Genomic DNA, 121,896 nt, shown 5'->3' on the forward strand with positions numbered 1-121,896 from the left:
CAGAATACATATTGATAAAGAAATTAGGGCCAGATTCAGGTAGAAATACGTTACGCTGCTGCGGCGGCGTAACGTATCCCATTTACGTTACACCGCCGCAGGTTTACAGTGCCTGATTCACAAAGCTCTTACCTGTAAACTTGCGGCGGTGTAACGTAAATCCGCTCGGCGCAAGCCCGCCTAATTCAAATTGGGGGAGACCATTTAAATTAGGCGCGTTCCCGCGCCGAACGTTCTGTGCATGCCCCGTGTGAGAATTTCCCGACATACTTTGCGCGAAATTACGGCGCCCCAAGGTTTTTTTTGAACGGCGACGTGCGTTATGTCGTTTCGTATTCCCGGACGTCTTATGCAAAAAAAAAAAAATTGAAATTCGACGCGGGAACGACGGCCATACTTTAACATGGCTAAAACCGACTAGCGACAACGTAAGAGATTGCGACGAACGATGAACAATGAATGACCGCAATTGAACTCAATGGGGCAGATCCAGAAAAGAATTACGCCGGCGTATCTCTTGATACGCCGCGTAATTTCAAATTTTGCGCGTTGTATCTTTGTTTTGTATCCACAGTACTGTACAGTGATCCAGTTTTTGGTTTTCTGTGTCTTTTTCACACTCCCTGAATTATCATTGATTGTAGTATATACTGTTCTTAAAGACTGGCGTGAGTAAGGATATCCTCGGGTTGAATGTGCACATGTATGTTAAATCCATTTTTCTGTGAAAATTTCATTTTCTCTGTCGTCAAAAGCTCTGTATTGTTATGATTGTTATATCTTTCTTTTTTAGAAGGCTTGTACTTCAAGTGGACAGCATCCCCCTGAGGAAGCCCAAGTTGTGGGCGAAACATGTTGGGAATTCCATCTAATTTGCTGTTCGGTACCCATGAGGATTATACTTTATGTACTTGCTGTATATTTGTTTTTAGAAGAAAAAAATACCTGCACTTTGGTCGTTGCTCTATAAAAAAATCTTTGTTTTTTTTGACAAGCCACAGTGAACAAACGCAAGTAAAAACAGTTGACGCAGTTCAGCATAAAAGGCCTTGGTCATAATCCATTGTTTTTAGACAATTTTTATCATTGTTTAAACAAAATAATTTTATATTATCCTCCTGGATTAATTTTTGCAATTCAAAAATCCCACAAATCCTCTTGTATCTATTTAAATTAAGGGATGTGGTGCTTATTGTAGTGGTTTGTCCGTGGCTAAGAATTTAAGGTTTTGTCAGTCTCTGTGTCACTGCCTGTGATAAGGTTTCAAATTATCTATCTGGATGCACTTTTGTCTACTGTCTGCTGATCACCTTTAAAGAAAGATTGTTTTGAGACTTTTTAAGCACACATGAGACAAAAATATAGAAAAATTGAAATATAATAGACAACATTTTTATATTGAATACATAAAATATTTATATATCTGATCAATGGAATATACAAACAGAAGTGCACATCTGATTTATCTCTACACGTTTCGCCTTTTTGTGGCTTCTTCAGGAGATCTTTTACAGCAGGCACTGTATATAAGATAGGAAAAACAAACTTGTCCACCGCCCTCATCTATAGCTGGCCATCTCAGTAAGCAGCATTGGAAGGCTGAAACAGGTAACAACAAAAGCCTGGGGAATGCCCAGGAAAAACCCAAGCCTACTTACTGACCAGCTCGCAGACAACCAACTAACCTGTCTAACAGTATGCGTTAAAAACAGGGGTTTTGTCCGCACGCATTTGCAAACGCATGCGTGAGCCACATTACGGCACCCTGGAGTCTGTGGTCCTAACACTAAACTATGAGTGTCCCCACAATGGAGGCACATACATTCTGATGGATAGATGAGGAGGGGTGGTCTAAAGGGGAGCCCACCCCTGTATATATGTCAGGAACGAGGATGGAGATCAAGATGCCAAGAGGGCTCCCCTTACGGCTGAGCGCAGGGCGACCCTGGAGATGGAGACGGGGAGCGCGGTGCCCACAGAAGCACGGTTGGCCAGGTGCTTGCTTGTAGTCTGATGGACTTAGCCACTGAGGCATTGCTGTAGCAGGCAGAACTGAGCTTCGTTGTGCTTAGATGAGAGGAGATACCAAAAGCCAGGCCGGGGGTCATACACAGGTAGGTCAGTCCAGAGCAGGTACAGGGGCGAGCCAAAGGTCATACACGAGCAGGGTCCAGGTACAAGCCGAGGGTCGAGCCGGGTGGTCAGGAAGCAGAAGCAGAGTCCAGAAGCAGGCCAAGGGTCGAAATGAGGAGAACAGGAAGCGAGGTCAAGGCAAGCCGGGTCACAACAGATAGGCACGGATCAAGGAACAAGGTCTAGGTACACAGGCCTGGATTCAAGAAGCAATTGCGCCTGTGTAACCATAAGTTACACAGCGCAATTGCTTACTTGCCCCGGCGTAACGAATGCTCCTGATTCAGGAACCTCGTTACGCCGACTGCAGCCTAAGATATGCGCGGCATAAGGCTCTTATGCCCACATATCTTAGGCTGCATTCTTGCGATGGCCGCTAGGTGGCGTTCCCGTTGTGCTCAGCGTATAGTATGCAAATTGCATACTAACGCCGATTCACAACGTTGCGTGAGCCCTGCGTACGCAATTTACGTTGTTTCCGTACGGCGGTTTTCGCGTAAGGCTGCCCCTGCTATTAGCAGGGGCAGCCAATGTTACGTATACCCGTCGTTCCCGCGTCGCGAAATTTGAAATTTACGTAGTTTGCGTAAGTAAATCGTGAATGGCGCTGGACGGCATTCACGTTCACTTTGAAGCAAATGACGTCCTTGCGACGTCATTTGCCGCAATGCACGTCGGGAAAGTTTCCAGACGGAGCATGCGCTCTACGCTCGGCGCGGGAACGCGCCTAATTTAAATGATTCCCGCCCCCTACGGGATCATTTAAATTGCGCACGCTTACGCCGGGCATTTTGCCAGCGCGCCCACGCAATTTACGGAGCTACTGCTCCGTGAATCAAGGGCAGCACAGTAAATTTGCGGGGGCGCAGGGCAAAAACGTTGCCCTGCGCCTCCGCAAAAATAGCGCAATTCTACCTGACAGAAAATTGAATAGATAATCCAGCGGCCGTCCAGCAGTCACAGGCTGACTTAAATAGGGCCATTGGCGCCAACGTCAGTCACGCCACTGGCTCGCCGGTGCGGCAAATGCGCCGTAATGCGCATGCGCGTCAATGCACGCTAATGCGCGCTCGTGCACATCTCGGAACCCTCCGTGAGCATCCATGGAGGTTCTGGGCAGCATTGCCAGTACTGTGACGACCATGTCCCTGACAATATAAGATGATCACTACAATAGAAAATACATATTTCAATAAGTGAAAATACAAAAAAAAAAAACAACAAGAGATACAAAAGAATACACGAATATTTATATGACATTGCAGACTTGAGCAGACAAGAAAAAAAAACACAATTGATGCACTGGTATGTAATATGTATGATACCATACCTCCTGATTTCGAGGGACTGTCCCTGATTTGGAGCAATGTCCCTCATTCTCCTCATTTGTCCCTCATTTTGGTCTGATCTATACAGATGTATATAAAATGCACTTTTTATCTATCAAAAAGTGTTTCCCAGCGCTAAACCTTTCATCTGATTTCTAAATTGCTGCATTTGTAAATTCCAAAAGCCAATATAAAGAAATGGTAGTGGTAAAAAAAAGCACTTGTGGGTTTAACCAATCTTATTTTTTTTATACAATTCTCCTTTAAGGGGGCGTGGCAAGGGGTGTGTCCTATTCCTACATACTTTTGCTGATAGGTGTCCCTCATTCCCATCTCAGAAAGTTGGGAGGTATGTGTATGTAATATATAAAATATGTATTTTTTTATTGTAGAGATCTTCTTATGTACAGTGCCTGCTGTAAAAGATCTCCTGAAGAAGCCACAAAAAGGCGAAACATGTAGATATATATCAGATGTGCACTTCTGTTTTGTATATTTCATCGATCCGATATATGAATGTTTTTTTATGTATTCAATCTAAAATTTGAATCTATTAAATTTAATTTCTTCTATATTTTGGTCTCACGTGCCCTTAAAAAGTCCCAAAACAGCCTTTTTTTATTCTATACATATACAAGGGATGTGGCGCTTTATAATGAGGTTTTCAACAGCCTAGCTCTAAAACCTTCTTTCTCCTTGCTAATCGCTTGCCCTGACTTCTGGCCTGCCTCAGTCTTCTCCTACTATAGGGACTCCAGACTGATGTCTGGTATCTCTCCTGATGTGACCTTGGCTTTCATTTGGCTTTTCATTCGTTGGTCTGCTGCTTACTTTGTTGCCAGTCTCATCACACTGAGATATTAGCGGTGGGATGTGCAGCAGAGCAGTACATAGTAAAAAAAAATGATCTCAACTTCACTCTGGCAGCTATGCACTATTGACTTAGGAGAAAACCTTGTATACAATGCACTGAGTCCATGGCGGACAGATTATTTCCACATCACCAGCGGCGTTGGCTTTACAGTAAGCCTGTCTGTCGGGGAAAGGAACCTAATTGACAAGACTGTAGAAAGTCATAACGTTGTGGTACCTACCTGCAAGTACACTTGTTATTGTTCAGATTCACAACCATGTGCTTCATGATCCTTCAGGATTTGTGCAACACACATTACAAGGGGTCTGCATTTCTGCCCTCGTCTTGTCTTTGTCCTCCTCACCTGGTTGCCGCCACACACGCTTGAGACCATCTGACACCAGGGCTGGACTGGGATTAAAATTTGGCCCTGGACTTCATCCAGTCCGGCCCACTGACAGGTTTCTCCAATGTGGGCGGCCAGACAAACCCGCCCCCCCCTGGTTGGCCAACCCTGATGGCCCCCCTCCCCCTTCACTAGCCATTAGCCATTCTACTTTATTACATGATGCTGCGGGGAGGCAGAGGAGGTGAGCGCTGCGGGGAGGCAGAGGAGGTGAGCGCTGCGGGGAGGCAGAGGAGGTGAGCGCTGCGGGGAGGGAGAGGAGGTGAGCGCTGCGGGGAGGGAGAGGAGGTGAACGCTGCGGGGAGGGAGAGGAGGTGAGCGCTGCGGGGAGGGAGAGGAGGTGAACGCTGCGGGGAGGGAGAGGAGGTGAGCGCTGCGGGGAGGGAGAGGAGGTGAACGCTGCGGGGAGGGAGAGGAGGTGAGCGCTGCGGGGAGGGAGAGGAGGTGAGCGCTGCGGGGAGGGAGAGGAGGTGAGCGCTGCGGGGAGGGAGAGGAGGTGAACGCTGCGGGGAGGGAGAGGAGGTGAACGGGGAGGGAGAGGAGGTGAACGGGGTGGGAGAGGAGGTGAGCGCTGCGGGGAGGGAGAGGAGGTGAGCGCTGCGGCGAGGGAGAGGAGGTGAGCGCTGTGGCGAGGGAGAGGAGGTGAATGCTGCGGGGAGGGAGAGGAGGTGAACGCTGCAGGGAGGGGGAGACAGAGGAGCAAAGGGGGCGGCGGTCCTCTGTCACTGAAGCCGGCCCACTGAGCCATCGGCCCACCGGGAAACTCCCTGTAGTCCAGATAGCCAGTCCATCCCTGTCTGACACCAAATAAGTTTATCTTGGTCTCATCAGACTACAGGACATGGTTCCAGTAATCCATGTCCTTAGTCTGCTTGTCTTCAGCAAACTGTTTGCAGGCTTTCCTGTGCATCATCTTTAGAAGAGGCTTCCTTCTGGGATGACAGCCATGCAGACCAATTTGATGCAGACTCCTGAAGAAGCCATATTTTGGTGAAACATGTAGAGCTGAAGTCGCTGCACCATTGCTCAAGCCGCACATTCTTCTGTGATGGTTTAACAGTTTATACCTCTATGGTGTTTTAATGTTTTGTGAAGATAATAAAATGGACTTTTATACATTCTAAATGCTCAATTGTTGCGTATTGTTTTTGGCACCTTGAAAATCCCCCTATCTCGTATGCCCTGTACACGCGATCGGTTCGTCTGATGAAAACGAACCAATGGATTTTTTCATCAGATATCCGATGAAGCTGACTTTCATCAGTCTTGCCTACACACCATAGGTTAAAAATTCGATCGTGTCCAACGCGGTGACGTAAAACACGACGACGTGCTGAGAAAAATGAAATTCAATGCTTCCGAGCATGCGTCGACTTGATTCTGATCATGCGTGGATTTTTGACCGATGGATTCCCCCACAGACGATCGTTTTTTTTCTATCGGTTTTTTAACCATACGAAATTTTTGAAACAGGTTCTATTTTTTTTTTCACCGATCGGTTTGTCCGATGAAAACGGTCTTCATGCCCCTATTTCTATGTGCCTATGGGCCGTATTTCGGTCGAGGAGGGTTTGATGGAGGCCGTTTAGCCCCCCTTCCCCATGTTGGGCGCTGGGATGTGGGGGCCCCTTGTTTAGTCGGGTCCTAGGACCCCAGGCTTTTGATGGAGGACGAGTATTCAAGTTGGGGAGGGGTGGGCCAGTTTTACTATCTTGGAAACGGTACCGCGGCCCAGATTCAAGAAGCAATTGCGCCTGTGTAACCATAGGTTACGCAGCGCAATTGCTTACTTGCTCCGGCGTTACGAATGCTCCTGATTCAGGAACATCGTAACGCCGACTGCAGCCTAAAATCTGCGTGGCATAAGGCTCTTATGCCACGCAGATTTTATGCTGCCTTCTTGCGTTGACCGCTAGGGGGCGCTCCCATTGTGATCAGCGTATAGTATGCAAATTGCATACTAACACCGATTCACAATTGTTGCGCGGGCCCTGCGTACGCAAGTTACGTCGTTTCCGTACGGCGTGCTTAGCATAAGGCTGCTCCTGCTAATAGCAGGCGCAGCCAATGCTAAGGATACCCGTCGTTCCCGCGTCGCGACGTTCGAATTTTACATCGTTTGCGTAAGTGAATCGTGAATGGCGCTGGACGCCATTCACGTTCACTTTGAAGCAAATGACGTCCTTGCGACGTCATTTGCCGCAATGCACGTCGGGAAAGTTTCCCGACAGAGCATGCGCTTTACGATCGGCGCGGGAACGCGCCTAATTTAAATGATTCCCGCCCCCGGCGGGATCATTTACATTGCGCACGCTTACGCCGGGCAATTTTGCCGGCGCGCCCTCGCAATTTACGGAGCTACTGCTCCGTGAATCGAGGGCAGCGGCGCAAATTTGCGGGGGGCGCAGGGCAAAATCGTTGCCCTGTACCTCCGCAAAAAAAGAGCAAATCTCTTTGAATCTGGGCCCTTGTTTTTTAGTTGCTCTGTTGTACCCTCTGCACTGTACTGATGTATGTATTCATGGTGGACCATGTTTAACGTAAGTTTCACTTATGTTTATGTATACATGTTTTTTTTTCCTTTTTTCAATAAATACAGATTATACAAAAAAAAAAACGGTCTTCATCAGACGAACCGATCGTGTGCACAGGGCATTAGAGTTTTGCAATTTGTTCGTTCTTTCGGGATGTGGTGCCCTTGATCCCTTGCCTACCCGGTAGTCTTGATATAAATTGGCAATTCTACAAATACAGAGAACTTTTTATTTTTTTATTATTTTTTTTTTATTTTTTTTACCCCGAGGAACAAAGCTTTATATTAGTGGTGCAAATGTACACAATTTGTATACAACACAGAACTTGTAGCACCCTTGACATTAATGATTGTTCATGCAGTGAGACATAATATCTTATTATGCATGGAATGCAGGTAAGCAGCCATCTGTGCTGGCAGTAGTGATTTGTACATTCCCCGTGATGGTCTTAAGGGCAACCGAGCGCCGGAAGGCATGTCAGGCCATATGGGAACGGGGGGGCATCTTCAGGTGAAAACTGCAGGTAGGATGGCCATAATATCCCAGACAGGTTTCCCTTGTATTCAGGCCTTCGCCGCAGAAGAACCTAACTTTATTCTCGGCATGTTTCAGTCCGTTTTAATATATTCACATAAATTAAAATAACGACGGCATTCTAATGAGATTTTTCCGAACAACTTGAACTTGTCACGTCAAGAGCAGAAACATCTTAGTCTCCGTAATGAAGGAACTTCTCCGTCCGAACTATTCTCCTGGTGCACAGGCTAGAATATTAATATCACGATGATGGAGGGAAAAGGAAAACAGCGGATTTTCTTCCCGACTAGCGCTCATTTTTCTTTTGACATTCAGTAACAAAATGCACAGCACAGGGTGACTATGTTCCTTCCAGAATAATAATTAGTACATACGTTTGTTTGGTGATCTGGCTATTTGGGTTCTGATCAGAAGCGTAACTAGCACCTACACTGCAAGAAAATATGAAGGACCCCCCTGACCCCGTCCCGGGGCCCTTGCCACTGATCCAGGGCCCTTTACTCCCAACGTGGGGACCTTTTATTGAGGTCTCACAGCAGGACCCTTTCGTGTGTTCTGCAGCGGGACCCCTTCCTGCATAGTTGTCAACCTTTGGCTGTGACAGCTGTTATATAGGCAACCTGAGTGCCCCGCCCCCTTCTGACATCATGTGACGTCAGAGGGGGGAGTCACCCGGTTACGTCAACAGGTGGCCCCGTCCTTGCCTATATAACAGCTGTCAAAGCCAAAGGACAGCAGTCGATGGGAAGCCTCCCATGGAGGAAAAGTTTTTTTTTTTTTTAAATAAAGGAATTCTCAAAAACTGTCTATTGTGGTTTTGACACTTTTTTTGGTGAATGGGTAGGGGTACAATTTACCCGATACCCATTCATATAGGGTGGGGTTGGATCTGGGGGCCCCCTTGTTAAAGGATAAGCCGGCCGGCTCTCACGAACGCCCATCCTCATGGATCATAACGTCACACGTCAGCACGTCTCCTTGCCCGATGTACGTTTCATCATATAATGACGTTGTCTGGGGACGACGTCATTATATGACGAAACGTACGTCGGGCAAGGAGACATGCTGACGTGTGACGTTACGGTCCATGGGGACGGGCGTCCGTGAGAGCCGGCCGGCTTATCCTTTATGCTTTTAAGAGAGACATTTCTGTAAGTGCATTTTTTATATTAAATTTAATATTTTTACAGTACATCACTATTGTGAGTTTTTATTTTCCCCGGTGGCTTACTGTTATCCACGGAAACCGGGAGGATCTTAACCCTTGATGTTGGAGGCAGTTCCAGTTTAAAGGCCCTGGCTGGGGTTTAGCCGCAAGCCCTATATGCTTGCTTTCTGGTAAGCATGTATTTCTTATGGTGCTTTCTGTTGGTGGTGGTTTCTTCTATTTTTGGCTTCACTAGTTCAAATACAAGTTAATCAAGATTTTTGGACTTTATTGCTTGTTCTTATCAGCACTTTGGACTTTGTTTATTTATTCTTTAGGGCCTCTGCTAAAAAAATATATAATGTTTGGGGGTTCTAAATAGTTTTCTATCAAAAAAATTATGATTTTTACATGTAGGAGAGGAGTGCCAGAATAGGCCTGTATGGAAGTGGTTAAATATCGTGCCTGGGGAGTCCCCTTAGTCTGTCTTTATGGTGGCGCATCTGTGCAAGACAGGGGGCTGAAATGCACATGTCCCAGCGCAGCCAAAAATTTGACTATGCTGAAATGGATACGCTTCCATGGCTAGCGTGGTCAGTTTGAAATAGGAAAGCAGGGGGACTGGTTGGAACTACAGGTATTTCATACAAAGAAATAAATACAAAGATCACAGGATACTTTTTTTTTTATTACTGTACATGGTACAACAGACACATATCGGAAATATGAATTTCGGGGTAACATTCTTTAATATAAACTATGCACATAGGAATCAGAATTAAACTGCAGTAGCACATGTTCATTTGGTTCTCTGAAACGTGCCTGGAAATTGAACCAAATGATGTATTTGTCAATGCCCCGGTGGCAGGTGGAAGGAGACTGACATTTTTTAATTTTCACTGCCACCTTGTTACTTCTGCAGATCCGCTGCTCCGAGTCGGTCATTATCTGTGCACTCTTCTAACCTTGAATGATTTTCTCTTCATTTTCAATTCGTCATTACTGAGTATGAAAAATCATAGACATTCTGAATTCTTCTTTTTTTTTTTACTGTTTCGCATTAAAACATTGCATTGTAAAATATCTTAGTCAAAAACTATCAAAAAAAAACCCAACAGAGTGAGATAGCATTATGTTCCCTTTCACTAATGTCGTGTACACACAATCGTTTTTTCCGATTAAAAAAGTCTGTGTGTGGGCCCCATCTGACTTTTTACCATCGGTGTAAAAAACAAAAAATTAAAAAAAAAAATCTGAAAAAAACAATAGTAAATTCCGATCGTCTGTGTGGAACTCCATCTGGGAAAAAATCCACGCATGCTCATAATCAAGTTGACGCATGCTCGGAAGCATTGAACTTCATTTTTTTCGGCTCGTCGTAGTGTTTTACGTCACCGCGTTTTGGCACGGTCGGAATTTAATCGGATAGTGTGTGTATTAGGGTTGTCCCGATACCACTTTTTTAGGACCGAGTACAAGTACCGATACTTTTTTTTCATGTACTTGCCGATACCGATTACCAATACTTTTTTTTAATGCCATGTGACAGTTTGACTGATGGGCACTAATAGGTGGCACTGACTGATGGGCACTGATAGGTGGCACTGACTGATGGGGATTGATGACACTGATAGATGGCACTGACTGATGATCAATGGCAGGTGGCATCTATGGGCACTGGCACTGACAGGTGGCTGGCACTGGGCAGCACAAACAGGTGGAACTGATAGGTGGCACTTATGGGCACTGATGGCACTGACAGGCGGCACTTATGGGCACTGATAGGTGGCTGGCACTGTTAGATGACACTGATAGGCGGCACTGACAGGTGGCTGGCACTGACAGGTGGCTGGCACTTAAGGGCAGGCATGAAATGCAGCAATAAATGACATGAGGAAATGCTATGCTGCAGCGCCCATCTTGGCACACCCTGCACTCGGCATCAGTAAGTATCAGCAGACATCTTGTTACACCCAGCCCGAACTACATGGGCTGGGTGTAACAAGATGTCAGCTGCTGGCTTACTGTGGCCAAGTGCAGGGTGTGCCAAGATGACTGCGACCGCTCCACCCACTGAGGCTGCCCGCCCACGCCGCCCCATCCACCTACTGACGCCCTCCCCGCCCACTGAATCCATTACCCCGCTCCGCCCACTGAGGCGGCCCGATCCGCCCACCCTCTCCGCCCAGAGTCTGCTCGCCGCCGACCAAGTATCGGGTCAGGCATCTGGAGCATTTGTGCGAGTACAAGTACTTGCACAAATGCTTGGTATCGGTCCCGATACCGATACTAGTATCGGTATCTGGACAACCCTAGTGTGTATGCAAGACTGATGGAAGTCTGCTTCATCGGAATTCCGACGAAAAGTTCCATTGGATTTTATCCCATCAGAAATCGATTGTGCGTACGCGGCATTAGTAGTGCTATTTCACATCACGGATCCAGTTCCTTGTATTTTGTTTCAGAAATCGGTGTAACCTGCTCATCCCTTTAAAATGCAGATGCCGAGTATGACTTGTCGTGTCTGCAGGCGATGAGAGCTGGGCGTACATAACTTAAATCCTGACGCACGCCTGAAGGCAAAAGATTTTTATCTTCTGTCATTTGTGACTCCGTTAAAACATGCCGTGCTGCTCGGAGGCCAGAGTTATTTGCATGAAGTTGGAAGGGATTACATCTTGTTTCAATTTTCATAAAACGCACAAATGGTTTATCTAAATCTGACTTGACTCTTAGGCCACGTACACACGGCCAGACATGTCCGCTGAAACTGGTCCGCGGACCAGTTTCCGCGGACATGTCCGACCGTGTGTACGGCCTAGCGGACAGGTTTCCAGCGGACAAAAGTTTCTTAGCATGCTAAGAAACTTGTCCGGTGGAAACCTGTCCGTCGGACATGTCCGATGGTTAGTACACCTAACCATTGGACCGAAATCCCCCGCATGCGTCAAAGTGATTCGACGCATGCGTAGAAGCATTGAACTTCCTGGTTCGCGCACGTCGCCGCATCATCGTCGCCGCCACGTCACCGCGTTTTCTGTCCGTGGGGAATTTGGTCTGATGGTGTGTACACACATCAGACCAAAAGCTCCCAGCAGACATGTCCGATGAAAACGGTCCGCGGACCGTTTTCATCGGACATGTCTGATCGTGTGTACAGGGCCTTACAGGTTTAACCAGATAACGTAGGAACATATTAGAAAGTAGGGATGAGCCGAACACCCCCCGTTCGGTTCGCACCAGAACCTTTGAACGGACCGAACGTTCGCGCAAACATTTTGAACCCCATTGACGTCTATGGGACTCGAATGTTCGAATTTAAAAGTGCTATTTTTAAAGCCTAATATGCAAGTTATTGTCGTAAAACGTCTTTGAGAACCCGGGTCTTGCCCGAGGGAACAAGTATCAATGGAACAAAAAGTTTTAAAACTGTCGTTTTTTCAGGACTCCTGACAAAACAACCATTTTTAAAACTTTTCCATTGATACTTGTTCCCTCGGGCAAGACCCGGGTTCTCAAAGACGTTTTCACAGGCATACTATAGACACCCAGCAGGTACAATATTTAAAGTAATTTTTCATTTTTTTTTTTTTTTCATTTAAGCATCATTAAAATCACTGCTCCTGAATCTTTAGGCGCAAACTACAGAGCACACGGCCAGTACACACCAAGTAGCTTTAGGTGCAAACTACAGAGGACACAGGCAATAAACCACGTACTGCAGCTAGCACAATCACCTGCCTGCCAGTAAATTAGGAAGAACTGATCCAGCTAAACTATACAGTGTAAAAATATATGTACAACACCTGGGATGTATATATATCCTCTACACACTGTAACTTTAACTGGCTAGCCTGCCTGCCTGCTCTATCTACCTGCAAAAAATGACACTCTCTCTGTCCTCTCTGTCCTCTCAACCACCACAACACACTACACAAGGCCGACATATATATATATTTATATTTATATTTATATATATATATATATATATATAATCACATTGAGTATAATTGAATATTATTTAATGTAATATGTGTATCTGTTGAAATTATCTGTTTTACAAGATGAATTTTTACAAGATGAATTTTATTAACTTCTAATAAATTTATGATTTTTTTTTAAATAAAGGTGCGAATGGATACACAATTAAAAAAAAAAAAATCATTCATTTATTAAAAGTTAATAAAATTCATCTTGTAAAACAGATAATTTCAACAGATACATATATCACATTGAATAATATTCAATTATACTCAATGTGATTATATATATATATATATATATATATATATATATATATATATATATATATAATCTGTTGAAAATATGTGTTATATTTGAATTTTATTGACTTTTAATAAATAATGACTTTTTAATTATTGTGTGTCGATTTGCACCGTTAAGGTCCCTGCTTTTTTTTCTATATTTTTCTATATATATAATTAATGTTATTATTTTCGTTTAGGACTTAATAGTAGTTTTATCTTTTTATTAGGCTATTCATTTATTTTTATTTTTTTCTGGATTTCTGCTTTAATGATAATGGGTAGAGCCATGCAGCTCATTATTATTTTTTTTCCCCCTGTGGCCATCTGTGCAGTTCTTCTGGTTTATTACACAGATCCCTAAATAAGGAATATATATATATATATATATATATATATATATATATATATATATATATATATATATATATATATATATATATATATATATATATATATATTCTATTGCCATAAATGTAATGTCATAATATACCAACCGTGCCACAAAAGGAAAAATATTGAGAAGATTCAGTTTAGTTTTTGCAACTTTTATAGAAAAGCTCCAAAAGAGGGAAATGCCAGCCTCCCCATTACGAGATCCTTTAATTATATGTTCTCACTAATTGTTAATGCCATATAAACAGCATGGATGACTGCTTGCTTGCACAGCAGGGAAGGGAAGGTTTGCTTTTTTTTCCTGCGTTTCATTGTTGTTTTGTCATATTGATCACACTGCAGAGACTTTGGCAATTATTACAATTATAGTAATGAAGTCGACTGTTTCATCTTGGCTGGGTAGCAGCAGCACCGAGGCCCCCCTTGGGCTCCCAATTCATGTGCAAAGCAGACGTCCCTTCTAAAGAAGGGCTCTCATTCAAGCTTATTCGATTGGACGGTGCAAAGAGCATCGCTGATGTGCGCAACACAGGAAATCAAAGTGAACAATCAGATTTTGCCTTCGTGTTACCCTCCAGTCAGAATGGCTTTACCTTGTATAGTTGGGGCCCCCTCCACTGCTAGATCGTGTCATTGCATGATTCCAAGGAGCAGTTCCTACATGCTGATTGGCTGTAATTTTTTATTCTTTATTTGCTTAGATCAGAGGTGCCCAACCTTTATGAAGAGCGAATACCACTTGACCTCCGGAAGATTTACCCTCCCCCCTTTAAAAGAGAAGTATGGGAATCGGGGGTACTGCAGGAAAAGTCTCTGCCACAGACCCTCCTGAAATGGACTCAGGGAAAAGCCTCTGCCACAGGCCCTCTCTGTGATTGTGATTACGGAGATGATCCTCCTTGATAGAATTGCGCCTGGATCTCCTTCAGATAGTTTTCAGGTACCGACTGACAGGTGACCAGCCTCTCAGTGTCTGGCTACCTTGATCCCCGGTGGTTTGTTGAGACCCTATTGGATCACCAGCCTCTCATTGGCTCTTCTCAGATGAACTCCCCACCGAACAGCTATCTCGCTTGGGATCTTCAGGATTGGGAACCCAGTCGACTACTGGGCTCCCTGCCACAGGTCAAATTTTCCGGACCAACATGGTCCCGGAACCAGGAACACAGCGTGGCACGCGCACCCCGGCCTGGAAGGCCATTACGCCGGGGCGCCGTGATCAGAAGGTGGGTGCCGCACTCCAAAGAAGAACCCAGACTAATAGGCTTCTGCCCCATAAATACCCTCCCCCAGCATGCACAGCGAGGCTCAACCCTCCTGATAGGCTGCTGGGGAAGAGCGCCCAAACCTTGAGTCCACTGCTGCCACCCATCGCCCTGGGGTAGGAACTACACCCCAGCAACAATTGACAGCCCACAGCACAGCCAAGCTAAGACAGAGACCCAGTTTAAAAACATAATAATTGGATCAGAGTCAGTTAACACTCCTTTCTAAATGTAACTAGCACCGGTACTTTTTAAGTAACCAGGCGCTACACACTGTTTCTAATACACTTCAATTCTTGATATAATATTTCACAGCAGGGCCCGTTCCTGCGCCCAACAAGATTAACTATGAGGGCTTACAGTGTTGTGGCACTACCACCAATTTTTCTGCCCCTGTTTAACAGGGGCATGTAATAATTTTTTTTAGGGCCTGATAATGGGCTAGGGGGGTGGGGAACCCATGCCTTTTTTTTTTTTTCAATGATTTTCATCTATATTGCCGGGACCGAACAATACATTACAGCCGCAAGCAGTTTAAATTATTATTTTTTCCTTCTTTAGAAATGTAATTTTGCCTTGGTATTGTTCTAAACGTGGGGGAAAATGTGCTACTTTACAGGCATAATAAGGACACCCCCCAGAAATGTCATTTTGTGCAGGGACAGTTCTAAACACGGGAAACATCCTCCACTTTACAGGCATACTATACACCCCCCAGGTACGGAATTTAAAGAAATATTTAATTTTTATTGTTTCACAGTCGTTTTTAAAACTTTTTTTGCATTGATACATGTCCCCTGGGGCATGACCCGGATCCCAAAACACTTTTTATGGGAATAACTTGCATATAAGCCTTTCAAATTAGCAATTTTGAGTTTTCATGTTCATGTCCCATAGATTTTAACGGTGTTTACGTGTTCAAACAAATTTTTGGCCTGTTCGCATGTTCTGGTGCAAACTGAACCGGGGGGGTGTTCGGCTCATCCCTACTTTTTACCCACCAAGACAACTAATAAATATACTCTTTCCGCATTACGTGACTGTTGAAGCACAGGGGAGGCTTTCACTTGCAGCTACATATGTACATTCCAACAACAGATGGTTCCCTACAGTGCATAAGGACAGGCTGAGGCTACTATATCTACCATACAGCCGGAAAGCTTATCCTTGCTTTTCATCTCCTTAATACCCACAATCTGTGGGGCTACACAATGCCTATACTGTGTGGATTTGAGAGGTGGATTAGGTTTTATTATATGCAGTGTTTTTTTCATGTGGTACCATTGTTTATTTTCTTTTTCATTGACATTAAAGTGGTTTTAAACCCTGTTACACCACTTGTACCTACAGGTAAGCTTATAATAAGGTACTGTAAATATCTCCTAAACCTGTACGGTACCATATACGCTTGCGCTGACGTCATCGGTGCATGCGCACTGAAGAAACGGCTTGCTCATGCCGTTTCTTGAGCAGCATGCCGTGACCGACGCCTACCGAGTGACGTCATCGCGGCTCCGGCCAATCACAGCCGCAGGGCAAACGGGGCAGCTGCCCAGGGCCCTGTCACTGTTAGGGGCCCAAAGCAGAGCTGCCCGTTAAGCCCGCGTGCTGCCCGTAAATCGGCGCGGAAAATCCCCAAACAGACAGTGTCTGTCAGTGTCATCAGCGGCGTGCCGCGCGCAGCCAGTGGCAGTGCTGCATTTTTTTTAGATCGAGGAGCGGGCCGGCCAACAGGTGGGCGGGGCCTTGAGTTCCACTGACTCTCTGGCCCTGCCCCTTGCTATGCAGCGTGCGCAGTGTTCAGTGACCAGTCACCAGTGTACCTGATCGGAGGAGCGGGGGAGGAGGAGTGAGAGATCAGAGTGAGACCGTGGAGTGGAGTGCAGCTGCCTGGTGGTTCCTGCTTGTTATGCTTAGTCAAGTGAAACTACTAGACTAGCACTAGCAGTGTGTGTCAGACTGTCACTGTGGACGGTGGAGAATTGATCGGAGGCTGGAGCTGAGCTTGTCAAGACAGGACAAGGTAAGGTCTTCTTTCTCCTCCCCTGGCTCCCGCTCCCTATCCCCATGCCATGCCATGCCATGTGTAAATTAGAAGAACTTTTTAAAACACTGACCAGACCTGCAATGCATGCCATGTGACATGGCATGCATTGTAGGTGCAGGTCTGGTCAGTGTTTTAAAAAGTTCTTCTATTCTACACATGGCATGCGGTCTGGTCAGAGTTTTAAAAAGTTCTTCTATTTTACACATGGCATGGCATGGCATGGGGGTAAAGAGCAAAATTTCATTGGGGGGGCCCAAAAAAAATTTTTGCCGCAGCTTTTGAACAATAGACGCCCGCAGTCTGACTGACTCGTCCAGGGATAAGGTATGGAGATCGTCGAAGTGAGGCATGCAATGGCACAGTGAGGGGGGAATGGGGTTGTCTTATACGGCGAGTATATCCCAAAACCAAGATTTTAACTGGAAAATTTAACGGGTTGTCTTATACGCCCAGTCGCCTTATATGCCGGTAAATGCCAGTGGTTCCAAAAACGTGTCAAAAGTGTCCAATGTGTCTGCCATATTGTCGTAGTCCTGATTAACAAAAATATGTAGAAGAATACATATCGAAATAAACTGAGAAAAAATGCACAAAATATTTGTGTTGATTTACTAAAGGAAAATCCACTTTGCACTACAAGTGCACTTGTAAGTGCAGTTGCTGTAGATCTGAGGGGATGCTCTGCTGTTTTTATCATCCAATCATGTGCAAGCTAAAATGCTGTTTTTTTATTATCCTTGCATGTCCCCAAAATAACCGCAGAAATGATCAAATACCACCAAAAGAAAGCTCTATTTGTGGGGAAAAAAGGACATCAATTTGGTTTGGGTATAGCGTCGCACGACCTCGCAATTGTCAGTTAAAGCGACGCAGTGCCAAATTGCAAAAAAATGGACCGGTCATTGAGCAGCAGGGCTGAAGTGGTTAAAGGGGAATTGTACCCTAAAAAAGATTACAGTACTTAACCACTTCCATACCGGCACTTACGCACCTTCCTGCCCAAGCCAATTTTCAGCTTTCAGCGCTGTCGCATTTTTGAATGACAATTGCGCGGTCATGCTACACTGTACCCAAACTATCTTTTTATCATTTTGTTCCCACAAATAGAGCTTTATTTTGGTGGTATTTGATCACCTCTGCGATTTTTTTATTTTTTGCGCAACAACTAAAAAAAGACCGAAAATTTGGGGAAAAAAATAGTTTTTATTTTTTTCTGTTAATTTTTTTTGTAAATAAGTACGTTTTCTTCTTTGGTTACGGGCAGGCCCGGACTGGCCATCGGGCAAACCGGGCATACGCCCGGTGGGCCGCGGCCACCGAGATGCCGCCAGGCTGCAAGCCGTGGGGCACAAGCCGCGCCGCTCTTCTAGCCTCTCCGCGGCCACCCCCCCCAGGGCTCTCTGCCACCCCCCCAGGGTTCTCCACCTTTCCCCAGTGCTCTCAACCTCCCCCCAGGGCTCTCTGCCACCCCCCAGTGCTCTCCGCCACCCCCCGCAGTGCTCTCTGCCACCCCCCAGGGCTCTCTACCATCCTCCAGTGCTCTCAACCTCCCCTCCAGTGCTCTCTTCTAACCCCCTCAGTGCTCTCTGCTACCCTCCAGTTCTCTTTGCCACCCCCCAGTGCTCTCTTCAACCCCCCAGGGCTCTCAACCTCCCCCTAGGGCTCTACGCCACCCCCCATTGCTCTCTGCCACCCCACATTGCTCTCTGCCACCCCCCATTGCTCTCTGCCACCCCCCAGTGCTCTCTTCAACCCCCCAGGGCTCTCAACCTCCCCCTAGGGCTCTCTGCCACCCCATTGCTCTCTGCCACCCCCCATTGCTCTCTTCCACCCCCCATTGCTCTCTGCCACCCCCCAGGGCTCTCTGCCTCCCCCCAGGGCTCTCCGCCACCCCCTAGGGCTCTTTTCCGCCACCCCCTAGGGCTCTTTTCCACCACCCCCATTGCTCTCTGCCACCCCCAGGGCTCTCTGCCACCCCCCAGGGCTCTCCGCCACCCCTAGGGCTCTTTTCCACCACCCCCAGTGCTCTCTGCTACCCCCCCCCCCAGTGCTCTCTGCCACCCCCCCCAGTGCTCTCTGCCACCCCCCCCCAGTGCTCTCTGCCAACCCCCAGTGCTCTCCGCCTCCCCCAGTGCTCTTTGCCACCCCCCCAGTGCTCTTTGCCACCCCCCCCAGTGCTCTCAACCTCCCCTCCAGTGATCTCAACCTTCCCCCCAGTGATCTCTGCCTCCCCCAGTGATCTCTGCCACGCCACCCCCCAGTGCTCTCTGCCACACCCCCAGTGCTTTCAACCTCCCCCCAGTGCTCTCTGCCACCCCCCCCAGTGCTCTCTGTCACCCCCTAGTGCTCTCCACCTCCCCCATGCTCTCTGCCACCCCCCTAGTGCTCTTTGCCACCCCCCTACAGTGTTTACCACCCCCATGCTGTCTGCCACCCCACCCCCCCCCCAGTGCTCTCCAACTCCCTCCATGCTCTCTGCCACCCCCCAGTGCTCTCAACCACCCACCAGTGCTCTCCACCTCCCCGCATGTTCTCAGCCGGAGGTGCCGGTTAGCATGTCATGGGCTGCTCAATCAAAAATGCCCGGGCCTATTTATTGTCCCAGTCCGGGCCTGGTTATGGGCACTGATGGGCACCGATGAGGCGGCACTGATGGACACTGATAGGCGGCGCTGGTATGCGGCACTGATGGGCACTGATAGGCGGCACTGATGGGCACTCATGGGCGGCACTTATGGGTCACACTGGGTACTTATGGGTGGCCCAGATGGGCACTGATAGGTGGGCACTGGGCATGGACACTGAGGGGTGGCACTGATGGCATTGCTGGGCATCACTTTTTTAATCCCATATTATGGCCGGTCAGTGCCCATGTTGCCAGTCAGTGCCCATTTGTGGGCACTGATTGGCATCTATTCTCATTTTTTTTATTTTTATTGCCTGACTCTCCTCTACTCGCGTCTGTCAGTGTTTGGACACTGCTGATCACGTGGTAAAGAGCCTCCGCCAGAGGCTCTTTACCGAGATCGGAGATGCAGGGTGTCAGACTGACACCCCGCATCACTGATCGTCGCTCTGGGCGCCCCCACGTAATCCTGCAGGACGTCAATAGACGTCCAGTCAGGATTACAGAACCACTTCCCGGACGTCAATTTACTATTGACCGGGCGGGAAGTGGTTAAACCCACTAGTGTTTTTTTTTTTTAACTACTACTATTCCTTTATATTGAATAATAATTTGCAGAAATTTAGAAATTGGATGAAAGGTTTAGCGCTGGGAAACACTTTTTGAAAGATTAAAAAAGTGCATTTTATATACAACTATATAGATCAGACCAAAATGAGAGACAAAGGAGGAGGAATGAGGGACAGAGGGACATTGCTCCAAATCAGGGACAGTCCCTCGAAATCGGGGACAGTTGGGAGCTATGGAAGATCTGCGACATTCTGTCACTATCACAGTGGAAAGGAGTTATGATCCATTCGTGAGCCATTTCTTCTCCCTGCATGCTCTCGTGATTACAATGGTCTCCAGCTGGGAGAAACAAACCTAACTCAGCATGTCAATGCTGTTCCCACTCATGGCGGGCGTATGACCCTTCTCTATCACCAGCAAGGTGATGTCACTACTAATTGATTAGAACGATTGACTGCATGGCCTCATCTTCTGCTGGGAAATGTTCATTTCACTTTCATGAAGAAGGACGTTGTAGAGGGCACATCATGGCAAGTGTATAAAAGCTGTTAGTAAAGTAAAGGTCTTTGACCCGGCCAGATGTCTTACGTTTTCGACAGACGCATGCTGGTGTAGCGGGAGAAATGGGGTGACCAATGGCTGTACACACTTTGTAAACACAAGCTGTAATACACAGAGTACAAGACAACATATGAAATGAGAATTCTCGGCTAATATCCACATTTACACAAATAGAAATGAAAAAAAAAAAAGGTGTGATCAAGTGATAGAGGTTAGATTATGAGTAGAATTTCTCTTTTCTATATAATTTGTAAGCACGTGCCCCTTACATCAGGCATGTCCAAAGTCCGGCCCGCTTTCTGGTTTTGAACGGCCCGCCGGGTTATTTAGACATGTATGGGCCAGATTCATGTAGATCAGCGGATCTTTAGATCCGCTCGATCGACGTGTTTTACGATCCGCCGGTGCAATTTAGCGAGGCTAGTGCAGTATTCATCAAGCACTTACCTCGAAAATTGCACCGTCGGATCGTAACTCCCCCCGGCGGAATGCAAATTCCGCGGCTAGGGGGAGTGTACAATTTAAATCGGGCGCGTTCCCGCGCCGATTTAACTGCGCATGCGCCGCCGGCGAAATTTCCCAGTGCGCATGCTCCAAATGACATCGCTAGGACGTCATTGTTTGCAGCGGCTACGTCAATTGCGGCCATCAGAATTCCCGATCGACTTACGCAAACAACGTAAAAATTTGAATCTCGGCGCGGGAACCATACTTAACATTAGCTACCCCTCATATAGCAGGGGTAGCTATCCGCCGGAAAAAGCCGAACGCAAACGACGTTAAAAAAAAGCGACGGGCGGGCGTACGGACTTGAATCGGCGGTTGTCCTCATTTGCATATCCGACGCGTAAAAAAAAGCGACGACACCTAGCGGCCGGCGGTAGATTGCAGCCTAAGATTCGACTGGTGTAAGTCACTTACACCAGTCGGATCTAAGGGAGATCTATGCGGAACTGATTCTTATGAATCAGCCTCATAGATCCGACCGGCTGGACTCAGAGGTACGACGGCGGATCAGGAGATCCGCCGTCGTATCTCTTTGATGAATCTGCCCCGTATATCTTTTGTGGCCACCGACGATCTCCCAGCGCCAGGGCCACAAAAGATGTATATGCAGTGCCGATCCTGACCTCCCTGGGGCCCTAAGCAAGCGGGGAGGGGGAGGCATGTCACATTAAAGTTGAGAAGCGCGGGGGGAGGGGGGGTGCTGACTTCTTACCTCTTCTCCCATGCAGCCAGCGAGTTGAGAAGTGGGGTGAGGGGCTGAAAATGACTTCTCACCAGGCAGGGCCTCTAGTAATTTGGGGGGCCCTCCGCAGCTTTGCGGGGCCCTAAGCGGCTTACATAGTGAGCCTATAGGGCGGATCGGCCCTGTGTATATGCCTTGGAACGGGACAGGAAGGAGGCGGGACGAGCGCCGCCGCCGTACACAAACAGGAGTATTTCCTGTTTACGGGCGACCTCTGTAATAGGAAGTCCCGCGCTACCATTGGACGATTGTTCTGTCCATCAAAGGAGGTGGACTTTCTATTAAAGAGGTCGCTGTGTAAACAGGAGATTCTCCTGTAATTTTTGGCGCTCGTTTTTAGTGCTTTCCTGGCAAATAGTGCGCGTTCCTGGCAATGGTGAGTGCATTCCTGGCAATGGTGGGTCTGCAGATGGGCACTGACCCTTATTTTGCTTCACAGTTCTTTATTCCATTTTATTTTTTTTCCTGAAACTTCGCTCTTAAAGTGAAGTCGCCTGTTATACGCTAATAAATACGGTATATCCAAATAATACGCCCAAGCTCATCTCTTTACTCGCACACAGCCACAAAGGCAAGAGAATTCTTGTTGGGCAGTGTACATGTGTAACGGAATGACCCGGGACACCCAGAGACTTTGTGAGGATGGGGGATACTCCTGTGTCAGCGTCACTGATAACTCTTTGGTCTGAGTCCACCCTGTGCCCTTTGGGCATGGGGTGGCAAGTGAATCATAATTCATGTATTACATGAGATAGGACATCACTGATAGTTCGTATTGCAGGATTTTGAGATACTGCAGGATGTCAATAGTGACTCATTCTATGATTAGCCCTGACTAGTGACATGCTAATTGAGTCAGGGCCTGGAAGACATTTCATTGTCCTTGTGTAAAGGTGTTGTAACGGACAGGTGTTAATCCAGGTCTGCTCCCAGACCTCTAATTATATATGCTAAATACTGTTTATGTGTGGAATATACTTGTTGGAGACAGAACGTCTGTCTGGGGATGTGGATTAGAAAGAGAGCATTGTGTGATGGTGTTTTGTTTGTAATGCTGTTAATGAAGGAATGTTTAGTAATTAGCCTTAGTGTGTGGGTGGAGAGTTGATTGTTCCTCTAATGCCTTGTACTGTATATAAGCTGAGAAGAAACCATTAAAGATGTCTTCATTTGAAACCAGAGAACACGGAGCAAGTCTCGTTATTCTGGGAAATGGGAGGCCTGCTGGTTTGTCTGTGTGTCAGATGAGCTGTCGTAGTTGATGGAAGGTCGTAAACGGTGGTGACCGTTACAACATGTAAAACTTATGTAGGGAGATTTGGTTCATCTCTGTTTATGATCTGAGGCTGTTCTCTTCACTGGGTGTATGGAGGGTTTACATCCACTTTAAGGGACATTCATTCCGCTGACCCCCCCCCCCTATGAAATGGTTTTAGCAGGGGTTCTAGGAAACCTTCAAATTAAGATTTCCTCTGGGGTAAAAGGCTGAGAAAATCTGGGTTAGATGATGGAGTGAGATCAAGAATGACGGATCTCCATTGGAAGTAATGGCGAATAATTGACAGAATTGAATTTGCCTTAAAAATGTAACAAGCTACCTCTGGATATCTCTTTTCACATTCAAAAGTGTGAAGCCAACCTTTTTCACAAAGAGACATTCTATATTTTTCACTCAAGGTATCATTAGCCTGTAAAACGCAAGAGTCGGGCTTTAAACGACTTCCCAGGTGGTACAAGGTCTTTAACCTCCTACATAACATCTTCCCTGAATCTTCCCCATTGTGCTGGAGATACAAGGAAACTCCGAGATCACTCCCTTCTATTTTCTTGGAATGGGCCCTCCTAAGACCCTTTTTGTCCAAGATAAAGTCAATTATAACAGATCTCACAGGAATAGGCACAGCAGCCTTTGTTTTACATAGTTACAGTAGATCACAAAAGTCAGTACACCCCTCACATTTTTGTAAATGTTTTCTTCTATCTTTTCATGTGACAACACTGAAGAAATGACACTTTGCTACAATGTAAAGTAGTGAGTGTACAGCCTGTATAACAGTGTATTTGCTGTCCCCTTAACCACTTAAGCCCCGGACCAATATGCTGCTAAATGCCCAAAGGCATTTTTACAATTCGGCACTGCGTCGCTTTAACAGACAATTGCGCGGTCGTGCGACGTGGCTCCCAAACAAAATTGACGTCCTTTTTCCCCCACAAATAGAGCTTTCTTTTGGTGGTATTTGACCACCTCTGCGGTTTTTATTTTTTGCGCTATAAATGACAAATTTGAAAAAAATTCAATATTTTTTACTTTTTGCTGTAATAAATATCCCCCAAAAACATATATAAAATGTTTTTTTTCCTCAGTTTAGGCCGATACGTATTCTTCTACATATTTTTGGTAAAAAAAATCGCAATAAGCGTTTATCGATTGGTTTGCGCAAAATTTATAGCGTTTACAAAATAGGGGATAGTTTTATTATTTTTATTTTTTTTTACTACTAATGGCGGCGATCAGCGATTTTTTTTTTTTTCGTGACTGCCACATTATGGCGGACACTTCGAACAATTTTGACACATTTTTGGAACCATTGTCATTTTCACAGCAAAAATGCATTTAAATTGCATTGTTTATTGTGAAAATGACAGTTGCAGTTTGGGAGTTAGCGCTGTAGGAGTTAGGGTTCACCTAGTGTGTGTTTACAACTGTAGGGGGTGTGGCTGTAGGTCTGACGTCATCGATTGTGTCTCCCTATAAAAGGGATCACTCGATCGATGCAGCCGCCACAGTGAAGCACGGGGAAGCCGTGTTCACACACGGCTCTTCCTGTTCTTCAGCTCCGGGGAGCGATCGCGACGGAGCGGCTATAAGCGAATAGCCGTGCCGTCGTCCCGGATCGCTCCCCGCGGGTATCCGACCGCCGCATGTAGGGGGGGGGGTCCCGATCGGATCCCCGACCCGTGGAAAGGCAATTTGCAATGTACGTGCCATTCTGTGGACGTACATATACATGCAGCGGTCGGGAAGTGGTTAAAATAACTCAGCACAAAGCCATTAATGTCTAAACCGCTGGTAACAAAAGTGAGTACACCCCTAAGTGAAAATGTCCAAATTGGGCCCAAAAGTGTCAATATTTTGTGTGTTATTTTCCAGCACTGCCTTAACCCTCTTGGGCATGGAGTTCATCAGAGCTTCACTGGTTGCCACTGCAGTCCTCTCCATAACGTCAAAAAGGAAAACGACCAAATTATCAGTGAATCAGTTATATACTGCTTTGTCATTTTGCTCCATAGTTTGTAAGGGTGTTGGATACTGCACTGCGTATTAGCTACTCTACCCTTCCATGGAGAGGAATCAAAGCTATACATACTGTATCTGAAAATAATATAAAACGGGAGTTCTTTAACTCCTTCAGATCTGCGCTATAGCCGAATGACGGCTACAGTGCGGATCTGAATTTCCGGGAGGCTGTCGATGGATTTCCTCCCCTTTGCATGCTCCGCACGTGCCCCCTGCAGGGCGCGCACTACGCACGCTGTGATCACCCGAGTCACTGAGATTTGGGTGATCACAGATCGGACTAAGGGGCTGATCCCGGCCCCTTACCAAGTGATCAGTTGTCAGCCAATGACAGCTGATCATGTGATGTAAACAAACGCATGGTAATTGTTTTTTTTCTCCTCACGCTGACAGCGTGAGGAGAAAAAAAAGCCGATCACCGTTTTTTGTGCAAGGGACATCGGTCCCGAAGAGGAAGAGGCACATCTGCCTCACCAGTGCCACAAATCGGTGCCCACCAGTGGTGCCAATTATTGCCACCCAGCAGTGCTGCCTATCGGTGTCACCTACCAGTGCTGATCACTGCCACTCATCAGTGCCCATCACTGTCACCTATCAGTACCACCTATTAGTGCCTCTTAGTGCCCACCAGCAGTGTTGCCAACCGTCCGTATTTTTACGGACAATTCGTAAAAACGGGCACTTTTTTCCCCCGTTCATAAATGTCCGTGGTTGCGGGAATGTGCCAGTAAAAATTGCCGAAATCGGTTTGGCTTGGAACTGCGCATGGAGATTGGAGGCAGGGGGTGATGGTGGCTGCGGTGGCACCGCAGAGGGAGATTGGAGGCAGGGGATGTTAGTGGCAGGGGGTGATTGGAGGCAGGGGGTGTTAGTGAAAGGGGGTGATTGGAGGCAGGGGGTGTTAGTGGCACTGCAGAGGGGGATGGTGGCACCGCAGAGGGTGGGGGATGGAGACTGGGGTTGTTGTTGGCACCGCAGAGGGGGATGGAGGCAGGGGATGATTGGAGGCAGAAGGAGATTGGAGGCAGGGGAGATTGTGGCACCGCAGAGGGGGGTGAAGGCAGGGGGGTATTGGTGGCAGAGGGGGATAGAGGCAGGGGGTGATGTGCCTAAATAATTTGCCCTTATTATATAGAAAATAACAAAAATATGTTTTTTTACCTTAATATCTACCTTAAATCACATTGCTATTTGCCTAGCGTACTTGTTTGTAGCCTAAATACTAAAATGTGCACCTAAAAATGTAATTTAGTAACTTTTGTGAAATGCCAGTAAAAACGTGTCTGTGCCAGTAAATTTCGGGTGTCGTGCCAGTAAATTTCAATCTGGTAGGTTGGCAACACTGCCCACCAGTGGCAACTATCAATGCCCTTTAGTGCCACCTATCAGTGCCCACCAATGCCGCCTATCATTGCTCACCAGAGCTGCCTTATCACTGCCCATCAATGCAGCCTCATCAGCGTACATCAATCAAGGAGAAAAATTATCTTTTTGCTAAATTTTTATAACAAAATATAAAACGGTATTGTATTTTTTTTTTACCGGTAGTTCGGTCTTTTTTAATTTAAAAAAATAAAGAAATAAAAACCGCAGAGGTGATCAAATACCACCAAAAAAAGCTTTATTTGTGGGGGAAACAATGATAAAAATCAAATTTTTATATGTTGTATGACTGCGCAATTGTCTTTCAAAGAGTGAGGGTGCTGAAAGCTGAAAATTGGTCTGGGCAGGAGGGGGGTTTAAGTGCCCAGGAAGCAAGGGGTTAAAAACACAAATCATTCCGCGCTCGATTCACATTTTATTTCGTTTTCGGCAATGGCCCAAAATGTATTCCGTTTCCTTCCTATCAGCAGTCAAGGTCACCCGGTTTACCTTTCAGCTCCTGAATTATTCATATCCTCTTTACCACAGCGGAAGATAAGACGAAAGTTAAAACATTTCTGCTTGTAATCCTGAAATATTTGTTTTTTTTTTCCGTTTAAACGCCAAGCGTATCGCCATCATCCCGCATTTAGAGGAATGGAAATATGTAAAGTTTTTCTCCTTTTTTTTTTTTTTTAAAGTAACAATCGAAGGCTTTGAAATGTAGATGCAGGCAGCATGCTTTGAAAGTCAGAGTCTTTTTATCCTTTTTGGTCATTGCTGCATTCATCGATTGTAGTTTGTATATTTTGATCCTGAAGATACTTGGACATTAGGACATGCAGGCAGATGGATTGACAAGGAAAATTATAAGACGGTGGAGAACAAAGTTCTTAAACTGTACAGAGATGTTGTGAGAGCCTGTCCATTAAATCTACGAGGTAACGGAATTTTGTAAAGAGAGACACATCAAGGCCAACTCAAGCTGAAGCTTTTCTTATTTTTTTGGACAGTGTGTGAAGACCTCATTTACACGAGTACAGAGGCCCTTATTCCATGAATGGGTTTATACGGCTTGAGCTACCAGGTGCTCCCCTCCCCACTTTCCAAAATCCAACCCTTAGGCCTTATTCACATGGGTAGTTATGGCCCCTTCACCATGAATGGGCCATTGGTTTATGTGGCTTGAGCCAACGGGTGCTCCCCTCCCCACTTTCCAAAATCCAACCCTTAGGCCTTATTCACATGGGTGTTATGGCCCCTTCACCATGAATAGGCCATTGGTTTACAGGGTTTTAGCTACCAGGTGCTCCCCACCCCCCACTTTCTATCATTGAACCCATAGGCCTCATTCACATGGGTGCTGAGGCCCCTACACCATGAATGTACCATTGGCTTATGGGGTTTGATATACCAGGTGCTCCCCACCCCGCTTTCTGAAATCCAACCCATAAGCCTCATTCACATGGGTGCTGAGGCCTATACACCATGAATAGGCCATTGGTTTATGGGGTTTGAGCAACCAGGTGCTCCCCACCCCGCTTTCTAAAATCCAACCCATAGGCCTCATTCACATGGGTGTTGAGGCCTATACACCATGAATGGGCCATTGGTTTATGGGGTTTGAGCAACCAGGTGCTTCCCACCCCACTTTCTAAAATCCAACCCTTAGGCCTCATTCTCATGGGTGCTGAGGCCCCTACACCATGAATGGGCCATTGGTTTATGGGGTTTGGGCTACCAGGTACTCCTCACCCTCTGCTTTCTGGAATGCAACCCTTAGGCCTCATTCACATGGGTGATGAGGCCCCTGCACCGTGAATGATGGGTCAATGGTTTATGCAGCTTGAGCTACCAGGTGCCCCCCACCCTCTGCTTTCTGGATTGCAACCCTTAGGCCTCAGCACCCATGTGAATGAGGCCTATACACCATGAATTGGCCATTGATTTATGGGATTTGAGCTACCAGGTGCTCCCCACCCCACTTTCTAAAATCCAACCCTTAGGCCCCATTCACATGGGTGTTAAGGCCCCTGCACCATGAATGGGCCATTGGTTTATGCTGCTTTAGCTACCAGGTGCTCCCCACCCCACTTTATAAAATCTAACCCTTAAGCCTCATTCACATGGGTGCTGAGGCCCCTACACCATGAATGGACCATTGGTTTATGGGGTTTGAGATACCAGGTGCTCCCCACCCCGCGTTCTAAAATCAAACCCATAGGCCTCATTCACATGGTTGCTGAGGCCCCTTTACTATCAATGGGCCATTGGTTTATGTGGCTTGAGCTAACAGGTGCTCCCCACCCCACTTTCTAAAATCCAACCCTTAAGCCTCATTCACATGGGTGCTGAGGCCTATACACAGTGAATGGGCCATTGGTTTATGGGGTTTGAGCAACCAGGTGCTTTCCACCCCACTTTCTAAAATCCAACCCTTAGGCCTCATTCTCATGGGTGCTGAGGTCCTTACACCATGAATGGGCCATTGGTTTATGGGGTTTGGGCTACCAGGTACTCCTCACCCTCTGCTTTCTGGAATGCAACCCTCAGGCCTCATTCACATGGGTGTTGAGGCCCCTGCACCATGAATGGGCCATTGGTTTATGCGGCTTTAGCTACCAGGTGCTCCCCACCCAACTTTATAAAATCTAACCCTTAAGCCTCATTCACATGGGTGCTGAGGCCCCTACACCATGAATGGACCATTGGTTTATGGGGTTTGAGATACCAGGTGCTCCCCACCCTCTGCTTTTTGGAATGCAACCCTTAGGCCTCATTCACATGGGTGATGAGGCCCCTGCACCGTGAATGGGTCAATGGTTTATGCAGCTTGAGCTACCAGGTGCCCCCCACCCTCTGCTTTCTGGATTGCAACCCTTAGGCCTCATTCACATGGGTGCTGAGGCCTATACACCATGAATGGGCCATTGATTTATGGGATTTGAGCTACCAGGTGCTCCCCACCCCAATTTATAAAATCTAACCCTTAAGCCTCATTCACATGGGTGCTGAGGCCCCTACACCATGAATGGACAATTGGTTTATGGGGTTTGAGATACCAGGTGCTCCCCACCCTCTGCTTTTTGGAATGCAACCCTTAGGCCTCATTCACATGGGTGATGAGGCCCCTGCACCGTGAATGGGTCAATGGTTTATGCAGCTTGAGCTACCAGGTGCCCCCCACCCTCTGCTTTCTGGATTGCAACCCTTAGGCCTCATTCACATGGGTGCTGAGGCCTATACACCATGAATGGGCCATTGATTTATGGGATTTGAGCTACCAGGTGCTCCCCACCCCAATTTATAAAATCTAACCCTTAAGCCTCATTCACATGGGTGCTGAGGCCCCTACACCATGAATGGACAATTGGTTTATGGGGTTTGAGATACCAGGTGCTCCCCACCCTCTGCTTTTTGGAATGCAACCCTTAGGCCTCATTCACATGGGTGATGAGGCCCCTGCACCGTGAATGGGTCAATGGTTTATGCAGCTTGAGCTACCAGGTGCCCCCCACCCTCTGCTTGTTGGATTGCAACCCTTAGGCCTCATTCACATGGGTGTTGAGGCTCCCTACACTGTGAATGGGCCATTGGTTTATATGGCTTGAGCTACCAAGTGCTCCCCACCCCCTTCTTTCTGAAATACAACCCTTAAGCCTCATTCACATGGGTGCTGAGGCCTATACGCCATGAATGAGTCATGAACAGAGCCAGTCATCCTTATTTGACAGGTGTGTCGGTGTGTGGCACTTTATGGACACTGTTTGTGCTTGGAGTCACTTACCCGCACCCATACGCCCAGGGGTGCAGATGAGGCAGCACAGCCAGCCTTCGTGTACTGGGCCCCGTCTGTTCAAAAGGTGGGCCCAGGCACCCGCAGAGCTGGAGGGCCGGCTATACTGTCTTGTTGCAAACCACCACCAAACAACAACCCACTTCTGACTCCTCCTGCAGCGCTGCCAGCTTCTCCTCTTATTTTTCTCTCCGGCTGCACTGCAGGGGGATTGGTTCTAGCACATGCGCCACTTTCCAAAGGGCGTCAAGGGCTGCCGTACATCAGAACGAGCTCTTGGACGTGTTAATGAAAGGTAGTGTAGATGCCATAGGGCTTGACTGGGAGTTTTTTTTAGGAAAGGTTTTCTCTACAGAGGGACAGTGACACTGAATCATGATGTCGCATGAATCACATCCTGCATGTGTAATACAGTCCAGTCTCTCTTCTCCCACAGACGTTACTCATCATTTACTTACAATGAAACACCAACTCCGTGTACCAACTTTGCTTCTCTGGAGTTTACTCTCAAGGGTGTGGGCACAGGGAGACATGACCTCATAAGGAGAGATATTCTGGCTACTTTTTTTGAATAGTATAGTGTATGGATGTCCTTGTGTAATCAATGAATTAAAAGAACTTTCTTTGTGTGTTGCAGTATGCTAAATGTTACCTTGTCTATTCTTCGTGGGCCAGATTCATCAAGAGATCCGCCGTCGTATCTCTGAGATCCGACGGTCGGATCTATGCGACTGATTCATAAGAATCAGTTACGCATAGATCTCCCTTAGATCCAACTGGTGTAAGTGACTTACACCGTCGGATCTTAGGCTGCAATCTCCCGCCGGCCGCTAGGTGTCGCCTCGGATTTTTACGCGTCGGATATGCAAATGAGGAGAACCGCCGATTCAGTAACGAACGCCCGCCCCTCGCTTTTTTTCACGTCGTTTGCGTTCAGCTTTTTCCGACGGATAGTTACCCCTATAGCAGGGGTAACTGCGGCGTATCCTATGTTTAGTATGGCCGTCGTTCCCGCGCCGAGTTTTAAATTTTAACGTCGTTTGCGTACGCCGATTCAGAATTCTTCCCGACGCAAGTTACGCTCACGCCGAAACCACTGACGTCCCAGCGACGTCAGTGTGAGCAATGCACGACGTGAAATTTAGCCGGCGGCGCATGCGCATTTAAATCGGCGCGGGGACGCGCCTGATTTAAATACTACACTCCCCCTAGCCGCGGAATTTGAATTCCGCCGGGGGAGTTACGATCCGCCGGTGCAAGTTTCGAGGTAAGTGCTTTGTGAATCATGCACTAGCCTCACAAAATTGCACCGGCGGATCGTAAATCACATAGATTACGCGGATCTAAAGATCCGCTAATCTATGTGAATTTGGCCCCAGGTGTTTCTGTCCCTAGGCAGAAATATAAAAAAAAGTGATGCCAACTAAAGTCTAGGCATTGCTGATATTGGATAGGAAAATGTGCTGCCTCATCAGCTAAACTGCTCATGTTTCTGAAGCAGAAAGAAAAACTCTTATGATAAAGTGGCAACTTTTTCTTCGTGGTGATCCTACATAATATGGGCTGTGCAATGAAGAGGTTGAATACAAGCACTATGGGGTGTATTTAAAAAAACATTTGCAAAGCATTCTTCCAGTGAAAGTTCATGCACGTTACTTCTGTGTGAGTAGTACAAAAACAAATGTTATTAGGCTATTTCCTGTGCTGGTTAAATATTGTTAATTGATTTAAAATTAACAATACCACATGCACCCACTAGGTGGAGATAAGTATGGTACTTGGTGCCATCTAGTGCCATGCTCTGCTTCAGTATGTCACAGTACACGTTGGCATTGATGGTTCCCTCAATGATCTGTAGCTCCCCAGTGCCGGCAGCACTCATGCAGCCCCAGACCATGACACTCCCACCACCATGCTTGTCTGTAGGCAAGACACACCTGTCTTTGTTCTCCTCACCTGGTTGCCGCCACACACGCCTGACACCATCTGACACCAAATACGTTTATCTTGGTCTCATCAGATCACAGGACGTGGTTCTAGTAATCCATGTCCTTAGTCTGCTTGTCTTCAGCAAACTGCGGGCTTTCTTGTGCAACATCTTTAGAAGAGGCTTCCTTCTGGGACGACAGCCATGCAGACCAATTTGATGCAGTGTGCGGCGTATGGTCTGAGGATTGACAGGCTGGCCCCCACCCTCTGCAGCAATGCTGGTAGCACTCACATGTCTATTTCCCAAAGACAACCTCTGACGCTGAGCACCTGCACTCAACTTTTTTGGTGAACCTGTCCTGTTATACCGCTGTATGGTCTTGGCCACCGTACTGCTGCTCGGTTTTAGGGTCTTGGCAATCTTCTAGCCTAGGCCATCTTTATGTACATAGACTATGAGATGGTTGTGTCAGAAGATGCACACCAGGAAGACCAGACCTTTATGGGTGCAAACATTTTTTGGGTGACACTCTTCTAGTGCCCTATATAGAGGTAGAACAGCATTGACCAGAGATATCCAACAATTCTTGGTGGAGTGGAAGACTTCTACCTTCGAAAAATGGCTTTACAGGCATATAATAGTAAATCTTCTTGGGGCCTTCTATAGGGCCAACGAGTTCACCATTTTCAGGAAGAAGAACCTTGGGAGTTGCAGCATTGGGTGGGCCATTGGGGAAGAGATGTGGTCCAAGACGTGAGTCCAATACCCCGCTGTCATTGTTATGTTGGACTCTCTTAGACCCCGCACATTAAAAATCTGATGCCATAAAGCTGCACAGAGAGAGCATGAGGGCCTCTTTGGGTAAATGTCTGTTTGGACATTTTTTGTGTACCTTGTTCCGTGTTATACAGCTCCGTATAGTACACCAAGATAAGAATTATATATCCCAGCATTCAGATTCCATTTACCATGTAGAAGGTTTAGTGGAATTGCTGAACACTGTCTTTATCTCTATATAAGCATCACAGATTTGCTGCGTGGCTGGGATCTCTTGGCGCCCAGGAATAGCGAGTTTTTTCATGCGTAAAATTAAGCTTTTTTTTGCAATCCAGCTAACCTGTCCTGGATTAACACTTCCTCCTCTGAGAGCAATGCAAAACTTTACAAAGAAAGCTGGTGTATCCGCAATCTTGCTGAATAATGTTTTTAACAGCTGATCATCTGTTGTATCATGTCTGCAGTCTCTGACTGTCTCATGTATCATGTCTGCAGTCTCTGACGGTCTCATGTATCATGTCCCTAGTCTCTGACAATCTCTTGTATGGTGTCTGCAGTCTCTGACTGTCTCATGCCCATAGTCTCTGACAATCTCTTGTATTGTGCCCATAGTCTCTGACAATCTCTTGTATCATAATCATGCCCATAGTCTCTGACAATCTCTTGTATTGTGCCCATAGTCTCTGACAATCTCTTGTATTGTGCCCATAGTCTCTGACAATCTCCTGTATCATGCCCATAGTCTCTGACAATCTCTTGTATCATGCCTATAGTCTCTGACAATCTCTTGTATTGTGCCCATAGTCTCTGACAATCTTTTGTATCATGCCTATAGTCTCTGACAATCTCTTGTATTGTGCCCATAGTCTCTGACAATCTCTTGTATCATAAGGGTGACCACATTTCCAAACTACCATTCAGGGACACCCAGCCCCCCCCCCCCTTCCCAAAAATCAGCTTGTGGTGTAACGAATCACAGCACAGTGATTGGACACAAGAGGCAGGATTTATGATTTCTCCAATCACAAGCAGGGGGCGGGATTGGGCTCCCCCAGGCATTCCCAGCCAGGACAAGTACTGTCAGTGAGTAAAGCAGTGATGTGGCGGCCTTTTTTGGGGCATCAGATTGGCCCGGGGGGTGGCTGTGTCAGTTTCATTGCGGGACACTGTATTGTCCTGGAATGAAGGTGCCCGGGACAGACCTGCAAAATGCGGGACTGTCCCGGGCATAGTCCACGTCCTGTCAGGGAGAGGAAAAAAAATGCTGTGTCCCTTGTACATAGGGACACAGGTCGATCACCTCCCCCAGTCAGTCCCCTCCCCCCACAGTAAGAATCACACCCAGGGTACACATTTAACCCCTTCCTCGCCCCCTAGTGGTAACCCCTTCCCTGCCAGTCACATTTATACAGTAATCAGTGCATATTTATAGCACTGTTCACTGTATAAATGTGAATGGTCCCAAAAGTGTCCGATGAGTCCGCCATAATGTCGCAGTCCCAATAAAAATCGCAGATCGCCGCTATTACTAGTAAAAAAAATAAAAATAAAAAATGAATCCTAATTATGTCCCCTATTTTGTAAGCGCTATAATTTCTGCGCAAACCAGTCACTATACGCTTATTGCGATTTTTTTTTTTTTTTTACCAAAAATATGTAGAAGAATACGTATCGGCCTAAACTGAGAAAAAAATTGTTTTTAAAAAAAAAAAAAAAAATGGAAATTTATTATAGCAAAAGTAAAAAATATTGTCCCGGATTCACATACATTGGCGCATATTTATGCCGGCGTAGCGTATCGAATATACGCTACGCCGATGCAGCACAGAGAGGCAAGCACAGTATTCAGGAAGCACTTGCTCCCACTCGCTCTCAAATCTGCGCTGGGTTTCCTCGGCGTAAGCCGGCGTAGGTGGAAGTGGGCGTGAGCCATGCTAATGAGGCGTGACCCCATGCCAAGCGTCATAGAAGTACTTAAAATGAACGGCGCATGCGCTGTCCCGTGGCCGCATCCCAGTGCGCATGCTCAGAATCGCGTCAAAACAACTGCCTAAGATACGTCGAATCACTGCCTACGACGTGAACGTAATCTACGCCTATCCATATTCACGTACTACGTAAACAACGTAAAATACGACGGCTGTGTTCCCTGGTCCATACCTTTGCATGACTTGCGCCTCCTATATGGGGAATAACTTTACGCCGGACATACGACTTACGCAAACCGCGTATATTATGCGCCGGGCGCAAGTACGTTCGTGAATCGGCGTATCTCCCTCATTTGCATATGTGCATAGAAAATCAATGGGAGCGGCAAATGCGCCCAGCGTAAATATGCACCCACGATACGACGGCGTAGACTAGTTACGTCGGTCGTAGGAAGCCTATTTTCAGGCGTATCTAGTTTTGTGCGCACAGATACGACAGCGCATATTTACACTTACGCGGCGTATCTCGAGATACGTCGGCGTAAGTGCTTTGTGAATCCGGGCCATTGTGTTTTTTTTTCTAAATTGTCACTCTTATTTTTGTTTATAGCACAAAAAATAAAAACCAGCACAGGCGATCAAATACCACCAAAAGAAAGCTCTATTTGTGGGGAAAAAGGGACGTCAATTTTGTTTGGGAGCCAAGTCGCACGACCGCGCAATTGTCAGTAAAAGCGACGCAGTGCCGAAAGCTGAAATTTTGCCTGGGCAGGAAGGGGGTATATGTGCCCAGTAAGCAATTGGTTAAGGTTAAAATTTAGCATTTTAAATGTTTGTGCCTGCCCTCCATATGTGTCATCAGCTGCCCACTTAGTTATTACAAGGGGTCACGTCTGTCCCGGACGGTGGAACTGGCGACACATCGCTTTTCTATTGCCGGTTCACCGTCTTGAAGGCAGACATTTAGGCAGCTGGTTATACATCATAAATCAAATGTCTGCCCCAAATAACCACTGCCAACAGCCCCCGGATTCCAGGGATGTTCCTTCGAGCAGCAGGTGTACAGGTTTTTTCGGTTAAAGTGGTATTAAATCCAAAACCCCCCAAAAATGTAAATATCGCAGCTTTTTTGATTTAGGCTCTGTTTCCCTTTTATTTTCACTTGGTGTTCTTGTCAGTAACGCACTTCCTGGGCCAGATCCACGTTTTTTAAGTCCGGCATAGTGTATCTCAGATACACTACGCCGCTGTAACTTCCAGCGTATTTCCCGTATCCACAAAGAATTTGCGCCGTAAGTTACGGCGGCGTAGTGTAACTGTGTCGGCGTAAGGGCGCGCAATTCAAATGGATAAGATGTGGGCGTGTTTTATGTTAATACATCTTGACCCCATGTAAATGACATTTTTTTTTTAACGGCGCATGCGCCGTCCGTGGGGGTATCCGAGTGCGCATGCTCCAAATGAACCCGCAACAAGCCAATGCTTTAGATGTGAACGTCATTCTACGCAAAGCCCTATTCGCGAACGTTTTACGCAAACGACGTAAAATTCGACGCGGTCCCGACGTCCATACTTAACATTGGCTGCGCCTCATAAAGCAGGGGTAACGCTACGCCGAAAAAAGCCTTACGGAAACGACGTAAAAAAATGCGCCGGCCGGACTTACGTTTGTGGATTGGCGTATCTAGCTAATTTGCATACTTGACGCGGAAATCGACGGAAGCGCCACCTAGCGGCCAGCGTAAATATGCACCTTAGATCCGACGGCGTATGTCAGTTGGATCTAGCCCAGCTTCAGGCGTATCTTGTTTTGTGGATACAAAACAAAAGATACGCCGGAGCATCCTAGAAGTTACGCAGCGTATCAATATATACGCCAGCGTAACTGCTTCCTGGATCTGGCCCTTCCTGTCTTGTGCATGGGTAGAATTCTGAACACATTTTCTTTCAAAAAATCTGATTTTTTTTTTGCGTTTTGGAATGGCGAAACCACCATTGATTTGGAAATTCGACCAACCAAACCTTCAATTTCACCTCTTGTTGCTACAGAAAAAATAATTTTCGTGGCTGGGAATTTCTCTTTTGTTGCGCTCATGCTCATTTCTTTTTCGATTTTTAAATTTCTTGCACGATTCTCCCATCATTCATTAAAAAATCGTTTGTCTTTCAAAAAATTTCCAACGTGCCCAATCGATTGAATTCGATGGCCGGAATGAAAATTGGCTGTTGCTGTGGCCCACTAATGGTGCGAAATTTAGAGCGAATATTCTTAAAGCGGAGGTTCACCCAAAAACACAACTTTGTACCATCCAACCTAGCATACTAGCGTCAGCTACAGTATGCCTTTTTTTTTTTTTGCGCTGTACTTGCGGTTTAATCCGTAACTTTCGTTTCAGACTCCCGCGGGGAGTAGGCGTTCCTATGAAGAGTGGAACATGATTGACGGCCGGCTATGGCGTGTCACACGTTCCGAAAATAGCCGGAGTAGGACTCGGCTCTTCACGGCGCCTGCGCACAGACTAGGAGCTGACTGCGCAGGCGCCGTATAAGTCCGCGTCCTAATTCGGCTCTTTTCAGAAGGCATGACGCGCCATAGCTGGACGTCAATCATGTTCCCCTCTTCATAGGAATGCCCATTTCCCGGCCGGAGTCTGAAACAAAAGTTACGGATTAAACCGCAAAAAAATAAAAAAGGCATACTGTAGCTGACGCTAGTATGCTCGTTTGTATGGTAGATAAAGAATTTTTTTTTTTTTAGGGTGAACCCCCGCTTTAAGATTTTTGAAAGAGAAATCTTTTGAACAGTGGAGGCCCGTCCATTAGTGGCGCCGCCCCCTCTATCCACGCCACCCCCTATATGAATAGATAGAGCTCATGCTATGAATGAATCTATCCACGGCCGTCGCAGCCACCCACTTTCATGTCGCCGGGCGCATGAATTACAGCGGCGGGGGTATTTTTTTTTTTAAGCACCTGATTAGAGTTATAGGCCCAGATCCACGAAGAACTTACGGCGGCGTATCTATTGATACACCTTGTAAGTTCTGCGATGCGCCGGCGTATCTTTGTTTTGTATTCACAAAACAAGATACGCCTGAATGTGGGCTAGATCCGACTGACGTACGTCTTAGTACGCCGTCGGATTTTAGGTGCATTTTTTCCGCCGGCCGCTAGGTGGCGTTCCCGTCGAATTTTGCGCCGAGTATGCAAATTAGCCATTTACGGCGATCCACGAACGTACGTCCGGCCGGCGCATTGTTTTTACGTCGTCTGCGTTCGGCTTTTTCCGGCGTATAGTTAAAGCTCCTATTCTGAGGCGTACTCAATGTTAAGTATGGCCGTCGTTCCCGCGTACAATTTTGAATTTTTTACGTTGTTTGCGTAAGTCATTCGCGAATAGGAATTTGCGTCGAATGACGTCACCGTCGTAAGCATTGGCTGGTTCCAGTTTAATTTCGAGCATGCGCACTGGGATACCCCCAGGGACGGCGCATACGCAGTTAAAAAAAGTCGTTTACGTCGGGTCACGACGTATTTACATAAAACACGCCCCCATTACATCCATGTTGAGTCTACAAGGCAGAAAATGAAGGAAAAGCTCCATAATGAGACTCATGGCATAAAAAAAAAAAAAAAAAAACACCTGACAGCAATTTAACTTGTCTAAAATGAAAAAAAAAAAGTTTGGTTCTTAGATATACTTTAAAAAAGAAGTACAGTCTCCAAAAAAATGTTCTAAGCGAAGATCTTTTCATCTTTTTTACATAATCACATCGCTCATTAGGCTGAAAGCAGCGCATGCAAGGGACGTCCAGCTTCTCACAGCCTCCATCAGTTGCCTGGGCAACTCCGGTCATCATTGCCTCTTCTGGGGGGGGGGGAATAATTCCTTACTAACCACAGAAAAGTCTCGAACAAATCCCTGTATTAAAATGTTTACATTCTGAGGTTTAATAATTATAATAAATATGGACCCCCTTTCTAGTTAATGAGGGTCTGCCTTCTTCTGAACTGAAATGATTGTTTAGTTGGCCCATGTACTTTGCAGTTCTTAACCTCTTAGGCTGCATTCACACCTTGGCGGGACAAAATCGCAGCGTTATGTCCCGCGAATTGCGGCGACAAATTGCGGCGTTTTGTACCGCGATTTGCGGCGACAAAACGCCGCGATTGTGAATGCAGCCTTACCCCCTCTATGGAGATGGTTCACATCTCCTATGCCGAACGCTGAAAGCCGCCTGAAAAAAAAGGTCCGGGACTTGTTTTCAGGCGTACGGCGTTCGGCGTGGAGATGTGAACCATCTCTTAAGGACCGCCTCCTGCAGATCTACGTCGGCAGAATGGCACGGCTGGGCACAAGCACGTACCTGTACGTCCTCTTTAAGTGCCCAGCCACGACCCGGTCAGAAGCTCCGTGACCGCGGGATCCGATCGCCGCCGGAGTCCCGCGATCGGTCCACCGGAGCTGAAGAACGGGGAGAGGTGAGTGTAAACGCAGCTTCCCTGTTCTTCACTGTGGCAGCTTCATTGATCGTGTGTTCCCTAATATAGGGAAACACGATCAATGACGTCACACGTCCAGCCCCGCCCCCCCTACCGTTAGAAAAACATATAGCCCCTACTGCGCCCCCTAGTGGTTAACTCCCAAACTGCAATTGTCATTTTCACAGTAAACAATGCATTTTTATAGCATTTTTTTGTCCCAAAAATGTGTCAAAATTGTCCGATGTGTCCGCCATAATGTCACAGTCACGAAAAAAAAAAAAAAAAACGCTGATTGCCGCCATTAGTAGTAAAAAAATAAATAATTAAAATCTATCTCCTATTTTGTAAACGCTATAAGTTTTGCGCAAACCAATCGATAAACGCTTATTGCGTTTTTTTTTTTTTTTACCAAAGATAGGTAGAAGAATACGTATCGGTCTAAACTGAGGATAAAAAAAAGTATTTTTATATATTTTTGGGGGATAGTTATTATAGCAAAAAGTAAAAAATATTGCATTTTTTTCAAAATTGACGCTCTATTATTGTTTATAGCGCAAAAACAAAAAACCGCAGAGGTGATCAAATACCACCAAAAGAAAGCTCCATTTGTGGGAAAAAAAGGACGCCAATTTTGTTTGGGAGCCGCATCGCACGACCGCGCAATTGTCAGTTAAAGCGACACAGTGCCGAATTGCGAAAAGGGGCCTGGTCCTTTACCTGCATAATGGCCCACAACTTTAAAAGGGTGCCAAGAATTTTGACCAGCCCATTTTTGGAGTTTTGTGTGACATCATGTCCAATTTGCTTTTTTTTTTGTTTGTTTTGTTCCAATACACACAAAGGGGATAAACATGTGTATAGCAAAACACGTGTTACTGCAATACTTTTCTGTGAGAAATACTTGATTTTCAGGAAAAATGTCTGGGGTGCCAACAATTTTCCTTTTTGAAACCTTTGTTTAAATTTCCAATGGTTAATTCGCATATTTATATATATATATATATATATATATATATATATATATATATATATATATATATATATATATATATATATATATATATATATATATATATATATATATATATATATATATATATATATATATATATATATATATATATATATATATATATATATATAATGTGCGTGTGTGAACGGCCTCCATAGAAGATCATGTTAATTCATTTGCCATGCGATTGCATGTGTACTGGAACGCATCCAAAATCACATCAGTGTGAACCAGGGCTTAAAGGGTCGTAAAGTCTGTTTTTTTTTTGTTTTTTTAACCACTTCAATACCGTCACTTAACCCCCTTCCTGCCCAGGCCAATTTTCAGATTTCTGCGCTGTTGCTGTTTAAATGACAATTGCGCAGTCATGCTGCACTGTCTGCACCCAAACAGAATTTTTATCATTTTGTTCCCACAAATAGAGATATCTTTTGGTGGTATTTGATCACCTTTGCGCTTTTTATTTTTGCTAAACAAATAAAAAAAAATTTTTTTTTTTTTCAAAATTCAAAAAAAATAATACATTTTGTTTCCGTTAGAACATTTTGTAAATAAGTATATTATACCCTATGGCATGGGTGCTCAACCTGTGGCTCTCCAGCTGTTGCAAAACTACAATTCCCATAATGCCTCAGCCTTTTGGAGACATGCTTGTACCTGTCAGCGGCTTGCAATGCCTCATGGGAATTGTAGTTCCGCAACAGCTGGAGAGCCACAGGTTGAGCACCCATGCCCTATGGAGATGGTTCACATCTGCACGCCGAACGCCTGAAGCTCAAACAAGTTCCGGACCCTTTTTTTGTCGCGCGTATCGGGCGGTTTGGGCGTATTTGAGCGTTTCCATTTCCCATAGAAAGTAATGGAAACCTTCGATTCAAGCGACTAGCGCGACAACGAGCGTTTGCTACAGGCGTTTTGTCGCTTTAATCAATAGAACTTTTCACCCAGGCAGAAGATTAAACAAATCTACCAACATAGCAACAAGTGATGAAAAGATGATCATTTTTCCAATTGGCTAAAATAAAAAATGTTGAAGTACAAAAACGTCGGACGACGCTGTATATAAACGCGCAAATAAGCATAAATATGCGCGACAAAACGCCAGAAAAAAAACGCCCAAAAAAAACGTCCGAACGACCGACGCTCAGGTGTGAATGCAGCCTAAAGGTGGCACCAATGAGCGGCACTGATGGGCATTGACAGGCGACACTGGGCACTCATGGGTGGCACTGATGGGCGACACTGGGCACTGAAAGGCTGCAATGATGGGTACTTATGGGTGGCACTGATAGGCAGCACTGCTGGGCATTGATATGCAGGACTGATAGATGGCATGGATGGGCATCCCTGGTGATCATTGTGGATGGGCACTGATTGGCATTTCCCTGGTGGTCTAGTGTGGTGGGGCCCTCCCTGGAGATCCCGGCGGCGGCCCTCCCTGGTGGTCCCGGCGGCATTTTGGTGGTCCTGGGCGGACACCCAAGGGGGGCTGCGCTGATGAACAATCAGCACAGACCCCACCTGTCAGGAGAGCAGCCGATCAGCTCTCCTCCTACTCACGTCTGTCAGATACCAACAATAACTTACAAAGCCATTCACAACTCGGCCTCCAGCTACATCACTAACCTTGTCTCAAAATACCAACCAAATTGTCCTCTTTGGTCCTCCCAAGACCTCCTGCTCTCTAGCTCCCTTGTCACCTTCTCCCATGCTCACCTCCAGGACTTCTCCAGAGCCTCTCATACCCTTTGGAACTCTCTACCCCAATCTGTCCGACTATCTCCTACTCCACATTCAGACGATCCATGAAAACGTATCTCTTCAGAGAAGCCTATCGGGCCTCTAGATAACAACTGTCTGTTTATTTTTTTCCATTAGCTCAGTTATTACCACTTGTATCTCTTGACCCTCCCTCTTAGATTGTAAGCTCTAATGAGCAGGGCTCTCTGGTGCCTCCTGTATTAAATTGTATTGCAATTGTACTGTCTGCCCTGATGTTGTAAAGCACTGCGTAAGATGTCAATGCTATATAAATCCTGCATAATGTGTATATATATAAATATACAGTGAAACCTTGGATTGCGAGTAACGCGGTTAACAAGCGTTTTTGCAATACAAGCATTTTTTTTTTTTAAATCCTGACTTGGTTTGTGAGTGTTGTCTCGCAAAACAAGCAGAATTCAAGCCAAAACGGTGTACAGGGCCGCATTTGGCCAGAGGTGCGAGGAGCTGAGTGGAGCTGTTCAGAAATACTTGAAAATACTCCATTCCCGAGCCTTTCCGAGGTCAGCCAAGCTGTCCTCGGGCCTTTCCGTGTGTTTACAAGGCTCTCTGGCACCCCCCCACCTCTGGCCACATGCGATATTGCATGCTATAGAAGGCAATGCGGAACAAATTATCTTTGTTTCCATTGACTGCTATGGGGAAACTCGCTTTGATATGCCAGTGCTTTGGATTACGAGCTTCTCCTGGAACGGATTATGCTCGTAATCCGAGGTTCCATTGTACTTCTAAATATGCAATGCACTTATAAATAAAAAAATGCTTTGCATTATTCATTTATTGATTTCATAAGCAATAAAGAAACCGGGTTTAACAAGTCTGGCAATCCACTCAAGTAGAAGGTCCAGACAAAAATGTTAAGGGCCTTTGAATGAAATTAGTCAACGATGACATCCAAACCAAGATCCAAGAGCCAGATTCACAGAAAAAGTACGCCAGAGTATCTGCTGATACTCCGGCGTACTTTCAAATTTGCTGCGTCGTATCTTTATTTGTCATTCACAAACAAGATACGACGGCTTTTGGCTAAGATCCGACAGGCGTACAGCTTCGGATCTTAGGATGCAATACTTCGGCGACCGCTGGGTGGAGTTTGCGTCGTTTTCCGCGTCGGGTATGCAAATTAGCTGTTTACGGCGATCCACGAAGGTACGCGCGTTCGTCGCATTCTCTTACGTCGTCGCTAGTCGGTTTTTCCCGTCGCAATCTTAAGCCTGCTATTTCATGGCTAAGATTTAGACTAGCCATGTTAAAGTATGGCCGTCGTTCCCGCATCGAATTTCAAAATAATATTTTTTTTGCGTAAGACGTCCGGGAATACGAAAGTACGCTACGCACGTCGCCGTTCAAAAAACACGTCGGGGCGCCGTAATTTCGCGCAAAGCACGGCGGGAAATTTCCAAACGGAGCATGCGCAGAACGTTCGGCGCGGGAACGTGCCTAATTTAAATGGTACACGCCCCATTTGAATTAGGCGGGCTTGCGCCGGACGGCTTTACGCTACTCCGCTGCAAGTTTACAGGCAAGTGCTTTGTGAATCAAGCACTTACGCCGAAAACTTGCGGTGGCGTAATGTAAAGGGGATACGTTACGCCGCCGTAATTATTCGTGAATCTGGCCCCAAGTATGTATGACCAGCTTTATACTGGGATTCTTTAGAACAGCTGATGGGTGGGAGATCTTCTCCTGCATGACATACATAGAGGTGCCCCTTCATTCTGGGATTTCCCACCCCCCCTGATCTTCTTTCAGCCTCATGATTTACAGGAATCAGAGATGACCTTTTCCACCTGCCCTTTCCCACAAGTCAGAAGATCATCCAGCTTCTTCTTCCCCTTCATTGCACACAAGGAATTTCCATGCCCTGGTCCAGCTTAGAATGAATAGCCAAGCCATGTCTGTGTCAATGGACAATGCAAAGATAAAGCCAACGATATATTAACAGTGACATGTATGGCCCAGTCTGAAAGGATTAGGAAGATCCTACCACCTCCTGTAGATTTACCCATCCCTAAAGCCTCGTACACACGATAGTCCATCCGATGAGAACAGTCTGAAGGACCGTTGTCATAGGGTAACCGATGAAGCTGACTGATGGTCCGTCGCGCCTACACACCATAGGTTTAAAAAACGATTGTGTCAGAACGCGGTGATGTAAAACACGACGACGTGCTGAAAAAAACAAAGTTCAATGCTTCCAAGCAATGCGTCGACTGGATTCTGAAAATGTGTGGATTTTTAACCGATGGTTGTGCCTACTAACGATCGGTTTTGTTCTATCGGTTAGGTATCCATCGGTTAAATTTAAAGCAAGTTGACTTTTTTTTAACCTATGGATAAATAACCTATGGGGCCCACACACGATCGGTTTTGACCGATGAAAACGGTCCATCAGACCGTTGTCTTTTTTAGAAGGCGAGAGTGCTACTCACTACACCACTGATTAGAGCCATAGGCTTCCAAAATGGTAAACAGTGGGCGCAATGCTCTGTGTTTGCTTTTTTCACAGTGTTGTGTTAGAGAAGCGAATAAATCGCTTCCCTAACACTGAGCCGCCTTTCAACAAATCAGGTGCTCGGGTCTGTCAGCTGATTGGCTGAAGCGACAGGCGCTGTGATTGGCATCCAATCATAGCAGAGATGATAGGAAGAGGATGGAAGAAGACATGGAAGACTCGGAGCGTGGAGGACAGCGTTGAGACAGGTAAGTGCCGGGCGGGGGGCACACTGGCAGCCATTGATGGGGCACACTGGCGGCCATTGATGGGGCACACTGAAGGCAATTGATGGGGCACACTGGCGACAATTGATGGGGCACACTGGCGACAATTGATGGGGCACACTGGCGGCAATTGATGGGGCACACTAGCGGCAATTGATGGGGCACACTGGCGGCAATTGATGGGGCACACTGGCGGCAATTGATGGGGCACACTGGCGGCAATTGATGGGGCACACTGGCGGCCATTGATGGGGCACACTGGCGGCAATTGATGGGGCACACTGGAGACAATTGATGGGGCCCACTGGTGGCCATTGATGGGGCACACTGGCGGCCATTGATGGGGCACACTGGCGGCAATTGATGGGGCACACTGGCGGCAATTGATGGGGCACACTGGCGGCAATTGATGGGGCACACTGGCGGCAATTGATGGGACACACTGGAGACAATTGATGGGTACAGTAGCTGTGTTTGATGGCACAGTGGCGGCAATTTATGGGTACAGTGGTTGCTCTTGACAGTTTTTATTTTTTTTCTAGTTTGTTTGCGCCCCCCAAAAATTTTGAGCACCAGCCGCCACTGATCTTGAGCTACTGGACATGACCATGTCCCTTCCTTCTGCCGCCCAAGGCAAACACCTTGTTTGCCTCGCAGTAGATACGCCCCTGTATGGCACATATGCTTACATTGGTCCAAGCTTAAACAATGTGACTGTGCAAAAATATCCATACTTGGAATTCAGCTTTAAGGATAATAAAGAAGAGAGTGAGAGAGAAACAATGCCAGAGATGGCCTCTGAGCATAGGTGTGCGCACAGGGTGTGCCAGGTGTGCCTGGGAACACCCTAATGACCCTGTACTAGGCAAATCCACCCTTCCGCTTAGCTACAAAGGAAGGGACTGGGGGAATCTCTGTCCTCAGTCCCTTTCTCTATCTGGAAAGTGAGACATCAGGGGTCTGTTTTGACCCCTGATATTTCACCAAAGCCCACCAATGGGGCACCTAAATAAAATAGTAAAAAAACAATAACAAAAAAAATTATTGTAAGATAAATATTGTAAAAAATGATAAAGTAATATTAAAAATATATAAAAAAGAAACTACTGACACCAACCTCTGCCTTACTGACATTGTTCACTGCTCTAACGACACTGTCCATTGCCCTACTGCCCTATATGTATATACACACACGCATGTAGGTACGCATGTGTGTTTGAGCTTTGGGGTGCACACCCTCATGCCATATGCTGCGCACACCTATGCCTCTGAGCCATAGTTTTGAAAATCTGACCAATAGGCGGCAATCTATTCAATAATTCTTCTTCTTCTCAACCAATTCTACATGTATCTGTAGAAATAAAAGCTGGTACAGACGAGAAGCCTTGTATTCAAGGATACAGAATCCTTGCAGTAAAGATCTTTTCTTATCGGAATCCCACCATTTCCTGCTGTAGGGACAGGACAGGACTTGTCTGATGAGCACATTACAGATGTTCCAATCCCGTCCCGGACACACCCTGCGCCAAGCTTCCAAGGCTACAGGTTCTGACAAATCAATGTTGTCTGGTGCCCGAGGACACAAGAATTACCGTCATGGGAAAGCCCCATCATCCCACGCCGTCTACAGTTCACTTTGTGTCATTGTTACGTGGCAGCATTGAGCAATCAATGGCCATACAGTGAAATCCTAGCTTGAAGGCTACATTCACACCGACTCCCGCAGCCAATCGCAGGACGCTTGCACGTAATTTGATCATGCAGCAGTCACCTGAAAGTGATCGGCCCTGGATGCCGACAGTCTGCGTCTGCTCTCTCCTCAAATCGACACGGAGGCAGCAGCGGAAATCATTGGCTCCTGCTGCTGTCAATCAAAGCCTGAGGAGAGAGCGGGGCCAAGCTGTGTGTGTGTCTATGTAGACACACAGTGCGGTTCGGAAACGATTCCCCCCCATAGGAAATGGCTTCTATGAAGGGCACCCGGTAGGGGGGAGGAGCCAGGAGCGCCGTCAGGGGACCCGAGAAGAGGAGGATTGGGGATTGCACAGTTCAGGTATGACATGTTTGGTTATAAAAAAATATATCACAATCACTTTAAAGCGGTTGCAAAAAAAAAAAAAACACCTGCAAGACAAAGCCATAATGAGCTACTATGACTAGCATACTAGCTCATTATGCATTACTTACCTTAGATCAAAGCCCCCGAAGCCGTCCTTGTGTCCCCCTCCGGCATTGCCGATTTTATAAATGGGATCATCACTGCGCCATTGTCTACGGCACGCATGCGCCGTAGACAATGGTGTATACCTTTTGGCAAATATCTCCTAAACCAATTAGCAGACCTCCAGCTGTTGCAAAACTACAAGTCCCATCATGCCTCTGGGTGTCATGCTTGTGGCTGTCAGAGTCTTGCTATGCCTCATGGGAATTGTAGTTCTGCAACAGCTGGAGGTCCACTAATTGCATATCCCTGTCTTAAACCGTGTAGGTTTAGGAGATATTGCAAACACCTACAGGTAAGCCTTAATCTAGGCTTACCTGTAGGTGTAGCTTCAGGGGGAGGGATCACAACCACTTTAACTAGTAACTGAAGGCCTGCCGCAGTTGTACTGCAGCAAGTTGGCTCCCCTGCGCAAATCGGCGTTATTGTACGTCGGGCGCATACACAGCAATTTGTGGGCGCAAGCGCCCATTAAGGAGCGGCAGCGCCAACCAGCGCACTCTGTCTGCCAGCCATTCGCGATCACTCCAGAAACAGGCAGAATGGGGATCCCCACCCTGTCAGGGGAGGAGAGAGAGATTGTCTGTTCCTAGTGATCAGGAACAGCGTTCTCTCTCTCCTCCTCCAGTCAGCCCATCCCCCATACAGTTAGCAACACCTCCCAGGGAACACATTTGACCCCTTGCCTGCCAGGAAAATGTATACAGTAATCAGTGGCTATTTTTAGCTCTGATCGCTGTATAAATGGCAATAGCCCTAAAAAAAAAAAATAAAAAAAAAAAAGCTTCTAAAGTGTCCGATCCATCTGCTGCAATGTCGCAGTCCCCGTCATTCCTAATAAAAAAAGACAAAAAAAAAACGAATGCCATAAATATATTCCCTATTTTGTAGACGCTATAACCTTTGCGCAAAAAAAAAAAATCGATATACGCTTATTGTGCTTTTATTTTGCCAATAATATGTAGAAGAATACAAATTGGCCTAAACTGATGAAGACATTCATTTCTTTTAATTTTTATATTTATTATAGCAACAAGTTAAAAATATTGGGTTTCTTTCAAAATGGTCGCTAAAAACCGCAGAGGTGATCAAATACCACCAAAAGAAACCTCTATTTGTCTGGGGGGGAAAAAAAGTAAGTGAGTTTTGTTTGGGTACAACGTTGCACGACCGCACAATTGTCAGTTAAAGCAACGCAGCACGGCATCGCAAAAAAATGGCCTGGTCATTAAGGGGGAAAATTCTTCCAGGGCTGAAGTGATCAATCAGTACAGCTGTCATCCCAAAATACAATAGTAATACACTACAACATCACTTATTCTGTTGAATTTGTCACTTTAACCACTTAAGACCCGGACCAAAATGCAGGTAAAAGACCAGGCCCCTTTTTGTGATTCGGCACTGCGTCGCTTTAACTGACAATTGCGCGGCCATGCGACGTGGCTCCCAAACAAAATTGGCGTCCTTTTTTCCCCACAAATAGAGCTTTCTTTTGGTGGTATTTGATCACCTCTGCGGTTTTTATTTTTTGCGCTATAAACAAAAATAGAGCGACAATTTTGAAAAAAAAAACAATATTTTTTTACTTTTTGCTATAATAAATATCCCCCAAAAATATATATAAAAAAACATTTTTTTCCTCAGTTTAGGCCGATACGTATTCTTCTACCTATTTTTGGTAAAAAAAAAAAAAAAAAAAAAAAAAAAAATCGCAATAAGCGTTTATCGGTTGGTTTGCGCAAAATTTATAGCGTTTACAAAATAGGGGATAGTTTTATTGCATTTTTATACATTTTTTTTTTTACTACTAATGGCGACATTATGGCGGACACTTCTGACACTTTTTTGGGACCATTGTCATTTTCACAGCAAAAAATGCATTTAAAATGCATTGTTTATTGTGAAAATGACAGTTGCCGTTTGGGAGTTAACCACAAGGGGGCGCTGATGGGGTTATTTATGTATGACCTCATCTGTGTTTACAACTGTAGGGGGGTGTGGCTGTAGGTGTGATGTCATCGATTGTGTCCCCCTATAAAAGGGATGACACGATCAATGCTGCCGCCACACGGCTCTCCTCGTTCTTTAGCTCCTGGGACCGATCGCGTCCGCGAGTCCCGCGGTCCAGGTCACGGAGCTTCGGACCGGGTCACGGGAGCGTGCCGTGACCCATGGCTGGGTACTAGTACAGGACGTACCTGTACGTGGATGTACCCAGCCGTGCCATTCTGCAGACGTAGTTAATAACCGCTCAATTTTCGATATGTGACTAGCTTGCAAAAAACCAAAATGGACGATCTGTCATCCGATTTTCAAATCGTGAAGGCCTGTACACACGATCGGATTTTCCGACAACAATTGTCCGATGGTAGTGTTTTGTCGGATAATTCGATCGTCTGTATACTCCAATCGGACAACTGTTGCTGGAATTTCCGACAACATTTGTTGGATGGTCATGCTCTCAAATTGTCCGACGACAAATGTGTTGCGTCGGATTATCCGATCGTGTGTACACAAGTCCTTTCGGACTAAAATCCAAAGTACAAACACGCATTCTCCGAACCAATTCTAATCGTAAGACAACATTAGCAGAAGTTGCCCAAAGGGTGGCGCTAAAGAGCAGAAAAAACACGTAGTTTCGTGAAAGTTGGCTGAAAAAGCTCTGCCATGTGTATTCACGAACAACACCCTTCGGACAAAAATCTGATCGTTTGGAATTAGGCTTAAGAATCCTGGGCCAGATTCACAGAACAAATACGCCGGAGTATCTACTGATACTCCGGCGTATTTTCAAATTTGCCGCGTCGTATCTTGATTTGTGATTCACAAACAAGATACGACGGCTTTTGGCTAAGATCCGACAGGCTTACGGCTTGGTACGCCTTCGGATCTTAGGCTGCAATACTTCGGCCGCCGCTGGGTGGAGTTCGCGTCGTTTTCCTGCGTCGGGTATGCTAATGAGCATTTACGGTGATCCACGCATTCGTTACGCCGTCGCTAGTAATTTTTTCCCGTCGCAAAGTTAAGGCTCGTTTTACCTGCCTTAACTTTACACGAGCCAGGTTAAAGTATGGCCGTCGTTCCCGCTTCCAATTTCCCAATTTTTTTTTTTTTTGCGTAAGACGTCCGGGAATACGAAAGTACGTTACGCACGTCGCCGTTCAAAAAAATTACGTCACTTCACGCAAAGCACGGCGGGAATTTCCTAACGGAGCAAGCGCAGTACGTCCGGCGTGGGAGCGCGCCTAAATTTAAATGGTACACGCCCCATTTGAATTGGGCGGGCTTGCGCCGGACCTGTTTACGATACACCGCCGCAAGTTTACAGGTAATTGCTTTGAGAATCAGGCACTTACGCTGAAAACTTGCGGCGGTGTAACGTAAACGGGATACGTTACGCCGCCGCTAGTGTACGTGAATCTGGCCCCCTATTACAAAATCTGAGCCCTGAGGAAAGGGGAATTTGACACCTGAAATGTGTTGGTCTTTTTCCTGCTATAATCCGATTTTATAATGAAACTTTTGAGCCATTTGGTTTGGCGCTCTCAGACTATTTATCCCACCTATTTAACACATTACATATGGCAAGGGACGGCAGCGATCTCATCATCTAAGTGGTGTACATTGGTGGATTTTTTTTTTCTGCGCTCTCAGTAGAAGCATTGCTTGTTGGCGTTGAGCGAGTATCATGAATTGCGTCTCTCAGCGGCACAAGTATAATCTGCTGGTGTCGGTAGGCAGTGACAGAAGTGTGGCCTCGGGGTGGCAGGCGGGCGAGCTGTGAATTAGTCATTCCCAATACTGAGATAATAGAGCCGTCTGCAGTCTTTTTCCACCCTCGCTTCTCACAATGGGAGGTTGCGTCCGCTGCGCGTTCTCCTCTGAATAGTATCACCGGCGGCGACTTTGAACGACTTACTTCTGAAGGAAAGTGACCTGCCTGGGCTGCAAGAACAATTGTAATATTACTGAACAGGCAGCACACAGTCTCCCTTCCAGACATAGCAGAGCGTAACCACAGGTAGAAGAAATGTAATCCAATAAAAAAGAATATTGCATTAAAGTGATTGCAAAGCCAGAAGTTGTATTTATCTTTATGTAAACCCAATTTTTTTTTGCTGTCACATTGCAGAGTATAACAGGGTTGACAAATTTGCTTGGAATCTAGGAGCCAGCTAAAAGAGTAAGGATCCAGAAAACGCGCCCCATCCTGACGAGCTTGCGCGCAGAAGCGAACACATACGTGAGCAGCGCCCGCATATGTAAACGGTGTTCAAACCACACATGTAAGGTATCGCTGCGATTGGTAGAGCGAGAACAATAATTCTAGCCCTAGACCTCCTCTGTAACTCAAAACATGCAACCGGTAGAATTTTTTAAACAACGCCTATAGAGATTTTAAAGGGTAAAAGTTTGTCGCCATTCCACGAGCGGACGTAATTTTGCAGCGTGACATGTTGGGTAACAATTTACTCAGCGTAACATTATCTTTCATAATATTACAAAAAATGGGGATAACTTTAATGTTGTCTTATTTTTTAATTAAAAAAGTGTAATTTTTTTCCCAAAAAAGTGCGCTTGTAAGACCGCTGCGCAAATGTCAGAGTTTTACAATGCCTGATGGGATGTGTAGTTCCACAACAGCTGGAGGGCGATAGTTTGAGGATTCCTGCTCTAGATCCGGCGATGTTGCAGGAGAGTCTCGGCTGCCCAGGGACTCACCCTCATTGGCTGAGACAGCAGTGAGTCACCATTGACTCCCACTGCTGTCAAAGTCAGTGAGCCAATGAGGAGAGAGAGTGGGGGCAGGGCTGAACCACAGTTCCATGTTTGACTGTATACACAGAGCGGCTTGGCTTGGGTCACCCCCATAGCAAGCTGCTTGCTGTGGGGGGGCACTTAACAGGAGGGAGGGGCCGAGAGCGCCAAAGAGGGACTCGAGAAGAGGAGGATCTGGGCTACTCTGTGCAAATCCACTCCAACAGAGCAGATAAGTATAGTGGCCCCGCACCCTCAGAGGAAATCCCCAGAGCGAGAGGCGGCCGGAGGCGGAGTGCCCACCGCCTATCTTTGTGCTCTCTGCAGCGGCTCCATGACAGTCTGCATACTCTCTCATTTCATCCATCCAGGCCGGAACGCCTCTGGGAAGCATAGGCCGCAAAGCCACGGCCCGACGCAATCGCGGGTGGGTGGCCGACGAGCACAGGATACCCCAGCTTTGCCAGCCTAGGCGCCAGGTCACTAATTCTAGTCGCAATTGCGACTAGAATTAGTGACCTGGCGCCCAGGCTGGCAAACTTGCCACTAGAACCTTGTCAAACCCTGCCCCTACATGATGACCTCCTTCATATTTAATTTCACTGAAAGGTGCAAGAAAAAGCAACATTTATTCATCCCCGTTCACCAAATAACAAAACGGAGGCAGTTGAAGTTTTATAAGCAGGTTTTATGTTGCTTTGTTAAGGTTTACATTGATCTGAAAAGACAAAACACACTCGCTTCCAGCGTTCCTCGCTGTGCAGACATCAGGCATTTCCGGGGAAAGTGGCTCACAAACCATTTACATGATAATTTAATCTCTCTGCACTGCTGGTGGAAGATGAGCCTCCAAGTTGTGCTGAAAGATACTCCAACTGTGAAGGAACGGAGTCACAAAACAAACAGTCAATGCGTTCCGGTCTGATCCAGTGCACAACACGACTTCTACTGCCAGGGATACGATTGTCTCAAAACCAACCTGCCGGCGGCCATTTTGAATGCTTGTTCCTAGTCAACGTTAAGGGTGAGGATTGATGATCTCTATCCATTTTTATGGCGGCCATTTTGAATGCTTGTTCCTAGTCAGCGTTAAGGGTGAGGAGTGGCAATTTCTATCCATTTTCATGGCGGCCATTTTGAATGCTTGTTCCTAGTCAACGTTAAGGGTGAGGATTGTTGATTTCTATCCATTATTACGGTGGCCATTTTGAATGCTTGTTCCTAGTCAAGGGTGAGGATTGTTGATTTCTATCCATTATTATGGTGGCCATTTTGAATGCTTGTTCCTAGTTAAGGGTGAGGATTGTTGATTTCTATCCATTTTATGGCGGCCATTTTGAATGCTTGTTCCTAGTCAAGGATGAGGATTGTTGATTTCTATCCATTATTATGGTGGCCATTTTGAATGCTTGTTCCTAGTTAAGGGTGAGGATTGTTGATTTCTATCCATTTTATGGCGGCCATTTTGTATGCTTGTTCCTTGTCAACGTTAAGGGTGAGGATTGGCGATCTCTCACCATTTTTACAGCGGCCATTTTGAATGCTTGTTCCTAGTCAACGTTAAGGGTGAGGATTGGCGATCTGTCTCCATTTTTACAGCGGCCATTTTGAATGCTTGTTCCTAGTCAACGTTAAGGATTGGCAATCTTTCTCCATTTTTACAGCGGCCATTTTGTATGCTTGCTCCTAGTTAAGGGTGAGGATTGATGATCTCTCTCCATTTTTATGGCGGCCTTTTTTTATGCTTGTTCCGAGTCAACGTTACCGGCGAGGATTGGCGATCTCTCTCCATTTTTACCAAGAAATTTGGTATTTTCTTTCCTTGTACACCTCTGTGTAAAGACCACGTGTGATAAATACTGAATTAGCCTTTCCATCCAAAGTAAATGATTTCAGATATGGTTGGGGGGAAGGGCAAAAAAAGGTGACCTTGGTATAAGGGGTAAGGGTGCTCCGCTTTGTAACTTCTTAGTAGCATAAAATGTCATATTGGCAACCAACGTATTTACAAATAAAATAAAAGCAACGGGGTAAGAGATTGCAAAAGGTTTAAGGGAACCGGTCACCCAAACATGGGGGCCATCTCGCGTCCTTGTTTTGGGAACCAATCACCGGGTACATATATTCATATTTTTTACCTTTTCTGTCAGGGGACTACAGTGTGATAGTTTGTTCCTAGTGATTAGGAGCAGCGATCTCTCTCTCTACTCCCAGTCAGCCCCCCCCCCAGTTAGAAACACCTCCATAGGGAAGACTTAACCCTTTAATCACCACTAGTGTTATCCCTTCCATCAAGCAATTTTCTTTCCCGCCAGCGGCTGTTGCCACTAGCAGTAGTCTGTCAGTGTTCTGCCAGCCGTGATGGCTCCCTGAGCCCCCTGCTAGCAGAAAACAATAGCGCTGTGGGAGGTGCTGATGGGGGTATCGAGCAATTTTCTTTCCTGCAACCTGTGATGCAAGAAAAAAAAAATTGGGTCATCTCTATGACCCGTCTTAGAGGAAAGGCTTCATCTTAACATGTGGGAGCTTTATGACCTCCCCCTTTGGGTGGCAATCAATCGCAAACCAGCCATTAAAACCCATCAAGCTTCCTAATTATCTAACAAACACAGTGGAAGAAGCGACATTTTATGCCCCAATCGCCAGCCTGCCATACACAGCAGATATATCCACAGCTTTAATAAATAAGAAAAGTCCAACAATTTAGCGGAAAGTTTCTCTGATGCCCCCCCCCCTTTTTAATTTTTCACATATGGCAAAAAATTCCCAACGCGCCCGTAGATTTATTTTTTGCAGACGGAGAAGCGCGGGTGTTGCAAAGCTAAACTTGCCCAACTACAGGTTTTGTAATTCTGCTCAGGCTGTCACGAGATCTAGGCACGCCTGCCAGAGAGCACAGCACGGTCCCTGACCTCTAGTGCAGTTAAGTACGGTTACGGCCGGGTCAAGGACCCCCCCCCCCCCCCCCAGGATAATAAAAGATCAGCAGCACACTGATGAGGTTATACCAGCGCTCTCCTGTAAACATGCTCACAGTGTAAAACTGACAGCACTGTGCGAAAACAATAGAACCCCCAATTTATTTTAGTGAGCGTCCTATCTTAGTCTAAGTATATATTAAATCCTCCTGTACTCGCTAGGTATTGAGTTATTGTAGAATAATCGCCGGTTCACACTGCTGCGACTTTGCTTGTGACACATAACGGTCATTATGGTGTCAAGGGGGTGTGGTTTAGACAAAATTCTCTGCTCGCCGATTGGTGGAAATTTACATAGTTTCTTTGTTGCAACACATTTTGTCTCATGCCTGATGAAGGGGCCTTGAAATCTTGTTTTTTGCTATACCAATGAGATTGCTGAAAAAAGCTTTGGACTCACATTGTAGATCCATGGTGTGTGCTAGTGACGTCCTTCTGCCTTGCGATACATAAAGTCGCATGACAATTAAAAACCTATTTCAATTGCGGCCGTTCAAATCAATGCGACTCAAGCCGCAGTGACTTTTAAAATGTTACCTGCACTACTTTGTTGCGACTTGAGTGCCCTAGACTTCTTAAAGTGACATTAAACCTACATCATAAAAAACTATGAATAAATGGTGTATTACATGCCGTTCATACTCACTCAGTCACTATAACATTTGTTTTCTGTATTCTGCCTAAAACCTGGTTGATCCTGCTGCTCTCTGTCTCCACCTTCTGTCCATGTCCCCATATCAGCTAGGGATTTTGCAGCTGTGGCGTCAGCTCTGCACATGCTCAGTTCTCAGGGAGTTTCCTCCCCATCACATCTGAGCAGCCCATGTGACTATAGAGTCACACATGTGGGTGTGTATACACAGTGGTAAATGACAGCCCACTCCCTCTCTCCTCCTACACTAACCAGCTAAACACAATAGGGGCAGGACATGTGGATTAATGGAGGATTCACCTCCCTGTTATTCTAAGACACAGGCTGGAAGGGTGTGACACAGTCTGACTGGCACACACCACGTTATTTCATCAAAATGACAAGGATTTGATTTCAAATATACCGTATTTATCGACGTATACCGCGCACTTTTCCCCCCTTAAAATAAGGGGAAAATCGTGGGTGCGCGATATACGCCGATACCCGCGCTCAGTTTGAATGCCTGCGCCAACATATACCGAATGCAGTACATTCGGCCAGGCTCGGCTTCGCTCGTGCTCACGCATAAACGTCACAGAGCGTGAGCACGAGCGAAGCCGAGCCTGGCCGAGTGTACTGCACTCGGTATATGTCGGCGCGGGCATTCAAACTGAGCGCGGGAAGCGGCTATTCAACGGGAAGACAGCGCGGGAGAAGCCGGGAGGACTCCACCGAAGCCGCACCCGACGATGGACGCCGCGCAAGACACCAAAACTGTAAGTACTACTTTTTTTTTTAAAGGAATTGCGGGTCCACATTAGGGGTGCTCTTTACGCCGGAGCGCGCAATACCCCGATAAATACGTTATATTTGCAGGACGACTAAAAACTGTTTATTGATATCATTTATCAGGGATGCATTGATACCGATAATCGGTTTCGATACCAAGCATTTCAGCGGCTATCCGTATTTGCCCAAACGCTCCCGAAACCAATTGCGGCGCGATTTGTGCCAATACAAAATTAATGGGTGCAAATTACACTGCAAAGAATTGCATGCAATTTAGTAGTAGAGGGGACAATGAAAACAGTGTGTGTTAAGTATCACTTTAGGTCGCATGACAACGGGGTCGCAGCAGTGTGAACCGAGCCAAATGAAATAAAAACCATCGCTTAGCCCCTATGAAATTCCTCCTCAACCCTTTTATTTTCGCAGCAGAGTCATGGAGGCTGGATCAAGACATCCAACCCATGGCAGTTTCAAAAGGCCTTATCATACTACTCGATTATCGATCGATTTGTGAACAATCTCTATGGCTAGCTTCGTTTTGAACTTCTCAGTTTTACAAGGTTACACGCAACCTTACCGAGGCACAAAGTGCTCTTGTACCTCGATGCCTCATCCCTGATCAACCGATACAGTAAGCTTTTGGTCCAAGTCACAAAAGAGGCTGCGCCACAAGGTTCAGAATATTTTTTCCACACCAAGGACAGGCTTGAGAACCACTTCGGTTATGGCACAGAGAACGCAGGGGGGAAAAAAAACAAAAACAAAAATAATAAAAAAAAGGAAAAACAATAAAATTCTGGTCACACCAATACGACAACACAGTAAAGACAGCACTATGTATTTCTTTCATCCTCTGTCAGAGTCCCAAACGGTGCAATTTCGCGGCCGTCTCAGTCCCGCGATTTCCTCGGGCTCATTTAAAAAAAAAAAAAATGAATAAAAAATAAAAACTAACAAGTTAAAACTCACATGCTTCCAAAAGAGTGATAACAAAAGGGAGTGAAGCTCGCGCTTTCCTCACACTTGTAATAAATACTGCAGAAAGCTCGCTCACTTTTTTTTTTTTTTCAAGTCAGGAAAACAGTGTCGTAACAGCCAAAAGCGCCAATGTTAACAAAACAAAAAAAAAAAAGGCAATTACAAAAACAAAAATTTAAAAGTCATTATGAAAATATGTGACGGTGAGCACAGAAGCCACAAAGCAGCCATCCCATGGCCGAGTTACACGCCCGCTCCGGGTTCACACCACATTGAAAAGGAAAAAAAAAAAAAAACGTTATTAGTAGCAAGTGTAGGTAAACATTGCTATCCAGGAACGGGAGGCGCCAACGCAAAAAATAAAACGTTATGGCGGAAATAATAAATCACGGCGATAAAGGCTTCGGCAATATCGACTGAACCTCTGGTGAGAGGAGTTTGCTCCTGCGGTGGCCAAGCTGTTCCGTTTTCCCATGATGCCTCGGGCTCTGGGCCCTCCCCTGACGTTTGGTTGGTGGGAGGTTGAAGATGAGAGTTTGTACAATGGAGAATACCAAGAAAAATATTTTAGGAAATTGGAAGAGGTCATAAAAACAAGGGGGGGAGGGCGAAGAGCAATCCAGATATATGGCAGCCTGCCCCCAAAGATTCAGTGGTGTCTCTGGTTTGCCCATCTGTGCTCTTGGAAGAAAATATGGCTGCCGTGTCGTTACTGCCTTCGGTCTTCTGCCTCTGATCTGGAGAAAGCCATGACCACATCCTCAGCACCTGTAAGACGGAAGGAGAGAAAAAAAAAAAAGGCATAAGATGAGAAGACATGGAAGGAATTCAAAACACTTTACATGTATTTTTTGCACAATGAAGGAAGCCAACCTATAAACCAAACAGAGATGAGAATACCAAATATTATAGGCTGGGGATATCTTGGTGACATGAAGTAGTAAGTTATTTTTCCTCTAAGGTTTACTTGTCTAAAGCTGAACTCCAGACAAGCCAAGTACATAAAAAAAATACATACAAGGAGTTTGTTTTACAGAAAGGAAAAAAAAAAGGGGGGGGGGACTGTGTGGAACATTCAGTGTTGAAAGTACTACAGGGGAATGTTCATCAACGGGTGAGAAAGTACTATGGAGAAGAGTCATCAAGAGATGAGAAAGTACTATGGGGAACAATCATCGAGAGTTGAGAAAGTACTATGGGGAACATTCATCAAGAGTTGAGAAAGTACTACGGGGAACGATAATCGAGAGTTGAGAAAGTACTATGGGGAACATTCATCGAGAGTCGAGAAAGTACGATGGGGAACATTCATCGAGAGTCGAGAAAGTACGATGGGGAACATTCATCGAGAGTCGAGAAAGTACGATGGGGAACATTCATCGAGAGTCGAGAAAGTACGATGGGGAACATTCATCGAGAGTCGAGAAAGTACGATGGGGAACATTCATCGAGAAAGTACGATTGGGGAACATTCATCGAGAGTTGAGAAAGTACTATGGGGAACATTCATCGAGAGTTAAGAAAGTACCATGGGGAACATTCATCGAGAGTTGAGAAAGTACAATGGGGAATATTCATCGAGAGTTGAGAAAGTACTATGGGGAACATTCATCGAGAGTTAAGAAAGTGCTACAGGGAACATTCATCGAGGAGTGAAAAACATCAAGGGGTGAGAAAATGCTATGGAGAATTTTCAGAGAGGTGAAAAAGTATTAGGAAACATTCGAGAGTTGAGAAAGTACGATGGGGAACATTCATCGAGAGTCGAGAAAGTACTGTGGGGAACATTCATTGAGAGCCGAGGAAGTACTATGGGGAACATTCATCGAGGGCCGAGAAAGTGCTACAGGGAACATTCATCGAGGAGTGAAAAAACATCAAGGGGTGATAAAATGCTATAGAGAATTTTCAGAAAGGTGAAAAAAATATTAGGAAACATTCACTGAGAGGTGAGAATGTAAGTATTACGGGGTACAGTCATCGAGAGTTGAGAAAGTGCTATGGGGAGATTTCAACAAGGGGTGAAAAAGTACTACAGGGATCATTCATCAAGGGGTGAAAAAGTTCTATGTAGAATATTTCAGCTCAATGTGAAAAAGTACTACACATTCATCAACAGTTGAAACATAATTATGGGAAACCTTCATCAAGAGCTGAGAAAGTACCATGTACAATTGTAGATCATTCATTGAGAGTTAAGTGCTACAGGGAACATTCATCAACGAGTGAGAAAGTGCTATGGAGAATATTCATTGCAATGTGAAAAAGTACTATAGGAAACATTCAAGAGTTGAGAAAGTTCTATAGGGAACATTCATCAAGGGGTGATAAAGTGCTATGGGGAATATTCAGCGAGGTGAAAAAGTATTAGGAAACATTCAACAAGGGGTGATAAAGTGCCAAGGAGAATTTTCAGAGAGGTGAAAAAGTACTAGGAAACATTCAACAAGGGGTGATAAAGTACTACGGGGAACAATCATCAAGAGTTGGGAAAGTGCTATGGGGAATTTCAACAAGGGGTGAAAGTACTATGGGGAACTTTCACAAAGGGATGAAAAAGTACCAATGAGACTATTCATCTCAATGTGAAAAAGTACTATGGGGAACATTCATCGAGAGCTAAGAAAGTACTACAGGGAACATTCATAGAGGAGTGAAAAACATCAAGGGGTGAGAAAATGCTATGGAGAGGTGAAAAAGTATTAGGAAACATTCACTGAGGGGTGAGAAAGTACTACGGGGAACATTCATCAAGAGTTGAGAAAGTGCTATGGGGAGATTTTAACAAGGGGTGAAAAAGTAATACAGGGATCATTCATCAAGGAGGTGAAAAAGTGCCATGTAGAATATTTCAGATTAATGCGAAAAACAACAGTTGAAAAATAATTATGGGAAACATTCATCAAGAGCTGAGAAAGTACTATATACAGTAGTTCATTGAGAGTCAAGTGCTACAGGGAACATTCATCAACAGGTGAGAAAGTGCTATGGGGGAACTTTCACAAAGGGATGAAAAATGACAGACTATTCATCTCAATGTGAAAAAGTACTATGGAGAACATTCATCAAGAGTTGAGAAAGTACTATGGGGAACATTCATCGAGAGTTGAGAAAGTACTATGGGGAACATTCATCAAGAGGTGAGAAAGTACTATGGGGAACATTCATCAAAAGTTGAGAAAGTACTATGGGGAACATTCATCAAAAGTTGAGAAAGTACTATGGGGAACATTCATCAAAAGTTGAGAAAGTACTATGGGGAACATTCATCAAAAGTTGAGAAAGTACTATGGGGAACATTCATCGAGAGTTGAGAGAGTACTATGGGGAACATTCATCAAAAGTTGAGAAAGTACTATGGGGAACATTCATCGAGAGTTGAGAGAGTACTATGGGGAACATTCATCGAGAGTTGAGAGAGTACTATGGGGAACATTCATCGAGAGTTGAGAAAGTACTATGGGGAACATTCATCGAGAGTTGAGAAAGTACTATGGGGAACATTCATCGAGAGTTGAGAAAGTACTATGGGGAACATTCATCAAGGGGTGAGAGAGTACTATGGGGAACATTCATCAAGGGGTGAGAGAGTACTATGGGGAACATTCATCAAGGGGTGAGAGAGTACTTCGGAGAATATTCATCTCAATGTGAAAAAAAAAAATTGGGAAATATTCATCAAGGGGTGGGAAAGTACTACAGGGAACATTCATCAAGGAGGGAGAAAGTACTACAGGAAACATTCATCAAGAGGTGAAAATCATCAAGGAGTGAAAAAGTGCTATGGAGAATATTCATCAAAAACGTGAAAAAGGAACTATTCACTGAGGGGTGATAAGGTACCGTATTTTCCGGCGTATAAGACGACTTTCTGGATGCAAAAACATGCATCCAAAGTCGGGGGTCGTCTTATACGCCGGGTACGGTCTCAGTACTCACTTTTGTTTTCCAGCAGTGACAGTCCCCCATGCTGCGAGCGTGAATGATTTCAAAGCCGCGCCTTCTCTTCAGAGTGTTCTGTGATAGGAGGAACAAAAATCTTCCCAGCAGCGCCTCTGTTCTGTGTTCCTCCTATCACAGATGCCTTCTCATAATCGGACGAGATGAGAAGACGTCCGTGATAGGCGGAAAACAGAACAGAGGCGCTGCTGGGAAAATTTGTGTGCCGCCTATCACAGAACACTCTGAAGTGAAGGCGCGGCTTTGAAATCATTCACGCTCGCAGCATGGGGGACTGTCACCGCTGGAAGAAAAAAAAGTGAGTGTTATTGCACTGGGGGGGCAACAAGTTCAGGCACAGTGGGGGCAAGTGATGACACAGCGAGAGGCAAGTGATGGCAACGTGGGGGCATGTAATGGCACAGTGGCAACGTGGGGGCATGTAATGGCACAGTGGCAACGTGGGGGCATGTAATGGCACAGTGGCAATGTGGGGGCATGTAATGGCACAGTGGCAATGTGGGGGCATGTAATGGCACAGTGGCAATGTGGGGGCATGTAATGTAATGGCACAGTCTGGGCATGTAATGTAATGGCACAGTCTGGGCATGTAATGTAATGGCACAGTCTGGGCATGTAATGTAATGTAATGGCACAGTGAGATTTGAAAAAGCCTGTTTCTGTCAGCGGTTGTTCTGGCTCCCACTCAGCTTCCAGAAAGACTAGAAGGAAGGGGGTAGTCTTATACAGTGAGTATATGCCAAAATCAAAATTTTTCCTGGAAAATTAGGGGGTCGTCTTATACGCCCAGTCGTCTTATACGCCGGAAAATACGGTACTACAGAGAACTGGCAAGGAAACAAACATTATATGAGTTGGTATTGAATATAAGTTCCATTGTCCAACTCATATCTATTGATTTACACAAATGTAGGCAGAAATTACTGTCTTGGATACACCAACTCTGTATAACATAAAACATTGCCAAAGGGGTTGTTTGCAGCTCCAAACATTAAAATACAGAACTTAAATGACTGCCAGGAGGAATGATTGTAGGCACCAACTTTGGCATTTCAAAGATCCTGACCTTCCAGATGCTACGGCCTCTAGTATAGAGTTCTCAGGAGTCAGGAGACATGAAAAACATCCGGTAAGCAGAAATTCTGAGACTGTAGACACCCTAGTGGCCAGACATGTTAGTGCACTGCTGCTCACCTAACCCCTCTTTACAGCATTGCTGTGCAGAAAGCATCTCCAAACTCACAACATGGCTGTCTTTGTATAGGATGGGCTACAGCAACAGAAGACCATGCCATGTTTGTTCTTCTCCTGCCAACTAAGAGCAGGAAAGTGAAGCTGCAATGGGCAGGGGATCACCCAACTGGATGATTGGAAAAGCCTCTTAATCTCAAGTTCTGTTATTAAACACACAGATGGAATGATCCTCCCAAGTCGGTGTTGCGGCAGGAATCCATGGATCCAACCAGCCCTGGCTTTTATCTTCCTTCCACTTTTTGCTGCCTGCAGCAGAAACAGTTTTGGAATCCAATGAATAATTTAAGTAGAAGCTAGCAGTCATTTTTATTTTTTTGTGGTTGTGGAAGAAGGTTAATCAAAGCTTACCATCAGAACTCAAACTGTGGCAAAATATAATATGATGTGCAGAGAGAATCACGACGCACGCGATGAACACAAACAGCTATGTGGGCTTCCGACTTATGAAGGCTGTAAAGGGATAGGCAGGTGCTGGGCTGTGCCAAGAAACATTTAATAATCCTCCCCCCAATCGCAATCCTACTGGGAGCAGCATCCGTCAGCGGCCGAGCGAGGAGACCGTGCGCTCGTCTCCATGGCAACTGGACGGATAAAGCTTTGAGGGCAGAGAAAGCTGCAGGTTGATGTTTGGATACCTAATGAGCGCACAGCACATCACAGAGCGGCGAGGAATCATTAGCCGCTCGGCGTAGCGGCTTTCAGCAAAGCCGCCTGATTGCAGCGACACTCCGACCCCACAAATACGTCACACGCTTCGGGGTTTCTGATGAATAGTGTTAATATTTATTTCCTTCGATCCAAAAAAATAAATAAAAAGTGAACACTGGTAAATGCTGAATGTATGGATATGCTTTGGGAAAATTACTTTGAGAAAAGGGAAAAATAAAAAGGTTGCACAGGGATCAAGCGTTTTCTTCAATCCTGCTGCTAAATGGACCACAAATCCCAGCAGACTTTGGCAGCTGGCAGTAAGAAAACGTAGCTGTGGATCGTGCTGGTGCAATTTGCAGCCCACTGACTCGTGTCACTTTTTTTCTGAAATGGTCTATACTCTAATGCCCTGTACACACAATCAGATCGGAAAAACCTTGGATGGTGTGACGGAGGCTTTTGGAGGGGACTGAATGCTAGCCTCTTGCCTTGCGATCATGGGCCCTGGCATTTAGGGGAACGGTGCTCTGTGAGCTGTATGCCTGGGGACCCTGTATATGCCATATTAGAGTGACCGATTCTTACTGTTGAGAATATACAGTGTAAGGAGATGCTAATGCCGTCACCTCCAGCCATCTGTCTGTTCTCTGTGCTAATTGAGCCTGCTATTGTGTAAAGATGTCCTGTGTTTACACTTATGATTAGGTTTGTCCCGATACCGATACTAGTATCGGTATCGAGACCGATACTGAGCATTTGCGCGAGTACATGTACTCGCGCAAATGCTCCCGATGCTTCCCCCAATACTTTATTTATTTTTTCTCCTGAATGGGGGCGGAGAGCGGTCGGAAAGGAGACCGAGAGGAGACTGAGGGGGCGTAGACGAGGCGGGATCGGAAGGCGGAGACGAGGCGGGATCGGAAGGCGGAGAGCAGAGCAGTCCTCGGGTATGTATAACATACCACTGGAGGAGAGCTGCTGCCGTCTAGTTGTTCGGCACTCAGGGAACATAACAGCTTTAATTTGAATAGCTGTGTGTTCCCCGCCGCGCGTCATCATATCCCCTCCCCCTTGTCCAGGCACTTTGATAGACAGCCCACCCGTCCCAGGATTGGATGGGTGATCCGTCTATCAAAGTGCCTGGACAAGGGGGAAGGGCTATATATGACGACGCGCGGCGGGGAACACACAGCTATTCAAATGAAAGCCGTTATGTTCCCTGAGCGCCGAACAACTAGACGGCGGGGGGGGGGGGATGAGACCTACACAAGGCTGCATTTGGGGGGTAAGACACAGACAAGGCTGCATTTGGGGGGTAAGACACAGACAAGGCTGCATTTGGGGGAGACACAAGGCTGCATTTGGGGGGTAAGACACAGACAAGGCTGCATTTGGGGGAGACACAAGGCTGCATTTGGGGGAGACACAAGGCTGCATTTGGGGGAGACACAAGGCTGCATTTGGGGGAGACACAAGGCTGCATTTGGGGGAGACATAAGGCTGCATTTGGGGGAGACACAAGGCTGCATTTGGGGGGAGACATGGCTGCATTTAAAAAAAATTATCGGTATCGGCGAGTACATGAAAAAAAGTATCGGTACTTGTACTCGGTCCTAAAAAAGTGGTAACCGGACAACCCTACTTATGATAATGTGTATTGTATAGCAGGTGAGCGAGGAGACGTGACGTCTACCCTGAAAGGTCATACTTATGAGTCACCTAGTCAGGGTAAATGATTAGTTAATTAGCTCATGTTAATTTATCTTCTGGTTACCCCCCCTCTTTAACTGTATATAAGGTTGTATTCTTGGTTCTAATAAAGACTCCATGTTCAGTAGACAAACAAGTCTCGTTGTGTGCTTGTGAGCAGCTGGAATATCTGATATCTATATCCAGACTGATATGAAGTGGTATATGACGGAAGCACTCAAACGGAGTGTGGGACGTTCCGTTACAGATGTTTTTTTCAACGGAATTCCGCTCAAGCTTGGCTTGCATACACGCGGTCACACAAAAGTTTTCAGAACTTTCGACCGTCAAGAACGCGTTGACGTACAACACTACGACGAGCCGAGAAAATGAAGTTCAATGCTTCCGAGCATGCATCGGAACTTTGCACATCAGAATTGCTACAGACGATTGGAATTTTTTTTTGAGAACCAGCTCTCAAATTTTTGTTGGCGGAAATTCCGACAGGAAAAGTCCAATGGAGCCTTCACACAGTCTGGAATTTCTGACCAAAACGCTCACATCGGACTTTTCTTGTTGGAAAATCAGAATTGTGTGTACGCGGCATTAGATGCCTAGTTATAGGAGGTCAACTGTATCTACAGATTTGCTTTCACGCAAGACCACCTGCAATTTTTTTTTTCACTATACACTGGATTTGAATTACATGAATTTGTGGAATTGGAGGAATAGGTATGGTGGATTAGGGGTGGGGTATAGGTATGATGGATTGGGGGGGGGGGTGGAATTGAAGGCATAGGTATGATGGATTAGGGGTAGGGTATAGGTATGATGGATTAGGGGTAGGGTATAGGTATGATGGATTAGGGGTGGGGGTGGAATTGGAGGCATAGGTATGGTGGATTAGGGGTGGGGTATGGGTATGATGGATTGGGGGGGTGGAATAGGTATGATGGATTGGGGGGGGGGGGGGGTGAAATTGAAGGCATAGGTATGATGGGATTAGGGGGAGGGGGGAATTGGAGGCATAGATTCAGACCTACATTTCCATCCCCACTTCCCAATCCATTTCATCTATGCCTCCGAATAACCCCCCCCCCCCCCCCCTAAATCCAGCACATGCTTGCTCTCAATCCCATGCTCCCCTCCTCCTCCTTCCTCCCAACACACATCCTGTTTAATCCCTCATTGTACCAATGCCTTCAGCACACTGTCATGTTTACCATTCTGCAGCCACTGGGATCAGTCATCTGCACACACTGAGGGCAGACCGAGATGTGCAACAGGAGGGAGGTGGAGTGGGGGCGGTCCCAGACGGCTCCTTATGCCTATTGAAGTGCACGGTCTGTGTAACTGGGCGGGGATGTGCAGCAGGAGGGAGGCGGAGAGGGGCGGTCCCAGGTGGCTCTTTATGCCCCTTGAAGTCCACGGTCTGTGTGCCTGGGCGGGGATGTGCAGCAGGAGGGAGGCGGTCCCAGACGGCTCTTTATCCCTATTGAAGTGCACGGTCTGTGTGCCTGGGCGGGGATGTGCAGCAGGAGGGAGGCGGTCCCAGATATCTCTTTATCCCTATTGAAGTGCACGGTCTGTGTAACTGGGCGGGGATGTGCAGCAGGAGGGAGGCGGTCCCAGGCGGCTCTTTATCCCTATTGAAGTGCACGGTCTGTGTGCCTGGGCGGGGATGTGCAGCAGGAGGGAGCCCGAGAAGGGCGGTCCCAGGCAGCTCTTTATCCCTATTGAACAGCATGCTCTGCGAGCCTGGGCGGGGATGTGTGGCAGGAGGTGGAGTGGGCGTTCCCAGGCGGCTAACTGTATGCATTGCAATGGGCGCACTGTGCGCAGCGGAGGCACTGGCTACACATTCCTGAGACAGCACAGACCTGTCCATACTCGCCCTCCTCATTTGTTTACTCGCCAAATGCGAGTAGGCAAGTGCAAATTCGGAGGGCTGTATATATTATACACACACACACACACATAACCCCGGATGAATTATATAAAAAAAAAAAAATTATATATATATATATATATATATATATATATATATATATATATAAATTATCTTATATAAAATGTATATGTGTATATATATATATATATATAAAATTTGATTTTATATAAGATAATATAAAATAATATATATATATATATATATATATATATATATATATATATATATATATATATATATAATTCATCCGGGGTTATGTGTATGTATATATTTCACACCCTGCCACACTCATCTTGGGTGGAGCTCCTCTTCAAGACATAACAGATGTGTTGGTGCCAATTAACACCTCATGCGATACAAAATGCAGAAGAGTGCGCAGACCGACCAGCGATAAATTCTTCTCCTACACATGAAAAGCCGCCTACACGCATGCTGTCATCTACCCCGCATTCACGATCTGCTTTTTCGTCTTTAAACAAAGATTTTTTTCCTCCACTGTCAGGGCTAATTTTTTTTTATCATCTCCACCTAAAGCAAGCTGTTGCAGATCATTTAACCGAGAAGGTCTATGGCAGGGATGCAACAAGATGTCTGGCAGCGGGTTCCGAGGTCGGCAGGGCTCAGATATACGGAACAGCACACAGGTTTGTGCTCCTCATAGAAACTGGATTCCATCAGACGTTCGTCCTGCGCAGGGATCTCCAACTACACGTCCCACGAGGGAATGTAAAACTCTGACATTCACACACTAGGCATGATGGGAATTGTAGTTCCTGAACAACTGGAGGGCCGTAGATTGGAGACCCCTGGTCTAGCGCAAGTCAGAAAATAGGAGCAGTCGCCTGATTGGTCACCACAGACAACAAAACCATGGTATTTTCTTTGCACCAGGTTTTATGAAAGGTAACAGTCGGGAAGTTGTACAGGTCAGAAAAGGTTTAGGGAAATCACACTGTAGTACATGTATGGGGGTGCTTGTGTGCTTTAACCACTTGAGGACCCCTTCACAACGATATATGTCGGCAGAAGGGCATGGCTGGGCAGAGGCACATACAGGTACGTCGCCTTTAAGAGCCCAGCCGTGGAGTGCGAGCGTGCCTCGTGAGCTCCGTGACCACGCCCGCGGGACCCGATCGCCGCCGTTGTCCCGCGATCGGGTCACAGGAGCCGAAGAACGGGGAGAGGTGAGTGTAAACACACCTTCCTCGTTCTTCTCTGTGGCTTGTCACCGATCGTCTGTTCCCTGTCATAGGGAACGACGATCAGTGACGTCACACGTCCAGCCACGCCCCCTACAGTAAAAAAATAAATAAAAAACACACAATAGAACACACTTAACTCCTTTAGCGCCCCTAGTGGTTAACCCCTTCACTGCCATTGTAATTTTCACAGTAATCAGTGCATTTTTATATCACTTTTCACTGTGAAAATGACAATGGTCCCAAAAATGTGTCCGATCTGTCCACCACAATGTCGTAGTCAAGAAAAAAAAAAAAAAAGCTGATCGCCGCCATTACTAGTAAAAAAAGAAAAAAATTAATAATAATAAAACTATCCCCTAGTTTGTAAACGCTATAACTTTTGCGCAAACCAATCGATAAACGCTTATTGCAATTTTGTTTAACAAAAATATGTAGAATCCGTATCGGCCTAAACTGAGGAAAACTTTTTTTTTATATATTTTTAGGGGATATTTATTATAGCAAAAAGTAAAAAATAATGTTTTTTTTTTTTTTAAAAAAAATTGTCACTCTATTTTTGTTTATAGCACAAAAAATAAAAACCGCAGAGGTGATCAAATACCACCAAAAGAAAGCTCCATTTGTGGGGAAAAAAAGGACGCCAATTTTATTTTTGGAGCCACGTCGCACGGCCGCGCAATTGTGCCGAATCGCAAAAAGGGGCCAGGTCCTTTACCTGCATAATGGTCCGGGGCTTAAGTCGTTAAAACAGAACTCCAGCTTTTCCTTCCATCTTGCACAATTTTAGTGGCTCCTCTCCTGCACTGAAATGGCTTACTCTGATTTCACTGCGAGCATTGCACAGTGTGCATTAGCAAGCAGCACAACAGAAAGAGCCGGCCTCATTTCCTAGCTGAAGGACACCCATCATCCTCTAGCTCATGGGTGCTCAACCTGTAGCCCTCCAGATGTTGCAGGACTACAAGTCCCATCATGTCAATCAATGTCAGTTGCAATGCCTCATGGGACTTGTAGTTCCACAGGTTGAGCACCCATGATACTAGCCCTTTCTTTCCCCAACCTGACCCTTTTGTTTATAGGGCTTCAGTTCGTTAAACCACAAAGACTCGGCGTGAAATGTGGGTGTAGTCTGCAGGCAAATACAGTCTACCTACAAGACCCACCCTTGTCTTGTATTTCCTATTCTCCTCAGCACCACCTATGTATTTCCTTAGTTCTCCCCGGTAAAGTCTGGATTAGCAGCGCCGAGCAGCAAAGTCACAGGTAACCAACAGAAGGCATGCCGGGAATTCATACAGACATCCAGAGACTGCGTATGACAGCTGGCCGTGTTCCCTGTCTGAGCCGGTTGTGTAAGGTGCCGGTTCTTGTTAATCACCTCGTGTCTTAACGGGAAGAGCGCTGTCTGCCTAATTGCACGGTCTTAATTAAAATCTCCACAGCAGCTTTCACCAACGCAGTCATGTGGATCATAGACATCCAGGCTTCTTCACTTTTATATTCAATAATGGAGAAGGATCTGGGTGTTCTGGTAGATCATAGACTTAATGAGAGCATGCAATGCCAAGCTGCGGGTTCGAGAAAGAGAGAGAAAAAAGCAAGAGAGAGAAAAAAGCAAGCGAGAGAGAAAAAAAGCGAGCGAGCAAGAGAGCGCACAAGAGCGAAAAAAAGAGCGCGAGAAAGAAAGAGAGAGCGCGAGAAAGAAAGAGAGAGTGCGAGAAAGAAAGAGAGAGCGCGAGAAAGAAAGAGAGAGCGCGAGAAAGAAAGAGAGAGCGCGAGAAAGAAAGAGAGCGCGAGAAAGAAAGAGAGAGCGCGAGAAAGAAAGAGAGCGCGAGAAAGAAAGAGAGAGCGCGAGAAAGAAAGAGAGCGCGAGAAAGAAAGAGAGAGCGCGAGAAAGAAAGAGAGAGAGAGCGCGAGAAAGAAAGAGAGAGAGAGCGCGAGAAAGAAAGAGAGAGAGAGCGCGAGAAAGAAAGAGAGAGAGAGCGCGAGAAAGAAAGAGAGAGCGCGAGAAAGAAAGAGAGCGCGAGAAAGAAAGAGAGAGCGCAAGAAAGAAAGAGAGCGAGAAAGAAAGAAAGAGAGAGCGAGAAAGAAAGAAAGAAAGAAAGAGAGAGAGAGCGAGCGAGCGAGCAAGAAAGAGCGAGCGAGAAAGAAAGAAAGAGAGCGAGAAAGAAAGAAAGAGAGAGAGCGAGAAAGAAAGAAAGAGAGCGAGAAAGAAAGAAAGAAAGAGAGCAAGAAAGAGAGCGAGAGAGCAAGGGAAAGAGAGCGAAAAAGAGCGAGAGAGCGCGTGCGAGAGCGAGCGAGAGAGCGCGTGCGAGAGCGAGCGAGAGAGAAAAAGGGAGCGAGCGAGAGAGAAAAAGGGAGCGAGCGAGAGAGAAAAAGGGAGCGAGCGAGAGAGAAAAAGGGAGCGAGCGAGAGAGAAAAAGGGAGCGAGCGAGAGAGAAAAAGGGAGCGAGCGAGAGAGAAAAAGGGAGCGAGCGAGAGAGAAAAAGGGAGCGAGCGAGAGAGAAAAAGGGAGCGAGCGAGAGAGAAAAAGGGAGCGAGCGAGAGAGAAAAAGGGAGCGAGCGAGAGAGAAAAAGGGAGCGAGCGAGAGAGAAAAAGGGAGCGCGCGAGAGAGAAAAAGGGAGCGCGCGAGAGAGAAAAAGGGAGCGCGCGAGAGAGAAAAAGGGAGCGCGCGAGAGAGAAAAAGGGAGCGCGCGAGAGAGAAAAAGAGAGCGAGCGAGAGAGAAAAAGAGCGAGCGAGAGAGAAAAAGAGAGCGAGCGAGAGAGAAAAAGAGAGCGAGCGAGAGAGAAAAAGAGAGCGAGCGAGAGAGAAAAAGGGAGCGAGAGAGAAAAAGGGAGCGAGAGAGAAAAAGGGAGCGAGAGAGAAAAAGGGAGCGAGAGAGAAAAAGGGAGCGAGAGAGAGAGAGAAAAAGGGAGCGAGAGAGAAAAAGGGAGCGAGAGAGAGCGAGAAAAAGGGAGCGAGAGAGAGCGAGAAAAAGGGAGCGAGAGAGAGAGAAAAAGGGAGCGAGAGAGAAAAAGGGAGCGAGAGAGAAAAAGGGAGCGAGAGAGAGAGAGAAAAAGGGAGCGAGAGAGAAAAAGGGAGCGAGAGAGAGCGAGAAAAAGGGAGCGAGAGAGAGAGAAAAAGGGAGCGAGAGAGAGAGAAAAAGGGAGCGAGAGAGAGAGAAAAAGGGAGCGAGAGAGAGTGAAAGCGAAAAGAATAGAAAAAGATCTGTGTGTGCAGGGAGGGGGGGGGGTATCGGGACAAGTCTAATCATTGGAAGAGAGCGGGCCGAGTTCCCAGCACAGACAGAAAACTGACCATACCGTGCTCTCCTTCCTAGTATGGTCTGTATTTGATTGAAAAGTAGGAGGGACTTGCAGGAACACCAATACAAAGGAAATAATACAAAGAGAAGCAGACACTCTCATACAAGTACACGGTACATGAAATGTTGGGGTAAGATTCTCTTCTATTGATCTCAGCCTCTCCAAATTATATTTATTTTGCTGCTGCAATTTGACTTTCTGGTAGAGGGCGACTACCTCCCTTCTCCATGATACCTCTGTATGTAGGAACATAGCGCCCCCCCCCCCCCCTGAGATGGACTGTGGGATTTGTATTGTACATAGAGCAGTGTATATGACTGCAATACACACCACTATGGCAGCCCCCCCCCCCCTCCCCCAGGGATGTACAGATCAATAGAAGTCTCTTAGAAAACGGATATCTCTTAAGGTCATTGCTCATCTCTGAAAATAAAGGATTTATTATTATTTAGTACAGAAATTCAACCATTGCAACCTTTACCAGACACTCTTCTTTTCCCAGAATAAGTACACAGCAGCACTAATATTTCCCGTGGCGGAATCATTTCACTTAGGACTGAACATTAACATTCAAGCAGAGACAGATTTTTTTTTTCCAGCTGCAGAAACTTGCATATGTTGTGTCAGCACAAAGTCATGAACAAGCCCTGCAGCAACCAGGTGACACATTCTACACAAGGGATCCAGAGGAGAGCATCGGGGACACCTAGTGGTCATTCCATCAAAGTGCAGGACACAACTGAGAAGGAGCCCGTCATCAATTCAAATGGCTTTTTGTTACAAGTGAGCATTTCCTAACTCACAAGCTGCATGCAAATTCCCATGTGTATCATCACCGAGGCAGAGAACCGACTTGGAAATAGCAGGGTAGATAAAAATCAACGATAGATAGATAGATAGATAGATAGATAGATAGATAGATAGATAGATAGATAGAGAGAGAGAGAGAGAGAGAGAGAGAGAGAGAGAGAGAGAGAGAATCTATAGAGAGAGAAAGAGAAATCTATATATAGAGAGAAAGAGAAATCTACAGGAGAGAGAGAAATCTATAGAGAGAGAGAGAGAGATCTATAGAGAGAGAGAGAGATCTATAGAGAGAGATCTATAGAGAGAGAGAGATCTATAGAGAGAGAAATCTATAGAGAGAGAAATCTATAGAGAGAGAAATCTATAGAGAGAGAGAAATCTATAGAGAGAGAGAGATCTATAGAGAGAGAGAGATCTATAGAGAGAGAGAGAGATCTATAGAGAGAGAGAGAGAGAGAGAGAGAGAGAGAGAGAGAGAGAGAGAGAGAGAGAGAGAGAGAGAGAGAGAGAGAGAGAGAGAGAGAGAGATCTATAGAGAGAGAGAGAGAAATCTATAGAGAGAGAAATCTATAGAGAGAGAGAAATCTATAGAGAGAGAAATCTATAGAGAGAGAGAGAAATCTATAGAGAGAGAGAAATCTATAGAGAGAGAGAGAAATCTAGAGAGAGAGAGAGAAATCTATAGAGAGAGAGAGAGAAATCTATAGAGAGAGAGAGAAATCTATAGAGAGAGAGAGAGAAATCTATAGAGAGAGAGAGAGAAATCTATAGAGAGAGAGAAATCTATAGAGAGAGAGAGAGAAATCTATAGAGAGAGAAATCTATAGAGAGAGAAATCTATAGAGAGAGAGAGAAATCTATAGAGAGAGAGAGAAATCTATAGAGAGAGAGAAATCTATAGAGAGAGAGAGAGAAATCTATAGAGAGAGAGAGAAATCTATAGAGAGAGAGAGAAATCTATAGAGAGAGAGAGAGAAATCTATAGAGAGAGAGAAATCTATAGAGAGAGAGAGAGAAATCTATAGAGAGAGAGAGAGAAATCTATAGAGAGAGAGAGAGAAATCTATAGAGAGAGAGAGAGATCTATAAACTATAGAGTGAGATCGATAAAACGAGAGAGATCGATAAATTGATGTTAATTTTTTCTTGAAATACGATTTTTATTACTAATCACATTTTAATAAAATGCTTTGGAGTAAAAACCCATCTAAAAGACAGTTCTATATTTTAGATACATTAATAATTTAGTTTATTCAGCATGAAATGGAGCTTAGTTATGTAGGATGAGGCTGTATATTCTGCAAGAATTAATTTTTTTTGGTAAACTCATTCAATGAATCCAAGCTCTGCAAGCTGAGATCACATGCACTGCATTGATGCATTCACACAATTTCCCAGTAACCATGAGAGAAAACAAAGTTCAGGAGATTTCCTTTATCCCATCATTTTGCAAATCTATGTACACTACAAACTGTATGATTGAATCGGTTCTGATATCGCCATTTTACTAACCTGACAGCTTATTATTCTGAATAAACATTCATTTTGTTTGCAAATATTAAAGATTCTAACTACCAGCAAGAATAAGTCCTTACATTTAAAGAGCACCTATCATTTCTGATCCATCATGGCAGCGCCCGTTAGCGGCATCCACTCACCTGCTGCCGCCACGTCCCTCACCTTGTTGCGTCACTGCCCCATCACCAGCCGTCCCATTAAAGTGAATGGGACTGTCGGTGAGTCAACAGAGGGGCAGAGGAGGAGCCCCTGCCAGACAGAGGAGGAGCCCCTGCCAGACAGAGGAGGAGCCCCTGCCAGACAGAGGAGGAGCCCCTGCCAGACAGAGGAGGAGCCCCTGCCAGACAGAGGAGGAGCCCCTGCCAGACAGAGGAGGAGCCCCTGCCAGACAGAGGAGGAGCCCCTGCCAGACAGAGGAGGAGCCCCTGCCAGACAGAGGTGACAGGTGCTTTTTTTATATTATGATTTAACCACTTGCCGACCGCCTTACGTCTTTTTACGGCGGCACTTTAAAGATGGATATCTCGGTAACGGCAGCTGCTGCCACAACCGAGGTATCCATCTTTAGTGTGAGTGATCCTGTAAAAGATAACGGTGGTCTCCGCGGCGGATTAGTCGCAAGATCACTGTTATCGGCGGCGGGAGGGCCCCCCCTCCCGCGCCCTCCGCTGCTTACCGGAGCAGTCGGTAGCGGCGGAGGCGATCAGGTGCTTCAGCCTGCTCTGTGGGAATACGAGTAAGGGCAAGATGGCCCCCACCCGTCCTCATAGCATTGCTGGGCGGAAGTGACGTCAAAACGTCAGTCCCGCCCAGCGTCTTAAAGAGACAATTTTTTTGTTGTCATTTTTTTAAATGACAAAATTTACATTTTTTTTTTGCTTTTAAGTCTAAATATTAGATCTGAGGTCTTTTTGACCCCAGATCTCATATTTAAGAGGACCTGTCATGCTTTTTTCTATTACAAGGGATGTTTACATTCCTTGTAATAGGAATAAAAGTGATAAAAAAAAATTTCCCACTTTAAAAAAATAAAATAAATAGAAATAAAAAATAAAAAAAAATAAAGTTTTAAAGCGCCCTGTCCCGACGAGCTCGCGTGCAGAAGCATACGTGAGTAGCGTCCGCATATGAAAACGGTGTTCAAACCACACAAGTGAGGTATCGCTGCGATCGTTAGAGCGAGAGCAATAATTCTAGCCCTAGACCTCCTCTGTATCTCAAAAAATGCAACCTATAGAATTTTTTAAACGTCGCCTATCGAGATTTTTAAGGGTAAAAGTTTGACGCCATGCCACGAGTCATTTTATTCGGCGCAACATTATCTTTCACAATATATAAAAAAATTGGGCCAAATTTATTGATGTCTTATTTTTTAATTTAAAAAAGTGAATTTTTTCCAAAAAAAACTGCGCTTGTAAGACCGCTGCGCAAATATGGTGCGACAAAAAGTATTGCAATGATCGCCATTTTATTCTCTAGAGTGTTATAAAAAAAAATATATAATGTTTGGGGGTTTGAAGTAATTTTTTTAGGAAAAAAAAAAGTTTTAGTCTCGTAAACACCAAATCTGAAAAACACCCAAAGTAGAGAAGTGGTTAAATTGAGTTGATTTAAATGAAGCCTTTTTACTAGCGATTTAAATCATAAATTAAATAGACATGACTTAAATCAAATCCACCCCGGGAACTAGTATGCCAATTCTAGGACAGGTGATGTTAGCTTTTAGCAGATATTTGGGTTAATAAAGGATTCCCTTTAAAAAGCAAATGAAAGTGCGAACAAGGTAACAGCCGTGTGATTTTCAGTACACTATGCTGCACTGTGTTCTCATGGTAATAGCTGCTCACAAAAGTCAGCAATCAAGCTTCAGTAAGTACCTCCAATGTCCACCAGATGTCACCATGTGCTATTTCTCTGAGAACTACAGTACAAGCAGCAAAGCTGTAACCACATCGCCACCTAGTGAATAAATACTGTAACTGAATACAGCATCTTCAGCCAATTCCATCTTTCCAAGTCTGGTCTGACACTTCTCACATATATGTAATAAATCAGATTTTTTTTTTGCTAGAAAATTATTTACAACCCCAAAACATTATATAATTTTTTTTTTTAGCAGAGGCCCTATAGAATAAAATGGGTGTGTGTTGCAATTTCTTTTTCTATCACACTGTATTTGAACAGCAGTTTGTCAAATGCAAAATTTTTTGGAAAAAATACAGTTTTATGGATTTTAGTAAACACAAGCACAATATAATATCACATTTTATGGCAAAATATAAGAGTTGATGTTAAACGTGAAATAGATACCAAACACGTCACTCTAACTTCTTGAGACCCGGGCCATTGTAATTTAACGGCCACAAGGTGGCTCTACAATGCCGGGAGGACGTCTAATAGACGTCCTCGGCTCCCACCGGCGACTGGGGCAAAGGCGCGCGTGCCCGCCGCGTCACTCAGTTGCCGATGCGCGTGCCTAGCAGCCACAATGTCCGCCAGCTACCCGCGAACGGCTGTTACAGAGCCAGGGACATGGATCTCTGTGTGTGTGTAAACACAGAGATCCACATCCTGTCAAGGAGAGGAGACCGATGGTGTGTCCCTTGTTTTTTTTTTGACAGCTGAGATAGTCACACTTTTTTTATTTTTTTTATACACTTAAAACCCTTGGAGTGCCCACATGACTCCACTTAAAGAGGAGTTCCGGCCACAATTTCACTTTTTATATATAAATACCCCTGTAATACACAAGCTTAATGTATTCTAGTAAAGTTAGTCTGTAAACTAAGGACCGTTTTGTTAGGTTGTTACAGCATTTACACACTTTATAAAATAGAAATTGACTGGGGCCATCTTAAGTGTGGGCATCATGAAGCCAGACTGTATGACTTCCTGGATTTCAGCCTTTCAGATCTCGCACATGCTCAGTGCTGCACAAGCAGTGTCAGATCAGGTTTCAGCACCTGTGCTGTCCAAGTCACATGATTCTTTGAGACTGGGGAATGCACAGACTCCTGGAAAGTTACACCCACTACATTCCCAGGAGTCTGAGCGGTGTAGGTTAGGAAGCATTAAGCACCTAGGTGCAGGAAGTGGGAAGATTAACTATTCTGCCTAGCAACAACACTTTGAAGGCATCTAAAAAAAAAAAAAAATTTTCGTAAAGGACTAATGACATTTTTTTTAAATACTGATGTAATGTTATATTTATGGGTGGAACTCCACTTTAACCACTTCCCGCCCAAGGCCGTCATTTGACGCTCTGGACTTTGAGTTGAGATATCGGGATGATGGGCGCAGCTACAGGCATCAGATATCTTTTTTTTTTTTTTTCCTGCCGGCAATTCCCTGCATTGTAAAAACAATCATAGTGGCTGTTCAGCCGCTTGATTGTTTTTACGGGCAGCGGGTAGGGGAAATCCACCTCCCCCGTCCAGCTGCCCGCCGGTGTTTTTAACGGCTCGGCGTGCGTGATCGGCGGTGGCCATCTTACCATAAAGAATACCACGAACCAGATTTATTTTATTTTTTTAAATATTAGGCTTTCCAGCCTAGAGGAGAGATGTGGGGGTCTTATAGACCCCACGTCTCTCTGTAAAGAGGACCTGTCACACCCTTTTCCTATTATGGATGTATACATTCCTTGTATAAGGAATAAAAGTGATCAAAACGTTTTTTTTTTGTTTTTTTTTTTTAAAAGGCATAGTGTAAAAATAAATAAAACAAACAAAAAAATGTTTAAAAGCGCATACCTACATTGCACACACACACATGTAAATGGCTATCAAACCACACATGTGAGGCATCGCAGCAAATGTTGTAGCGAGAGCAATAATTCTAGTGCTAAACCTCCTCTAACTCTAAACAGATTACCTGTTATAAAAATAAAATGTAATTGTCGCCTATGGAGATTTTTAAGTACCGAAGTTTGGCGCCATTCCAGTAGCGTGCGCAATTTTGAAGTGTGACATGTTAGGTATCCATTTACTCGGTGTAACTTCATCTTCCACATTATAAAAAAAAAGTAAAGCGGGCCAACTTTTGTGTTTTTTTTTTAATTATTCATGAAACAGTTGTTGCGTATAAAAAATTGCTGTGCAAATACAGCGCGACATAAAAAGTGTCAACAACCGACATTTTATTCCCTAGGGTCTCTGCTAAGAAAACATACATTTTTTTTGAGGGTTCCGGGCAATATTCTAGCAAAAAAACAAAGTGAAGAGGCATCCTATAATTGCACACTTACCCTGATCAATGGCGTGCTGGGGCAGCTGGCTGAGCTGGCTAGTGACCACTCCAGCATACGATCGCAGGAATGCTTCCTCACTAGGGGTGAGCTACGGGAGAAACAGAAGAGACAAGTTACTTTCAGAAACAAGTTCACGCTCCCAGCATGCTTTGCAATCTTCCAGCAGTGTTCTGGTTTGACTGCCGGCTGCAGCAGAGACAGATCAATCAATCTTAGTGGCCCAACACCAGAACTGATTGACAAATATTCTAAAAGCAACCTTCCGACCACAAATCAAACAGCGCCGTGCCCCTTACATTGGTGGTCAGTAGGAGAGGAGACCCCTTACATTGGTGGTCAGTGGGAGAAAATGTTCCCAACGCTGGTAATCAGTAGGAGAGGGGTCCCTACAGGGTAGGTCAGTGAAAGGGGCGCCCCCCCCCCCTTACAGGGTCGGTCAGTGAAAGGGGCGCCCCCCCCCTTACAGGGTCGGTCAGTGAAAGGGGCACCCCCCCCCTTACAGGGTCGGTCAGTGAAAGGGGCACCCCCCCCCTTACAGGGTCGGTCAGTGAAAGGGGCACCCCCCCCCTTACAGGGTCGGTCAGTGAAAGGGGCGCCCCCCCCTTACAGGGTCGGTCAGTGAAAGGGGCGCCCCCCCCCTGTTACAGGGTCGGTCAGTGAAAGGGGCGCCCCCCCCCTGTTACAGGGTCGGTCAGTGAAAGGGGCTCCCCCTCCTTACAGGGTCGGTCAGTGAAATGGGCTCCCCCTCCTTACAGGGGTCGGTCAGTGGAAGAGGCGCCCCCCTCACAGGGTCGGTCAGTGGAAGAGGCGCCCCCCTCACAGGGTCGGTCAGTGAAAGGTGCGCCCCCCCCCCCCCTTACAGGGTCGGTCAGTGGAAGAGGCGCCCCCCTCACAGGGTCGGTCAGTGGAAGAGGCGCCCCCCTCACAGGGTCGGTCAGTGGAAGAGGCGCCCCCCTCACAGGGTCGGTCAGTGGAAGAGGCGCCCCCCCCCCCCTTACAGGGTCGGTCAGTGAAAGGGGCGCCCCCCCCCCTTACAGGGTCGGTCAGTGAAAGGGGCGCCCCCCCCCCCCCCTTACAGGGTCGGTCAGTGAAAGGGGCGCCCCCCCCGTTACAGGGTCGGTCAGTGAAAGGGGCGCCCCCCCCTGTTACAGGGTCGGTCAGTGAAAGGGGCGCCCCCCCCTTACAGGGTCGGTCAGTGAAAGGGGCGCCCCCCCCTTACAGGGTCGGTCAGTGGAAGAGGCGCCCCCCTCACAGGGTCGGTCAGTGGAAGAGGCGCCCCCCTCACAGGGTCGGTCAGTGGAAGAGGCGCCCCCCTCACAGGGTCGGTCAGTGGAAGGGGCATCCACCCCTTACAGGGTCAGTCAGTGGAAGGGGCATCCACCCCTTACAGGGTCAGTCAGTGGAAGCGGCATCCACCACTTACAGGGTCGGTCAGTGGAAGAGGCGCCCCCCTTACAGGGGTCGGTCAGTGGAAGAGGCGCCCCCCTTACAGGGTCGGTCAGTGGAAGAGGCGCCCCCCTCACAGGGTCGGTCAGTGGAAGAGGCGCCCCCCTCACAGGGTCGGTCAGTGGAAGAGGCGCCCCCCTCACAGGGTCGGTCAGTGGAAGGGGCATCCACCCCTTACAGGGTCAGTCAGTGGAAGGGGCATCCACCCCTTACAGGGTCAGTCAGTGGAAGCGGCATCCACCACTTACAGGGTCGGTCAGTGGAAGAGGCGCCCCCCTTACAGGGGTCGGTCAGTGGAAGAGGCGCCCCCCTTACAGGGTCGGTCAGTGGAAGAGGCGCCCCCCTTACAGGGTCGGTCAGTGGAAGAGGCGCCCCCCTTACAGGGTCGGTCAGTGGAAGAGGCGCCCCCCTTACAGGGTCGGTCAGTGGAAGAGGCGCCCCCCCCCTTACAGGGTCGGTCAGCGAAAGGGCGCCCCCCCCCCTACAGGTTCGGTCAGTGGAAGAGGCGCCCCCCTTATAGGGTCGGTCAGTGGAAGAGGCGCCCCCCTTACAGGGTCGGTCAGTGGAAGAGGCGCCCCCCTTACAGGGTCGGTCAGTGGAAGCGGCGCCCCCTTACAGGGTCGGTCAGTGGAAGAGGCGCCCCCCTTACAGGGTCGGTCAGTGGAAGAGGCGCCCCAATATTACAGATACATTTTGCTGTGCCCTAATGCAAGGCATCACGATGGTCACAGTATATGTACACCCCTCCCCTGTGCAGCTACGTGGGTTTCAGTAAAGACGTGACTCAGCTGCACCGTTTTACCACCCCACAACCACTAGTGTAAACAAACCCTTTAGCACACAAACTAGAGGACTTTCTCACGTCTGTCTTGGCTGGTTCTCCCCCCACACAGGCCTGGAATACTCACATTAGAGCCCATCTTCCTCAGCATGAGCAGGACCCGCACTTTCTGCTGAACGTACATCTCTTCCGGACTCTTCCCGGGGGCCCCCTCGCGGTTCATGCCCCCTGCCCTGCTCCCTGCAAGAACCAAGAAAACAAACCCATGAGACGTCTGCCGACACCACATAGAGCTGCACCATTCTGGAGAAAAGGAGAATCGCCATTTTTTTTTGCTTAGACTAAAAGTAAACGATTCTCGTGGCTTAACATCATTTTTCACATTATACAAAAAAAGTTATGCAAATTATGCAACAAATAAATAAAAATTGGGCTAACTTTACTGTTGTCTTATAAGTGTATTTTTTCCCAAAAAAAGTGCGCTTGTAAGACCGCTGCGCAAATACGGTGTGACAGAAAGTATTGCAACAACCGCCATTTTATTCTCTAGGGTGTTAGAATAAAAAATATATAATGTTTGGGGGTTCTAATTAGAGGGAAGGAGATGGCAGTGAAAAACACAGAAGCTCCATTAGCATTGCTGGTTGTCTTGTCATGCCAACGGCCACCACAAGATGGCGCCAGATCACAGAAGGAAGCGTAGGCCTGCAAAGCTGCGGCCTCAATTACCAGCCGGCGCGGTGGGGGTGCACGGAGACACAGGATGGGGGTCGGTCGGTAATTGAGGCCGCGGTTTTGCGGCCTTCTGCAGGCCTATGCTTCCTTCCCCGGGTTGCTAATTCTAGTAGCAATTGCGACCTGGCGCCCAGATTTTGTCGAACCCCGTTTTAAGGATTAATCATGCAGCTCTATTATAGTTTGTAGAAATAAAAAAAAAAAAAAAATGAATAGAATCCATTTTGGAATAAGGCCGTGACATAACAAAACGTGGAAAAAATGAAGCAATGTGAATACTTTCCGGAAGGACTGTATGTACAATATGAGATCCCATTGGATGGACTTACCTCTTGCTGAAGGATTCCCTTGGCCTGACCAGTCACACTGGAGATAGGGGACCCTAAAAACAGAGAAAAGCGTTAGACATTGACCAATCACCGCAGCCACCAGCACACTAGTCAGAGACAATATGCCACGTTTCTTTCCCCAATAGGCATCTAAACCCCATAACTTGGACCCACCCAACCCAAGGGGGAGAAAAGGTTCTGCTCCTTTCTGAGAATAAAGGACCAAAATATAAAATTATGTGGTGCCAAGTGATTTGTATGTAATTTGTTAACAATAAAAAAAAAAAACACTGATTAGACCCCAACCCCCCCCCCCGGCAGCAGCAACAGGCAGCCCGCGACATTGTGCACCATTGTTGATGTCATTGGGCCCCATTTGGTGTCATTGAGAGGAATTTTGCCCCATCATTGATGCAATGGTGCCCCATTGTTGGTGTCATTGGGAGGAATTGTGCCACATCATTGGTGCCAGTAGGAGAAATGTTGCCCCATTGTTGGCATCGGTGGATGAAATAATGCTCCAAGGGTCAGATAAAAGCAAGCAAAAGACCACAGATTGGAGACCACTGATCAAACAGAACAGAGAGATGCATCGTTTCTCTTTATTGCCGTTGATAAACATTTGCAAATATAATTTGTGGTGCGAAGTGATTTATATGGAATTTGTTAACAAAAAAAATGCAATTAACCCCCCCCCCCCCCAGCAGCAACACTAGACACCCCCCCCCTCCGGCAGCAACACTAGACACCCCCCCCCCTCCGGCAGCAACACTAGACATCCCCACATCCCCCTCCGGCAGCAAAACTAGACCCCCCCCCCCCTCCGGCAGCTACACTAGACATCCCCCCCCTCCGGCAGCAACACTAGACACCCCCCCCCTCCGGCAGCAACACTAGACACCCCCCCCCTCCGGCAGCAACACTAGACACCCCCCCCCTCCGGCAGCAACACTAGACATCCCCCCCCTCCGGGAGCAACACTAGACATCCCCCCCCCTCCGGCAGCAACACTAGACATCCCCCCCCTCCGGCAGCAACACTAGACATCCCCCCCCCTCCGGCAGCAACACTAGACATCCCCCCCCTCCGGCAGCAACACTAGACATCCCCCCCCTCCGGCAGCAACACTAGACATCCCCCCCCTCCGGCAGCAACACTAGACATCCCCCCCCCTCCGGCAGCAACACTAGACATCCCCCCCCCCTCCGGCAGCAACACTAGACATCCCCCCCCCTCCGGCAGCAACACTAGACATCCCCCCCCTCCGGCAGCAACACTAGACACCCCCCCCCCTCCGGCAGCAACACTAGACACCCCCCCCCCCCTCCGGCAGCAACACTAGACCCCCCCCCCCCTCCGGCAGCAACACTAGACACCCCCCCCCTCCGGCAGCAACACTAGACACCCCCCCCCTCCGGCAGCAACACTAGACACCCCCCCCCTCCGGCAGCTACACTAGACACCCCCCCCCCTCCGGCAGCTACACTAGACATCCCCCCTCCGGCAGCTACACTAGACACCCCCATCCCCCTCCGGCAGCTACACTAGACATCCCCCCATCGCCCTCCGGCAGCAACACTAGACACCCCCCCCCCTCCGGCAGCAACACTAGACACCCCCCCCCTCCGGCAGCTACACTAGACCCCCCCCCCCCTCCGGCAGCTACACTAGACATCCCCCCTCCGGCAGCTACACTAGACACCCCCATCCCCCTCCGGCAGCTACACTAGACATCCCCCCATCGCCCTCCGGCAGCAACACTAGACACCCCCCCCCCTCCGGCAGCTACACTAGACATCCCCCCATCGCCCTCCGGCAGCAACACTAGACACCCCCCCCCCCCTCCCCAGGAGCAATAGACACACCCCCGCCAGCAGCAGTAGATCTTTCAGCAGCCAGCATCACTAGATCTCTCCCTCAACAGTAGATCCCATCCAGCAACAATTCACTTTGCCTTTACAGCCAGGAAGTTCAGGGGAGCGGTGCAAGATTGTGGCGGAGCAGGCAGCGGTGACAAGGACAGCAGGTGTTTGGGGACGGGTTGTAACTGTACCGAGATGTTTACCTTAAAGCGGCTCTCTGCCGAAAAAAAAATACTGCAGCTGCTGACTTAATATTACTTTAATGCTACGAATACATATTAAAAAAAAAGGAACGCTGAGCCCTCACTATTACTTTAAATGACAGATCTGCTTTAATAAGGCAAAGAAGAGAACGCGAGAATACAGCAACTACGCCGATTTTTCTCAGCTGAAAACCTTAAGGGTTAATGCCATACTGATATTGATCTGAAATCTCTCGAAGAAAAAAAAAAAAAAAAAAAAAAAAATGCAGTAAATATTCATCCAAGAGACAGCCGGATGAGGGATGAAAATGTGCCGAGTATGCAGAAAGCGATACATACATCCCGCGCCTCCTATACCGGAATCCATTCCTCACATGGGATCTTATATTACAGATATGGAAGCAGCTGTCCCCGAGCCAACACAAAGAATCTGCCCATCACCTCCAATCACCCGGATCAGGTTCTTACAGCGGGAGCCAGCGCTGATCGACTCCAGGAAACGTTTCCGTCGATCGGTCATGTGATTGCAGAAAGGAGTGTTCAGAGACTATGTAACAATTACCGTATTTATCGGCGTATACCGCACACTTTTTCCCCCCTTAAAATCAGGGGAAAATCATGGGTGCGCGATATACGCCAATCCCCGCTGTCTAGAGTCGAGCCGAGCACTTGGCTAGGCTTGGCTCCGCCCGCAGCCACGCGAGACAAGCCGAACACACAGGAAATCCGGCTCCTCTCGGCGCCAAATCCAAAAACAAACACCGCTGCAACCCCGGGCAAGGTGCGGATGGACTTGCAGACGGACACCTCCAAAGCCGCAGACGGACACCCACAAGGCTGGACGGACCCCGCGCAAGGAAGCCGCAGAAGGACACCCACAAGGCTGGACGGACCACGCGCAAGGAAGCCGCAGACGGACACCCACAAGGCTGGACGGACCCCGCGCAAGGAAGCCGCAGAAGGATACCCACAAGGCTGGACGGACCCCGCGCAAGGAAGCCGCAGAAGGACACCCACAAGGCTGGACGGACCCCGCGCAAGGAAGCCGCAGAAGGACACCCACAAGGCTGGACGGACCCCGCGCAAGGAAGCCGCAGAAGGACACCCACAAGGCTGGACGGACCCCGCGCAAGGAAGCAGCAGACGGACACCCACAAGGCTGGACGAACCCCACGCAGGGAAGCCGCAGACGGACGCCCACAAGGCTGGACGGACCCCGCGCAAGGAAGGCGCCAGACGGACGCCCACAAGGCTGGACGGACCCCGCGCAAGGAAGGCGCCAGACGGACGCCTACAAGGCTGGACGGACCTCGCGCAAGGAAGGCGCCAGACAGACGCCCACAAGGCTGGACGGACCTCGCGCAAGGAAGGCGCCAGACAGACGCCCACAAGGCTGGACGGACCTCGCGCAAGGAAGGCGCCAGACAGACGCCCACAAGGCTGGACGGACCTCGCACAAGGAAGCCGCAGACGGACACCCACAAGGCTGGACGGACCTCGCGCAAGGAAGGCACCAGACGGACACCCACAAGGCTAGACGGACCCCGCGCAAGGCCGGAGACGGATGCTGGACAAGGCCGCCGATGGATGCAGGGCAAAAATGTAAGTTTTCTTTTTTTTCCCTTAAAATAGCTTTCTAAAGTTGGGGTGCGCGTTATACGCCGGCGAGCGGTAAACCCCGATAAATACGGTATTTACTAAAAGGGAAATGACTGGAGCCTCTGCTAAAGATGGAGAAGGCTCACACCTACACATAGATTTATTATTATTATGTACCAACATAATCCTAAGAGGAAACACGAAACCATCAAACATCGGTCCTCCTCCAAGGAGCATAAAATCTACAGTCATACCAGTCCTGCTGGAAGGTGAACCTCCACCCAGTCTCAAGTCTTTTGCAGACACCAACAGGTTTTCTTCTAAGATTGTCCTGTATTTGGCTCCATCCATCTTCCCATCAACTCTGACCAGCTTCCCTGTCCCTGCTGAAGAAAATCATCCCCACAACATGATGCTGCCACCGCCATGTTTCACAGTGGGGGTGGTGTGTTCAGGGTGATGTGCAGTGTTAGTTTTCCCCCACACATAGCGTTTTGCTTTTCGGCCAAAAAGTTACATTTTGGACTCATCTGACCAGAGCCCCTTCTTCCACATGTTTGCTGTGTCCCCTCCCCCACATGGCTTCTCACAAACTCCAAACAGGACTTCTTATGTCTTTCTCTCAACAATGTCTTTCTTCTTGTCACTCTTCCATAAAGGGCAGATTTGTGGAGAGCACGACTAATAGTTGTCCTGTGGACAGATTCTCCCCCCTGATCTGTGGATCTCTGCAGCTCCTCCAGAGTTACCATGGACCTCTTCGCTGCTTCTCTGATGAATGCTCTCCTTGCCCGGCCCGGTCAGTTTAGGTGGACGGCCATGTCTTGGTAGGTTTGCAGTTGTGCCATTCTCTTTCCATTTTCGGATGATGGATTGAACAGAACTCTGTGAGATGTTCAAAAGCTTGGGAGATTTTGTTATAACCCAACCCTGCTTTATACTTCTCCACAACTTTATCCCTGACCTGTCTGGTGTGTTCCTTGGCCTTCATGATGCGGTTTTTACACTAATGTTCTCCTCCGAGGGCTTCACAGAACAGCTGTATTTATACTGAGATTAAATTACACACAGGTGGACTCTTTTTTACTAATTAGGTCAGGGCTCGACAAATCCTGGTCGCCAGGCGACTAGAAATAGTGTCCTGGCGTCTTGGCTTGGAACGGGGGCAAAACATTTTTTGTGAGCTGGCGCCATCTGGTGGTGTTAAGCATTACAAGTTAAACCGCAATTCTAATGTAATTTTTCACTATTTTTCACTGCCATCTTCTTCCCTCTAATTAGAACCCCCAAACATTATATATATTTTTTATCCTAACACCCTAGAGAATAAAATGGCGATCGTTGCAATACTTTCTGTCACGCCGTATTTGCACAGCGGTCTTACAAGCGCACTTTTTTTGGGAAAAAAATTACACTTTTTAATTAAAAAAAATAAGACAACAGTAAAGTTAACCCCATTTTTTTTAATATTATGAAAGATAAGGTTACGCCGAGTAAATTCATACCCAACCTGTCGCGCTTCAAAATTGCTTCCGCTCGTGGAATGCCGACAAACTTTTACCCTTTAAAATCTTCATAGGCGACGTTTAAAAATATCTACAGGTTGCATGTTTTGAGTTACAGCGGAGGTCTAGAGCTAGAATTATTGCTCTCGCAATCGCGGCGATACCTCACATGTGTGGTTTGAACACCGTTTACATATGCGGGCGCTGCTCATGTATGTGTTCGCTTCTGCGCGCAAGCTCGTCGGGACGGGGCGCGTTTTCTGGCTCCTAACTTTTTTAGCTGGCTCCTAGATTCCAAGCAAATTTGTTAAACCCTGAATTAGGTGACTTCTGAAGGAAATTGGATCCACTAGATTTTAGTTAGGGGTATCAGAGTAAAAGGGGGCTGAATACAAAAACACGCCACACATTTGTAAAAAAAAAAATTTAAAACTATTTATCATTTTTCTTCCACTTCACAATTATGTGGCACTTTGTGTTGGTCCATCACATAAAATCCCAATAAAATACATTTACGTTTTTGGTTGTAACATGACAAAATGTGAGGAATTTCAAGGGGGTATGAATACTTTTTCAAGGCGCTGTATAAAGTGGGTGTGTGGCTTTGGATGAAGTCATTGGCTTGGTCTGGGACATTACACAGCGCGGGGGGGGGGGGGGGGGGGTACAATGATCTGGAAGCCGTGGGGGGGGGCGCAACACTCCGGATAATCAGCTCATAAAACACTTCTCAGCAGACAATGCAATCAGCGTCCTACAGTGTAGGAAATTGTGTGTATAGTACACATCGCAGCACCCGCGCGTGTCGGCCTGAGAAGGGGCCCCACCAGGAGGTGCCAGAGACATAACATGCCCGTCACATGATCCCGCCGATTAGACGGCAACATCTTTACAAGATTATTGATGTCTCAGAGTACAATGCTCTGCAATCCTAAAGGTGACAATACCTGTTCAGCTGGATGGTTTTATTTTAACCCCTTCAATACCGGGCACTTCTACCCCTGTCCTGCCCAGGCCAATTTTTAGCGCCGTCACACTTTAAATGACAATTGCGCAGTCATGCCAAACTGTACCCATATCCTTTTTTTCCCCCACACAAATAGAGCTTTCTTTTCGGTGGTATTTAACCACTTAACCCCCGGACCATATTGCTGGTCAATGACCAGAGCACTTTTTGCGATTCGGCACTGCGTCGCTTTAACTAACAATTGCGCGGTCGTGCGACGTGGCTCCCAAACAAAATTGGCGTCCTTTTTTTTCCCCACAAATAGAGCTTTCTTTTGGTGGTATTTGATCACCTCTGCGGTTTTTAGTTTTTGCGCTATAAACAAAAATAGAGCGACAATTTTGAAAAAAATGAATATTTTTTTAATTTTTACTATAATAAATATCCCCCAAAAATATATAAAAAAAACTATTTTTTTCCTCAGTTTAGGCCGATACGTATTCTTCTACCTACTTTCCTTAAAAAAAAAAAATTGTATTAATATTTTTTTTTTACTAGTAATGGCGGCGATTTTTTTTCGGTACTGCGACATTATGGCGGACACTTCTGACAAATTTTTGGGACCATTGCCATTTTTATAGCGATCAGTGCTATAAAAATGCATCGATTACTATAAAAATGCTACTGGCAGTGAAGGGGTTAACACTAGGGGGCGGGGAAGGGGTTACGTATGTTCCCTGGGTGTGTTCTAACTGTAGGGGGGGTGGCCTTACTAGGGGAAATAACAGATCGCTGTTCATACATTGTATGAACAGAAGATCAGCATTTCTCCCCTAACAGGACCGGGAGCTGTGTGTTTACACACACAGCTCCCGGTCCCCGCTCTGTAACGAGCAATCGCGGGTGCCTGGCAGTGATCGCGACCGCCGAGCGAGCGCGCGGGAGTCAGGAGGAGCGCGCCCCTAGTGGCCACTTCCCCTGCCGACGTAGCTCTCGCGCAGGAGAGCCAACCTGCCGCCGTAGAACTGCGGCGGCTGGTCGGCAACCAGTTAATCACCTCTGGGTTTAACCGCTTAAGGACCGCCTCATGCCGATATACGTTGGCAGAGCGGCACGGCTGGGCTTAAGCAGGTACGTTGGCCTTAGCTCCGTGACCACGCCCACGATCGGGTCACAGAGCTGAAGAACGGGGAGAGGCGAGTGTAAACAAACCCTCTCCCCGTGCTTCCTAGTGAGCCCGTCACTGATAGTCTGTTTCCTGTCATAGGGAACGACGATCAGTGATGTCATACGCCAAGCCACACCCCCCTACAGTAAGAAACACACATTAGGGAACATTTAACCCCTTTATCGCCACCCCTACAGGTTAACCCCTTCACTGCCAGCGTAATTTTCACAGTAACCAGTGCATTTTTAGAGCACTGATCGCTGTAAAAATTACAATGGTCACAAAATAGTGTCAAAAGTGTCCGCCATAATGTCGCAGTCAGAAAAAAATAAATATAAAAAAATAAAAATCGCTGATCGCCGCCATTACTATAAAAAAAAAAAAAAAAAATTGTAATAAAAATGCCATAAAACTATCCCCTATTTTGTAGACGCTATAACTTTTGCCCAAACCAATCAATAAACGCTTATTGCGTTTTTTTTTTTACCAAAAATACGAAAAACACGTATCGGCCTAAACTGAGAATTTTTTTTTTTTTTTTTTTATGTTTTTGAGGGATATTTATTATAGCAAAAAGTAAAATTGTCGCTCTATTTTTGTTTATAGCACAAAAAATAAAAACCGCAGAGGTGATCAAATACCACCAAAAGAAAGCTATTTGTGGGGGGGGGGGGGGGGGGGGAACGTCAATTTTGTTTGGGAGCCACGTCGCACGACCGCGCAATTGCGACGCAGTGCCGAATTGTAAAAAGTGGCCTGGTCCTTTAGCTGCAAAATAGTCCCCCCCAAACACTGAGCACCAATCTGCATTCTTTCCCCCAAGCATAGATTCCCCCTTCCTCCCAACACAAATCCACCCCCCCAGAAGAAATCTTTGCAGCCCATCCCTCCCTCCCCCCCAGCTCAAATGCACGCTCCCCTCCCCCCACACAAAAAAAAAATTCACCCCTTAGCACAAATTTTCTACCCCTAAAATGTACTTTCCTAGTAGAACACCCCTCCCCCCTCCTTTCAAATACCCCCCTCACAGCACAAATTCCCCCCCTCCTAGCACAGACAGTCAGGCTGCATTCACACCTGAGCGTAGGTCGTTCGTTTGTTTTTTTTTCCCGCGCGTATTCATGCTTGTTTGCATGCAGCGTCGTCCGACGTTTTTGTACTTCGACGTTTTTTATTTTAGCCAATAGGAAAAATGATCATCTTTTCATCACTTGTTGCTATGTTGGTAGATTTTTTTTATCTTCTGCCTGGGTGAAATGTTCTATTGATTAAAAGCGACAAAACGCCCGTAGCAAACGCTCGTTGTCGCGCTAGTCGCTTGAATCGAGCGTTTCCATTACTTTCTATGGGTAATAGAAACGCTCAAAAACGCCCAATCCGCCCGATTTGCGCGAAAGGGTCCGGAACTTGTTTGAGCTTCAGGCTCCATTCACACCTTGGCGACAAAACGCCCGACACGCTGGAGGGGCGAATTTCCATTGCTGTCTATAAGATGGTTCACATCTCATGCCTGCCGCCTGAAAACAAGTCCCGGACCCTTTTTTTCAGGCGGCATTGGCGTTCGGCCATAGACAGCAATGGAAAGGATTTGTTAAAAAAAAAAAAAGTTAAACGAATCGCGGCAAAATACGCCGCGTACGCGCCGTTACTTGTCGCCTAGGTGTGAATGCAGCCTCAGGCGTTCGGCGTCAGGCGTTTTGGAGTGGAGATGTGAACCATCTCCATAGGGAATAAATGTTTTTTTCCCCCCCTCTAGCGTTTTTGAGCGTCGCGCTTCAGGCGACAAAACGCTCAGGTGTGAATGCAGCCTTAAGAGTAAGCTGCAGATCTGCCTGTGTTCATAGGACAACCACCCGGAAAGGATGAATGTCCCACCTATCATTTGACTATAGGCCAGGCGGAAACTATTTAAAAACATTCCTGAGATTTCCTAATCATTAGTGGGGTCAAATCAATGTTCATAATCAACCGCAGTCACAAGAAAAATATCAAAAAATAAATAAAATAAATTATAAAAAAAGAAAAATAAAAAAAATATATGAAAAAGTACATATGCGCAACACCTGCTGTTGTGAATGGGGCCCAATAGTAGAGTCAGGAACCTTCCCCCGGAGTATTTATAGCCCCCCAGGTGGCTCAGTCACTGTAATCCAATCACCACGTGTGAAGGCAGATGTGGATTCTATGCAGATGTGGATTCTATGAGAACAATTGGAGGTGTGAAAGTGCCCGACACGAATAATAAGGCTCCACTCACGCCAAGGCGTTTTTTCACAGAAACGCAGGATATGGGTTCCTATGGAACACGTTCACATCAACGCATTTTTGTGACCCATTGCGTTTTTGGAAAGGGTCGGGGACTTTATTTTTAGGCTGGGTTTGCACTAGTGCGATGCCAGACATTGCATGCGAGGCGTAGGGATGGGCCATCTGTTCAAGTCGAACATGAGTAAGACTCAAACATTGGTGGTTCGCCGAACAGCGAACAATTTGGGGGGGTTCGCAGCAAATTCGAGAAGCCGTGGAACACCCTTTAAAAGTCTATGGGAGAAATCTAAAGTGCTAATTTTAAAGGTTAATATGCAAGTTATTGTCATAAAAAGTGTTTGGTGACCCGGGTCCTGCATCAATGCAAAAAAAAAAAAGTTTTAAAAACCGCCGTTTTTTTCAGGAGCAGCGATTTTAATAATGCTTAACACAGGGCTCGACAAATGCCGGTCGCCAGGGCTACTAGAAATGGCGTCCTGGCGACTTGGCTTGGAAGGTGAAAAAAAAAAAAAGGATTTGTTCCATAGGACCGGCGCTCCGCAAACTAGGCCGAAGCCGCGGCCTAAAACATCCTGCCCGCAGCTCGCTGCGATCCTGGGAAAAGGGCGCAAGCGGCATCTGCCGCTCGCGGCCTTTTCCCAGGATCGCTGCGGGCAGGATGTTTTAGGGGAGGCCACGGCTTCGGCCTAGTCTGCGGAGCGCCTTTTCCCCAGGATCGCGGAGGACTAGGCCCCCCACCTCCCCCGCCGCTTCTTATAATAATGCCTTTTAAGAGCATTGGGTGGAAGTGACGTTTCGACGTCGCTTCCGCCCTGCAATGATATGGAGACGGGTGGGGGCCATCTTCCCCTCACTCGTCTCCATACCCAGCCAGGGAGCAGACCCGATCGCCTCCGCTGCTGCTGACGGCTCTGGTAAGTGGCGGAGGGCACCAGAGAGCGGTGGGAGTGGGGTGCCACTCTCCCGGCGCCAATAAAAGTGATCTTGCGGCGTATCCGCAGCAGAGACCACTTTTATCTGAAAGAGGACCACCCGCTCTTGAAAAGGGTACCGAGGTTATGGTCGCTAGCTGCTACCATAACAACGGTACTCCTCTTCAAAGTAGCGACGTACAATGACGGCGGGCAGTCCGTATGTGGTTAAAAAGGGCCCTTTAAGGTGGAGGTGACGTCGCTCCGGTCCTCCAAGGGCATAGGGTCGAGTGGGGGCCATCTTGCCCTCACTCCAGGGGATCGGATCGTTTCTGCCTTTACTGGCGGATCCAATAATTGGGGAAAATGACCAGAAAGTGGCAGGAGGGTACCTCTCCTGCTGCCCATAAAAAAAATTAAAATCGTGGCGAATCTGCCCTCAAAGCCATTGTTAAATCGGACGCTGGATCGCCCGCGGTTGAAAAAATATCGGGGTTATGGCAGCTAGCTGCTGTGTGCTTCACCTATAGCAGCCCCCTCTCCCTTAACCACTTAAGACCCGGACCTTTAGGCAGCTAAAGGACCCGGCCAGGTTTTGCGATTCGGCACTGCGTCGTTTTAACAGACAATTGTGCAGTCGTGCGACGTGGCTCCCAAACAAAATTGGCGTCCTTTTTTCCCCACAAATAGAGCTTTCTTTTGGTGGTATTTGATCACCTCTGCGGTTTTTAGTTTTTGCGCTATAAACAAAAATAGAGCGACAATTTTGAAAAAAATTCAATATTTTTTACTTCTTACTATAATAAATATCCCCCAAAAAATATATATAAAAACATTTTTTTTCCTCAGTTTAGGCCGATACGTTTTCTTCTACCTATTTTCTTACTACTAATGGAGGCGATCAGAGATATTTTTCGTGACTGCGACATTATGGCGGACACTTCGGACAATTTTGACACTTTTTTGGGACCATTGTCATTTTCACAGTAAAAATGTATTTAAAATGCATTGTTTACTGTGAAAATGACAATTGCAGTTTGGGAGTTAACCACAAGGGGGCTCTGAAGGGGTTATGTGTGAACTCAAGTGTGTTTACAACTGTAGGGGGGTGTGGCTGTAAGTGTGACGTCATCGATTGTGTATCCCTATAAAAGGGAACACGCGATCGATGACGGCGCCACAGCGAAGAACCCGTTACACACAGCTCTCCCCGTTCTTCAGCTCCGGGGACCGATCGCGGGACTCCAGCGGCGATCGGGTCCACGGGTCCCGCAGCTTCGGACCCGGTCGCGCGCCCGGGCACTAGCACAGGACGTACCTGTACGTGCATGTGCCCAGCCGTGCCATTCTGCCGACGTAAATGTGCAGGAGGCGGTCCTTAAGTGGTTAAGGCAAGCAGGCCTACCAATACTTGGTTGCCCCCAGGACTTATACACAATGCTATAGTGCCTGGCCACCACACTAGGGCAGGTGCAAACAGACTACTTGCAGTTGAGCAGACAGATAGCGTGGTTCTATGACAGTCCAGATAATAAGGCAGGCCGAGTTCAGGGAATAGTCCTATATCCAATCCGGGTCATACACAGGGAACGCCAACAGAAAAGCAAGGCAGACAAACATGAGGCTTGATCAGGAACAAGGTAGGTACCCGTCTCTATCACAAGCAAGGGATAGAATGTTCAGTTTGCTTATATCAGGTGACTAACCAGATCAATCACCTTGCAGGTGAACACAGACAGGGGAAAAGCAACAGCCAACACCCGGGTGCTGGAATGAGGAACAGGGGCACCAAGTGATCATGACAACACTTGTTGTACAGGATGACACTTCAGAAGTAATTTCCCAACTGTGCGATTGGCTGAATGATTTTCCCAGAAGCCCACACTAGGATAGTAAAATTTTAGGCATCCCCTGCAATAGGAATTTCAGTTTTCCTGAGATACTCCAAGGCAGGGTTTGACAAATTTGCTTGGAATCTAGGAGCCAGCTAAAAAAGTTAGGAGCCAGAAAACGCGCCCCGTCCTGACGAGCTTGCGCGCAGAAGTGCATATGTAAACGTTGTTCAAACCACACATGTGAGGTATCGCCGCGATTGGTAGAGCGAGAGCAATAATTCTAGCCCGTCGTATCTCCGCTGTGAATCTGGCCCTAAGAACGTAAAAGGCAGCACAGATGGTGTCACTGCTGGGAAATGATCCCAGGACCCCAGGGCTACAAGACCCTAGCGCCAAGCCACTGTCTTAACACGTGTTTGTAAGAGATCCGAAAGTTTCCTTCTGGAAATCAAGACCTTAAACCACGCCTTGACCTCAACTTCCAAGCAGCTTCGGCATTGTATCCTCTCTCCCGGTGAAAGGCATGGAGTGCTGTGCCAAGACAACCAGCTGTTCATTCGTTAATGACGGTGCAGATGACACCGACTGTCCCTAATCTACTGCACAGCTACTTACTTCCATCCCAGCTGTCCCGTACAATCAGAAGTGACCCGGCCAGAGCAGCACTGGAGACCCGAGAAGGTGGCAGAGGGCCCGGAACGCGGGTCCACTCAGAAAACGGATGGTCACTCCATGAATGGCCTACTGCTGAGGTTACAAAACCTGACAAGACTGAATGACGGCCAATTGGGTGACCTACCTTTTTCAGGTGCGTAGCTCCGGTCGTACAGATACACGCCCCCCCCCCCCCCCCAGGAAGGCTATGTTAGCGTTGCCTTCAAGGAAACCCCCAAACTGTGGGATCTTGCAGTATTATCATATTGCGCATGTGCGAGGAGACGTAATGCGCCAAATATTTTTTTTTTTTTTTTTGGGGGGGGGGGGGGGGTGTAATATAGGAGTTTCTCCTCAAGAATTCTGGGAAGGGATCCCCCCCAACATATGACTGTATTGTTGTACGGCACGTTCTGGGAAAAATGAGAATCACGATCTTTTGCTTGGAATGAAGATCACGATGCTCAAACTTTTTTATTTTAAGGCCCCAGACCTTGCAAATGACAGTCCTTAGGCTACTATCCTGAACCCGTCATTTTGTTCCTGCAGCTGACATTCTTATTATTAGGTTGCTATCTCCATCCAGCAGATGTCACCTTGTTTTTGTCATCCTGGTCCTTTAGGCTGCCCCTCCTGGTCCTTTAGGCTGCCCCTCCTGGTCCTTTAGGCTGCCCCTCCTGGTCCTTTAGGCTGCCCCTCCTGGTCCTTTAGGCTGCCCCTCCTGGTCCTTGCCCTGGGTCTCTCCTCCTGCAGGGTGTGATCTTCTCATCCTGCTCCCAGGTCGGTGACATAAGGAGAAGGATGACATTCCTGAACCCACATTCAGCACTAACCCCCCCCCAGAGAGATTGCCATTCCAGCACACAAGATAGAGGCAGCTCTTGCATTGACCTCTGTGTGTCTCAATAAATCACTCCTCTCCCTCCCCCTGTGCCGATGAGTCCGGGCCCTTAGCACTCTCCTCCTGTAGGTGGGGCTCCCCGAGACGGGTGACGTGTACAGCGTGGGCAGTACAGGTTCCGAGTTGTGCGGGTAGATCAGAACTCCGTCTACGGAGAGGAATCCACCGGGAGGAATGAGACTACGGTGAGTGCAGAAGGGGGACCGCGGCCTGTGCGGGGTGGTGGGACGTATAATTCTGCACGGACTAGGATACAATTGCATGGGATGACATTACATTGCTGACCGACGTCAGTTTCGCTTGCTGACGTCAGTCGGCTATTTGCGATCCACGCTGGTTCCGACGGTGATACTAAAAATTTAGCTAATCCAGCCTGGAGATCGCGGAGGGTGGGTGAATCGAAATCGCAATCTTTAAACGATTAATCGTGCAGCTCTAGCACATGTGCAAGACAAGGAGATTCCTCCATCCACGCCGTTTAGCATGGATGGGGGAATTAACTGGTTGAGAACAAAATAATTGAACCTGTGGAGAAGGGAAAAAGGGAAAAATCCACAGGCAAAAAAGGGGACTTTAACCGCTTAAGGACCGCCGCACGCCTATTTACGTCGGCAGAATGGTATAGACAGGCATATGGGTGTACAGGTCCCCTTTAAAATGCCGCCATGTGGTCGTGTATGCGCCGCTCGCGACCCTGCCGCGAGCTCTGTGAGCCCGACCGTGGGTCCCCGCAACCTTTTCCCCGAGAGATAGAACGGGAGATGCTGATGTAAAACAAGCATCTCCCCGCTCTGCCTAGTGACAAGGACACTGATCTCCACATAATCGGAGTGGAGATCAGTGTCATGTCAAACACAACCCATCCCCCTACAGCGGCATCTAGTGGTCAACCCCCTCACTGCCATTTTTACAGTAACGAGTGCATTTTTATAGCACTGATCGCTGTAAAAATGACAATAGTCCCAAAATTGTACGCCATAATGTCGCAGTCACGATAAAGGGGAAAAAAATAATTAAAAAAGGCCATAAAACTATCCCCCATTTTGTAGACGCTATAACTTTTGCGCAATAAACGCTTATTGCGTTTTTTTTACCAAAAATATGTAGAATAGAGTGAGAATTCCCGCTTACAATATACGCCAAACATCAGAGACGAGCCTCAAACCTTCTGGCACAAAGACATTTGGAGGGATGAGACCAAAAAAAAAAAAGAGCTTTTTGGCCACAACCATAAACACTACATTTGGAGAGGAGTCAACAAGGCCTATGATGAAAGGTCCACCATCCCTACTGTGAAACACGGAGGTGGATCGCTAATGTTTTGAGGATGTGCGAGCTGCAAAGGCACAGGAAATTTGGTCAAAATTGATGGCAAGGTGAATGCAGTACGTTATCAAAAAATACTGGAGGAACATTTCATTCATCAGCCAGGAAGCTGTGCATGGGACGTACCAACATGACAATTATCCAAAACACAAGGCCAAGTACACCCGTTATTGGCTACAGCAGAATAAAGTGAAGGTTCTGGATTGGCCATCTCAGTCTCCTGACCTCAATATCATTGAGCCCCTCTGGGGAGATCTCAAACGTGCCGTTCATGCAAGACAGCCCAAGAATTTACAGGAACTGGAGGCTTTTTACCAAGAGGAATAGGCAGCTTTACCATCTGAGAAGATAAAGGGCCTCATCCACAAATACCACAAAAGACTTCAAGCCGTCATTGATGTTAAAGGGGTTGTAAAGGTTTGTTAATTTTCTATATAGGTTCCTTTAAGCTAGTGCATTGTTGGTTCACTTACCTTTTCCTTCAATTTCCCTTCTAAAATGTTTTTTTTTTGTCCGAATGTCTCACTTCCTGTTCCGCAGTAAGCTGTTCTGGCTGACTAACCCCCAGATGATGGGGGCAACCTTACTGAGGAGGAACAGGAAGTGAGAAATTCAGACAAAGAAAATTTTTGAAGGGAAATGGAAGGAAAAGGTAAGTGAACCAACAATGCACTAGTTTAACCACTTCCTGCCGGCCGTAACGAATTTGTACGGCCGCAGTGTGGATGCCAATTCCCGGGAGGCCGTCTATATACGGCCTTCAGCCATTGGGGGGCGCGCGAGCGCCGCCGCATCACTGAGATGCCAAAGCGCGTGCCTGGCGGCCGCGATGTCCGCCAAGCACCCGCGATCGGCTGTTACACAGACAAGGACGTGGATCTGCGTGTGTAAACACACAGATCCACGTCCTGTCAGGGAGAGAGGAGACCGATCTGTGTCTCTTGTACATAGGGACACAGATCGGTCACCTCCCCCAGTCAGTCCCCCTCCCCCTACAGTTAGAAACACTAAAGCAGGGTACACATTTAACCCCTCCCTCACCCCCTAGTGTTAACCCTTTCAACGCCAGTCATATTTATACAGAAATTAGTGCATATTTATAGCACTGATCGCAGTATAAATGTGAATGGTTCCAAAAATGTATCAAAAGTGTCCGATATGTCCGCCATAATGTCGCAGTCCCAATAAAAATCGCAGATCGCCGCCATTACTAGTAAAAAAAAAAAAAAAAAAAAAAAAGAAGAAGAAGAAAAAATAATTCTGTCCCCTATTTTGTAGGCGCTATAACTTTTGCACAAACCAGTTGCTAATTGCGATTTTTTTTAACCAAAAATATGTAGAAGAATACGTATCGGCCTAGACTGAGGGAAAAAAAATGTTTTTTAAAAAAAAAAATGGGCTATTTATTATAGCAACAAGTAAAAAATATTGTTTTTTTTTCAAAATTGTCGCTCTTTTTTTGTTTATAGCGCAAAAAATAAAAACCGCAGAGGTGATCAAATACCACCAAAAGAAAGCTCTACTTGTGGGAAAAAATAGACGTCAATTTTGTTTGGGAGCCACGTCGCACGACTGCGCAATTGTCAGTTAAAGCGATGCAGTGCCGGAAGCTGAAATTTCACCTGGGCAGGAGGGGGGGTATATGTGCCCAGTAAGCAAGTGGTTAAAATGGAACCGATTTAGAAAATGAGGTATGTAAACTTTTGATCAGGGTATGTAAGCTTATGAGCGCAACTGCATATTACACGGAAATGGAAGGACCGCTTTAAGACTTGATGCAACTGAAAACCCAGAGATCCAGAAACCATTGAGGAACTACAGGTCACAGCACGTCCCCTAGAAGGGCCTGGTTTGCGTTAGGCATGCAGTTACTGGTTTCCTGCAGCCAATACGGTAACATAAAGCTGTGAGCGTATTGACTGACATGTTTATGGAAGGGATGAATCAGGCTGATAGGATCAGTGTTGGCGGTCACACCCAAATATCATCACAACACGGAGGCGGCCATATTGGAGCCTGAATCACCACATTTATAAAAAGGGAGATCTGGTTGGAATGGTTTATAGCCAACCACTGCTCTCTGCAATGTTTATGTTTTTTACCTTGTGGCGGTCTACCCAAAATTTGAGTTTGTTATATTGTGATACTGTATGAGATGTCACATATGAAGTGCATGCCACGTAATATATCACTATAACACTTCCAGGTATTTAATACTTCCCACAGAGATAACAGCGCTCCCCCTCCACACTCTCCCCTCGTAATTTGCTACCGATTATGGATAATGTTGCAGTCGGACCACTGGGGGAGAGGAAATGCTTCCACCTGCCTGCAGCAAACTGATGCCGTCATCTCAGCCTAGGCCAGTGATGGCGAACCTTGGCACCTCACCTCAGATCTTTTTGAACTACATTTCCCATGATGCTCCACTACACTGCAGAGTGCATGAGAATCATGGGAAATGTAGTTCCAAAACATCTGAGGTGCCAAGGTTCGCCATCACTGGCCTCGGCAATGTAATATGAGTGAAGCTCAAAAATGGCTTTTAGCCCTGGTTCACACTGACTGCGGAAATGAAATTGCGCAAGTTCAGCGGAACTCACACGTTTTCATTCGCGCATGCCGGTCCCAATTTCAGGGGCGATTTTCGAGACACCTGTGTGGGTTTCTGCACACGTCAATAGAAATCGCACCCCAAAAGTAGTACTTTCGGACGGTGTCATTTTCGGCAATTGCCGCCTATTTGACATGCCAAATCGCATCAATGTGAACCAGAGCTTAAAGCGGTGTTCCGGGCAAAAAAAAGAAATTAAGAGCCAGCAGCTACACATACTGCAGCTGCTGGCTTTTAATCATCGGACACTTACCTGTCCTGGAGTCCAGCAATGTTGGCACCGCAGCTGAGGTTTCCATCAGGTGTTGGGTGCTGCCGCCACCATTGCGGATAAGGGAACCTGGCAGTGTAGCCTTTCGGCTTTGCGCCGGAATCCTATTGCGTATGCGCGAGGCCCCGCTCCTCTCTATTTGCCTGGCGGCCGGGGGAGGAGGAGGGAGCCACGCTGTGACGTCACGGCCGCGGCGCGGACTTCCTTCCAGGTTTGCTTCCTCCGGCCGTCCGATTGGCTGCACCGCAATGATGTCATTACTGTAAAAATGATGTCACTCCCGTACATGCAAATCGCACCCCCCGCCCCACACACATGCCAATGGGCAGGTGCACCTCAACACTGCACAATGGAGCCGTGGCTATACCACATCCCAGACAGTAATATGCAAGGCATGTATTATGTGTGAAAACTAGAAGTCTGTATGGGCATTATTCTCCTTAAAGTGATCACTTGTCCGCTGCAACCCTCCACTCCCCGACCTGGTTGTCATCTGTGTCAGGCTACGTCTTTCAATCGTTAGTAGGCTGCCCCTGGTGGGTATAGTTTAAAGTTATATTAAAGTCTTGTTTAAAAATAACAAACATATTATACTAACCTGCTCTGTGTATTGGTGTTGCACAGAGCAGCCCCGATCCTCCTCTTCTCGGGTCCCCCGCAATCGCTCCTGGCCCCTGCCGAGTGCCTCCACAGCAAGCAGCTTTCTATGGGGGCACCCAAGCCAAGCCACTGCTCTGTGCCCGCGTACTTTGTGGCTCTCATGCAACATTGCTGGATTGAAATGGGGCTCAGGTAAGTATTAGGGGGTGCTGCACACGGAAGGTGTTTTGTTACCGTAATGCATAGAAGACATTAAGATAAAAAACAAACATTCTGCCTTTAGAAGCACTTTAATGCCTGAATAGAGCCGATCGAAAAAATAAAATAAAAAATTCACTTGTCTGCCTTTAACAGATGGCAGGAATTAGTTTCTTGCTACACGTGCAACAAAATGAGGAGCTGAATGACTGGCTGCAAATTCATATACTGAAGCTTTGTTTACATAAACCCGCACACTGCAGCTTTGTTTACATAAACCCGCACACTGCAGCTTTGTTTACATAAACCCGCACACTGAAGCTTTGTTTACAAAAGGACCAAGAGAATGTCACCAGCACTCCAAGGATCTCCCAAATAAATTTGATGTTCTTTTTTTCCCCACAAATAGAGCTTTCTTTTGGTGGTGTTAGATCACATCTGCGGTTTTTATTTTTTGCACTATCAACAAAAAAGAGCAACAATTTAAAAAAAAAAAAAAAAAACACACCACACACAATATTTTTTACTTTCTGCAATAATACATATCCAAAATATAAAATAAAGAGTCAGAGAGATATAGATATATATATATATATATATATATATATATATATATATATATATATATATATATATATATATATATATATATATCTCTCTATCTAGCTCTCTCAATTGAGGACAATATGTATTTACATGTACAGTGGAACCTCGGATCACAAGCATAATCCGTTCCAGGAGAACGCTTGTAATCCAAAGTACTTGCATATCAAAGCGAACTTCCCCATAGAAGTCAATGGAAACCAAAATAATTTGTTCCGCATCGACTTCAATGGCATGCAATACCGCATGCAGCCAGAGGTAGGGGGGGGGGCGCCAGGGAGAGCCTCAGAAACGGACGGAAATGCCCAAGGACAGTTCGGCTGACCTCTGCAAACCTCGGAAAGTCTCCGTTCCCGAGATTTGTCGAGCTGTCCTTGGGCCTTTCCGTGCATTTCCGAACTGCGCCGTTCGGCTCCAGTGCCCCCCACCTCATGCCAAACGTGGTATTGCACACCGCTTTGGCCTGAATCCTGCTCGTTTTGCGAGACAGCACTCGCAAACCAAGTTAGGATATTTTAAAATACAGTGCTCGTATTGCGAAACGCTTTTTAACCGCAATCTGAGTTTCCACTGTACATATTTTCGGTAAAAATAGCGGCGCTATACCGTTGGAATTGCTGCGGAATTCGGCCGCTAGCGGTGCGGTATTAACCCCCGCTAGCGGCCGAAAAAGGGTTGATATTGAAAGGGTTGGGTTGATATCGCTCTGCAGAGGCGCATTGCGGGCGGTATTACAGCGGTGTCCCATTGTTTTCAATGGGAAGGAGCGGTATACACACCGCTCCAAAGATGCTGCTTGCAGGAGATTTTTTCTCTCTCCCGCCAGCGCATTGCCTCAGTGTGAAAGCCCTCGCGGCTTTTACATTGAGAATGCTGGGCAGGAGTTTTTTAGGCGCTATTTTTAGCGCTAAACCGCCTAAAAACTCCTCAGTGTGAAAGGGGCCTAAAGGAGGAGAAAGTCCGGCCATCAGTTCCTGACCTCAAGAGCACTTGGGCTATGCAGCAGGACAACAATCCGAAATACAAATACAGCAAGTCCATCTCCGAATGGCTCAAAATTAAGGTATGAGTGTCCTAGTCAAAGTCTGGACTTAAAGTGGTTGTAAACCCTTTACAACCACTTTTACCTACAGGTATGCCTAGATTAAGGCTTACCTGTAGGTGCTCAAAATATCACCTAAACCTCGATGGTTTAGGACATGGGTCTTCAAACTACGGCCCTCCAGTTGTTCAGGAACTACAATTCCCATCATGCCCAGTCATGTCAGTGAATGTCAGTGTGTTACAATGCCTCATGGGATGTGTAGTTCTACAACAGCTGGAGGGCCGTAGTTTGAGGATCCCTGGTTTAGGAGATATTTACAATAAAGACGGGTGCCGATGTCTACGGCGCCTGCACATATGCTATGCTCATTATGCCTTTGTCTTGCAGGTGTTTTTTTTTTTTTTTTATTAAGTGGGTTTACACCCACTTTAAAGGCCAAGTTCAACTTTTTTTTCCTAAATTCCAGCTCCCCTGTGTACCAATTCAGCATTAATGTACTTCTTTTGCAAAAATAAAACAGTTTTCTATTTATTCTACAAAGGCTTACCTCACTCTCTTCATGGATGTTTCAAAACACTTATGCATTACTTCTGCCTTACTTCCTGGACAGATTTAAAGTCATGACACAGGAAGGAGTTGACCAGTTGAGGGTAGATGATGCAGGGTGTGTGCCAATGAGATCAGCTGGTCAACTCCTTCCTGTGTCATGACCTAAAGTCTGTCCAGGAAGTAAGGCAGAAGTAATGAACCAGTGTTTTGAAGAGCGTGAGGTAAGGGTGTAGAATAAATAGAAAGCCGTTTTTGTTTTGCAAAAGAAGTACATTAATGCTATATTGGTATACAGGGGGGGCTGGAATTTAGTAAAAAAAAATAAAAAAAGTGAACAAAGGTGAATTTAGCCTTTTAAACCGGTTGAGATGCTAGGGCATGACCTTAACCACTTCAATACAGGGCACTTCCCCCTTCCTGCCCAGGATCATTTTCAGCGCTGTCACATTTTGAATGACAATTGCGCGGTCATACAACACTGTACCCAAACTAAAAGCGTTTTTCTTCCCACAAATAGAGCTTTCTTTTGATGCCATTTGATCACCACCACTGGGGTTTTTGTTTTTTACTAAACAAACTAAAAAAGTTTTTCTTCGTTTAGGTAATAACATTTTTATTTATTTGTTTTCTCCTTCACCGACAGGCACTGATGAGGCTACACTAATGGGCACCGATATATAGAATTGATGGGTACCGATAGGTGGCACTGATAAGGAGGTACCGACAGGCATCTGTGTAGGGCACTGACAGGTGTTACCGACAGGGCACTGATTGGCGATATGGGTGGGCACTGACAGGCATTGTGGTGGACACCTCTGATGGGGGCTGTACTGATAACCAATTTGCCAATTATCAGTGCACACCACCTTCCTGACAGGAGAGCCGCAGATCGGCTTTCCTTGTCAGCGCGAATACTTATTCACAGTAGCGTAGTTCCATCTAGTTATAGAGCAGTGATGACGAACCTTGGCACCCCAGATGTTTTGGAACTACATTTCCCATGATGCTCCACTACACTGCAGAGTGCAGGAGAATCATGGGAAATGTAGTGCCAAAACATCTGGGGTGCAGAGGTTCCCCATCACTGTTATAGGTGACACTTATAACTGGGAATCCTCTATATCAGGGGTCTCCAACCTCCGGGCCGCGGCCCATTACCGGGCTGTAGCCGTTTGCAGCGGGGGCCGTTAAGGCTGCACTTCGGGAGGTTCGGCAGGAGCGGGCGGGCAGAGAGATGACATCACCTCTCGCGGCCTGCCTCTGCATCACAGCTGTTCTGCCCACACAGCCGGCCCAGGAACAACACTGTCTGAGGTGTGTGAGAGCAAAGAGATGATGTCATCTCTCACCGCCCGCCCTGCCCCACCACCGTCTAGTCCTCACCGCCGGCACGATCACTACACTGAGGTGCGGCGGCCGAGAGATGAAATCTCACTGCCCGACCCACATTGCCGTATGTTCCACTCTCGCTTGGCAAGGGACAGTCCCCACCTGGCCCAGACGACATAATTTGTGTGACGAAACGCGCGGCGGGAGGAGGCGACGTGCCGACGTCACCGCGTTACAGTCCGAGCGGACGGGTGTTCGCTTAGCCGGCCGGCTTTCTTTTACATGCTGCTTACATGACTGAGTTTGTATGTTTTTTTTATCCTATTAAATTTTATATTGATCCTACGGAACTTCACTATGGCAAGTCCTTTATTATTTCCGGTACTTCATCTGCTTGGGTGACATCATATCTGAGGTTTTCATTGAATACAACTGGTGGTTGCTGTAGTCCACGTTTAAAGGCCCGGCTGGGGCTTACAGCCGCAAGCTATCCTTGCTTGCCATCTGGTAAGCGTGCATCCCTTATGGCGTTTTCACTTTTGGTGGTGGATTTTCCTTATTTGAATCACTCAAGAAGGATTTTCTGTTGTTTTTATGGACTTCATTGAACCATATTTTATGACATTTTTTACACAGTTGTCATTTATTGTTTGTTTATTCATCCATATATTAATACTACTCACAGTAGTATCTTTATTCTTTTCACACTTAATTGTTATTGTATCACAGCGCAGCTACATTTCTTGGCAAGCAATAGCCCCCCCCACCACCACCTGGCGGCAAGCGACAGCCCCCCCCCCCACCACCACCACCTGGCGGCAAGCGACAGCCCGCCCCCCCCCAACCTGGCGGCAAGCGACAGCCCGCCCCCCCCCAACCTGGCGGCAAGCGACAGCCCGCCCCCCCCCAACCTGGCGGCAAGCGACAGCCCGCCCCCCCCCCAACCTGGCGGCAAGCGACAGCCCGCCCCCCCCCCCAACCTGGCGGCAAGCGACAGCCCCCCTCCCCCACCTGGCGGCAAGCGACAGCCCCCCTCCCCCACCTGGCGGCAAGCGACAGCCCCCCTCCCCCACCTGGCGGCAAGCGACAAACTACATCTGGCGGCAAGTGACAAACTACATCTGGCGGCAAGTGACAAACTACATCTGGCGGCAGATGACACATTCAGGGTTCCCACTGATTCTGCAGTATGTCGAGTTGAACTATTTCATTTTTATTACAATGTAATAATAGAAATTATGCTTTTCAATCATCCTGACACCATAACAACCATGCTGTTGTGATGATTGAAGCGCCGACACCAGCCATTTCCCCAATAAAATCGCCCACGAAAAAAACGCATCCCGACCCCCCCCCCCCCCCCAGGCTATAGCATAATTTTCTTCCACGCAACCGGTCCCCAGTGACACTCGCACGCCGCAAATACGACTCCATCGCAGCCAAAGTTTCTGTGCGAAGATCTCGCTCCCACCACACCGACTCATCCACATCTCATGCTCTGTACTTACGAATGGGAGCCGAGATGATTGGCCCCCCCGATCATGTGACCACTGTGTCAAAAGCAGTGGTCACGTGACTAAATGGAGTACGCCCCACTTAAGACCCAGTTAAAGGGCCATGTAGGGATGTAGGGGGCAGGGAGAGGGTAACCAGCCAAGTATAAAAATATTGAAATATAAATAATGTAATTATGATATTAAAAATATATACAATCGTGAATAAACATTGTATATAATAGTGAAAATAATAATGCACAAATAATGATATATAAGCAATAATAAATTGAGTAGCTGGTAAGTAGTATATATATATATATATATATATATATATATATATATATATATATATATATATATATATATATGAGACATGGATATTAGACAATGTCCTATAACCAGCTAATAATATAATACTTATACATTTTTATAATTTTTTTTTTATTGATTTGCAAATTGTATATTATATTTATATTACTATCTGGTTATAGAGCATTGGTCAATATCCATGTCTCATATGTAACTACTTTATTATTATTCTTTTTATTTATTAACTATTTTTTTTATTTTTTATTATGGATTATTAGCTGGCTATAGAGCATTGCCAAGTATCATATACCGTAACTACTTCCCATGTATTATTTTTATTATATGGAAAGTAGTTACATTTCCATGAGACATTGATACTGGGCAAGCTAATAATAAAAATAGCTAATCAATGAAAATATAAATAATAATATTAATAATAAGTTAAATATTATTAACATAAATGAAATATTTAACTTATTATTACTATTATTAAACATAAATGAAATAAATAATAATAAGTTAAATATTTCATTTATTAATGTTGTTGTTATTATTAGTATCATCATTATTATTATTATTATTAATAACATAAATGAAATATTTAACTTATAATTATTTATATTTTCATTGATTAGCTATTTTTATTATTAGCTGGCTATAGAGCATTGCCCAGTATCATATACCGTAACTTCTTCCTATATATTATTTGTATTAATATATGGAAAGTAGTTACATATCTATGAGACATTGATACTGGGCAAGCTAATAATAAAAATAGCTAATCAATGAAAATATAAAGAATAATAATAATAAATAATATATATTTTATTTATTAACGATTTTTTATTATGGATTATTAGCTGGCTATAGAGCATTGCCCAGTATCATATGCCGTAACTACTTCCCATATATTATTATTATTAATATATGGAAAGTAGTTACATATCTATGAGACATTGATACTGGGCAATGCTCTATAGCCAGCTAATAATAAAAATAGCTAATCAATGAAAATATAAATAATAATAAGTTAAATATTTCATTTATGTTATTAATAATAATAACAATAACAACATTAATAAATGAAATATTTAACTTATTATTATTATTATGTTAAATATTTCATTTATTAATGTCATTATTTAATATTATTATTTATTTCATTTAATAATAATAGTAATAAGTTAAACATTTCATTTATGTTAATAATAATAATAATATTTAACTTAAAGAGGAGTTCCACCCTAAAAATTGACCTCCGCTTAACCCACTCCTCGCCCCCTTACATGCCACATTTGATGTAATTTTTTTGGGGGGGGGGGGGGGAGTGGGGGCTTCAGGAGAAGGGGACTTCCTGTCCCACTTCCTCCTTCCGCCGAGGGGCTGCAAAGGCGATACGTCATATGGCCTTTTGGCAGCCCCTCCCTGTAGGCGATCGCCTGGGCCGCGCATGCGCAGTGCCGCTCGCGCATGTGCAGTGGGTGCCCGGCCGTGAAGCCGAAAGCTGCCACAGCCGGGTGCCCACAGTGACAATGAAGACGCCGGCCGGAGGGGGAGGGGGTGTGAGGAGCGGAGCCCCGGCCGGCGCGTCGCTGGAGCCGTGGAGCAGGTAAGTGTCAGTTTATTAAAAGCCAGCAGCTACACTTTTTGTAGCTGCTGACTTTTAATAAACTTAAAAAATGGGTGGAAAACCCCTTTAATAATAATAATAATAATAATAATAAGTTAAATATTATTATTAACATAAATGAAATATTTAACTTATTACTATTATTATTATTAAATAACAAATGAAATAAATAATAAATAATGACATTAATAAATGAAATATTTAACATAATAATAATAAGTTAAATAATATTTCATTTATTAATGTTGTTATTATTATTATTATTAATAACATAAATGAAATATTTAACTTATTATTATTATATTTTCATTGATTAGCTATTTTTATTATTAGCTTGCCCAGTATCAATGTCTCATAGATATGTAACTACTTTCCATATATTAATAATAATAATATATGGGAAGTAGTTACGGTATAGGATACTGGGCAATACTCTATAGCCAGCTAATAATCCATAATAAAAAATAGTTAATAAATAAAATATAATATTATTATGGGATGGCTACATATGTAGGATATTGATACCTGGCACTGCTCTGAGTCTATAACATAATATTGATCTGGATATTGATTGGTGATCAGTGCAGCCCCCGGATCCCCCCTCCTCCTCCGGGGTGTAAGCACACAATGATCCCGGATCTGTGCTCCGTACACCCGGCACACCATCCCTCCCCCCACCCCAGGCCGGGCTCCCTCTCCCAGCCAGCACCCTCCCGTTCTCCCCCGGATGTCAGTACAGACAATGGATAGAGCCGAAGCCGCTCCCAGCACTCACCGATCAGCGGAGTCTCCTTCCTCGTCCGGCCGCACGGCTCCTCCTCTCTACCGGCTCCGGCCTGTGTGTGTGCCCTGCAGATCCGGCGGCCACCGCCTGCCAATCACCGGCCACGGAGGAGGAGCTTACCGTGGGAGGGGCGGGCCCCTTCGCAGGTCCCGGGGGTGGGGCCGGATAAGAGAGGGGAGGGGTTGTGTTAGGTCGCTCGGCTTACACTGAGGGGGGAGGGGTTACAGGGAGGGGGGCGGAGATCTCATTGGCAGTACAGTCATTTCCTATTATATCGCACTTAGCTTGGCAGAAGCGAGTCAGGAGCCAGGAGAACACAAATCCCCGCCCACATCGCGGCGCAGGAGAGGCGCTAGGAAGGGGAGGGGCGGACTGGGAGGGGAGGGGCTTGGAGGAGGTGAGCACGTGGTGATAAAGGAGGGGAGGAGCAAGCATGCAGCCAGTGAGGGCTGAGATATTCTCCTGTATGTATGTTCCAGATCGGATGAGAGAAGACCTATGGAGGCAGCTGTGTGCTTCTCATTATTATTATATATATCGGTCCTCTGTGTATATTATTATATATCGGTCCTCTGTGTATATTATTATATATCGGTCCTCTGTGTATATTATTATATATCGGTCCTCTGTGTATATTATTATATGTCAGTCCTCTGTGTATATTATTATATATCGGTCCTCTGTGTATATTATTATTATATATCAGTCCTCTGTGTATATTATTATTATTATTATTATTATTATATAGTGGTCCCCTGTGTATATTATTATATGTCAGTCCTCTGTGTATATTATTATATATCGGTCCTCTGTGTATATTATTATATATATCGGTCCTCTGTGTATATTATTATATATCGGTCCTCTGTGTATATTATTATATATCGGTCCTCTGTGTATATTATTATATATCGGTCCTCTGTGTATATTATTATTATATATCGGTCCTCTGTGTATATTATTATATGTCAGTCCTCTGTGTATATTATTATATATCGGTCCTCTGTGTATATTATTATATATATCGGTCCTCTGTGTATATTATTATATATCGGTCCTCTGTGTATATTATTATTATATATATCGGTCCTCTGTGTATATTATTATTATATATCGGTCCTCTGTGTATATTATTATTATATATCGGTCCTCTGTGTATATTATTATTATATATCGGTCCTCTGTGTATATTATTATTATATGTGTATAATATAAAATAATGCGCTAATTATTAACTTAATTATGCCAACCGTGCTGAACAGTGATTCAAAAAACAATAAGGAACAAATCCACAAATAATGTCCAATTGTGTCTAAGATGTGCACCAGTGTTTCAATTAAAACAGCAACACCCAGTTCAGTGCAGTGATAGGATTAAACGATGTAATCACAAAACCACTCCTGCTTCACAGATGGGGGGTTCTCCTCCACACAGACACCGCTCATGAAAAGAAAAGGAGACAGCTCATTGCACAGATGGTATGGCACCAGAAAGAACCAAGCAAAAAGATATTCCTCTAGAATGGCACACTCACGCTACCGCCGTTAAAACACAGCATGGATATTCAATGCACCAATCCTCCATAGGGCCGCTCAGCTGATGTTGCATCTACTCATTCGGATCCACTGTCCCGCTCGTAGCTCCTCCCCCCCGCGTTACGTCAATGGTCACTTGACTTACTCATGGGTCACCCATGAGTAAGTCAAGTGACCATTGACGTAACGCGTGGGGGAGGAGCTACGAGCGGGACAGTGGATCCGAATGAGTAGATGCAACATCAGCTGAGCGGCCCTATGGAGGATTGGTGCATTGAATATCCATGCTGTGTTTTAACGGCGGTAGCGTGAGTGTGCCATTCTAGAGGAATATCTTTTTGCTTGGTTCTTTCTGGTGCCATACCATCTGTGCAATGAGCTGTCTCCTTTTCTTTTCATGAGCGGTGTCTGTGTGGAGGAGAACCCCCCATCTGTGAAGCAGGAGTGGTTTTGTGATTACATCGTTTAATCCTATCACTGCACTGAACTGGGTGTTGCTGTTTTAATTGAAACACTGGTGCACATCTTAGACACAATTGGACATTATTTGTGGATTTGTTCCTTATTGTTTTTTGAATCACTGTTCAGCACGGTTGGCATAATTAAGTTAATAATTAGCGCATTATTTTATATTATACACTTTTTTACTTTGTTTGACCCACTACCAAATATTTTTGCAGCTTTTTATTATTTGGTGATTTATTAATGTTATATGTTTGAGTATTTAATTTAGCGCTGTAGTTATTTTTACATATTATTATTATATATTGTCCTCTGTGTATATTATTATATATCGGTCCTCTGTGTATATTATTATTATATATCGGTCCTCTGTGTATATTATTATTATATATCGGTCCTCTGTGTATATTATTATATATCGGTCCTCTGTGTATATTATTATTATATATCGGTCCTCTGTGTATATTATTATTATTATTATTATTATTATTATATAGTGGTCCCCTGTGTATATTATTATATGTCAGTCCTCTGTGTATATTATTATATATCGGTCCTCTGTGTATATTATTATTATATATCGGTCCTCTGTGTATATTATTATTATATATTGTCCTCTGTGTATATTATTATTATATATCGGTCCTCTGTGTATATTATTATATATCGGTCCTCTGTGTATATTATTATATATCGGTCCTCTGTGTATATTATTATATATCGGTCCTCTGTGTATATTATTATTATATATCGGTCCTCTGTGTATATTATTATATATCGGTCCTCTGTGTATATTATTATTATATATCGGTCCTCTGTGTATATTATTATATATCGGTCCTCTGTGTATATTATTATTATATATCGGTCCTCTGTGTATATTATTATATATCGGTCCTCTGTGTATATTATTATTATATATCGGTCCTCTGTGTATATTATTATTATATATCGGTCCTCTGTGTATATTATTATTATATATCGGTCCTCTGTGTATATTATTATATATCGGTCCTCTGTGTATATTATTATTATTATTATTATATAGTGGTCCCCTGTGTATATTATTATATGTCAGTCCTCTGTGTATATTATTATATATCGGTCCTCTGTGTATATTATTATATATATCGGTCCTCTGTGTATATTATTATATATCAGTCCTCTGTGTATATTATTATATATCGGTCCTCTGTGTATATTATTATATATATCGGTCCTCTGTGTATATTATTATATATCGGTCCTCTGTGTATATTATTATATATCGGTCCTCTGTGTATATTATTATATATCGGTCCTCTGTGTATATTATTATATATCGGTCCTCTGTGTATATTATTATTATATATCGGTCCTCTGTGTATATTATTATTATATATTGTCCTCTGTGTATATTATTATTATATATCGGTCCTCTGTGTATATTATTATATATCGGTCCTCTGTGTATATTATTATATATCGGTCCTCTGTGTATATTATTATTATATATTGTCCTCTGTGTATATTATTATTATATATCGGTCCTCTGTGTATATTATTATATTTCGGTCCTCTGTGTATATTATTATATATCGGTCCTCTGTGTATATTATTATATATCGGTCCTCTGTGTATATTATTATATATTGTCCTCTGTGTATATTACTGGGCACCTTTACCCCCTTCTTGCCCAGGCCCATTTTCAGCTTTCAGCTGGACTTCTGTGAATGGTTCATAGTCTACAAGGAGTTCTGCGAATGGTTCATAGTCTACAAGGGGTTCTGTGAGTGGTTCATAGTCTACAAGGAGTTCTGTGAATGGTTCATAGTCTACAAGGAGCTCTGTGAATGGTTCATAGTCTACAAGGAGTTCTGCGAATGGTTCATAGTCTACAAGGGGTTCTGCGATTGGTTCATAGTCTACAAGGAGTTCTGCGAATGGTTCATAGTCTACAAGGGGTTCTGTGAGTGGTTCATAGTCTACAAGGAGTTCTGTGAATGGTTCATAGTCTACAAGGAGCTCTGTGAATGGTTCATAGTCTACAAGGAGCTCTGTGAATGGTTCATAGTCTACAAGAAGTTCTGCGAATGGTTCATTGTCTACAAGGAGGTCTGTGAGTGGTTCATAGTCTACAAGGAGTTCTGTGAGTGGTTCATAGTCTACAAGGAGTTCTGTGAGTGGTTCATAGTCTACAAGGAGTTCTGTGAGTGGTTCATAGTCTACAAGAAGTTCTGCGAATGGTTCATTGTCTACAAGGAGTTCTGTGAGTGGTTCATAGTCTACAAGGAGTTCTGTGAGTGGTTCATAGTCTACAAGGAGTTCTGTGAGTGGTTCATAGTCTACAAGGAGTTCTGTGAGTGGTTCATAGTCTACAAGGAGTTCTGTGAGTGGTTCATAGTCTACAAGAAGTTCTGCGAATGGTTCATTGTCTACAAGGAGTTCTGTGAGTGGTTCATAGTCTACAAGGAGTTCTGTGAGTGGTTCATAGTCTACAAGAAGTTCTGCGAATGGTTCATAGTCTACAAGGAGTTCTGCGAATGGTTCATTGTCTACAAGGAGGTCTGTGAATGGTTCATAGTCTACAAGGAGGTCTGTGAGTGGTTCATAGTCTACAAGGAGTTCTGTGAATGGTTCATAGTCTACGGGACTTTACGGGTGAATCTCTTGTACACAATGTACCGTAAAACATTACATTTATTAATATTTAAGGATTGAACAATGTAGAGTGGTGTAACACATAAACCATACATAATATATAATACAGCATATAAATAAGGTTCCATGCTCAAAAAGAGCTACATCAATGTAAGAAACCTTTTCCCCTATAGTCCGACGCGTTTCGGGAGGTGTAACGCGCCGTATCCCTTCTTCAGGGTAATGAAGAAGTTGGTATAAAGAGGTACTCTGGGGAAAAAAAGCAAAATATATCGTTTCCAGACATGAACAGAGCAGGTATTGCGTCAATCTGAAATAATAACTACCGTATATACTCGTGTATAAGACTTTTTCAGCACATTTTTTTTATGCTGAAAAAAGCCCCCATCCACTTATACTGTGAGTGAGGGCTGGACTGGCCTACCAGGATACCGGGACATTTCCCGGTAGGCCCGCTTGACCTGGGGCCGCTTTGAACTGTGGCTGCAGCGCTCCCCTCTCTCCCTCCCTTACACAGCAGGAGAGCGCTGTGTCTCGGAGCTGACTCTGAAATGTTCGGCAGCGCTGTGACACAAGTCCCGCCCTCCTCCTAGACCAGCTTGTGTGATAGACAGAACACTGCGTCTATCACACGAGCTGGTCTAGGAGGAGGGCGGAACTATTGTCACAGCGCTGTGTCTCGGAGCTGACTCTGAAATGTTCGGCAGCGCTGTGACAAAAGTCCCGCCCTCCTCCTAGACCAGCTTGTGTGATAGACAGAACACTGCGTCTATCACACGAGCTGGTCTAGGAGGAGGGCGGAACTTTTGTCACAGCGCTGTGTCTCTGAGCTGACTCTGAAATGTTCGGCAGCGCTGTGACAAAAGTCCCGCCCTCCTCCTAGACCAGCTTGTGTGATAGACAGAACACTGCGTCTATCACACGAGCTGGTCTAGGAGGAGGGCGGAACTTTTGTCACAGCGCTGTGTCTCGGAGCTGACTCTGAAATGTTCGGCAGCGCTGTGACAAAAGTCCCGCCCTCCTCCTAGACCAGCTTGTGTGATAGACAGTGATCCATGGACTCGGGTTAATAACACCCGCTCTGCATGTTGCAACAAAAGTTGATTTTGTTACTTGATCTCCTATCCTAGGAATAAGTAATTATTCCACCAATGTGTGTGTTTCTTTTTATTTGCAACAAATGTATCAGTATGTAATGTTTCAGTAGGCTGCATTCACACCTGAGCGTCGGTCGTTTTTTTGGGCGTTTTTTTTCTGGCGTTTTGTCGCGCGTATTTGCGCGTTTGCATACAGCGTCGTGCGACGTTTTTGTACTTCGGCGTTTTTTATTTTAGCCAATAGGAAAAATGATCATCTTTTCATCACTTGTTGCTATGTTGGTAGATTTTTTTAATCTTCTGCATGGGCGACAAGTTCTATTTATTAAAGCGACGAAACGCCCGTAGCAAACGCCCGTTGTCGCGCGATACGCTCAATTCGCGCGTTTCCCATTACTTTCTATGGGAAAAAAAAAAACGCTTAAATACGCCCAAACCGCACGATACGCGCGATTAAAAAAGGTCCGGGACTTGTTTGAGCTTCGCGCGACAGGCGTTTGGGCGTTCAGGTGTGAACAGTCACCATAGGGAATAATGTTAATTCTCCCCTCTGGCGTTTGTGAGCAGTGCGCTTCAGGCGTAAAAACGCCTAGGTGTGAATGGGGCCTATAGCGTACTGAATCGCGGCGTTTTGTCCCGCGAATTGCGGCGGCAAATAGCGGCGTTTTGTACCGCGATTTGCGGCGACAAAACGCCGCGATTGTGAATGCAGCCTGTGACCCCCTCTATGGAGATGGTTCACATCTCCTAGCCGAACGCCGAAAGACGCCTGAAAAAAAGGTCCGGGACCTTTTTTCAGGCGTTAGGCGTGGAGATGTGAACCATCTCCAAAGAGGGCAATGCTAAAGCAGCGTGTCGGGGCGGCAGCGGCGTTCACACTACAGGCGTATATACGCCTAGGTGTGAACGGGGCCTAAGGCTTCATTTCCACTGGCGTTTTTACAGCCACTTTTCTGAGTGTTTTTTACAGCTTAAAAACGCCTGTCCATGTTATTCTATGGCATCATGCCCACATAGGCGTTTTTGAGCTGCAAATGGCATAGGCGTTTTTGAGCTGTAAAAAAAACGCAGGACCAGGGCGTTCTGAAGCTCCAGAGTAGAGCTGTAAAAACGCCAGACGTTAAACGCTCAACGCGCGAAAACGCTCAAAAACGCTACCGTGGCATTTTTAAAGCTGCAGCTCACAAAAAAAAAAAATTTTTTTTTTTTTTTACAAAATAAACATGGACAGGCGTTTTTAAGCTGTAAAAAAGGCTAACAGTGGCTGTAAAAACTCCAGTGGAAATGAAGCCTAACACAGCGGTTTCTTCTACTTCAAGGTTGGTACAAAATGTCCTCCACCTGGGCCCTTTGCTCTACCCGTCAGCGAGCATGCCCCTCTTTTCCTTCCCTTCTCGGAAAGGTATGGTCTATAATAAAGCTTTGCCTTTGTAGCTTCTTATTTGATGCTGTTCAGACGGAGATCGGAGCCGGTCGCCCTGGCGGCTGCCAATCAGATCTTCCCAGGGTCACTTTGATTTTCACGTCTGCCCGCTGGAAGGTGGCACCTGGGAATATCAATTTAAATGATCCGGGGCTGGAGCCAGGCGGATAGTCGGTGCAGGCGGCAGATTTCCGACTAATTACGTCTGACACTATGTGTTCCTCCAATGCACAGTGCATGCCACGCCACTACTGTTGGTAGTGGTATACGCCCCCCCCCCTGTAACGGCAGACATTTTTACAGACTTAAGTGTGCAATTTGCTGCCTTCCCGGTTATGGCTGCCCTTATAGTGGGTGACTTCAACTCGGTGCTCGACCCTGTGCGGGACCGCTTGAGGCCCATCCCCTATGACTCTAAGCTGTTTAGTCAGTGGTGTGACTCCTTCGGTTATGTAGATCTCTGGAGGCTCAGTCATCCAGGGGCTCAGGAATATACATGCCAGTCCCGGACGTACCGTACTCTTTCCAGGCTGGACTATGCTCTGGGGACTCCGGATTTGATACCCAGTGTACAGACAGTTTCCCATTTACCTCAGACGTTGTCCGACCATTCCGCAATGACTGTGGAATTGGTGATGGGTCATAGGCCCTCCTTTCGGGTGTGGCGGCTCAGTCCCTTTTGGGTCTCCGCGCCTGAATTTCAGGAACAGATCAGGCAGGATATGTCCCACTATTGGGGGGACAACGCTGGGTCGGCCTCCTTTGGTCCCACCTGGGACGCCTTTAAGGCGACGGTGAGGGGTTCATACATTTCTAACATCTCCAGTCATAGGAAATCCTCCCGGGCCGCTCTTTTGGCCCTGGAGTCCTCCCTGGAGAGGGCCAGGGCTCAATACACTGCGCACCCCACCCCGGACTCCCACGGGGCACTGGTGGGGGCGCACAGAGCCCTTGACCTTCACAGGGTGGATGTGACGCGGAAACAACAGCTATATTTGTCAGCTAGGATACTTGAGCATGGTGGTAAGAATGGCAAGATGTTGGCATTTCTGTCCCGCACGGAGTACGTGGATCGGACGATACCCCGTATTCAGTTGCCGGATGGCTCTGTCGCTTCGGACCCCATAGCCATAAATCAGGCCTTTAAATCCTTTTATGAAAGTCTGTACGCCGCCCCTCCCCCCCCAGAAGAGGAAGAGACATTGGGATTCCTAGAATCTCTTCGGTTCCCAGTCCTAGAGGAATCACATGTTTCGATACTGGACAAACCCCTAACGGTAGAAGAGGTCACCGAGGCTATTCATTCACTTCCCCCAAATAGGGCTCCTGGGTTAGACGGCTTGCCCGCCGAGTTGTACAAAAACTACGCGGAAGAGTTGGCACAGAAGTTACACTCCTTGTTTGGGCAGGCTCTGCAGGAGGGTGAGCTCCCCTCCTCCATGTGTGAAGCCCTGATTGTGGTGCTCCCTAAGCCTGACAAGGACAAGTTGCTATGTGGGTCGTACCGCCCCATTTCGCTTCTAAACAGTGATGTGAAGGTGCTAGCTAAAGTTCTGGCCCTAAGATTACAGAAGGTTATTCTCCATCTTATTCACAGGGATCAGGCGGGGTTCATGCCTGGAAGGAGTACGTACGACAATATCCGGCGACTCTATTTGCACATTCACCAGGCTGAGGCCAGGAAAATGGGGGGTTTGGTGCTGTCTTTGGACATACTAAAGGCCTTTGACACCGTCAACTGGTCGTTCCTGTGGGAGGCCATGCACCGAATGGGCTTTAGTGCCCGATTCATCAAGTGGGTCCGCTTGCTGTACACCAATCCCAGAGCCAGGGTTAGCACTAATAAAGATGTTTCAGATGTTTTTACTTTGCAGAGGGGTACCAGGCAGGGCTGTCCGCTCTCGCCACTCCTGTTCGCATTGGCCATTGAGCCTTTGGCTCTGGCGGTGCGACAGACGGCGGAGGTGGCCGGGATCTGTTACGGTTCCCTCTCTGAAAAGATATCTCTATACGCGGACGACGCCCTGATTTACCTCGACGGAACGGAGCGGTCCTTTGTCTCCCTGATGAGGGTGGTGGAGGAATTTGGGAAGGTCTCCGGGTTGAGAGTTGGTTGGGAAAAATCGGTTGCATTCCCTATAGGCCCTATGCTTGATTATTCCTACCTCTCAAGGTCCAAATTGTCCATTCAACCTACCTTTAAATACTTGGGGATAAATGTTAACGCAGACCTGTCTTCCTACGAAACTCTAAATGTTACCCCAATTGTTACACACATGGAGACTAGGCTCAAAACCTGGACCTCCTTGCCGCTTAACCTTATTGGCCGGGTGAACATTTTCAAGATGATTTACCTACCAAAATTTTTGTATGTGTTTCGGGCATCCCCAATTTTTTTGTTAAAGAAACTTTTTAAAAAACTTGACTCGATCCTTTTCACCTTTTTATGGCAGGGATCGAGCCCTCGCATGGCCAGGGCCTCTCTCCAGGCGCCTAAACTGGAGGGGGGTCTGGCTTGCCCTAACCTACGTCGGTACTTTATAGCATCTCAACTAACGTATGTCTATGATTGGTTCCTGGAGGCCTCCCCATCATGCTCCACTGCTCTACTGACTGCTCAAGTGGGCTCCAGGGACTCGTTGGTCGATGACCTTCTCAGGTCAAGGGCGGGACGATGCTCCCGTTACGCTCCGACAGAGGTGGGCTGGTTGGCGTGGCACGAGGGCAATGACTTGCTCACTGATTCAGGCGGGGTATCTCCTAGGGCCCCCCTATGGTATAATGCAAATTTCCCTGAGCTCCTGGGCCATCCCGACTCCGGGTGGTGGACCCGGGTTGGGATCACGCGTGCTTCCCACATTTTTATCAATGATCGGTTTCTCTCATTTGAAGAACTGCGGGCTCGCAATGGGATACAGGTGAAATTTCTATTCAGATACATTTCCCTCCGCCATGCGGTTCGGGCACAGTTTGGGGGTCTGGCCCAGGGGCTCACAGAATCGCCTCTGGAGGCTCTCATGTCATACTCAGACATAGAGAAATTGGTCACAGTGTTCTATACACGCCTACAGTCTGTGGGGGTTGAACCATTTCAAATTGCCCAAAGAAAGTGGGAGGTGGATATTCCGGGGCTGTCCGAGGAGGGATGGGAGGAGGCCTCGGAGGCGTGCTTCCTTGATCTCATAGGCTCTAATGATCAATACATACAATTTAAGTTCATCCACCAGTTGCACTATACCCCTGCCAGGTTGGCCCGTATGGGTCTGAATCCCAGTGCTTCCTGCCCCAGGTGTGACTCCACGGAGGCCAACTATTCACATATGTTTTGGTCATGTCCAGCTGTTTCACTATATTGGAAGGAACTATTTTCTTTTTTTAAGGACACTTTACACATCTCTGTTCCCCTCGCCCCGGAGACCGGATTGTTGGGGGTGCTAAATGACTCTGTACCTACCACCCATGCTCGAACTTTAATACGAACTGTTCTATTCTATGCCAGGAAACTGATTTTGTTACATTGGAAAAGTGCCTCTGCCCCGAATACCCAAATGTTGTATCGTATGGTGAATAAGGTATTACCTATGTTTAAGTGTATATATAAGGGAAGGGCCTGTCCCAAGAAGTTTTACAAGATTTGGCAGCCCTGGTTGGACATAGCGGACTCCTTTTGGGGGGACACCCCTCTCTCTCAGCCATAACTGGCTGTGGGCGGGGGGGGGGCTCCGGGCGGCCTGGGCTGGGGTGTATGGGCGTGGGGGGTGAGGGGCTACGAGGTCAGTATGGATGAATGTGGGTGTGAGTTGGAGTGAATGTCGGAGGTGTATGACATGTTATGTTTCTATCTGTTCCTTTGGCTGACAGCCAAATGTTTGTGCCGATGTACCAGCTTGGGCTCAGGCTGGGTCACCTGGCGACAAAGTACCCCTCCGTTGAGGGATTGGTGCAGCTATGCTCCGGGAGGGGATGGGGCATGGGGGTTTGGAATGTTTGTTTCTATGCCACCTCATGCTGACTTTGTGACAACTAATGTTCCCTTTCTTCCTTTCCGGAAGTGTATGTCAATGTAAAACCAATAAAAATTGTTTTCAAAAAAAAATTACGTCTGACACCCGGGCTTCTGAGTCTCCGTCTGTGATGGATTATTTAGAAGTGGAGGTGCTGTAAAGGTTTTCTTTCTGGCGGGTGGCACGGATCAAATCCAACGCAGAAGATGCCGCCAACCCCCCCCCCCCCAGAACAAAGAGTTTCAAAGGCATGAAAAATACATTGTTCCACTCCATGTACAAGTGCTGGTGAAAAACTGTTCTTAAAGGGACGCCACGGGTGGCGTTCCCGTTGTGCTCAGCGTATAGTATGCAAATTGCATACTAACGCCGATTCACAACGTTACGCGAGCCCTGCGTACGCAGTTTACGTCGTTTGCGTACGGCGGTTTTCGCGCAAGGCTGCCCCTGCTATTAGCAGGGGCAGCCAATGTTACGTATACCCGTTGTTCCCGCGTCGCGAAATTTGAACTTTACGTAGTTTGCGTAAGTGAATCGTGAATGGCGCTGGACGCCATTCACGTTCACTTTGAAGCAAATGACGTCCTTGCGACGTCATTTGCCGCAATGCACGTCGGGAAAGTTTCCCGACGGAGCATGCGCTCTACGCGCCTAATTTAAATGATTCCCGCCCCCTACGGGATCATTTAAATTGCGCGCGCTTACGCCGGGCATTTTGCCGGAGCGCCCACGTGAATCGCGGGTAGCGCAGAAAATTTGTGGGGGCGCAGGGCAAAAACGTTGCCCTGCGCCTCCGTAAAAACTGCGCAAAGGTACCTGAATCTGCCCCATTATTATTAAAGGGTCCAGAGGTCCCCAGGGCCCCGGATGGCAACCCCCCCTTTTTTTTAATAAAAAAAAACATTTTTTTATCTTATTTTCTTTCTTTTTTTTTTTCTTATATATATATATATATATATATATTTTTTTTTTTTTATTAAAGGGCTCAGAGGTCCCCAGGGCCCCATGTGGCAAACCCCCTTTTTTTATTTGTTATAAATGCTTATTTTTTTATTTTTGTTTATATATATTTATTTTTTGGGTTTTTATTAAAGGGCACAGAGGTCCCCAGGGCCCTGGATGGCGACCCCCCCCTTTTTTTTTTATAAATGTTTAATTTTTTTTATATATTTTTTTTTATTAAAGGGCCCAGAGGTCCCGGATGGCAACCCCCCTTTTTTGTATTTTTTTTTTATTTCTTCTTTTTTTTGTAAAGGCCCCCCCCGCTTCTCAATTCGCAGCAGCCCCCCGCTTCTCAATTTCAGGCGGCAGTACCCCCCCCCCCCCCGGTTCTCTGCTCCAGGGGGCCCATAATTCCTGATGGCTGCCTTGCACACGACAACTGGTCAAAATCATATTGATTTGAACTTGAAAGGAAATTACAATGATGTTTTCTTAAATTGGTTACAAAAGACAGAACTCAACTCAACTCAAAGAAACAAAAACTTTACTTTAAAGACTCTATGGAGAAAATACTGTATTAATGTAGCGGTGGCTGGTGCTCAAAATTCTTGGGGGTGCAAACAAACTGAAAAATTCAGAAAAAAACTCAATCAATTGCAGCCTCACTGTGCCCATCCATAGCAGCCACCGTGCCCATCAATTTCAGCCACTGTGCCCATCAATTGCAGCCTCAGTATGACCATCCGTAGCAGCTACTGTGCCCATTAATTGCAGCCACTGTGCCCATAAATTGCAGCCACTGTGCCCATCAATTGCAGCCTCAGTGTGCCCATCCGTGGCAGCTACTGTGCCCATTAATTGCAGCCACTGTGCCCATCCATTGCAGCCACTGTGCCCATCCATTGCAGCCACTGTGCCCATCCATTGCAGCCACTGTGCCCATCCATTGCAGCCACTGTGCCCATCCATTGCAGCCACTGTGCTCTTCCATTGCAGCCACTGTGCCCTTCCATTGCAGCCACTGTGCAAATCCATAGCAGCCACTGTGCCCATCAATAGCAGCCACTGTGCCCATCAATTGCAACCACTGTCCCCGTTTCATGTACTTCAGGTTTACATTACAGTTTCCCTCTTAAAAACGCATCATCTTTCAGCCCTCAGTTTGCAAAATAATTTGGTACATCCTACATTAGGGTTGCGACCTGTCCGGGATTCACCTGGGTGGGTTCACTGTGGGTTTTGGATCCTGTGTCCGAGTTTCAGTCCATCTGAAACCTGGACACATCAGTGGCAGCCCTGCAGCACCAGTCCTCATACCAGCTTTCAGTGCTTTTAATTATATTGGTGGGGGGGAAGTGCTTTAACTGGGGTACAGACTGGCCTGGGGGGATTATACTTGGGTACAGACTGGCCTGGGGGGGTTATACTTGGGTACAGACTGGCCTGGGAGATTATACTTGGGTACAGACTGACCTGGGGGGATTATATTGGGGTACAGACTGGCCTGGAGGGATTATACTTGGGCACAGATTGGTCTGGGGGGATTATACTTGAGTTCAGACTGGCCTGGGGGATTATACTGGGGTACAGACTGGCCTGGGGGATTATACTTGGGTACAGACTGGCTTGGGGGGATTATACTTGGGCACAGACTGGCCTGGGGGATTATACTTGGGCACAGACTGGTCTGGGGGGATTATACTGGGGGACATACTGACCTGGGGGGATTATACTTGGGTACAGACTGGCCTGGGGGGATTATACTTGGGTACAGACTGGCCTGGGGGGATTATACTTGGGTACAGACTGGCCTGGGGGATTATATTGGGGTACCGACTGGCCTGGGGGGATTACACTTGGGTACAGACTGGCCTGGGGGAATTATACTAAGGGACAAACTGGCCTGGGGGGGGATTATACTGGGGACAGACTGGCCTGGGGGATT

General features: G+C 46.2%; 1 protein-coding gene across 1 annotated transcript; it reads right to left on the minus strand.

The window, feature by feature from the left end:
• Positions 1 to 56,780: 56,780 nt before the first annotated feature.
• Positions 56,781 to 107,973, minus strand: CTNNBIP1 (catenin beta interacting protein 1). Its single transcript, XM_040326404.1, has 5 exons — positions 107,840 to 107,973; positions 81,243 to 81,295; positions 80,306 to 80,418; positions 77,949 to 78,039; positions 56,781 to 58,131 (listed from the first exon to the last, which is right to left on the minus strand). The coding sequence occupies exons 3-5, from the start codon at positions 80,399 to 80,401 to the stop codon at positions 58,073 to 58,075; spliced, it is 246 nt and encodes an 81-aa protein (XP_040182338.1). The 5' UTR covers positions 80,402 to 80,418; positions 81,243 to 81,295; positions 107,840 to 107,973; the 3' UTR covers positions 56,781 to 58,072.
• Between the last annotated feature and the right edge of the window lie 13,923 nt (positions 107,974 to 121,896).

Source organism: Rana temporaria, chromosome 10 (assembly GCF_905171775.1).
Source record: "Rana temporaria chromosome 10, aRanTem1.1, whole genome shotgun sequence".
Taxonomy (NCBI): Eukaryota; Metazoa; Chordata; class Amphibia; order Anura; family Ranidae; genus Rana; species Rana temporaria.

Bases quoted from the DNA above. Each gene is read 5' to 3' on its own strand.
- CTNNBIP1 (XM_040326404.1), bottom strand. From the start codon at position 80,401: ATGAACCGCGAGGGGGCCCCCGGGAAGAGTCCGGAAGAGATGTACGTT. The intron at 78,040-80,305 runs GTGAGTATTCCA...TTTCTCCCGTAG, and splicing joins TGAGGAAGATGGGCTCTAAT to CTCACCCCTAGTGAGGAAGC. The intron at 58,132-77,948 runs GTAAGTGTGCAA...TCCGTCTTACAG, and splicing joins CCAGCACGCCATTGATCAGG to GTGCTGAGGATGTGGTCATG.